We start from the raw sequence: 144,179 nt of genomic DNA on the forward strand, positions 1-144,179 counted from the left end.
TTGTTCTCGTTGCGAGCAACGAGTGCGTCTTCCGTCCAATTTTCGAATATATGAGATAAAGCCCATCATTTTAAAGATAAAATCATATATCTAAGCAAAATTTTAGTAAAAAAAATTTTTGGCACTCGGGGCTTGAACCTGGGTCGCCTAGGCACATGTTTAATGACTGAGCTACTCGGACCATCGCATCAGGACCATGATGCTTAATATCTCGGGAACGCATTTATCGATTTTCAAACAAATTACATATTCTGCATCAGAAAAAGATTCACTATCAACCCGTTGGAAAAATATCTAAAAAGCCAAAAGATGAAAAAATTGATTTTTTGTCTTTCCTTCCGGTGACGACCGGAAGTGACGACGAACGTTTATATGACTATGTTGCACCAGAAAAACTTAACGTCTAACATGTCTGAAGTTTTCAGCCCTCTATTTTTTCTCGTTTTTGAGAAACGTCGCAGACAAAATTGACTTTAAAAAATCGTCACGGCGGTACAAACTGCAGATATAGAGGCATCAGCCCTGAAAATTTGAAGAGGACGGAAGACCCTAATTAGCTAAATGTGTTACTTTTTTTTAATAAAAATTTCCCATAATACACATCCATGTAACATTTAGTCAAACGATTATTGAAAATTGTATTTGACATGGATTTTAGTACCGTTCATATTTTGCATTTACTATATTTCATCAGTACTAGTATAGTTATAATTTTTGATTGCATTGCATAGTATAAGAAGTAAAACTTTATGATTTTTTGTAGAAAGTAGTATAAATTAAAACCATTTTAAGCCTTCGGACATGCAGCAAATAAAAAATTTAAAAAAAAAGGAAAAGGGTCATTTTGGAGACCGATAATTTTGTTACATAAACATATAGAAAACGTTTAGAAAAATGAATTATAATGAACTGACCACCTTTTATTTTCACGTTAAGAATAGTGTGGAAAGTTCTCAAACAGAACAATGTGCTATATGTCTAAAACTTAAGGTAACCGTATAAAAACTATTGTGTATCTGAAAATTTTTACTCACAAATCCATCCCCCCCCCCGTCAATACAAGGCTGTTCCAGCATGTATTCTCTATGATTACAAGTATGTTTTGTATTGGATATAACAGAAACATTGAAAAATTAATTTCACATTTACTATTAAGAGATGTACTATGATTGTTTTCTTTAGGGTTGTTTTTTGAGCATTTTTAATTCTTAAATTAAAATCCTTTCTCTGCTGCAAATGCCAGATTTAATAAAGGTGTACGTGGTATTGACTATCTAGGAATAAAGATTAAAGATTAATAAATTTCATTATTTATAATTGATCTTTCGCATCTGGGTATATGATGTCAATTTAGAATTCAGAGAGTTCAATGATTATTGAGAAATTATGCAATATCGATTTGGTCACTTTTCCTCGGAGTCTTAAAATCAACGTGTACTTTATTCATAATTAATTGCATGAACTAATTAATTTAATGATGTCGTTATATCCACCATCAATGCACAGTTGAATCATCCGACCAGTTACATGTACATGCAAAGGCTCAGATATGTTAAGAATTGTCACCTTTCGAAACTTGGGTAACCGCTCGAATTATCTATTCATTTTTTGTGTCTTGCCGATTCAATATTAACCGTACTCTTACCCAGCTGTTTTTTTAAGTGTCCAAACAATTACTAGTATGCTTACCCATTACTTGGCGTTGGATTAATCTATATGAAGATGGATTTGACTCCCAAGGCTCTCTGGCTTTTCATACTTTGACATTAAAGATTGTTTAATGGTGGTAATGTGGTACGATCGGAATGGAACAATTGATATTTAAGGAGGAGAAGATACAATTAAATCAGGCGCTTAAGTACTCTCTCTCTCTCTCTCTCTCTCTCTCTCTCTCTCTCTCTCTCTCTCTCTCTCTCTCTCTCTCTCTCTCATTATCGTCTTAGATTTTATTCAGTCGCATTTGCACACGTTATCTGCTCTTTTGCAAAAAGTTGATGTCAGATAAAAACTATATACAGCTTATTAAAACTGATATATAGAGTTAATTTTTTTCCCTGTTCTATGGACAAGCATGTTTAACATAAGAAACTTGAATAAAAAAGCAAACAAAGAAAAAAGTACTCAAACATATTATTTTACCCCGATACCCTGTATTATAATGGACAATTCATGAACTAAAGTTGAGATGAGATGCAATTTGCTTTCTTGCTCTACATCACATAAAACGTCGTTCGATGAGGAGGCCATATCCATGCATTTAAATGATTTTTTATGTACGTTTGACAAAATAGAAACCTCCAAGGAAAAATCTAGAATTAAAATCTAAAATAAAAGGAACAATTACAAACCCACACAGCGTGATGTTAACGCATGCCCACAGACTTATGCAGCTGAACTTATTGACTAAGCCGCGGGCCTTCTTATTAGAGAGTTGGCATACTAGTGTCGCAGAGAGAACGACTGGAATGGTATGCGCACAGACCTACAGATATGAAGCGACTTTGCCTGGTTATTCTTTTCCTTCCCTTGCTAATCGCACTTTATCCTGTTGATGGTGAGTTCTTTTAAGATTATAAAGTTTGAAATAATGTTTGACAAACTTGAATTATTCGTAATATAAAAAAAAATATCTATTTAATTTAGATTCTGTAAATGATAGACAAAGCTTAACAAAGTAATGGAATATTTGAAATGCAACGGTATATTATATGCTCATTTAATCTAAAGGAGAAAAATAATTTTGAAAAATTATTTACTTTTATATGAGAAGTTTTATTTATTTTTTGTTAAAACACAATCCTTAGGTATCACATTAGTATAAGCACCGTAATTTTCGTTTTAATTTAATTTCAAATCAATTTTTATAACATTAATTTTAATTTTAAATAAAATTTTATTAAATGCATAGACCAAAGATAAATATACAGCTTTAATTAAGCGTAAACTATTTGAATCAGATGATTTTAACATGTTTTGTAATTCTTGTAATATCCTGTGTAATCTTTCGTGTACCAGGATCGTGCACATAAATTGTCAACAATAACGCTGTAACTACTGTTCACCTGTATATAGTAAATTATAATTTATACAAACATGCATGAATATTGAAATTTAGTTCAGGGGAATTAAAAAAAAATCAGTTATCTATGCAGTAATGTGCATGTAAGTGGGGCTTATTTCGTGATTAAGTCTTATTACGAAAGAAATGCATAATGCATGTATACATTTATTTTTAAACATTCACTATATATACAATACTAGAAAGAGTGCAGTGTCTATGTTTATTTACACCACTCCTCAATGTTTCTTTTATTATGGTATCGTTTACGTCTCTTCGTATCTGTAATACCTATGCTATATACTTATTACCATTGCTATTATTACCATTGCTATTAAGGATGCTTGATGATCATTAAATTAACCATCAGATTAATCTTTGAATTTTAGATATATAATATTTTCAGCCATAAGAATATTATTATGTAATGAAACATTTCTATTATTTTAGCTTTAAAATCCAAATATTTCTGAATATATTTATACAAAGCTCTCCTTCTTAAAAAGTTTATATGGTCAATAAAGGCCAATGCCACTTAGCCATCTTACAATGTAATGCTGTTTGTCAAAAAGCAAGGGGTAGATATAAAGATGTATGTATTTTATTCTTCAATGTCTCAAATATTATAATTTACGAAAAAAATATTTAAGCGAATACTATTATAAGTCTCCAAGTACATTTAAATTACTTCAGTTGTTGGTTTAGATCACGTATCTACCCTGGTTGGTCTTGCTAAATATATTTAATGTGCTTTATTAATCCGTAATAATTAATTGCTAAATTGCATGAAACTCATTCAATATATTTAAGAAACATATTCTCTTGTATGTTAACATATGTTATAAATTTATACTATGCCTTTAGTTTTGTGTAACACTTGTTGACTCAAAACTGTATTTTCAATTCGTATATAATTAATTAATACATTTAATTTACTATATGTAATGTGTGGAACTGTGGAACACTTGATCAGGGGTTTCACCCCCCCTCCCCCCTCCCCAATTTTAGACTCCAAAGAGTCCAATGTTTATGTGAATTATTGTAAACTGATGGGCTGTATTGCCCAAGGATGAATTTCTGAATAAATAATAATAATATTTTCACTATATTTCATATAAAGGGCCGACTTACAACTTACACTGGTCCATGAAACTTACACTATTGGTAGACTCCCTTCTGGTCATCAATGCTTTATAGATAATCACAAGATACCCATTTTTTCTTCTAGAAACTATACAAATTTACCTCACACTTTTTGGGGACCCGTTCTAGCCAATGAATAGAATAATCTGGCAGATTTTAAAGATGAATGTAGTTTCACCGTTTAACCAATAAGGCTCGCCCTAGCAACTTGGCCACTAATTCTGATGTTACAGTTACGAAGCAACTAATTTGGTAGAGCAAACCCCTCCCTTATAAACGAACCCCCATAACGGAAAAATATCAAATACGTTATACTTTATTTGTTAGGAATGTAATTTTAAACAACAGACAGACAAGCCTTGTCGGTCACCTGAGTGCCATATCCTTAAAATCCCATGTTCGATTTTAATCTTTATCTTAGAGTCTAACCCTTATCAGAGACTCTTCTGACAGTCACACTCGCTTCTACAATTTGATGTTTATAAACACCGATTAATGAAGATGGGGCGGAGGAAAGGAGAGTTAGAGGAATCTTGAATTATCTATATTAACTCCAGTATCAAGAAATAATTGTAAACTTTGGGAAAAAAGGACCTTAAATGGTCAATCTTTTATAACGAACACAGTTTCATTAATAACTGACACAACATGCATACAGTTTATTGCTATATGTACAAGCATACCAAGCACTGGAATTTTTTTTCAGGATGAAGTTAAAAATGTAAAATTGTTAACGGAAGAATTGTTATCTAATGGACCAAAGTGACCCTTAAAAAATACATCTTCACTGAATGGCCATCTTATTTACCACCCCTCCTAATAAAGGACACCAAACACAAACCCAAAAAACTCAGTTTTTTTCCAAATACAGAAGATAGGGGAGTAGAGAAGGATGTTTTCTAAGATTTAATACATTTTCAGTAAAGGGCCGTATTAATTCCGCCTTCGGGCCAAAATTGACCCAGGGGCCATGAACATTATAACCAAACTTCTTGGTTTTCCCCCACAGCGGTAGTAGATTACATTTTTTTTTCAAAATTTGGTATCTTTGGATATTTGGCCCCGCCCATGAAACCCCAGAATTGGATAGGCAATATTTTTAATACTTTAGATTCCTATTATCCAAGAGATGCTTCTAACCAAAAATAGTAAATATCAACACTGTTAGATTCCCATTATCCAAGAGATGCTCCTAACCAAAAATAGTAACAATTAACACTGTATTTTTAAATAAGAAGTTAAAAATTTGGACTTGTTACGGACGACAAAGGACGCACGACGACGGACGAAGAAAATTGTAATAGGTCACCTGTGTGACACGGGTTAGCTAAAGAGCAATAACCTATACAGTTGTTATAAATTTATTATATCAAATTTGAGGCCCCTTCAGGAGGTTAAGAAATTCATTTACCCTACAGGCCCTACTTAAATGAATAGTAGTATTTAAAAAGATAATATTTTTATTGTCGGAAGCCGAAAGAAAAATGTTTTGTAGCAAAAGGTCAGTGATTACGTGAGTCAGAAGGACCTTAAAGGAAGGATCATTGAAATTCACGACCCCGGATTTATGTGTTTAGATGAGGTTCTATTGACCCCGGCTTCATAATAAATATGTTTGGATGAGGTTCAATCGGTCACAGCAATTTGCATGAATTGTTAAATAGCCGTCTTATTTACAACTGGGCATGATCAGAAATAACCCAGTGGCTTCTACTTGCATGTTAACTGTGAAAAGTGTGGCAACTTGGCCAGGGTTTCCGGTATTACTGTGTGGCTATTCTGAAATTATTATAATAGATAATTTACACGAATTGTTTGAAAAAACTTCAGATCTGGAATTTCAAAATTAGCGTCTGAGGCATCTCTTAAGCTTTTAAATTAATTTTTCAATTTTGTTACATATATTTTTGAACCGGCTGCATTTTTATAAGAAGAAAAAAAAAATGTACAGACTTTGCCTTCTCCTATATCCAGAATTTTGTATAAGATCAATAAATAGCATATTGAATTATTAATTTTGACAGTTTTTCGTTGCTTCATTGTTTTCCATAGCATTTCATATCACCCCTTTATCGAAAAAAAAATAAATAAAATAATATATATAATTGTAAACAATTAAGGCTTTCATTTCATATACTTGCTTTCTTGCATGTTTCAGTGCGATTTTAAATATACTTTTGATACTTTATTTCGATATGCACAGACTTCAATAAAAAATAAGAATGTTTAAGCCCACTATCTCTCAGCCTCAAACGATTTAGATTAGGTCTTAAAATCATGAAGCAATTTCAGACTTAAGTCAAAATTTCAGTCAGTCATAAAATGATTGTTATCATATTTGGAGGATTGAAATTTTTTAACTGACAATTTTGTATCAAGACACTTTTAATTGAATTTCTATTTTTTCAGTGATTTTAACCAAGAGACATTAAGACAGTTTACAATTTTTGACTTAAGTCTACGATTGCTTCTTGGTCCTGGAGCCTGATTTCGACTTCTTTCATTATTTAAGGAAAATCCACCATTGATGAGAAATTATATGTCCCGATATTCGATCTTATGAGTTGATTTCATGTTTAAGTCGTCTAATAAATAGAACAAATTTAGCAAATTGAATGTAATTTTGAAACCTTCTAAAAATCATCCTGAAGAACGTTAGCCTTGATCCCTTGAAACTTCTTCATTTATAAAATCACAGCGACTTTCATGTACAACGACTTTAATGTTTGTCGAACTATTAATTGGACAGTATTAATTATGAGACTTTTTGGAATTGATTGAAATAAAATTTCCTTTAAACTAGTTAGAATCGATGCGCACTTAATTTTTTTTTTTGGATTATATGTTTGCAATTACCAAATTTAGTGGACGAATTTTAACTACATCGACTTGAATGTCAAGGTATTTAAAACACAACTTTAACGCTTCACACAGGCCTAGAGTGTATATAATTGTTGTTTATGTAAAAGAATAATCATTCTTCAACAGTTGCATTCATCATTTGTAATTGCAAGGCATTTTCTTGAAAATACGAGGGTTTAACTTTATATAATTTCAGGTATTTTTCAGGCATCTGTTACAGATAGTTATACAGTATATAAAACAGCGAAAAATACTTTTAATTCTTAACCTTATCTGGGATAATTTCTTATATGAATTTGAATTCAGATATACATAAAACCACAGTACTGTCAATTGATATAACTTTCAAGTTAAACATAGGGGATATTAAGTCGCACTGAAGATAAAATATGTATGTAAGAGTGGGTATCTCGTAATTAGGAGTTTGTATTTCGAATGTTCTAAGAAATTCAATGCCGTACGTAGGATTCATTGTAGAAGTAGTCTTACGAATAGACATAAGTCGTTATTTCTAGATAACTAATCAACCATACTGGATATTAAGTCCTACAAACAAGTCATTGAGTTGTTAATTTCATGATAATAAGTCGAACGTACATGAAATAAGTCTTTCAAACGAGATACTGAGTTGCACGCACAATATATACGGACAAAGAGGCAATGTCTGCCGTACAATTCAGTATCTCGTAATAACTGACAGTTGCTTTATAAACAAGATAAAGTTATAAAAATTAAAATAAAATAAAAATCCGGTAAAAGTTGGATAGAATTAATTAAACTATTTGAAGAGTTGTCTTTTATATCACAGGAGACATCATGCTTAAGCTTTATTTTTTCACTCACTTATTCATACAAACAATTGTTAAATGAAATTCTTTCATTCAGGCAAAGTTCTGGAAAATCAGACTGTCCACTTCAATAATTCCATAGTATACAGAACAAGACAACCCATCGAGTTCAAAATAACTGCTCAGACTGACTTGACTATTTCCAATGACCAGATTACGGTTTTTCTGTTTTACTCTGACGGTAGTGAGAGTGAGTACGACACAGCAGCATCGGAATTACGCAATCTGAGCACCGCAGCTCCACGTCTCCATTCGTACTTCTACCAGGGGAACTACTCCGTATATGGATTGTTGTCATATAATGGAACCAATTATTTTACTTCAAGGAAAACAGTTTACATCTGGGATCCGATAACTATGGAACTGTCAACAAAAGATTTTGCAGCCGTGAACGAGCAGATTCAAATTTCCTTTACTTCGTCTCCGTATTGGAACGTTTATTACGTCATTGACTTTGGAGATAATAACACCATTCAAAACACAGCGGGATCTTTCCATGACCAATTCGTGCCCAGTACCATTGCTCATTCCTATGTAGCTCTTGGACCTTATAATATAACGCTTAGGGCTTGGAACTCGATGTATACGCACTTTCACAGCAAAATGATAAAGATAGAGCATCCCATACCAACTGGAAGTTTGTCTATTTCCCCAACAACTGAATATATCCCTTATCCTGACGGCAAAGTCATTTTAACCCTACACTACTCATCAATGAATCAGGACCCTACAAGTGTAAAGTGTAAATTTAACTATGGCGATGGAGAAGAAACGCTTGCTGTAAATTTAACAAATAATTCTCCAGTTGAACGGACTCACTTTTATGAGGCACCAGGCACTATGAATGTGGTATTTACGTGCACCAATGGTATATCCGAGCAAGCTGTACACGCAACAATGTATGTAGAATCATACTCATTATCCGACTTTAGTTTTAGTTATCCAAATCCCGTTTCAATGAGTATGGAATTAGAGCCAGTCATTCCCACATCCGAATATAGGCATTTTTACAAATCCGTCACAATTCCTGTTAATGTAACATTTACCATTTCAATGAAAAACTTTAAAAAATTTCCGCCCGGTTTATCAGTTACTTGGGATTTCAAAGACGGAGCACCTCCCGAAACTTTCCAGTTGGTGTCACCCCAAGTAACACACACTTTTTCCAGCAAACGTGGGACCTATGCCATGGTTATCAAAATAGGATCCGGAAAGAGCGTGAAAACATATAGCCTTACAATAACATTAGGGGTGATACAATTGTCGTGTAGTTCTCAAAGGTTTGATTTGCGGGACACCTATGTATATCTATATGCACAAGGTATATATGGTTCTCCTTCCTACTTCTTGAACGTCGACACCAATTCTCACACTGGCATATATTCATACACATATAACGTAAATCATTATATGAATGGAACTTATTTCACTTTTAAGTACATGATGTATGGGTTCTACTTTCCATCCGTCTATGCAGTACATGCAAACGGAGAAAGGGAAACGGTGTTTCTTGACCAGTTTCTGATAGCAGACCTTTCCGTAGAAGACAGTTTGAGTCTCATCGTTCAGCCCAAACAGATACCTCTTCCCCCAGGATACGCCGAATTTAAAGTAATATCATCTTCGAGTACCACACGACCATTTGTTACATGTGAAATGAAACCAGGGGATGCAGTTGATCGCGATAGTGTTTACGTTAAAACACAGAATATATCATCTACCGAACCATTGGTTTTCAAATATGTTTACACCAGCCTTGGAGCAAATACTGTTACAATAAATTGTTCAAACTACATATCTGTCAAAACTATGACAGAAGTAGCAACTACGGTAAATACCTGTTTTGACCCTCATGGTATTTTTGATCGTCAGCATTCAATACCAACCAATCCATTGAAAGTCTTCTCTGCATACGATCTTTACATTTCAAATCGAATGAACATACTCTGCCAAGACGAAAATGCTTATTTTGAATGGAATTTGTTCCAAACGGACAACACCAACACCATTGGTTTACCCATTGATTATGAAAATCCTTTGAAGGAAGGTCAAGGTAGATTCCTAATAAAAAGAAAATCATTTACAGATGGACTGTACAACTTAACTCTCAATGTGACACTTAGTACCACTTGGATTTCGGAATACATGTTTATTCAATTCCATAGCTCGTATCCCTTTGCTTACATAGTAGGAGGTGATTACGTCATTGGATCAAAGGATATGACGTTCGATGCTTTAGCTGAATCACGAATTGATTACCAAATCTTCGGAGGAAACGAAAACTTAACCTTTTCATGGAAATGTACCAGGTAATTTTTAATGAGACCAGTAGACCAGTTTGTAGAATTCATTCTTAGTGTCGATGGATAGTTGACGGTTCTTTGAATATGTAGTTAAACAGAGCTATAATCACTTGATATTTTGAAAGTTATGTTTGTTATGTATCCTTAATCATATGAAATAGGAATTACTATTTTCAGAATTTCACGTGTACAACTTACTCAAACTGAAATAATCATTAATGAAACACCGCTGAGTACGTGTTCCTTCAAAGAAATATCACATGGGGTTGTTCAGCTGAGTTCCGGAATTTTAACTGACTATGAGTATGCTGTTACAGTGACAGTGCACCAGGGATCTTCCCAGAGAACTTTTACACAGATTGCATCAATTACCGAGGAGGGACCAACATTAGCTATCAAGTACATTTAATCAGTCATCAAAATTAGTAAATTAATATTCAATATTTTTTTTAATATTTGACATATTGTTTCTTACCCTTACTCTTCGTCTTCATTCACAGCTGTAGCCTTAATTGCAACAACAAAGTTGCTATATCATCAAAGGTTGCATTAGTGGCTTGGTGTCAATCATGTGTACAAGAGGAGGCTATTAAGTATGACTGGAAAATATGGGAAGAATTAAATGGAAAATACCATGTATTTCAACTGTCTGCAGATTTATATGAAAACGGTACAGTTTATGCTCAGCTACTTTTTATTTGCAAAACTAAAATGAAACCATTGGCAACGACTTGACGAATTATTCTTGAATATATTTAAAAAAATGACAGTTCTGTATTTCAATGGGAGATTTATAATTCCTAGATACAACAAGTAAAAAAGAAGCTTTCGTGATATCCAGCAACGTTTTAAATCCTGGTAAGAAGTACATTGTGACATTATTTGTCACAACGGGCAACGAAACAGAACAAGAAGGCAAGGTGTACAGAAGAATACACACAAACGTGCCACCTACCGGTGGAATTTGTTCCGTTACATTACAAACAGGTAAATATGTGCTGCTCAGAACTAACTTGAAATCAACTTAACGGTAAATCATACAATCAGTATCTGATAATATTAAAGTTGTAACCAACGCAAATTAAAAATATTTAAAAGCTAGCTATGCTGTTATAGATTATGTTTTGTAATGATTTTATCATTGAATTTTAATAGATTTTAAAAACTTATTCATCACTTATCCCTATTTAAATACTAAATAACGTCTAAATAATACTGAATCACTCATCTCTTATTCGATATTTCCTATTGTTCTGATGTTACCATCTTCATTATTTTCAAAAGAAGAACTGTTTTTGATCCCCTGTTGATACTCAGAATAAGAGTTCATGTAAAGATCATATCTATTTCTGATTATTAAGTTGGAAATACATTTTTAATTATTAATTTGATTTTCACATTTTTCTGTAGAGTTTTGTATCATTCAAAAGAAGCTTGAAGAAACCCACATGCTATTAAACACTTTTAAGCGTTAAATTTATAACAAATTCTATTGAGGCATAAATACAAAGGGTTAAGCAATAAAAGAATGTTTAAAATCGAAATAATTTTTTTTCTCTTTCATCCGACTTACTGAAAACTTATTAGTTCTAATGTCGTAGTTTCCTTTTTTTCGACTTTCGCATTTATATATAATAACTATGTCTGGTAACAAATACGAATTTTTTTTAGATATTGTATCACCAATCTTAAGCGTTAATTGCTCAAACTGGATCGACCCTGATGACAGTTTACAAACATTGGTATACCTGTTTGAAACAGTAATACGCAGAAACCTGACACACGGCGAAGATGATGTTGTCACAATTATATACGAAGGAAGTAAGTGTAATCCTCTATCTTCGAACACTGTGCATTTTTAAATGATACATAGCATCAATTATTATTTGGACAAATGCATCATCTGATGGCATTCCATAGTCAGATGTCGATGCCGTGAGTTTGTTACACCGTCACCGGTACTTTATAAATTCATCAAAATCTAGCAATGACGGGTCGCACGCATAGCCATGTCTAGTTTGAAACACCATAAAGCCGGAGCGCTCCCTTGATCTGTGACAAAATATCAAAACGTTTGACATTAAAATTAATATATGTTTGAGGGAGGTGGAAAAAGGGCTTTTTTGGTTTGCTTAATCTGTCTATCAAAAGTAATAAATGATGTTACTCATGCAGAAGTCTGCGAGGTTAGGATACCCTATAAAATTTTTCTAACACATAGTTGGCGTTTACCACGTCAATTTATCACATTTAAATTTTGTCTTTTGATCGAGTAAGCAAAGTCGTGCATGTACATTTGAAAATTATTGCAATAGCTTTAATAATTTGAGATAATAATTTGTGTGTTTGTTAAATGATCAATTCATTGAATTGTTAATTTTTTTTAATGTTACGAATAGGTGAAAGTGGCATTGCTGATGTGCCTATTCAGGCCGGGGATCCAGTTTTTGGCTATGTTGTGACTGTCAGAGTGCGAGTCTTTGATATCTATGGAGATTACGGAACCTTTACGAAAAACATAACGGTACAAGTTTGTTTTTTACTCTCTCAACTTTTGTGTGATTTCATTTTTTTCTGGCAATTCATAAGTTTGTTACAATTCTAAACAGGTGTATCCTCCATACTATCCTACGGACGAATCTTCTATTGAGGCATCATTTGTTCACTTTGATAAAAAGTTTAGCGAGCATTATTTGTCTGGAAATGACATACAAACACTGTGTTTCATTGGAGCAGTGGCTTCCTGTTTCAAGCAGTTCCCTTACGTACGTACGATAAGTTAAGAATACATCGATCGTCTATTTATATAAGAGTGTTGTGTTGTGCCTCCGGCTCGTGCACTAAGTATCAAACTCTGACTACTATTTAGGCATAGTACATGCACAACACAACACTATTGTTATTATTATGCCAATTGTTGAATATACTGACGTGCTGTGACGTTTGAGTGTTGACTAGGCTAGTCCTTAAGAATAATCCCCGGAAAAGCAAGCGGTTGTTTTTATTTCCAAATTAATCAATTGATTTGATTGTTTATTAAATCAACAAGTTGTTGTACAATAAAAGTCAACAAAGGTTTATATTCTTTTCAAGAAATGAGAGACGTTTGATCTTACTAAGAAAAGTCGAAATGTTTAATTTAATTTTTTTTATTGTACATTCTTTATTAAGCGTCATTTAAAAAAGTGTTTTTGTGATTCTCATGTAGAATTTCTTTGAAAAATGTTCAATCAATTTGTTCAAAAGTTTATCAGAAAATTTAACTTTAAAATTACCGTCTATAATGAAGTGTTTTTAGAAAGAATAATCATTTTGGTGTCCGGTCAAGTTGTACACAGACCAACTCGTATACAGGTCAACTCGTATACAAAATTTCCGCATAAAAAACCGAAAGTCAACTCGTATACAAAAAAATCCCGTTACAAAATCGAAAGTCAACTCGTATACAAAAAGTTAGAAACAAAACGTAAAAGTAATTTATAATTAAAAGTAACTTAAAAACACTTGGTTTCTTGTAATAAAATTTCTCTATATATTGCTTCCGTAATTCAGCGTAAAAAGGACATATAAGAATAAAATGGATGTTATCAACTATTACAAAGATTGCAAAATTCATACATGTATAATTGTGCATTATCATTAAACTCGTATAATTGTGCATTATCATTAAACTCGGTAACGATGTGAAACAACAAAAAAATTAACGATAATTAATTGTGTCAATCCAATCATTATTATTTGGTAATTATTTCTACATATCAAAAGAATAATTGTTAAAACATCAAGCGCGGTGTTTCTTGCTTCTCCAAACGGATGACTTCTCAAAGGCTAATTAAGACACTCCTTATTACTTTCGGTTAAGCATACCTATTTTATATGCGGAATTTTTTATATACGAGTTGACTTTAAGCTTTTATGCGGAAATTTTTGTATACGGGTTGACTTTCGTTTTTTATGCGGAAAATTTTGTATACGAGTTGACCTGTATACGAGTTGGTCTGTGTACGACTTGACTGTAAATCATAATTTTAATTGCTTGATGTCAGTCGTATATATCTACGTGTTTTATATATATATATATATATATATACTGTCAGGTACACTATCGGCTTATATAGGGTAGCGGTATAACGCATTGCACTTCAAGCTGGAACGATTTTAGCGTCGTGAGTTCAAAACCCACTGACGGCACCTGTAAGATTTCCGTTGAAAACATTTGCCGTGCTCTTTTTCGGCATAGTATGCTTACACTATATATAAATCCTTTGTATACTATGCGAAATAGATGAGTATTGAATATATAGCGACAAACTGGCAGGAGACATAATAATACCAATTATACACACTTCTTCTAGTCTCATTTTGGCTTATTTTTCAAGTGATTTTCATTTTGAAGCTCATATGAAATAATTAAGATTAAACATGTAATTTTATAAGCATATTACCATTACATGTATATAATAGAGTATGTATTCAAAACTATGATAATCAATGTGTTACTTTAGATGGCCTATGTTTCTGTTAATATTCATAGAAAGAAAATACCACACGCGAAGAAGATGTGCTTCGAGGAGTCGAGTCTATCTATATTGATGATACGCATGGAGGACCTATATTTTTAAACTATCAAAAAGTAATATCACATACCAGTTTTTTATGTTAATTGTTTGAATGTGATTAATAATAAACATTTGACATAAAATTTCAATAACCATCCCAGCATTATCATGTAAAAGAAAATTTGATATCAACAGAAGGTAATAAAGCTAATGCGACTAGTAGAAAAGATCATCACACCTGGTTGCAACAACTCACAAGGAAGATTCAACTTAGCAGACTTACAGGTCATATACAGCACTCTTGATGCACTGACTCGTTACCAGCCTTACCTCACACTGGAAGCTGTGGTAGGTCCTTTGGGTGCTTTGTATTTCTTGTTTAAAATTTCAAGTCTTTTTTTATTCATTGCTGAATGTTAATAAAGTTAACATTGATCGCATTCATATAGAACACGGCAACAGATGTTTTGAATCTGGAAGCTGTGGTAGGGACTTTAGAGGCTTCGTATTTAATATTTTTAGATTTGAAATTTCTAACGCACGCTGAAAGCACTGATATGACTTGTTTTATTTTTAAATGGGGAAAGAATTAAAGTACAGTGTACTGCATATTTAATCAAGGCGTATTTAATTAAGTATTCAAATACTATAAGCTTATCATAGTGATTTATAGTATTTGTTTTGCAATCTAGTATTTTATAGTTTAACATCATATTACAACATTTTGATTATATTTAATTTGTATTTATTTGTCGACTTTTCGTTATTTTCAATTTCATATTTGTTATCGATTATCAATTTCACTAATATTAAGTACTATCTTTTAAAACTTAGAACGTAACAACATATATCATAAAATTATCGATGGGGTGTTTGGAATATGGAGCAAGAGATCCTCTTTCGGTAGACTCTGTGGACAAACTGACATTAGTGGGTAAAGGTAAGAAAAGATCACATTTTTGATTAAGAGTCATCACTCCTGCTTCTTTTCTAGGTTTAGCAAAGACGGGTCTTTATATTAGCTTCAAAGCAAGTTGTCTCAGTTCACTAAATCCTTTCCTTTTACAACTGTTAAAAAATATTGAAATATTTCATTGCTTCAAATTTGAATTGATAATGACAAGATACTTCGACATGCCTACCTGTCAGTTATTCAAAATAAGGTAAGTATGTTAAGATCTTGCTAGATTGCGAACGTATTGGTTTCTTACTTATGTAGCAATATACCTTAATCACCTGCATATGGAGTTTTTGTCTCTCAGTTATAAATTCGTTACGCAAGGGCCCGTATGAACAGTTTCTATAGCGAGACAATTCTCTGACAAACAAGTTGATAAAACAGGACTACCAATAGTCCCGATTGAAGTCATCGTTTTGTAAGTTCTATGGTCGATACAACGACCTTGTGAGCAAATACAATCTTCTAATGGGTCACACGCTGACTGACGTTTTTCATACTTATTCTTAAACCATAAATACTCACCTAATTGTCTAAAGATTTCTCCGTTTTTTTCCATTAAGTAAAAGAGCACACGGCGGGTGTGACAGGTAAACAGAGGATACTCACTCCTTCATGGCTCTTGATTCTACCTCTGAGAGTTTCCAGAGGTCTGTGATTGCTCTGCTTTGGACTATTGATTAAAAACCGAATTGTCCACGAATATTTCTCTATTTTTCCCGATCATGATATTCATCCGATCATGATATTTTTCACAAATCACGACTATTTCAAAGTTAATGACATTTTTACCGATATGACATTATGCGCATGGCCATGTGACCAATCAGCAGAGGATGCTTACTCTTCAACGGCACTTGGTCCTTCCTCTTTTTGTATTAGAGGTCCATGTTTGCTCTGATTCTGTTTAGTATCTTTCCTTTGGACTTTTGACTTTGATCACTGGTCGTTGTCACTACATGTCATTTTTATAATAGATAATTTTTTTAATAAATGATATGAAATACTTTTGACGTAAACTTGTTTAAAAATGTCTGTTTTAATAAGGAATCATTTTCTTTTCACAAATTTCAGTGTATAGTTTACGTAGAATTTTTGCGTGGACCCTGAGGTCCACGCAAAAATTATATAAGCGAGGTTAAACCGGATGCTATGGGGAAAATTCAGCCTGTGCATGAGCTAGCCTGGTTCCTGTGCGTAATGGGTAGCTCAGGGAACCAGGCAAGCATACGTTTATCTGATTCGGGATCGGGATTACATGCCATATGCACACATAAGTTCAAAGGCGCTTTAATTGTAAAGTTGTCGGTAAACAGTACAGAAACAAAGTATTCCTTTCAAAGAAATGATCGGCATGTGATATGAACTGTCAGTATTATGAAATAAGTTAATGTTATGCCGAAACTACAACATGCATCAAATAGCATATTTGCAATGTTTTGTTGTTTTCCGAATACACATGTAACTTAACTTTACTTTATTAGTAGGCGAGGCTAGAGTACTTCCCGATTAAAATGTTTTAAGCATTTGGTAAGAATGATTGAAACGGAAGCGTATTAGTGCCACATATACACTTCACATTTTTTTATTTTCTACACTTTAAAGTGTAAATTTTACACTTAAATCTGTCAATTTTACACTTTTATCTGTAAAATTCACACTTTAAAGTGTAAATATTACACTTTAATCTGTAAATTGTACACTTTAATCTGTAAAATTAACTTTTAAATGTAAAATTTACACTTAAATCTGTAAATTTACACTTTTATCTGTAAAATTCACAATTAAAAGTGTAAATTTTACACTTTAATCTGTAAATTTTACACTTTAATCTGTAAAATTTACACTTTTAAGTGTAAAATTTACACTTTAAAGTGTAAAATGCACACTTTAAAGTGTAAAATTCACACTTTAATCTGTAAATTTCACTTTTAAGTGTAAAATTTACACTTTAATCTGTAAATTTTACTTTTTAATCTGTAAAAGTCACACTTTAAAGTGTAAAATTCACACTTTAATCTGTAAGTTTTACCCTTTTATCTGTAAATTTTACAGTTGAATCTGTAAAATTCACACTTTAATCTGTAAAATTTACACTTGAATCTGTAAAATTCACACTTGAATCTGTAAATTTTACACTTGAATCTGTAAAATTCACACTTTAAAGTGTAAAATTCATACTTTAATCTGTAAAATTCACACTTTAATGTGTAAATTTTACACTTAAATCTGTAAATTTTACACTTTTATCTGTAAATTTTACACTTTAATCTGTAAAATTCACACACTTTAATCTGTAAAATTCACACTTTAATCTGTAAAATTCATACTTTAATCTGTAAATTTTACACTTTAATCTGTAAAATTCACACTTTAATCTGTAAAATTCGCACTTTGATTTGTAAAATTCACACTTTAAAGTGTAAAATATACACTTTAAACTGTAAATTTTACACTTAAAAGTGTTAAATTTACACAATATCCTGTAAAATTGGCTCATATATACACATACATTGGAGAGTATCATTTCCGATGGTTTGATCGAAGCATTATGGACTGAAATATTTTAATTAGTAAATATTTCAAACTTTGTCTTAAATACAGTGACATCATTACACAGTGATATTTAAAAAAAACCGTGGATTTTTCAAATCGATATAAGTGGTTTTATGCCTCGGCTTTTTTCCACACTTTTTTATTGCTAGCGCTCTCGAGCGCTAGCAACTACGTTAGTCATTTTCACTGGAATACGCATGCTCGACTCCATAGTAGGGGATTCTGGGAATACTGTAGATAAACTGTACTATTTGAGTTTCGTTTTATCATCTTCACGTGAAGTTTTGTGTTTTATTGAAAATGTAAAAAAGTAACAGTAGCTTAGGTTTTATAATGCAAAGTTATTCTAAATATTATAATAAATAGCTACCTTTATCTTAAATTCCTTCAAGCTTGGAAAACAACCTCTGATATGTTTTCCGAGCTTGCCGGAAAGGCCCGAGAAGATACGATTGCAATGGTTCTTGAAAATGTTCACCTCGAAATTGAAATTACAGTAGAAACATAATGATTAAGGCACAGTCAATGAGCTATGCCATCGCCGATGTGAAGCCCACTCTAGATTCACAATTCTAAATTGAGACACAATTCCAGTACACCACTGTTCCTTCTTATTGTTAATTAATCGATTCAGGAATTTAAACCAATGTTGAAGAAATCTGCTTCTGTGTTTTAGGATGGCTACGGCGTTAGCTCACCAATCTTTTTAAAAGATAAGCTTGTGATGATTTTACAATAAAAAATAACAAATAGTGTTGAATTACTGATCATTCAAAGAATATACATTATGTATCATTCTGTCTAAACCTCGATTTAGCATAAGTACGTTCAGTACTTTGATTTGTGTACGTACTACAAAAACTTGATTAAATAAAATTGTACTGTATACAAATGAATAAAATTGATGCTTTAAACTAGTAAAAAAGTCTTGTATACATTTAGCAGGCTTGAAGACTGAGTATTTGCATAAAAGTGAACAAAAAGTCAAAACCCCAAAACATTGTTACAGACAATTCTACATTTTATGTTGCGGCCACCATATAATTATGTGGTGGCCGGATGGGCGTCAGATAAATTAGTGGTGATCGCTAGTTTTTAGTCCATTAAATTATCACTTTTTTCAGTTTTTGTGAAAATTTTAATCTGATTGAAGAGACGAGAGAAACGGCTTGCATTATAAAAAGCCCTTAGCGTTGAACATTTTTTGGCCATGTGACAATTATACATTTTTTAAGAGAATTTAATTATAACTGTTTCAGTTTTTGAAAAATTGAATACTGTTAATGAGAACTCATTTCTCGATTGCAATGTTTATTATTAAAGCAAGATCAGAGAAATGTCGGACATTTAATTAAAACAGCCATGTGGTGTTGACATAGTATTTTACAGATATATGTGTGATTTTTACAGATACATGTGTAAAATTTACATATTAAAGTGTGAAATTTACAGATTAAAGTGTTAAATTTACACTTAAAAGCGTGAATTTTACACTTTAAAGTGTGAATTTTACATTTTTAAGTGTAAATTTTACAGATTAAAGTGTGAATTTTACACTTTAAAGTGTGAATTTTACAGATTAAAGTGAAGAATTTACAGATTAAAGTGTGAATTTTACACTTTAAAGTGTGAATTTTACAGATTAAAGTGTGAATTTTACACTTTAAAGTGTGAATTTTACAGATTAAAGTGTAAAATTTACAGATTAAAGTGTAAAATTTACACTTTAAAGTGTAGAAAATAGAAAAATGTGAAGTGTATATGTGGCACTAATATGCTTCCGTAGATTGAATATTTATGTCACTGTATAAAAGTTTAAATCTCAAGAAAAATGTATCAAAATATGAAATTAATTTACACAAAGCTGTCACTGCATAGTTAACAAAGTAGTGCAAATCGTAAAGTGTGCGCAAATATTGTAAAGCTACTATTATTCGCAACGACTTTATTTCGCGATTTACTTCTGATAAATTGGTTCGCTACGACTAATGTTCGCGGCCAAGCCTTTTCCATACCAGTCTTACTATAACAACCATACAACAACAAATGGTTCGCTGCGAGAAATATTCGCGACAACGAGGCCCTCGTAAACCTCGCGGAAATTTTTCGCAAGCGAATAAAAGTTGGTTAACAATAGTAGAATTCGCCGAATGCTTGATACTATACATGCAAACTTCATTAATAGATATATCATAAGTATCTTAGAAGTATGAACCCTTTAAATTCTGAGATAAAATATCAGGGCTGTACAATTTTTTGATATCTATACATGTACATATACTTAATACAACGTAAAAATTTGGTGGTTAAAAGCAGGGGCTAGAGTGGGTGGAATCTCTGATAATCTAAAGGCTTTCGCGTTTTCGTTGGAAACACATGCAAATGGTCCACGTATTGTAGTCATTTTTTAAAGGACAGCAACTTGTTTAAAAATATACTTTTGTAGTTTTTCATCGAGTATTGGATAATGTATTAAACAAGATGTTGCCACAAAAACTCCAAAACTTGGATGAGGAACTTTCAGAAGAAGACATCAGAACAGAACTTATTTTGAAAATCACTCGATTTCTGCAAGAAGCATCATTATTAAAACAAAAGCAAGAAAATATATCTTTAGATCACCGACTCATCAATACTCAAGCCTCCAATTTGTATAAAATCAGAGAACACGAGCGATCCAAGCAGATTGATCAGCGTGAAATGGTTAGTAATATTCTATCGCCCGCACTGAACAGTTTTCTGTAACCAATTTACTTCATTTATGAAATAAACATTGTTTTAATTATGAATAAAGCAACCCATTGTACGGTCTTCATTCAACATTTTAGGCAAGAATAAACATTCCTGTTATTCTAAACAGTCTCCGTGACTTTGTTAAAGTTTTGGAGAAAATCGTCGCACTAGGAGAACGAATCTTTCTTGATGGACTTCACGTGCTTGAACTCATGATTAGAAAAGTATCAGTCAACAGTCTGTCGGTGACTAAAGATCCGTTTTTTGCTGGGATCAATCAAGGAAATGGTTCTGTGCAACACTCTACCTACTTGACATTATCGGTATGTTAGCCAGTTTCTTGTGATATTCCAGTAGTGCAAACTTATCATTTAAATTTATAATGCCTTTGTCTTTTGTGAAAGAAAAAATGATAAATTTCAACGTTGAAAATGATTTTGCTACATGTATAAGTAACCTGTATCATTTTAGGTCATTAACTTTCTGAAGAATCCTTTTATATACGGTGAGAATGCATCTCTTGCCACTTCTTCCGTGCCCGTCATAGAAATACCACAGAACACATCAGTAGACTCCATTATTCCGAATAATCAGAAGCCAAAGTACGAAAAATACATTCCATTAATGAACCCAGCATTTTCAGAACAAATGATATTTTTCTCATTTGATGTCATAAATGATGAAGATGCTGGCCTTTTATATTTAAAACCCGATGATTTAGATATGTCCAACCAAGAAAACAATACTTTATACTCGTTTTACTTCTGTTCCACAACTTTTCCAACATCTAGTAGATATGATTATATTAAAGAGTTAGGAATAAGAGATTGGACTAATTACGGTTTTAAAGTCTTCTTACCAGGAGGAGTTTGTGGAAAAGGAATTTGTTTTCTTGGAATCAAACCACTTACAGGTATTTGCAAAATATTTGTTTTCAAAATAATTATGCTTTAAAAAGAATCCAGTCTGTGAAACTAATTCTGCGTAAATTCTGAAAACACATTGGTTAGCAATTACCTTATTCTTCTTTGTTTCTTTTCAGTAGCAAAAGCTTTAGGTGTGCTGAAATCAAGGAGGAGACGATCATTAGGAAACACCAGCGCTAATGAAACTACTACTAATACGACAACATTAGATTTTGTTCCCGCGAAAGCTAACTTTAGCATAATAATCATAACAACCGGATGTAGAACATGGGATAATGACAATAATTCATGGACAATGGACGGTTGCACTGTAAAAATATTAATTGAGATTTTACTTTACGTAATGTTCGATTGAATAAGTGATGAAAGGTCACACGAGATTTATGAAATAGTTATCATTAATAAACGAAACAGTGTTAAATGCACACTTAAATCATATAATCTTTGTTTGGCACATTAACATTTGGTTGTTTTTTTTTTTTATCAAACTGTGCTTTCAGGTTCTTCCAATGAGTGATTTAAACCACACTCTGTGTCGGTGTATAGGAGATACTTTTTCATCTTCGTTTTATGTCCCTCCAAACGTCATCAATTTCCGTACAGTTTGGGGCAAATTTGACGCATCAAACGCATCGGTGTATGGAACGCTGATCGGCGTCTTTATAATTTATTTGGTGTTGGTAATCTTGCTACGAAAACAAGATAGAAAGGATTCAGAAAAGGTAATGTAAGTTAAACATTTTGATTAAAAAATCGTGAGTCTTGCTTTTTTAAAAAAAAGTGACACTTCTTAGTGATGCAGAAACGTGCAATAAAAATCATGCAATCGAAAAATAAATATGTATTCCTTTTTACCTTATACACATTCAAAGTAAGTTATTTTAGAACTGATAGGTGCTAAAATGTTTTAAAAGAAAATCTTTTTCAGTGGGCAGTGTCATTTCTCTCGGATCATAAAACATCAGATGTATACTTCTATTTGATAAGTGTTTATACTGGGCTACGAAAAGGAGCTGGTACAAAATCAAATGTATACTTTATGGTGACGGGAGAGCAATGCGATACAGGAATTCGTGTCTTGAATGATGGAAGAAAAAAGGTATAGAACCTTCAATGAAATGATGTATGAATTAAATCTACTAGAATCATTAAAAGATATCTTTATTTATTATGGCTTTCTATATTCATGTATGTTTTAATTTCAAGTAAATTCATTTTTTTAAAACCTTTTTCTTAATGCATATTATATCTTAAAGGAATTCACTACATCGAGCGTAAACACATTTTTCTTTGGAACAACGGAACCTTTAGGAGATTTATTGTATTTACGAATATGGCATGACAACACTGGACCACTTGGACTTCAAAGTTGGTTTCTAAGCAAAATAATTATCGACGACTTGCAGAGCAGAGAAAGGTATTATACAATATATTTTGATATACAACGTGAAAATGAAATACATGTATGTAACACACTGAAATGATTTAAATGTTTAGTTACAATTTATTGTACGGCTTATGCAATGATATGTCTATTTAATCAATTTTAGGTATTGCTTCTATTGCAACAAATGGCTGGCTATTGATGATGGAGATTGTACTCTTGATCGCATTATTCCAGTCTCGACAGCAAATAATATTTCTCTCAAAACACGTCTTTCTGACGAAACACAGACTCAAATTACGGAACACCATTTATGGTTATCACTGCTTCTTCGTCCACGACAAAGTAAATTCACACGTGTTCAAAGACTTTCGTGCTTACTGGCTCTCTTATGTCTGATAATGATATCAAATGCTATGTTTTTCCGATCCTCCGACGAGAACCAAAATGTAGACCAGGTGAAGTTTGGAATTCTTAAAATTTCTATGTCGACGTTTTTTATATCCATTATAGGAATTTTGATATCTAACCCACCTATTATTTTCGCTTCATTTGTATTTAGTCACATTAACAACGAACAATCTACCAAACGGAACTATTCCAAATTGACTAGAACATGTGAAAAAGATGACAGTCACTTTACTAAGATTGACGCCTCAGAAATGGATGTTTTCCAACAAAAAATTGACAAGTTTCCACATTGGCTATACTATGTTGCTTGGATAATTTTAGCGTTGGCCGTGTTATCATCCTGTTTTTTCTTAATTTTGTACAGTATGGAATGGGGTAATGCAAAATCAGAGGAATGGATCTCTTCTTTCGTTTTCTCTGTAGTGGAATCCTTGGCTATAGTCGATCCCATAAAAGTTCTCATTTTAGCAATCACTTTTACAACAGTATTGAAGAATATGATGCAAGAGGACGCGCCTAGGGTTAATCTACAAAAAGTACGATCATTTGCTATGGTGCCAAATAAGTATCAAGAGACAAACATTTCAGGTAGGAAGACACGTTTATTTGAATATTCTAGAAAATACCCGAGAAAGTGATTTTAAGATGACAGTGAAAGATTCGATATCAAAAATATTTTTTCATTTGATACTTGAATAGCGATTTGTTTGCCTGTCTTTTTATGATGATGTTTTTCTTCAGATTTAACAAATTACGTTTTACCAACATATGATATACTCTCCAAAGAAGAAATTAAAGAGTTAAGGAAAAAATGTCATGATGAATCCCAAGCAAAAGCAGCTCTTAGGAACCTTATATTTTTTACCATATACATCATCGCTATTTACTTGATTAGCTACAAGGAACGCGACCAACGGTCTTTTTATTTAAAGCAGAACTTAGAAAACTATCTTCTTACTGGAAAACAAGGATTCTCAACTGTAAGCTTCGTTTGTTTTAATTCAATTTATATATCAAATGTATTTTGTCACTTTATAAATCAATATTGTTAAGTTATTTTAAACTACTACTATTCAACTTTAAATTTAGATAAAAAACCAAAGTGGTTTTTATAAATGGTTGAATAACACCTTCATCCAAGCATATTATCCCGTCAATAACTATGCAAACGAGCCATTGACAGTCGTGGATCGTCAATGGTTTCAAGATATGGCGAGTATTCGTGTTGGACCTGCCCGGCTGCGACAAGTTCGAATGAAGTCAAGTAAGAAAGTGTGAATATCATATGTACGTGTTTAAACTTTTAGTTTATTCAGCAATTCTGAATTGAATAAAAAAACTACATAACATTTTATACATGAAAGCATTTTCTTTTATTATTTCAGCTCCTTGCAAATATTCAAAGTTGCTAGAAAGTTATCCATGCATAGAGACTTATTCGGAAGAAGACGAAGACCAGAGCTCATATTGCTTACAGTGGAAGCTTTACAATAAAAGTGTTTGCGGGTCTGAAATTTATAAAAGACGTTTCTACACAGATGATTCATGGACGTATACTGACGCTCGTGATATTTGGGGAATATCCCGAATGGGAGAGTACAGAACATACAGCGGAGGCGGATACATTTTGAAGTTTGTAAAGAACAAAGCAAGTGCCTCCTTACTTTTAAGAGAGCTTATTGAACATAATTGGATCAATCGAAATACACGCGCTGTCTTTTTAGAATTTACGATGTACAATCCAAACGTGAACCTTTTTTTATATGCTATGCTACTTGCAGAGTTTCCGGAGGTTGGAAGTGTTGTCACTTGGACAGACATTCAAGCATTTAAGCCGATATTGAATCTTTCATCGCTTGGCTTTGGACTGGTTATGTCATATACGATAGTATTTTTTTACTACATTTACTTGCTTTTCAAAATTATTTGGAACTGGTCTACGTTTGGGTGCTTAGCATTCATCAAAGAGCCTTGGAACATTGTTGATTGCATAAGTACCCTTCTAGCCTATTCTTGTTTCCTGACATTTATAATGAAATTGATATACACAAACACGGCTATGGATATGTTTTATGAGGACAAATTGACTGGTGCCAATCGATTCATAAACTATGGTCACATTGTTATTTGGGATAATGCTTTCAATGTTTTCTTTGCTGCTCTTGTTTTTGCATCAACATTACAGATATTGAAAATTTTAGGATACAACAAACGTTTTACCGAAATTCTAGCAGTTATTACAAATGCAAGAAAGGATTTGCTTTCTTTTGGAATTATTTTGACGATTTTACTAATTGCATTTGTTTTCTTAGCTTATTTACTTTTTGGATCAAGGCTAGAAAACTACAAGTCTATATACATCACATGTGGAAGTCTAGCCAACACGTTTATTGGCAAAAACAAACTTGATCCTCTAGTAATTGCCTCGCCGTTGACAGCCCAATTCTTTTACATGACATATGTATTTTTTGTCATTATGTTCATGTTGACAGTTTTCTTGTCGATCCTGAATAACAGTATTTCAGCAGTTCGAGCTGAGACTACCGGAGCCGCAACTTCTCTAGGAATGTTGCACATCGTAGAAAATTCAATCAGAAACTTCATTGAGAGTGTCTTCAAACTCAAACAGAGAGAAAAATCAGAAAGTAAGTCACGTTTTCAACAGTGATTCAAATATCGCGTAATAATTTCATTTCGGGTCTGGCATGGGTTAATAGTCATTCAATTTACATTATTCATTAAAAAAAAGGACTCCTGCAGATATCTTTTTATGGATAGTTAAGGTGGAATAGGATACTTCTGCATTGTTAGATAATTCCAATCGAAATAAACAATAATATCAAGTACAATTTTATTCATATTTTCTTTCCCAAAATTGTTAACTAACAACGTAGCGCAATTGGTCAGTCATGAGTTCGAATCCTGCAGGAACTTAAATGTTTTATTTTGAATACTTAGGTCTCTTATAAACCATTTAAATAGGTTCGTTCCATATTGGAAAACTTATAGTCTATGAATTATACATCATATATTAATTCTACTCGTATATTTATTTTTCACAGTGCCAAAATATATATTGAATAAACTGTTAAGGGAAATTTACGAATTTACAGAGATAAGTAAGGTATAATATTTTGTGGTGGATAGTTTTCAAGATGAAAAAAAAGTTTTTCATAACTCAATCGTTATAGAGTCTCCAGATAGTTTCTGCTTTGGGATATCTTTATTTTGTTCTGAAAAAAGTATTTGAGCAATTTTTTACATTTCGATCGACAAATATTGGCATTTTTTTAGCTTATATTTCAAAAAGGTCTAGAAAACATTGCCTCCAATTTTTGCCCGAAATTAGCTTATTTCATACCATATCTAAAAAAATACATAAAAGACCCTTATTTATGGTTTTAATTTCGTAATTTGTAAGATTTTTTCAACATTTTTTTTATAATTTATGTAAAAGTTTGAGACTTTTAAATTATAATTTTGCATGTTGAATTGTTAAAGACTGAAGACAGGGGGTTTTTTGGTACAAAAAGGTCAAAATATTAATTAGGGGATGGAATTTTGAACAATTTTTTCATAAAAGTTTTAATTTTATTCATTTTTAATAGAATAAATATGTATTTGATGCCATGGTTCATTCCGATATATATAAAAGAAGAAAAAGAGATTTATCTTTAAATTGCAATTTTAGTCCAGAAAGGCCATATTAAATGCACCGTAGCACAAAAAGAAGCATATGAACCCCCAATTTTTGTTTTGAATTTTGGTTAAGCTGTGAGTGTAGAATTTTAAAATCCAAAATAGAGATATTAAAGAAATTAAGAACATGTAACATCGCTGTTGCAGAGCTGTTCCGGTTGTGAAAACATCTTTCTATTTAAAAGCTGAACTAAATTTATAATGTTAAGGTACCTCACTAAACCTAGACTTGTACTTTTTAAGACACTACGTCACAAGATGGCGATTTAAATGTTTTGTTAAACTGTTTATATCATTCGATTGGGTTGTATAACGTCGTAGCTCAGAGGTTAAAGTATTGGGCTTCTGAACCGCAGATTATGAGTTAGAATGCGCCCGGAGCTTTTGCTCATGTTTACTAGATTTAATTATCAAAAATGTCATTTTTCATCCAAAATTGCATATGTTTTGCCTATTTGACTTAAATATCTTCTTATCCATTATAATATTTATCATAAACAACTAAATGTCTGCTGATTTAAGAAAATATCTTTAAAGGTGTAGTGAGCCACCATACTTAACAAAAAAAATATTTTGAATAATAGTAAATATACTTTTATCAAAATTGGATGAATATGTTTTGATATTAGGATATCATATTTCTCAAATCTTTAATTCATTGTGTTACTTTTTGCAAAAAATCAATTTTTTTTCCTGAAAAGTGTCTTTTTAAAGTTTGCTTTAAGAACAATAATTGATTTTTTTTAAAACCTCTTAATAAGGTTTGCTTCCAAAATATTTCAATTTAAATTTGGGTTTCTTCTGATATCTTCGAAAACCTTTGAATTTTTTTTTTTTTGCCTTGGAAAAGAGTATGCAGGTAACTCATCAAAAAAGGAGATCAATGCTGTCAACGTCATGACGTTAATTCGAGATATTGTCACCATTTATGGGAATGAAGAACTAAAGGTTCGTACGTCGTTATTTGGAAATATCTGAGATATCATTTTTTTTCTTCATTTTTTTAAACCTTATATTGTGATTCCATTCTAGTCGATAAAGAAAAGCAATGGTACCGACGAAGAAACATGTCATCTGATATCAGAGGCAACCTCAATTTCTCTCAAAATTGATTCTTCTAATGGTCGTGACCTGTCGAGAGAGAACAACGATGGAGATGCTTTCAAAGACAGAGCCATCTCTCGATTTGGCGCTGTATCCACATCAAGTGTAGACTTTGTGTTACATGATTCGGACGACTCAAGCAAATACATTCCAATACAAAATTTGGCGATGCTTTAGAAATACATTAGTGGACATTACATTTCCTTTTTATTTTCACATATAATATTTTGAATTTTAAGGTCACCTGAGTCACTCAGTTGACCTATTGCAATTGGTTTTCGTCCGTCATCGTGCGTCGTTTGTCGTGCGTTAACGATTTTACATTTTTAACTTTTGGGTCATTTGTTACCATGTTTAGGTCACCTGAGTCACTCAGGTAACCAATTGCTATCTGTTTTTTGTCCGTCGTCGTTAGTCGTTCGTCAATCGTCGTACGTCGGTCGTAATTTTTTAAACATGTTAGCTTCTTTTATGGAATCACTAAACCGATTTCAGCCATAATTGGCATATACATGTAGCATTTTTGGGGTAAAGGGGAGTAAAAATTGTGAAATTCATGGCCCCTTCAAGGAAACTTCCTAAAGAGGCCACAATATATGTACCTTTTTACGTTTGTTTCCCTGCAGTGAGCTTCAGCCCACAACGCTCAACATTTCAGCAGCTAAATTTTAACACTATGATGCATGATCTCATAATTCTTAGTTTTTGCACTAAAATAAATTATTTAAGGTTATAAGGTAAGAAAATCTAATCTAGTTGTTCAATGAAAAACTTTTATTGAATTTCTACAGATAATATACCCCCCCCCCCCCCAAAAAAAAAATCATTTCTTTACCCAATTCTGCCAAAAATTCACAAAATTTCATAGTAATGGAAATTTCTAAAAAGTTTACTCACTATTTTTTTTAAACATAAATCTTATTAAGAGTTATATATTTGCTGACAAAAAAAGTTTATCTAAATTGACCGGCTAGTTTTTGTTTGATAGTCTCTTGAACATATATATCCCCATATTGTTTGATTAAGATTTACAAGCTGTTTTCCACATTGAGAAATGAAGCTGTAGTTAAAATATTTTGAAACGGTTTGGAAAGAGTCCAGGCAGTTAATGGAGTTATCTTGCCTTGCTTCTTCCTAATCATCCTTTGCTTGTTCATATTTATTATTTAATCATTAAGTATACTGTAATTTTTAAGTTGTATGATAAAAAGAGTAATGTAAGTATTTTTATCATTTGAAACAAAAACAGAGTTTGAACTTTCTAAATAAACACATAGACTTGTTATTAGTAAAGTAATAATTCACTTACCAAATCACTAATAACAGTGTATGTAAAATAATAATTTTTGTATAACTGCCAGATGCATATGGTGATGATTGTTAACAATGATTGTTAATGAAGGTTGAATATTCAAAGGCTAAAACAGGAGAAGTGAAAAACACTTTATTGCTTTTAAAACTATTTTTGTTTTAAGTGCTAACAGGGAGATTTTCTTTATGTCCCTGGAATGGGGGATTAAAGGTAGTTTGAAATAAAACATGTAGTTTATTAATGAAACCATCATGAAAGTTAACAAAAATGGGAAATCTATTTTCTATCAGAGGCTTACACGTTTTTAATAATAGTTCTTGCACTGTATTATGATCTTTAAGATTTTCGCCAAAAGTATAGGTTTCCTAGTTTTCAGGCAGGGGGCTGGTCATCATAATTATAATATAATTATAATTTTTCTACTCCACAATAAAACTTGATTACAAGTATGCTAGTAAATAACATTCTTCAACAAGTTTGTGTATGGGCTATGGTACTGAGGAGACTGTTAAGGCCAATTGGCCTCTTGTTTTGTGATACAGGAACTTCATACTGAAAATTGTTCCTTTTCGTTCATATTTCTGTATGTGTTTGAAATGACGTTATATCTTGTATTCATAAGAGATTAGCCTCGAGAAACCTCAGTACAGAAGTATCATTTATCTTAGGAAACTACACCTAACGTTTCACCGGTTACCGTGTAAAGTGAATTTTTTAACTGATTAATATAGATTAGCTGTTTGCTGACGACAGAAAGCTTTATTTCAGCTTATATTTTAACTTTGTGTAGAAGCCATTGATTTTTCAGCTTCGTCTCCTTTATCCGCTTTCTCTTCACTGTGTGAACTATTTTAGTGTTTTTCCTTTTATGAACATGAGATTTTTTTTACCTTATTGTTGCCCTTCCTCTGTACAACCATTTTTCTTTATTAATTATTTAGAAATGTTTATACATTTGTAATAATGACCGGACTACTTTTTGCCCTGTGAATTATAAGTTTTATTTTTTAAAACTTAAACAACGCAAACTGTATAGTTCAAGTACATTTTATATTTAGATATATTTATTATATATTAGTATGTTGTGAACAATAATAAATTGCAACTACGCATTCTGGGAGTTTTTTTAAATTAATTGTACTAAAAACTGCAGCAAAAAGACTGGACCGACCAGCCTTCACTCCTCTCCATCCCCTCACCCCCAAGTATCTAGACCCACGAGACTTATCTAATTTTTTCTTTAAATTATCCTTTTATGACATGTCTATAATCTAATGTATACATTCATTACACAAAGTTATTTAAAAGAAACATTTTTAAACAAGAGGCCTATGGGCCACATCGCTCACTTGAGGAACAATAGGTGTGATAAAATCAGCTTAATGGAGTCATAATACAAACTATCTGGACAATGTACAATGATACATGTAGATCCTGTATAAATAAAATCCATTTTTCCCCTGGATATTCTTATGTTTAAAATCATTAGTCCCTTTGCTAACAGGATGATTTTATAGTCATATCATATGTTGAGTATTGCAGTTCTCAAAAAGCTCCTTAACAATAGTTTATATATGGGATATAAACGTACATCAAACTCTGAACCTTCTCGTGAGGCCAAAGAATTGTCCTGGGGCCAAAGTCTTAACAATTATAAAGATTTATCTGGCTGATTAGTTTCTGAGAAGATTTTTAAAGATTTACCCTATATATTCCTTTGTTAAACTTTGACCCCCCATTGTGGCCCCACCCTACCCCTGTGGATCATGATTTTCACAACTTGGAATCTACACTTCCTGAGGATGCTTTCACACAAGTTTCAGCTTTCCTGGCTGATTAGTTTCTGAGAGGAAGATTTTTAAAAATTTACTCTATATATTCCTATGTTAAACTTTGACCCCCAATTGTGGCCAAAACCTACCCCCAGGGGTCATGATTTTCATAAATTTGTATCTACACTACCTGAGGATGCTTTCACACAAGTCTCAGCTTTCCTGGCTGAATAGTTTCTGAACGTTATTTAAGATTTACTCTATATATATTCAAATGTAAAACTTCGATCCCCCATTGTGGTCACACCCTACCCCCGGGGGTCATGATTTTCACAACTTTGAATCTACACTACCTGAGGATGCTTCCACACAAGATTCAGCTTTGCTGGCCGATTGGTTTCTGAGAAGAAGGTTTTTAAAGATTTACTCTGTCAATTCCTATGTAAAATATCGCCCCACCCCATTGTAGCCCCACCCTACCCCCGGGGGTCATGATTTTCACAACTTTATATCTACACTACCTGAGGATGCCTTAACACAAGTTTCAGCTTTCCTGGCTGAATAGTATCTAAGAAGAAGATTTTTAAAGATTTCCTCTATATATTCATGTGTTGAACATCGACCCCCCCCCCCCATTGTGGCCCACCCTACCTGCAGGGGTCATGATTTTCACAACTTTGAATCTACACTACTTGAGGATGCTGCCACACAAGTGTCAGCTTTCCTTGCTGATTAGTTTCTGAGAAGGAGATTTTTAAGATTTACTCTGTATATTCCTATGTTAAACGACCCCCCCTCCATTGTGGCCCCACCCTTCCTCCCGGGGGTAATGATTTTCACAACTTTGAATCTACACTACATGAGGATGCTTCCACGCAAGTTTCAGCTTTGCTGGCTGATTACTTTCTGAGAAGAAGATTTTTAAAGATTTACTCTGTATATTCCTATGTAAAATTTCGACCCCCCATTGTGGCCCCACCCTATCCGCAGGGGTCATGATTTTTACAACTTTGTATCTAGATTATCTGAGGATGCTTTCACACAAGTGTCAGCTTTCCTGGCTGATTAGTTTCTGAGAAGAAGATTTTTAAAGATTTACTTTATATATTCATATGTAAAACTTCGACTCCCCATTGTGGCCCCACCCTACCCCAGGGGGTAATGATTTTCACAACTTTGTATCTACACTACCTAAAGATGATGTCACACAAGTTTCAGCTTTCCTGGTCTTATGGTTCATGAGAAGAAGATTTTTAAAGATTTACTCTGTATATTCCTATGTAAAATTTCGACCCCCATTGTGGCCCCACCTTACCCCCGGGGGTCATGATTTTCACAACCTTGTATCTACACTACCTGAGGATGCTTCCACACAAGATTTAGCTTTACTGGCTGATTAGTTTTTGAGAAGAAAATTTTAAAGATTCACTCTGTCAATTCCGATGTAAAATTTCACCCCCCCCCCCATTGTAGCCCCACCCTACCCCTGGGGGTCATGATTTTCACAACCTTGTATCTTCACTACCTGAGGATGCCTTAACACAAGTTTCAACTTTCCTGGCTGATTAGTTTATGAGAAGATTTTTGAAAATTTCCTCTATATATTCATATGTTAAACTTCGACCCCCCATTGTGGCCCCACCTTTCCCCCCAGGGGTCTTGATTTTCACAACTTGGAATCTACACTTCCCGAAGATGCGTCCACACAAGTTTCAGCTTTGCCAGCTGATTAGTTTCTGAGAAGAAGTTTTTTTTATCATTTTCACAACTTTGAATTAACAATACTAGTACCTGAGAATGCTTCCACACAAGTTTCAGCTTTGCCGGCTGATTATTTTCTGACAAGAAGATTTTTAAATATTTACACTATATATTCCTATGTTAAACTTCGACCCCCCATTGTGGCCCCACCCTACTCCAGGGGGTCATGGTTTTCACAACTTCGTATCCTCACTACCTGAAGATGCTTTCACACAAGTTTCAGCTTTCCTGGTCTTATGGTTCATGATAAGAAGATTTTTGAAAATTTCTCGAAAAATATATTCCTTATTATCTCCATTTGCAAAAAGGCGTAGTCCTTTATTTTCACAAATTTGAATTCCCTTAGGCTAAGGATGTTTTGTGCTAAGTTTGGTTGAAATTGGCCCAGTGGTTCTTGAGAAGATGTTGAAAATGTGAAAAGTTTACAGACAGACGGACGGACAGAGGGACGGACAGACGGACGGACAGACAGACGGACGCCAGACAAAATGTGATCAGAATAGCTCACTTGAGCTTTCAGCTCAGGTGAACTAATAAAAACTATATCCCCTCTTTATGTAAATTAAATACAACAATGTTGCTAATATAGTCTGCCTGCCGAGAAGTACTGCCGGTGAATAATTGTTGAAATGTGCTAATAAACTATGTATACCGGTAAAAACGACGAGCTCTTGTCTTAGCCCGATATTTCCCTTGACTAAATATCTGCATGTCATGATCATATAAATTCATTTGTTGGGTAAATTTGGCTCATATTCACCGAGAACTGAACATTACCTTTTAAAATATTAAACATGCAGTCGATAAAAATATTTCTTAGGTAAAGACAATTGGGAAAATTCATTGAAATCGAAATTTTATTACAACGTTATATTGCATTTATTTAATATTTGATAATCAGAAGTGTAAATGTAGAGGAAATCAATACATAAATTTAGGCCTGAATAACATTTTTAATATTCAATAATTAATAGCATATAGGCCTTTGTACTCAGTCTGGAATAGATAACGTAGGCTGTAAACAGTTAAATCCTTTTGTAATGCCTGCTTTCATGAAAAATTAATACCCGCTGCTGTGATCAGTTAATAGAACTATTTTAACAGGACCTTGGAATTTCGGTACGACCTAACTATCTATTTCTTGCATCAAAACAAGTTTAAGATTGTTTTCGAATGGATATGCATAAATTGCGTTATCTTAGCTCAAAAGCCAGACATATCTTGTTGATTTCAGAGAACCATGGCTGAATGTCCAGCAATGATATGGACAGGCCTACAGGCTCACATTGCTGTTCGACACAACTACCCAAAGTCCAAGCTCTTGTTAAAATAGTTCTAATGCTTGTTGGGGAATAATAAATTTGAATATTGACATTTGTATGAATACATATAGTACATGTATATGCAATACATGATTTGGAAGGAGCAGATTTTAAATACCAAATTTCTTTAAGAAAAAATGTGCAGCATTTAAATAGAATATTTACTCGTTTTACAGCTATATTTTAAAAACATGCAAATATTGTTTTTTTTTAGCAAATTATGTCTGATAGCACGATTATGGCATGCTACTTTTCTATTTACGGATTCAAATATTTTTAATAAACTATACAAAGTCAGGATTACAATTTCGGATTATAATCGAGGATATATAGGGATATGAAATAAAATGTTTTTCTTTTTCTTGCGGTCTTATTAGGTTCACCAAGATTTTGAAATTTGTCGAAAACCAACATCAATATTGGTTTTTATAATCTATTTGAGGATCTAATTCCCCAGGATTCTAAATGAGATGGACTGGAATATTGAAATTTGTTTGAATAATGATAAACCAACATAGCATGAAATTAACGCATGCCCAATAAACGCATGCCCAGTGCCCCATAGATAGAAGTAGTCTAGCAATCATCAGATATTTTCAGATAACGAGCATGGATACTTTGCATCGAATAGAACTTAGGTAGTGCGCAAAGACATACAAACATGAAGCAGCTTCACTGGTTTGTTCTTTTTCTTCGGCTGAACACGCTAAGTCAAGCAAGTGGTAAGTTTTTCAAAATTAAAAGTTAAAAGTTTATATTTGATTAGATATGTACTTTAATCAAATACATGTATTTTGTAAAGTAAAAAATTAAACTTGTGAAATCAAACGATATATATGGCGCTAATTCTTTTTAATTCAAATGTTATTTTTACGCACTTTGTAAAGTATTTTTACTATTAAAAGCACAAAACTTTGTATCATTCTTTAAAAAAAAAACAATCTGGTTAATTAAATATTTCCTAATATAGAACTTAGATTTGCCTTAGTTATAAATTACATGTAAGAAGTCCTAAAGATTTGTCATAGCTGTTTCACAAAAATTTATTAGCGTAACGCAGTTGACTAAATCTTATCTTAAGATTCATTATAAGCCACTTTTAAATCACTTCATTAATTCCTAACTTATAACGTCAATTCTTTTCAATATGATACGGGTGTAAACTTTGTAAGTAAACGTAAAAATTCATTCCCTTAATCACCTAGAAACAAATAAGAAAAAAAAGTTAAGACGTGTACATAGAGTGCAAATAGTGTAGTGCCTATGTGCATGTACTGAAATTCTGTATAACATTTTACCTTCACGTGCATACACGAGTAGATAAAAAAACGTATTATATGCAAAACCGTATCTTCTTTGAAAACGGTATTTTTTTTTAATTTGAGAGATTGCAGAATCTTTCTAGTTTTTTTTTGGCTACATGTTATATAATTTTTGACAGCATGAATCATTTAAAAACATGGTCACTGCTAGAAATTCTGTTATTTTTTATAAATATGATCGAGTGCCTTTCTTTGTCTAGTTGGTCCATTAAAGATAGTTCGTGTTAGCATATACACACCCCTGCGAATGTTATTGTCATTTAAATTTTAGATCACGTGATTTTATTTGACCCTTTCAGTTTCGCAGTAAAATTCATGCCTCGTGTTTATAGTCCATTTCATAGAATCAAGGTACTTATAGTAAAATATAAAATCTAGAGGCTTATTGATTTTAAACTTTATCTTTAATCTTCCTAAATTGGTGGTTAAAATGTGTACTAGAAATAAATGCGACAATGCAAAAAAAGTTTTTGTCTGCTGTTGCAACAATTAACATGCTTGTAGAGATCCCCCCTGAGCATTAATTTTCGATCTGCGCCTGACCTAGTAATAGCATCAATAGTGAAACAGACTATACTATTTTATGCAAAATGTTCCTTGAAAATGGCTCGATATACTAAGTTTTTATGCAAAACAGACACCCATTTTTTTTCTAAAAACATGGTATTGCACACCACAAGCATTAAACATGGCTATGATTTTATTAAGCAACCCAATGTTTATATTTTCAACCACTCTACACGTGGTTGAACACGAACGATAACTCGGTTCTGAATATAATCGTTTAATATAAATAACACGTGGTTGAACACGAACGATAACTCGGTTCTGAATATAATCGTTTAATATAAATAACCGCTAGACGATGAAATAAGACATACATCTTCAAAGATTTTCATGTTTTAACATAAATCCAAGTAGGATATGATACGAAAAACGACCAATACTTACGTATTTTGAGAATATTATCCGAACACTAATACTTCCGGTCGAAATTTCACAGGAACTGAACAAATCTCAGTGAAGTCTCGTGAACTTTCATTCGAGCACCTCTGGATTTATTACATACTTAGCAACGATAAAGAAAACATTCCGAACACATTCGCAGGTCAGGGGTGATACTGATATGCTTAATCCTAAATTAAATAAACTCGTTGAGATATCCATATATTTTTTTTATGACTTTACTATATCTTACGGTATTTAAAGAAATAATTAGCAATTTAAAAAAGTTCCTCAATTGATCGCTATTGTTTTGAGTTTTTAATTTCATTAACTACGTTTAAATTTTTTCTCATAATTTCAAATGTATACCCTCTTCGTTAATAATGTAGGTGCCTGTGATATGAAAGTCAACCACCTACTCCGACCCCGACGCAAGATAATTTCATTGACGAAAACAATTATGGCTAATAAACTTCTGTTAAGTATTTATAATCAAAGCTATTTAAAACCACACAAGCAAAATTACATTATTGTCATTCTGTACAAAATTCTGTAGGTTGCAAACTTGCTATACATTCCAATTAGAAAAATTGTTATGCCTAGAAAAAATAAAAATTGGTTTCAATCATGTTCATCATATTTAAATACAACCTGATTTATCCAATTAGCAATTTTTCACGGCAAAATAAAACTTTGCAATTTTTCACAGCAAAATAAAGTACTGCAAAAAAATCGACTTTAAGATATATATAGTTGATAAAGTATCTTTCAGGAAAGAGTATGCATGAACATTTCGGAAATAATAAAATTCCAATATTAGAAAATTAATTTTTTAATAAAAAATAAATGCTGTTTTTTTTTTCTTTCACAAAACTTCTAACTTCGTATTACCGTATTGTCATATATTAATTTACTGGGCGAGTGTATCTCAAAACTTCTATGTTCAGATTATCGTATCATCATATGTTAATTTACTGGGCGAGTGTGTATACAAAATTCAGATAATTATAGTTTTAACATATAATAAGAAGGTTCAAGAACAAATTAACAATATGTCCTATTGCAACACTCACAAAAATTTTTACTATGAACAATATCACAATTTGTAGATGTACTTGGTGAGTGTTAAACCATAATTAAACAATATGACGTATTGTAAATTTGTACTAATAATTTATATTTGTACACATTTTCAGCAAATATTAAAATAATCACGTTTTAACTTGATTAGTCTATCGTGTAACCAAATATACTAATATTCTTTTAAATCAATATCAATGAAACATAAATACCACACAAAACAGCTGTGATACGCAAATAGTAAACTACGAATAAAATAGCTAATACATATTTAAAGTGATAATATGTCAATTCGAAAAATTAATCATTGAATTGTTTCATTTTTTCGTCCAACTGCTAAAACATGTAAATCCAAAGAATAAATATTTAAAAAATGCTACATAAATCGAAGATATAAATATTGATTTGTTAGTTTGTGCTTATTTGCTGTTGAATTTTGAACCGGTTTCATGATCAAAATTTACGATGCGGGTCAATTTTCAATTGCGGTCTTAATTCAACACCTGGCCTCAATATTCAACATTGATTGAAAATTGACCCCCGCGGCAATTTTCACAATTATTCGTTACACCGGTGCAACTGCAAACTTTTTGCAACGTCATTTTAACGCTTCTTATTGCTCCCATGTTTTAAACACCCTTCAAACGAACGGATATAAGAATTATTTCTCTTTTGTTTTCATTTCAAGATGACATCATTTACATTTTCTCTCATTCTTGTTCTTTAGGGAAAAAATCGATTTTTCTTTTCCGAAAGGCTAATTACTGTGAATGTCTCCTGCAGTCATTTTCTTTATATATTTTAGAACTGTTGACAACAGTAAGTGTGTCAATTGTGTGGCCTTAAAATGTCTTCTTCTGAGATTTCCACCAGTTTGAGGGTTTTCAATGAACACCGACCACCGACTTGTTTATCTACCGTCGTAAACAAAATATTAAATATTTTTTTTTAATTACTTTGTTTTATTATTTGTTGGCGTTTCTTCAGTGTCTATGCCAATTTTCACCAAAATTCGTCAATTAAAAAAAGAAAATATTCGAGTTGTCTCAATAATTTCCGAACAACCCTCGAACTTAAAGGAAATTTGAATTAATGTATTGTAAGTTTCACGGATAATCGCACAAATTCAGTGGTGTAGCAGTCAATGGATTGGGGAGTGTTGTTTCAGTTATAAAGAAAGATACGCCTCTGTGTGAGATTAATTGATAAAACGCGAACGATATACGATAGAGACAAAAAGGCACAGCATGTTCATTCATTAAATCTTATAATTATTCATTATTTCTTCCACCACTAGATAGTACTTTAGGAATCCTCATTTTTTTGACACAACAGGCAAGATCATTGTTATACAGCCCCCGTCTAAAAGGGATAAAGAGCTTTTCAACTAAAATCCTAAACTTATCTAATGTTAAGATTGTTGAATTTTGATTTTTTTCGGGGCTGAGTAAAACATTTTTGCGGACATTTTTACATGCGAAATTATTTCTTCCTTCTATTATCTTTTATTAATTCTACACTTGATCTTGTCCGTATAAATTCAAATTTCTACATACTATATAGCATCATAACGAATGATAGTTTTGTTATTTATCTCTTTTTATAGTCCAGAAATTACATATTTGAACAACAAAATGTGGCATAATGCTAACTATATTCCATATTTTTTACTTTTTTACTATCATATATATGTCTAATTGTTTCGATATGGAGATTACATTACAAGCATGTACTAGAACCCTTTTTTCAGCTCCTCGTGCAGCCATTTATTTACAGAAATTCTACGTACGGACTCTTTTCGATTTTAACCTGAAATTATACATTACCCTAAATAAAAGTTATAGCGTGCTCCTGAATGCATATATAAGGTTAGTTTTAACTAAAAAACTAAACATATTTCTAAACAGAAATCTTAAAGTGGCATTTACTTCTTTACGATGTTTATTTCAACCCTCGATAAAGTAATTCATTGCAGTGCATTACATGTACATGTACCTTGAAATGCCAATTGTAAATATATATTGCGGAACGCTATTCCATTTTCCAAATCATTTTAATGCCTTTTGAATTAATGTAAAATGGATAAATGTTATAATATTTTTAAAACCTATAATTGAAGCAATTTCACACTTCTGGTGGATTCCTTTTTTAATTTACAAGTTTTCCAATTGCTTTATACACGTACTTACTTTTTTAAATTGTCTATCGCCTGTCTTAAAAGTCAATTATAACTTTTTTATGTTTAAAGAAAATAAACAACGATCAATATTTAAAACTTCATTTTTCTGAACGTTTAGGTCCTAAATGTTTAATTTCAAATACATTCTATGGGCTCGTGTGTTAAAAAGTGTCCATAAAATACTAAATGATTTGATAATTGCTTTTTACCTATTTAATGCTATACGACTAAGTACAGTAGATCTTGCTAAAAAAAAAATGAAAATCTGCCAATTTTTTTCCACCCCTTTTTTTGGTAAATACCAAGGCCCTTTTGTTGTTGTATCTGTAAGAAGATTTTTCTCTATTCCTTTATACCCCCCTCCCCCCATTTCGCGGCCCCACTTTTCTCTTTCTCTCGGGAATCATGGTTTCATCAAGCTTAAATCTGCATAACCTGTGCTTTCACACTAAGTACTGAGTTTTGGACTGAAAACTTTCCTAGAATATTTTTAAAGATTTTCTTTATACATTCCTATGTAAAAATTTAAACCGGCATCACGGCCCCACCCTACCACTAGGGACTGTGATTTTGCAAACTTGAATTTACACTACCCGAGAATGCCTCTACACAAGTTTAAGCTTTTCTGGCCAAATAGTCTTTAAAAGGAAGATTTTTAAAGATTTTCTACACATGTTTAAGCTTTTCTGGCCAAATATTCTTTAAAAAGAAGATTTTTAAAGATTTTTTCTATATATTCCTATGTAAAAATTCATTGTGGTCTCACCCTACCCCTGGACTATTATTTAAACAAACTTGAATCTATACGATCTGGGGACGTTTCCACTCAAATTTGGGCTTTCCTGGCCTAATAGTTTTGAGAAGAAGATTTTAAAAGATTTTCTCTATATGTAAAGAATTATCCCCCATGTGGCCCCGCCCTACCCTCAGGAACATTGATTTGAACAAACTTGAATCTACACTATCTGAGGATGGTTAAACGCCAATTTGAGCTTTCTTGGCCAAATAGTTTTTAAAAGAAATTTTTTAAAGATTTTCTCTGTATATTCCTGTATAAAAAATGATCCCCTATCTGTGGCCCCACCCTACTCCCGGGGACCATGATTTAAAAAAACTTGCATTTACACTTTCTGAGGATGCTTCAACCCAAATTTGAGCTTTCCTGGCCTCATAGTTTTTGAGAAGAAGATTTTTAAAGATTTTTTATTTAAATATTCCTATGTAAAACTTGATCCCCCTATTGTGGCCCCACCCTACCCCTGAGGACCATGATATGAACAAAATTGAATCTAAACTATCTGAGGATGCTTCCACTCAAACTTGAGCTTTCCTGGCCTGATAGTTTTTGAGAAGAAGATTTTTAAAGATTTTCTCTATATATTCATATGTAAAACTTGATCCCTCTATTGTGGCCCCACCCTAACCACAGGGACCATGATTTGTACAAACTTGAATCTACACTACCTGAGGATGCTTCCATTTTAATTTGAGCTTTCCTGGCTTAATAGTTTTTGAGAAAAAGATTTTCTCTATATATTCCTTTGTAAAAATCCATTCCTCTATTGTGGCCCCACCATACTACCAGGGACTATGATTTGAACAAACTTGAATCTCCACTACCTGAGAATGCTTCCACTTTAATTTGAGCTTTTCTGGCCAATAGTTTTTGAGATGAAAATTTTCAAAGATTTTCTCTATATATAAAAATTTATCCTCCATTGTGGCTCGCCCTACCCCCAGGGACAATGATCTGAACAAACTTGAATCTACACTATCTGAGGATGGTTACACGCCAATTTGAGCTTTCTTGGCCAAATAGTTTTTAAAAGAATTTTTTAAAATGATTTTCTCTGTATATTCCTGTATAAAAAATTATCCCCCAATTGGGCTCCACCCTTCCCCCGGGGACCATGATTTGAACAAACTTGAATTTACACTATCTGAGGATGCTTCCACTCAAATTTGAGCTTTCCTGGCCAAATAGTTTTTAAAAGAAATTTTTTAAAGATTTCCTCTACATATTCTTTGTAAAACTTGATCCCCAAATTGTGGCCCCATCCTACTCCCGGGGATCATGATTTGAACAAACTTGAAACTACACTTTATAAGGATGCTTCCACTCAAATTTGAGTTTTTCTGGCCTAATAGTTTTTTAAAAGATGATTTTTAAAGATGTTCTCTATATATTCCTATGTAAAAATCCATTCCCCCATTGTGGCCCAACCATACCACCAGGGACTATAATTTGAACAAACTTGAATCTACACTACCTTAGGATGCTTTCACTTTAATTTGAGCTTTTCTGGCCTAATAGTTTTTTAGAAGAAGATTTTTTAAAGATTTTCACTATATATTCCTATGTAAAACTTGATCCCCTAATTGTGGCCCCTCCCTACCCCCGGGGGACCATGATTTGAACAAACTTGAATCTACACTATCTGAGGATGCTCCCATTTTGATTTGAGCTTTTCTGGCCTGATAGTTTATGAGTAGAAGATTTTTAAAGATTTTCTCTAAATATTCCTTTGTAAAACTTGATCCCCTAATTGTGGCCCCTCCCTTCCCCCGGGGGACCATGATTTGAACAAACTTGAATCTACACTACCTGAGGATGCCTCTACACAAGTCTTAGCAGTTGGCTTTTAAGGCCGAATAGTTTTTGAGAAGATTTTTGAAAAATACCAACAAATTTTCAATAATTCTCAATTATCTCCCCTTTAAAGAGGGCGTGAATCTTCATTTGAAGAAACTTGAATTCCCTTCACCTAGTGGTGCTTTATGTTAAATTTGGTTGAAATCTACCCAGTGGTTCTTGAGAAGAAGGTGAAAATGTGAAAAGTTTACAACAACGACGACGACAATGACAGACAACGGACAAATTGTGATCAGAAAAGCTCACTTGAGCCTTTGGCTCAGGTGAGCTAAAAACTAGTGAAGCAAGAAGCCTTTAAAAAAATAAAATCAATACCATTTCCCATCTAAAGATTCAATCATATATGGAACAAATTTGGTTAAATGTATTTGTTGTGTTATGTCTACTCGAATATCAAAGAAACTGATTATGTTCCTTTGTAATTAAGAGTCAAAACAACTGCACTAGGTTTTTTGATGAATTAGAAACACATAACATAGTTAAAGATGAAAATAGGCCATTTATTCAAATAAATGACAAAAATGTAAAAAAAAAACAACCCTGTAAATATTGAGGGGGTCAGACGGGACTAAGAAAACACCGCTGATACATTTTCTAAATATTCGGCAACATATAATATGGCATCTGACCCCCTACATAAATAAACATTAAAAAGTATGGCCCTGATATGCCAATCATCAAAAAAGGATAGGATATACAAAATACAAAAAAGCAAACACAAAATAAACCGCAAACATTATACATCATATTAAAAGTGAAATAAATAACATAAGGTGGAAGAAAGGGATGGATGGAGAGTTTTTGCCGAAAATATTTCTTAGCAGCTTTGAGCGTGGCTTCTCCTCTGATTTACAAACAATGAAGTCACTAATTTGAGAAGCCAAGCTGATTGGTCGAATCCTATCGAATTCTCAGATTCGATTTAAAAATAGAAGATTGACCAAGAGACAAACAAATACGCAACCTTTGGAGCTTTTCTGATTGGGAAAAGTTTTTGCATAACGCAGGACAGTTAAATTTAGCAAATAAGACCAAGACATAGCACCTGTTATTACGTACACACTTGTCGTCAAAACATTTCAGATGAACCAACAGAAACAATAAACATACGAAGATTTACATGTAAATAAAAGAAGGTGGAATATACAGAATTTAAAAAACGCCACAATCCAATTGAAATTGGAAAATAACTATTTTTTCCAAGTTAGAAATATATCTATGAATTTACTATATACATTGTCCATTAATACTGCAACGGTGTTACAAAACATCTCAACCAGCGAATCTTTTATTTATTTTTTTAACTTTATTTCACAAACCAACTATCATCAGTAATGACCTTTTGAAACATCTCAATAAAATTTTGTTTATAAGAACAAACAAATTAATTCATTAAACAAAAGTTGATGTATAATCGAATCTTATATCAGGATAAAAGTTTACACTAAAATCATCAAAATAAAAAAAAAGTTAGAACACAAATTTATACAGCAGGTTCATTATTTATTGGTAACTTAATCAATAAATATTTAATTTTTCCTAATCAAAGTTTTAAAAATATGACATTTTGCATATTTACACATACAACCGTGCACGTCCTGTTTATTTGTGATGTTACTGTCAAAAATAATGTCTACCTTTTTAATCAGAATCATACAATAATTATCACTTTGTGAAAAAACGGACATCAATTTAGAGTATTGAATTATATGAGCTTGTTCTTCACATAAAATATTTGTTGATTTTCTAATTATTTCGTGCATTGATAAGCTTTTTGTAAGCTAAATACAGTGAGGTTGAGCTTACAATGCATAAAATGCATATTCATTTCCAAAAAAAAAAATCCTTCATCAATTAAATAGAATTATGTGTATACGTTTTTGTTTAATTCAGGCGATGTCCTAAAAAATCCAGCGGTTCACTTCATTGAGTCTGGTGTATATACAACAGGCCAACCTATTCAATTTAAAATTACTGCAGAAACAAACGTGACCGAATTCAATATCACTGCTGAAACAAACGTCACCGAATTCAATATCATTGCTGAAACAAACATGACCGAATTCAATATCACTGCTGAAATAAACATAACCGATTCAAATATCAGTGCTAAAACAAACGTGACCCATTCCAATGATGCTATTACCATAACGTTATTTTACGGGGACGGCTCGAACCTTACTTATTTCTCAACAGCTTCAGAAATTCAAAGTTTATACACTGCAGTGCCGATTAATCACTCGTACTCTCACCAAGGTAACTACTCAGTTTATGGGGAACTAACATGCAATGGATTCGTTAGTGTAACTCCAAATAAAACAATTTACATCTGGAACCCAATAAACATGGATATATCATCCAAATCCATTGCAGCAGTTGATGAAAAGATTCAGTTCGTTTTCATATCACCTCCGGAGTGGAACGTCTATTACACAATTGATTTTGGAGATAATAACATTTCTCTACACCGAGCTGGATCATTTCAAATTGCCTTTATGGATCGTAGTATAGTTCATTCGTATGCACTTCCAGGGTTGTATAATGTAACGCTACATGCTTGGAACTCAATGTATACCCATGTTAACAGCACAATAATAAGGATCGAGTATCCGATATCCAATGGAAGTTTATCCGTCAATAAATTTGCTTACAAAATTCCTATTCCAGATGGAAAGGCAACCTTCACTTTATCTTACTCATCAACAAACCACGATCCCTCTAATGTTCGATGTATATTTGATTACGGAGATAACAATGAAACCCTCGCTGTAAACTTAACAAATAAGCAATCAATTCAACGGATTCACTTTTATAAAACAGCGGGACAAATGAATGTGGTATTTACATGCACAAATGATTTGTCTCATCAAGTCGTAAAAACAGTTGTTAACCTCGAAACTTATAAGCTATCTGAGATTTTTTTTCATTATAAAAATCCAGTTCCCATGAGTATGAAGTTAGAGCAAGTAATTCCAACTTTAGAATACAATCATTATTTTAAATCAGTAACAATTCAAAAAAAGGTGACTTTCACCATTTCGATAAGCAAATTTCCAAACTTACCTTCTGGAATATCAGTGTTTTGGGATTTTGATGACGGAACACCTCTTAAACATTTTGAGCTTGTGTCATCGACTGTAACCCACATATTTGCAGGCAAACGTGGAATTTATAACATGGTTATCAAGATGAATAACAGTGATAGTGAGTACACAGTTTACAAAAATATAACATTAGGAGTTATTAAACTAACATGCAATACTAAAAAGTTTGATTTAAGGTTTACCGACGTACAATTGAAAGCAGAGGGAATTTCTGGTGATCCATTTTATACTTTTAATGTAAATTCTGACTTTAACACTGTTGTCTCAAAAGAAACATATGAAGTGAACCAAAATATGAATGGCACGACATACACCTTCAGGTATGCAAAATTTGGGTTCTACATTCCGTCTGTTTATGGAATACACACTAACAACGAGAGAGAGACAGTATATCTTGATGAACCACTTATAGCAGACCTCTCTGTGGATGATGTCTTCAGTCTAAATGTTCAACCAAGGAAAATACCACTTCCTCCGGGAAACGCTTCTATTTACGTGAATTCATCTTCGACTACTACAAGGCCATTTGTCACTTGCGAAATGAAACCTGGGGATGCAGTTGACCGCGACAGCGTTTTCACTATAAGACAAAATGTATCATCTACCGAACCAATGGTATTTAGTTATGCGTATAAAAGCCTTGGGACGAATATTGTTGCCATTAAGTGTTCAAACCACATATCTGTCAAAACAATGGAAAAAAATGTAACGACTGTTAATAGCTGTTTTGATACTCGCGGCATATTTGATCGTCAGTATTCAATACCAACAAATCCAATGAAAGTCTTCTCTGCAAATGAGCTATACATTTCAAATCGAATGGAAATATTTTGTAAAGACAATATTAAGTTTTATTGGAAACTGGAAACAAATAACACGGAAGAATTAGGTTTAACGATTGACTATGAAAACCCAATTCAAGAAGGTCAAGGTAGAATGCTAATAAGGAGAAATACGCTAAGGGAAGGTTTAATTTTCTTACATCTCAATGTGACACTTAGTACCACTTGGATAACGGAATACATGTATATTCAATTCCATAGCTCGCATCCTTTTGCTTACATTGTGGGAGGTGATTACGTCATTGGGTTAAAAAATATGACGTTCGACGCTTTGTCTGAATCACGAGTTGCTTACCTAGACCTTGGTATAAAGGGAAATCTAACCTTTACCTGGAAATGTAAAAGGTACTTATAAAGAAGTAGATATAATATCAATCTATTTTGTGTACATTTGACAATAGTATTCTAAGTGAATTGTATCTCTTTTAGTTGGCAAAGTTACCAATATTTTTTATTTAAAGGAAAATGATTATAATTTTTTTTTTACATATATCTTTATTATTATTTAGACAAAGACTGATTGCTGTATTTGGTTACTTTTATAAAGTTTCACGCCTCCTCAAATAGAAATACAATATTTACTATTCAATGAATTCTAGATTTCCACGTGCGTATATGAGTGTGGCTGAAATTCGCATCGATGAAACACCACTAGACAACTGTTTCGTTAAAGAACTGTCACGTGGTATTGTTCAGCTTAGCTCCGTGGTGTCAACTCACTTAGATTATGCCGTTACGGTGACAGTACACGGGGGATCCTTAGAAAGAACCTTTACACAGATTGCATCAATGACAGAAACAGGACCATCATTAGCTATAAAGTACATTTCAATTTAGTAATGATACTCCCTTCATTCATTCATAATTATTACAAGTTGTTATCATCTTTTCCATTTTTTGTATTCTGTTTCACAGCTGTAGCTTAAATTGCAACGACAAGGTTGCTGTGTCGTCCAAACTGACTCTTGTTGCTTGGTGCCAGTCTTGTGTGCCAGGCGATGATGTTAAATATGATTGGCATTTATGGCAAAATCTAAATGGAAGATATGAACGTGTTCTAATGTCAACAGAAAGTCAAGAAAACGGTGAAAATTTAGTACAATACATACTGTGGTTTCATTAAAATTCAAGGGTATCAATTTTTGTGAATAAAGTGAATATCAGTTTCAAAGATACATCAATGCGTGTTAACGACGAAATCCACGAAAATTAGTATTCAACGAGTATTGATGAAACAACGAAGTTATGCTATTTAAATTGCATCTTAATATTATATTAGCATATTAAATATATAAAAATGTTAAATTCCCGTGTTCGTTTCACATGTTTAATACGAAATGTTACATAAAAGTGTTTCTTTTTTTTAGATACTACATGTAACAGCCAAGCTTTTAATGTGCCTAGTTTTGTTTTACTATCTGGTAAATCGTATGTTGTGACACTGTTTGTCACAATTGCCAACCATACAAAACATGAAAGGAAAATCTACAGAAAAATACAAACCAACACACCACCTACCGATGGAGTATGTTCGGTCTCTAAAGATACAGGTAAGGTCAGCTTAAAACGGGAAACATTTTAAATAATTGTATTTTACCTGAATTATTTACGTTGCTCTCTACTTTCTATGAGTTGACACAACAATACAATGTTAAAAAAATATTCGTTTCATTATCTGTCATATCAAGTATCTGTGTCTATATGACATTTCAGTTTAGTGTTTTATAAAGACAGAAGAACATTATACTAGATAAAATGGGAATAATTTATCCTGAAATAGAAAGACAACAGCGTACGTTTACGGGTCCAGGAATTTTTTTTATACTGATACAATAGGCACTTTGATGGCCGAGCTACCCATTTAGTTTCCACTCAATGTTAAAAAATAATCGTTTTCTTTCTGCGTCTAAATGACATTTCATATAAATGTTTTATAAAGACAAACGAAAATTTTAAGTGGGGAGAATAATTACGGCTTACGGAAAAACAACAGCGTAGCAGTGCCCATTTAATATTATTAATATTTCAGGATGCATTATGATAGCCGAGTTACCTATTGAATTGCTCATTTTTTCTACAATTCTCCTGATCACTAGAACACCTTGTTTTATACATGTACCCCTTTAATAAATAAAAGGTCTGTAAACAGTTTGCCTTGCTTTGTCACATATTTGTGGTATTTAAGAGGGCAAGATGGTAGTGGCCAATTAAAGACTAAACGCGGAGAATGAGTGGAGGACGATCTATAACAGGCATGAGAAAACGCCCATCCCCCAATTCAAGGCAGTAGAAGGCAGAAGAAGCAGATTGACCCACCGCGCGACCGGACTTTTTATATTTTGACTGGACAATATCTGCCTTCTCTATAACATTTAATCAAATAATTATTACAATACATCAGAACACAGCATTTTAAACGCTAAGCTTCAAGGAGGCCAGGACACTAAAAACTTACCATAAAAAATTTGAGTAGACTTAAATTTATTAATGGAAAAACGATTTTTAGAGCAAATGTTTATCTTTTTTCTTTTCGTGAAAGAAATTATGAATTCTCAGATATTGCAAGTAAACACAGAAAGTATTTATTAATATTTACTTGGAGTTAAAGGGCATTGCTTATCAGCAAAACATATATCAAATTACTTACAAAGCAAATAATTAATTTTGGCTGCATTCAAACAACAAGGCCTAAAGGCACAACTGTATCATCAAACATTCAACATATCAAATAAGTGACTATGGTTGTAAGAGCTACAGACTCAAGGTGAAAGTTCAACACATCAAATCATTCAAGCAAATCAAATCATTCAAGCAAATCAAATCTCAAATCCATGTGACCATGACCCTTTGAGGTGCAAAGATCAAAGTCGAAGTTTCAATAATCATGGAAAAGTCGTTCAATGCGCCATAGAATCCAACCTAGATTGGTTTCTAAGAACACTCATAATTGGGTCTCCGTCACCACGAGGTGGGGCTTAGAGCTGCATCCGGTAAGCCGTGTCTCGCCATGGGGAATTTAGAGGTAATATGATTACAAATGGATCGATACTTTGTGGTTCATAATCTTTTCAAGCCCACTTTGAATGGTGTTAAGAAATATTTGGTTGCCCTGATAAGGCTAGTGGACCCCATCCCTTTGAAAAAATTGGGGATGCTTCGAGATGTCTGGATGTTGGATTACTGAAATCTTCAAAGGCCTTTTTCACCATGAAGGAATAAAAACGTTTCTTTTGTCTTTCCATGGCCACTGCATTGTAAAAGTAGCACCATGTACGTCTGGGCAAAATGACTGATGAAGTGTACATGTGGAAACTCACTTGTTAGATACTGAAGTAATTTTATAAATGCTAACGTAATTTTTCTTACAAAAGTTTTGCTAAGATCATTGCCCCCACAATGGATAAAGATATCATTTTGGCTACAAGCTAAATCAAGCTACTTGCTTCAGTAGCTCTAATTTCTAAATAGCGTTGAGCAACTCCTTTCACCATAATGCTGCCACCATAAAGTGATTTTGTTTCTCTTGATTGTGATTAGACCCACAAAGTCGGAGCAAATGCTCTCTCTCTCGATATGTGATTACCCAAACATCCAAACAATCGGATAATTTGAAATAATTTTTAAATTAACTAGAACTTTTTTTGTCTTCAGCAAAAAGTAAGGGCTTTTCGACAGCCCCATTATCCCTTTTTAATTGAATGTCCAAAAAAAATTATTCTCTAATTTATTTCATGTGTTCTAAACGCCTTGGTATCTCCAGTTGCTTAGATAGGAACTTATGAGTAGTGCAATGTGAAAAGAAAGATAACTCCAGAACTTTACAGGTAGCTACACTTCTAATTTCCAGAGGAATATTTTCAAAAAATCATATTGAAGTAAGTATTCATTCTTCGGACACAAAACTTAGTATGCTTATTGTATTTGTGCTCTACATTCTTACAGCAAAGCGAGATATCTCTTACTAAAAAACATTTTGAAATTTAAACAAGTGATGATCTTTGGGCCTTCCAAACCCCTATTAGGAGTCAAAAAGTGGCCCCTCGGACCATAATTTTAAGACTGTACTCTTTATTCCTAACAATAAACTGAAAAGATTTTTAAAATCGGAAGAGAAATAAAAAAGTTACAGATAAATTGCTGTTTTATACGTTGGCCCCTGCAGATCCCTAATTTTTTCAAATTGTTTACCCAAAAACTTTTCCGGTCTGTGCATTGTGTGTACCATTATACATCTGAAATATTGTCATGTTAACTAGAAAACTTTTTGAGAAAACGAACGACGCGTGATTTTTGTTTAACATTGAAACTCCCATAGGTGAATTTATCGACCTATAAAACCGGAAGTAGTCAATATATGTCAATGAAACTCGGAATGTACGTTTATTACTTCTATCTTAACAATGGTAAGGTATAATTTAAATTTTTAAAGGTCATTTGAAAGTTTTTGTTTTTCATCCCGCCTTTTCTAAAGTTTAGGATTTAATATCTCAAAAACGGTAAGATATAGAAAGTTGTCTACGCTTACAATTTTGTACAACAAGACAAGATGTATATAATTCCAAAAGCTGAACGTTCTAATTCAAAAACTAAACAAAATATTGCGTTTCGTTCAATTTTTACAACTTTCCTTATATGAACCGGAAATACCGGAACCGGAAATTCAAAACCTTACTTTCCATAGATTGATATATGTGCTGTAAGACCGTTGCATAATTGTATCTATATACCTTCCAGTTTTATAGAAATTGTTGACAAAAAACTGTCGAGAAAATAATAATAAAAAAAGACAAAAACAATAGGTCTTTTCGACCGAAAGTCGAAAAGCCCTAAATATAAATTTAGAATACATATGTACGCTTTGTAACGATTTGACATCTTCCTTAAGTCTGAATAATGTCGGATGAAAAACATATCATTGTCAAATTAGTGCTTACCCCAATCTTAAATGAATGTGACTTGTAAACGGTTGTATCAAGATGGACGACAGATATTGCCTTGGTCAATACTAACGAAAATTGGTATCTTGTTACTTTTTAGTGACAGAACAATGGGTCTGTATAATGATGAAATGTCAATAATAACATTGTGAGCGCGTATGCTTTGTATATACAGTTTGTTTCCCTTACCCGTTTAGTCGGTTTTAAAAACATTTTACTTGCAAATGTAAAAATAAATCGGATTCGTCGATATGGAGATATTCCCTCATCAGCAACCTCTTATTCTGTTTTGGGGTTACTGTCACTTGGTGATCTAACGTCTTGGGTGTGTTTGATGCGCTTTAAACCTTACAACAGCTTAGATAAAAAAAAATGGTCTGTTGGGTCTTGGAAACCTTAAAGTTTTGTAAGATGTGATTAGATTGATAAGTAAGATCGCTCTGCTGCGTGAGAAAGGCCTTCAACTGAATAGTAAACTACAACATTAGCCACATACTCTGAGGATGGTGGCCAAGAGATTTAAATTCGTATTGTATACAAAATGCTGGAAGGAACTGGGGATCGGCAATGGTTTGGTCTGTGCTGGGATTCCAATCCTAGGAATGTGAGATTATGTGTTGAACAAGTAGATTTATCTACCAATGAAACCCTTAACCCTTAACTCATAGGTAATTTGTTTGAATGTGTCTATTAACTTTTAACAAGAGTCATAATCTTTCCAAGCAAATGGTCATCAAATAATGATTAATGGTAGAAAGGCCTGAATTCTGTTTAATAGTCCACTAAAAATAGTAGACAACTCTTCAAAAACATTGCATGATACCAAACAACTCATGGGGAGACACTTGTCTATGTAATAATTTATTTCCGGCGATTTTAATTCCGAGGAGCTCAAAATCCGCTGGGTTTATTGGTAACATCCGAAAGGCTGACTTAATGTCCATCTTACCAATACATGCCCCCGTGCCTTGTTTTGTTAAGATTTGGACAAATAAATCGAATGATGGGTAGTGTACTGTACACTCTTCTTGATGAATGAATAGGTTAACACTATTGCCCTCTAGAAAGACAGGTGTGTGTAATAAGACGCCACCATGATTTGTCACTTTAGGAACAATTCATATTGTTGATACGCTTACATTAGAGATAGGAAATATGGGGATGTTTGTTGATGTGCCAAAACTAAATTGAAACATTCTAAATGGGTTCTTGGACCAGAGTAATGCAATCGAAATACAACTGAAAACCTGATATATTTCATTTCCTACGGACCAGTTTGGATATTTGACCAAGTCTTTGTTTTAAAACAGATTTATTGATTGTGGTGTTCCCTAGCTCCAATATATTTTAGGATTACTCGGTTGTTAAATTTTTGGGACGGTTGTTGTTGTCTCTATTGTTGTTGTGGTTGAAACCAATAATTGTGGTTGGTTGATTTGTTTGTGGTACTTGCACCATTGTTGTTGGTATAACGGAGCGGTTGGGATAACTAACAACCGATCATCATAATGTGCATAAGACCGTTGTCTGTTTGATTCCAGCTAACTAAGGAGTGCATGCCAGCACAACAGTAGCTAGTGTGTGAGTACTAACAATGAGTCTTTGTGCAAATTCCTTTAAAGTTATAATTGAAATACTTGTACGCAGGTGTAGTTGATTGTGTGTAATGAGATAGGGATTGATCTTTCATACTCATATATATGAGCCACAACTCTAAAACAATCCCCACAAGTGCTGGCTGGATTAGTGGCTTTGTAAAGTGTTAACTGTTTGTCATGTTCATACCAACCATGTGCCCACTTGCGGCCATTAATCTTACGGTATGAATATACTTTTGTATTCAGCAGACTTGGAAAGGTATGCAGTTAAAATTTTAGATGCAAAATGCAAAAATATGCATAGAAACTGTCCATTTTCAAAAAACACATTTTTTTTATTCAGTTTCCTTTGTAATAATCTCCCCTGCACTTCTAAGGAGGCGTTTCTTGTTACTTGTGGTAAAAAAGGTAAAGTTCAATAAATTTGACTAGAACAGTTATGAATAGATTGTATCGGTAATATATTATTACCTTCTCCTGGATAATGGGGGCTTAAAAGTGGGAACTGCTGTAGAGCCTGTGGAGGTGGCTGAGTCTCCTAAAGAGGTGGTTGAAATAACTTAGTAGTTGTACAACTGGTTGAGGCAGTTGCTTATGAAGGTTTCGGATGACCATTTACGTTCATCTACACTTGACATCTACAGGATGTTGAAATAGGAAAAATTATGCCCAGCATGTATAATTTAACTAAGGTGGCAGGGGACAGTTTTTTTTTTATACAATTAATTGTAGCCAAGGGATGCATGTCTTCGGAACTCTGTAACAAGAATTTCCTCAGTTCCCATTCAGCACAAATACCTTTAATTCACTCTTTATAAGGCCAATCACCAATTTCTGAAGAAAATTACTAATCAAAACCTGTAAAATTCTCTACATTCTGGTTTTTATGAGATTTTGACCCTTTCATACTTTGCTAATCTTTCATGATTTTTCAGCTTTTTAGACCTCCCCCAGCTAATTCCCTGCAGAGGGTTGACCTTCGGTACCGCGTGCATGTTGCACTATCAAATGTCAGAAACTTACCGGTGTATAGTTTACAATGTCCATCTTTCTACTTTTCGTGTTATTTTACCTCCCGTCTGTAACTTGAAATTTCACTGTGTAAAGTCAGCACAAGTCATAGCCGCAGGTTTCGCATTTTACTTCTGATTCTCATGTACCTAACATAAGGGGCCTACATATTGCATATCAATTTCAACAAGAGACACCCCTCTAACTAATAATAATCATTAAAAATCATTTCATGAATTTTAGCAACACTCATAAGCCTTCAAGTACAGCAACTCTCAATTTTACAAAAATATTGACGGGTACTTTATTCGAAACTGTCCCTTGCTACCTAAGGTAAAGTTAAGAGAGAAAAAATGTTTTTGTTGAAAACTTTGATTTTCCGAGGAAAATATTTGGTTTTAATAAAATGGCAAACCTCATTGTTGCAGTAGTAAGACGAAAGATGGGATTTGTATGCGCATGATTTAAAATACCCAATGGAAGTAATTAATTCCCAGCATGAGGCGACATCAATATTTGCACTACTTTGATAACAGCGTCGTACATACGTAAGACATAAATGCAAAAAATAGAATAAACTTCTTTGTTTTACTTTGCACTTATTATGAATATTGTGGTTTTTTTCATAGATGCGGTTACTCTGATAAGCGTTAATTGCTCAAACTGGACTGACCCTGATGACAGTTTACAAACGTTTGTGTACCTGTATGAAACAGTAATACGCAGGAATTTGACGCATGGAATAGATGACATTGTCTCAATTGTTTATGAAGGAAGTATGTATGTTACATTCAGTTCGGATATCAGATATCAAATATAAGTCGTTATGAAAATAACATCAGATCCCGGGGCGAAAAAAGTTAGATGAGCTCTCTTTTGATCTCAGTCTCTCTTTCCACCAATAGATTTCATGTGTAAAAGTATATCAAAGGTGGGCTCGACTAACTTTTATGACCCAGGGTATGTAATGTATGCAGAAAGAAACTACACTTGAATTAATAAAAACAATGCAACATTTCTCGGTATATCTATCATAAAGATCATGGATTTTTATAAAGTATCATAAAACAGCTGAATATTAATTAATTACCCTTTTCTCAAATTTTTAAGATTGCTTGATCTTCAATGCAATGATTATTTTTTTCCGTTTACACGTGAATGATCAGTGAATGTATAATATTTAATATTATTGCATTTAATATTTACCGCTGGTGTAAAAAATGTTAAACTTTTTTTCCACAAATATTCAGGATTCCTTATTTATGTACATTTTATCGTTTCGACAAGTTTTTTTTTCTAGAGTGTTTCAGTGGCCTTGAAACTTTTGTTGATTTAGGTGAAAGCAGTATTGCAGATGTGCCTGTTCAGGCCGGGGATCCAGTTTTTGGTTACAATGTGACGGTCAGAGTTCGAATCTTTGATATTTATGGGGATTACGCAACCTTTGTGAAAAACATCACGGTCAGCAAAAGCATATTTCAAATCATTCTGTTTTAAGATACTGTGGAATCATTAGAATTTGTAGTGGCTCAATGTCCATGGTATTCATGGGTAGCCCTCCCCCAAGAGTTTAGATACTCAACAAAAATAAATTTAGAAAGAGTTATCTTTTTTACTGAAAATGAAAACCTATGCATCCACGAAATTACATACCTACGAATACACAAAAAACCGCAATCCGCAAAAATTTACCTCCACGAATTTTAATGATTCCTCAGTAAATAGTCTCCCTTATCTAAAACTTGTTTTTGTCTTTATAAATTGATTGTCTTAAAATGTAGATAGATGACAGATTTAAACAAGAATTTTATAATTTATTTAAAGATGAATTCAGGTTGACTTCAATAAAAATATGATATTGATTTATGTAACTTTATTAAAAGTTGTGGTGTTTTTGTAGGTGTTTTCAAATGAAGTATCTTCCGAGAGCTTTGATGAACAGTTCAGTAAATATAACCTTTCTGGAAACGACATACAGACGCTTAATTTTATAGGAGCAGCGGCTTCTTCTTTGAGGCAGCTTCCTTACGTATGTACTCTGCGCATTTAAACCTCTAAGATATGTAAACAGAGTGATTTGTTTTACAGCTATACATATGTTTCTTAATTTGAATGCGCAAAAACAAAATTCACAACTTGCTTTAATTTTATTTATGATCATAATGACTTTTCTATGGTATCTAAGAGCAACAAGTCTTGTAAGAGGGAACGTCAAAGTGACCTTTCAACATGCAAATGAAACTAATCTTACTGAAATCATACATAAATTATAGCAGTTGGACTTTGTCTGTTACTGGCATAAAAAAAGAAACACACTTGAACATCTGAAATACCTTTATGGAATAAATCCTTTTAGTCATTGAGTGAACGAAGTTATCAAGAGATACCCTTGTCGATCGATTGATTTTAAAATTTTGCGAGAATGAATGGTACAGGGAAATATCAATTTATACAACTACAAAAACTTTTTTTATTTCAATTATCAGTAAGAAAGCTGTATTCATTTAGGATTTTAACTTTAATATGTTTATAGTTTTATGTTTTTAATGTTGATTTCATAAATTGCCCATTTTGGACAATCATTAATAAAAAAAATTAATAATTCCAACTTTTATGTAAATAGACAAGTATAAATGGATACATCATCTAATCATTAATATCCTTAAAATATCGGAGAGATGTAAAAAATCAATAAATATTTTTATTTACGTAAAATATTAATATTTTGTCGTGTGTCCTATCATTTTATGATACAGACTGATGCAACTACAAAAGAAGAAGATGTCTTCCGTGGAGTGGAGTCTATATATATTGACGATACAGATGGAGGACCTGAAATTATAAACTATCAACAAGTAATACATTGGCATATTTACTAATCTCTTAGAATATTTCTTCTAATTACTTCAAAACTGATAAATTTCGCATAAAATCAGATGACACTCAGTTGTATTGATTTTACACACAAAAACGATCAGTGGATTCATACATTTAAAAAGAAGTGTACTGTCAAATGTAAATATAGTATTATATTCAAGAAAACTCTCACATACGATACAAATTCATGATAATTACTATACAATAAATTAACCATAATGAACAATTTTATAATACATTGTGATTTTAATTTTATCTATTATTTTATATCAACAATTAATGTCTACCAACAGAGGGTATTAAAGCTAATCCGACTGGTAGAAAAGATCATCACACCTGGTTGCAACAACACACACGGAAGATACAACTTAGCAGACATACAGACCATATACAGCACTCTGGATGCGCTGACTCGTTACCAGCCTTACCTCACACTTGAAGCTGTGGTAGGGCCTTTTAAGACTTCGTATTTTTTGCTTAAAATGTCAGGGTTTTTTTATCAATACTGAATGTCAATAGATTTAAAATTGATTGCATTAATATAGAACACAACAACAGATATTCTGAAAACAGTTATTGGTTGTTTGGAAATTGAGACTGTTGATCGCCCTCTTTCGACAACAATGTTGGACAAATTAACATTATTAGCCAAGGGTAAGAGAGTTTTATTATTGATAATTTAAAGATACGAATTGCTGTCATGTGTAAAAAAAAATATCGATAGTTTCTGTATTATGTGAGTACAGTTATAAGCATACATAGCCCCGCCCTCATTTGCTACTTCTACAAAAAACTGACATATGACCTGAATATCAGATGTTTAGGTTCTCGTTATGCATCACACTTTTTCGTATCTTTTATTAAAGTCTAACAAAGTTACCGATAGTCTAAACATGATATGGTAAGAAACAAACTACCATATGGATATACATTCTCTTCATATTTCGATATTGTCGATATTCATTTAGTATTGGAATAAAGATTTAGAATAAGGAACTGATTTTGATTATGGATAGTGTGCCGTGCCTCATGTTATTGTTAATGTGTTACATATATTGTTTTGAATATTTTATTTTTTGTAGTTTTCCACCGAGTACTGGATAATACATTGAACAAAATGCTACCAGAAAAACTTCAAAATTTAGATGAGGAACTCTCAGAAGAAGACATTAGATCAACCATCATTGTACAAACTACTCGATTTTTGCAAGAGACATTTTTATTGAAAAAAACGCAAGGAAACGTAACTTTAGACCATCACCTCATCAATTTACAAGCCTCGTTTTTGTTTCAAATAAGGTCACATGAGCGATCCAAGCAGATTAAACAAAGAGAACTGGTAAGTCTTGTAATATTTCGAATTTGGAGTAAATAATTGTATTCCATTAATACCAATCTTTTTTCAACGTTTTAGGCACAAAGAAACATTCCTTGCATTAAAAACATTTTGTCTGTCTTCATTAAAATTATGGAGAACACAATCGCTCTTGGAGAGCGATTATTCCTTAATGGTCTTCATGTGCTTGAAATAATGATTCGAAAAGTATCAGGCAACAATGTATCAAACACCAACGATCCATTTTTTGCTGGACTGTATCAAAGAAATAATTCCGAACATCACTATTCCTACTTGACAATATCGGTATGGTATTTAATTCAAAGCAGGTTTCTTCTGTGAAAAATACAAAATGAATTATAGGCTCCATATGAGTCTGCATGTGTTTGTTTATGAAAAATACTCTGAGAGAAGTAATATTGATTTGACGATACATATGCTCCATTTTGAAATTTTTTTTTCAGATTGCAAATTTTTTAAGGAACCCCTATATTTACGGGGAAAATGCATCAGTGGCCACTTCGTCCGTACCTGTCATAAAAATACCGCAAAACGTATCGGTGGATTCTAATGTCCCAAATATCGGCAAACCTGTGTATAAGAGATACATTCCTTTAATGAACCCAGCATATTCAGAGAAAATGATTTATTTCACATTTGATTTAATTAATGATGAGGATGCTAGTATTATCTACATAAAACCTGATGGATTTGATAAAACTAGCCAAAGAAACATGACATTGTATTCTTTCTTCTTTAGTTCTAAAACTTTTCCCAAAGCTACAAATTTTGATTATTTAAAAGTCTTGGGAGTCAGAGATTGGACCGACTATGGTTTTAAAGTTTTTTTACCAGGAGGTATTTGTCGGAAAGGGAACTGCTTTCTTGGAATACAACCACATGCAGGTATTATTTCTCTTGTAAAACTGTTTGTATTTCGAGAGGAAAACTACATAAAAGAATAAAAGTTTAAAAGAACATTGTTACGATTTTAGCTGAGATTTTTTTAAAAAATTAATTTTTGTTTTTAAATTTTTACAGGTATATTGCTTTAATAAAGAACATCAAGAGCTAATTTTGAATGTCAGTTGACAATTTGTCAGAAATAGATCTTTAATTCTTTTTTTTCAAAACAAAGCTCGTGCCATGTTTTTGTTTACATTGTTGTGAAAATTATGTTTTATACAAATTTGTTTTGCTAGTTTGCTATGACAACAAATGAAAATTTTCTATTGTTTCTACTCAATTTTGTATTAAACGAGATGTTTCTATTTGCTACCCAATACGGTAAGTAAAGTCTTAACAAGGGCAACGCTAAGCGGAGTATCCCCTCACGACATGACTTGTTATAGGGGGAAATGCATTCTTTAGGAAAATACATGAAAATATTAATCAAAATAAATATGACACAAATATTTTTAAAACCACTTTGAATTCATAATAACTATTTTATCCCAATCCCATAGCTTTGTGGTTTATAAATTGGGGGAGGGTAATTACATTTACGTGGTTGCACAGTTTTCCTATTCATAGCAGAAACTCAATACATATGCATTAGAGTTTAATAATTTAGTGACAGTCATTTTTATATAAGCATACATAAACGATCCATATACATTGTAAAGAATAGCTGAACACCCAGCGATCAGTAGTCTGCTCTGATGGACAATTCTAGTCGCTTGTCGTATGTCAACCCATAGTAGTAGATATGCAGCAATTATTAGTATACAACAATTTTCCGGTGATGAATGTGCGATATCTGTCAAAGTGTTTTCTGAATTTTAGACTAGTTCTATTGTAAGCAATACGGAAAATGTTGTCCATAAATCGACTGCTTGTTTCGATGTTTATTGAATGACTTTAATCTGTTGCCCGCTTCAACTTTTAACTATGGGCAATCTTCTCACCCTCCAATACTACAAAAGGTTTCGTTTTTTTTACCTTTACTAGATTTAAATCCCAAAAAATGTCAAATTGTTAATTTGAACTGTATACGGTAGCGATTTATTTCAAGTCGTACATAAAATTACCGGAAATGTCTATTGTCAAGTCGTACATAAAATTCCTGTTTTAACTTCTTTTTTTACGATAACTTAAAAAATATTGGATCAATTGACTTGAAAATCTATAGGATTTGTCCTTTTGCCATGCCAAAGAAGTGTTATTAGTATTCATGTGAGGGTTATCTTGGAATTTTGCTAAGAGCTGACAATGGACTCACATACATACTTACATACATACCAGGCTTGGGGAAATGCTAAATGTAATGGTAATGCATTGTAATGCATTACATGTTTTCAAAGTAATGCTAGTAATGCGTAATGCCACAAAATTAGCATTACAAGTAATGGTAATGTAATTCATTACTTTCCAAAATCTAGTGTAATGCTGGCATTACATGGCATTACTTTGCATTACTATGCTTATTTATGAATGTTCACTTTAAAAAATGTGATGAATACATGTAAATGAATAGTTGAAATTGAATTTGACTAAATTTATTTTTTAAGAAGAAAGAAATAATTCTTGAGATAAAATTTTTGAGTTTAATTGTATTATTAAAAAAAGATTTTCAAAATTTTATTTTTGAATTGTTAATATCACTAAATATTACAGCAAATTTTCATAACATTTTTAGGAGTGTTGTTATTAAGAGTTTTTAATCATTTAAACAATTTACTCCAATTAGTTTGCACTTCAATAAGAAATGTGTCAACAACACACTATGCCCCCAGGATAATCTAAGTATCAAAACAATCTATTGTTATAAGAAGTGCTAAATACCCCAACCCCCTTCCCTTCGCTATGTCCAAATAGAATAGAAGACAGACATGCACCTTGAAAAGCAAAATGAATGCACTGTCCATCCATGATGAAAATCAATATCACTTCCAATATTATAGCCCATTTGAAAATAATTTTACTTACTTTTACTCTCTCTCTCTCTCTCTCTCTCTCTCTCTCTCTCTTGTATATTAAGTACACTGTACATTAGTTTGGACTGATAGAAAATACAAGATTCATGTATTTTTTCTATTATTGCACTTAATATATCTTAAGATAAAGATAGTCAAACAGTACTTTTCAGTCCAAGCTTCGACTGCTCCTGTAAAACATTTATTTAGTATAGCTGGGAAGATTACTAACAGGATGCAGTTAAAAGATGAACCCTTTGAAACTTTGATCATAAAGTGCAACAGCAATCTTTTGTCTTAAAGTGTCCTCATTAGAAAGAAATACATTCAAATACAGTATCTTAAGAAATATAACTTGGAAAACCATCTGTTTATGAATTATAATACAATTAAGTGTCCAAAATTATAAAGATTTGTGTAATCTGGGGAAATATCTCTATTTAGCTTTTGATAACCGCAACATTATTCCATAATTTGTTTTTTGTTATGCATGTAATTCTGTGTCTCTGTTTCGTATCCTTCATTGTATCATGCCAAATGTCTATAGATATCATTTTACTTATGTAATATGTTGTTCATAATGCCACAAGATGATTATATATTGAGCAAATAAAGAATGACTCTTGTATAGTCATTGAATTTGAACCTGATACTGAGCATGAAGCTGTAGATATGTTAAAGAGTGTTTTATATTTGAAACATTTGCAAAAACTCTTTATTAGCTTTACTTTTTTAAAACAAAGTAATGGTAATGGTAATGCTTTACTTTACTCGTGTAATGGTAATGTAATGCATTACTTCAAGAAAATCAAGTAATGGTAATGGTAATTTAATGCCCAAATTCATGAAGTAATGGTAATGTAATGCATTACTTTACAATGTAATTCGCCCCAAGCCTGATACATACACACATACACACACACAACTTGCACTCACGCACACGCACGCACAGTCAGGTATTGAGATTTTTGTTAAATCTTTACTCGATCACAATTCTTCTGTTTTCCTGTATTTAAGAAATGTAAACATGACATTTGAATATTAATCACACTTGTAGATTGTAATCATATATATTCATTTTGATTTTATGATATAATAGATAAAAAAGTTTATAATAAGATGTTTTGTAAATATGATTTAGCACTATAACTCGAGAGAAATACAAAATCTGTTCAACTAAGTATCAAAATATTGTCTTTTTAAACAAGCAAAGATTACAAAAGATGAAAATTCTTTAAATGAAACAATCTGTAACAGTGACCCACATCTCATGAACAGAGAAAAGCATGTCTTCAAGGATGCAGATATCAGATTTTTAATTTACAAACATTCAATACCACAACAGTATCACATATTAATTTTAATATTTATGTCTATGAAGCGATCGATCATAAGCCTTATCCTTTTGTTTGCAACTTTCCAGGGTCCAGTTCAGTTAAACATTTGTTATCAAGAAAAAAACGAGCAGTAAGTAATACCACAACTGAGGAACCATTTGGGAATGCGACATCTCTGGAGTTCATGCCAGTTGAGGCAAACTTTAGCTTAATATTCACAACCACAGGGTGTCGTACATGGACTGATGATAACAATTCATGGACTATGGAGGGTTGCACGGTAAATTTTGTATTCAGATTGCATTTAAGCACATATAGTAGCAGCACAGATGTAAAAGTAAGAAAGAAATAAAAAACTATTAACGCCAGAGTGAAGGTAAGCTTTTTTAAATGCTAGGTACATGTGTGTTAGCCATCAAAATATTGATTAATCTATGACTACATTTATTTATTACTTAAAGTTGTAAATTTGCAAATATAGCAATCTGAATTTCATGGTTCCGTGGTAAACCACTGCCAATATATTCCCTCTCGAAACTCGCTAAGAGAGTCGGGAAGATATAGAACGTGGCTGCGGACGATACTGGATAGTCTTCGAAATGCGCACTTTGACCTACAAAATGACCAGTTTCATAACTTCTTCAAATTTCTCTAACACGGACTGTCAATATAATTCCTTTCAAGAATTCCAATTTACGCAAGCAAAAAATAAGGTTTCATTCGCACTTAATTATTCAGCGTGCGGACCGACTAATTCTTATATCATTCCTTTATAAATTCAAAAGGGATGTGCAGCCATCTTGTACATTTAAGGATAAGAATGTAAACTTTTCTTGAACTGGCTTGTTTCTGCCCGAAACTGGCCAAACTGACTCATTTTGAAGATTTAAATATCTGAAAAATTATGAAGGAGTTTCATTGGTTTCCTCTCTACAACCATTTATTGAGAAAAAGTTTGAATTTTGCTCATTTAAGTGGCAACGTTTCCTCAAAATAGGATACCCTATTCTTAAAATGGGCCTTTTAAGAATACGACTTTTTCATCTTTTTCCACAAATATTAATTTGAATTGTTTGGTAACATTAATCAAATTTATATGTTATTTTCGAATTTCTGTGTCAAACAATTTAAGTTCAATCAATACTATGTTTCTAGGTACTTCCAATGAGTGATTTAAACTACACAGTCTGTCGATGTACAGGAAACACGTTCTCTTCCTCGTTCTATATTCCTCCAAATGTCATCAATTTTCTGACGGTGTGGGGGAAATTTGACGCATCGAACGCGTCCGTGTATGGAACACTAATAGGCGTCTTTATAATCTACCTGGTGGCAGTAATCTTTCTTAGAAGACAAGATAGAAAGGATGTAGATCAGGTTTATTAATCTGAATAAAAAATCATTTAAAATGTGACTTGTAATTTGTACATGTATATGTTTGCACAACTGAGATTGGCTTAACCCCCCTTAAACATATCGAAATCTTAACTTGTTCATAGATTAGATAAGATCACTAAAACAGACGAATTATTTCTACATTCTACAGTGGGCAGTGACGTTTCTCTCTGACCATACTACATCACATGTGTACTTCTATCTGATAAGCGTTCATACTGGATTACGGAGAGATGCTGGCACAAAATCAAACGTACAGTTTATTGTAACAGGAGACCTTTGTGATTCTGGAATTCGTGTTTTAAACGATAGAAAGACAAAGGTATTTGCTTTTACAAAACAAGATTTTTTTATTTTAAGTTGTCATGAACCGAATGTTCAAGTGAGCCTTTCGAATTTCTTGTTATTCGCCGTTCGTCCGTCTGCCTGTTTCCTCGACTAACTTTATACATTTTACATTTGACATACATGTATATAACAAAAATAAAAGGTAGAAACCTTTTATACGAGAAATATTTTTAAAAGAAATATATATAATAAGAATGTTTAGAAAATGCAATATCAATAACAACCTGCGCAAAAATGCCCCCCCCCCCCCCAATGCTAAAAAGTTGTGTCATGTTCAATTTCTTAACCTGTGTTACCCAGTAGAGTTTTAAAGTTTGGCAACAGCAAACATATGATGGGGAATATTTCATTATAGAGATTTATGTGATATTATCAACGTCCTAATACATTATTGATTTATCATTGTGCAACACAGACCTTTCTGACGTTATTTTCATTACAGTTATTTTTTTTAAGATTAATTTTATAAAAAATATTTAAATTACTTTTCAACTAATGTGATTTTATATTAATATATTACCTGAAGCTTTATTTAAATTTGATTTGGACGTTTTTTCATTACCTTAAAATAAATATATTTACATCTTATTTAAGTCATTTACATTTTTATTTCAAGGAATTCTCTACAACCAGTGTTAACAAGTTTTTCTTTGGAACAACGGAACCTTTAGGAGATTTATTGTATATAAGAATATGGCATGACAATTCAGGTCCATCTGGATATCAAAGTTGGTTTTTGGGCAAAGTAATAATCGACGATTTGCAAACCAAAAAGAGGTATTTAAAATACAGTATTAAAAGCTCATTATCATGTCGATTCTGAAAGCCACTTTTGAAAGCAAATACGGGAGGTATATTTAAAACAAGTGACATTTAAAGTGTTTGATAGCCGTTGTACTATCCAAATGATAATAGTTGCATGGTGTTCTTGATTTCAGGTATTTCTTCTATTGTAACAAATGGATAGCTATTGATGATGGAGATTGTACTCTTGATCGCATTATTCCAGTATCTGCTCCAAATCTTATTTCTCTTAAAAAACGTCTATCTGACGAAACACAGACTCAAATTACGGAACACCATTTGTGGTTATCGCTGTTTTTCCGTCCACGACAAAGTAAATTCACGCGTGTTCAAAGAATCTCGTGCTTACTGGCTCTGTCATGTTTAACCATGATATCAAATGCCATGTTTTTTCGATCATCCTCAGAGAACCAAAATGTGGATCAAGTGAAGTTTGGATTCCTTCGAATTTCTTCATCAACACTATACGTGTCTTGTATTGGAATTTTGATTTCAACTCTACCTGTTTTATTTGCTTCCCATGTGTTTAGACATATAAACAACGATATTAAAACAAAACAAAAATCTTCTAAATCTAAACATATCAACAGACCTTATAAGAGTAATGATATCTCAGTTTCTCTGTCCGACGTTGATACCGATGTTTTTCAACAAGAAGACGGCAAATTTCCTCATTGGATATACTACTTGGCCTGGATAATTTTAACAATGTCCGTTTTATCATCCTGTTTCTTCTTAATCCTATACAGCATGGAATGGGGGAGTACGAAATCAGAAGAATGGCTTTCTTCTTTTGTTTTCTCTCTAGTAGAATCTTTAGTTGTGTTTGATCCGATGAAAGTACTTATTATAGTAATTTCTTTTTCAACTCTATTAACAAACTGGTACCAAGAGAGGGCACCCAATATTAATCTACGAAAATTAAGAAAAATATCGTTGATTTCAAAAGGATATAAAGAAACAAACATTTCAGGTAATAAGATATGATACTACAATACACAATGTTTCTTTTCATCAAAATCCTATTTGTGCCAAGAGGTGTAAAATTTGATAGATAATTAGCAAAATGAAAAAAAATTCAACAATACCTGTTTTTATTACATATTTTTCTATGTGGTTTTTTAAAATTGATTTTAAAGATCTCACTAACTACGTACTTCCAACGTATGATTTGATTTCCGAAGAGGAACGGGCAAACTTGAGAAAAATATGTCAAGAAAAATCAAAAGCCAAATCAGCTCTACGGAACATAATCTTTTTCACCCTCTACATCATCGCTATTTACCTGATTAGCTACTTTGAACGCGATAAAAGATCGTTTCATATAAAACAAAATTTGGACAACTATTTAATGTTTGGGGAGAAAGGACCCTCAGCTGTAAGTTTATTTTATTGAAATTGAATTTTATTACTAACATACTATCTTGCCTACCAGTTTTTCTCCGAACAATCTTTTTAAGTTTTTATTATGAAGGTTGTTAATCAAATAATTTTTGTTTGTGTTAGATAACGGATAAAAAAGGTTTTTATACATGGCTGAATGAAACCTTCATCCCAACTTATTATCCAGTCAGTAATTACGCAAGTAAACCCTTGACGGTTGTAGATCGTCAATGGTTTCAAGATATGGCGAGTATTCGTGTTGGACCTGCCCGGCTGCGACAAGTTCGAATGAAGTCAGGTACAGTTAACAAAACAAAATGTAAAATCACATAATATTTCAAAGATACTATTTATTTTAACCTTAATCTACCATACTCAACTTGAAAATTACCTTAAGTTAACATGAAAACTGCTATAATTATTTTTCAATTTTAGGTAGTTGTAAATATTCAAAGTTGGTTGGGACCTACCCATGCATAGAGACGTATTCCGAACTAAATGAAGACCAGAGTTTGTATTGCTTGGAATGGAAATCCTTTAATGAAAGCATTTGTGGAACCAACGATTATAAAAATCGTTTTTATACAGCCGATTCTTGGAAATACACTAAAGCTAGTGACATATGGGGAATAACAAGAATGGGAGAGTACAATACATACAGCGGGGGTGGATATATTTTAAAGTTTGTAAAGAATAGAGCAAATGCTTACTTACTTTTGAAAGAGCTCGTTGAACATGATTGGATTGACCGGAAAACACGTGCTGTTTTTTTAGAGTTCACAATGTACAATCCAAACGTGAACCTTTTTGTCTATGCAATGCTACTTACCGAGTTTCCCGAGGTTGGAGGTGTTGTTACTTGGACAGACATTCAAGCATTTAAGCCGATATTGAACTTTTCTTCCCTTGGATTTGGACTGGTTATGGCGTATATAATAGTACTGTGTTACTATATTTTCCTGCTTTTTAAAATTCTTTGGAACTGTTCCAAGTTTGGTTGCATCACATATTTTAAAGAGCCTTGGAACATTGTAGATTGCATAAGTACATGTTTGGCATATTCCTGTCTCGTGATAATTGTAGTTAAAATGAAATACACGAGTACAGCTATGAACATGTTCTATGAAGACAAATTGACTGGTGCCAATCGATTCATAAACTATGGTCACATTGTTATTTGGGATAACGCGTTGAATATTTTCTTCGCTGTTCTTGTTTTTGTATCAACAATACAAATATTGAAAATTCTAGGATACAATAAACGGTTTACTGAAATTCTAGCAGTAATTACAAATGCAAGAAAGGATTTGCTTTCTTTTGGAGTTCTTTTGGCGATTTTACTAATTGCATTTGTATTCTTAGCTTATTTACTTTTTGGATCAAGGCTAGAAAACTACAAGTCTATATACATCACATGTGGAAGTCTAGCAAACACGTTTATTGGCAAAAACAAACTTGATCCTTTAGTAATTGCCTCGCCGTTGACAGCCCAATTCTTTTACATGACTTATGTATTTTTTGTCATCATGTTCATGTTAACAATTTTCTTGTCGATCCTGAATAACAGTATTTCAGCAGTTCGAGCGGACACGGCAATGACTTTAGACTCTCTGGGAATCTTGTACATCGTGAAAGATGTATTCAGACGTTTTCATGAGAAATTCCTCAAATTTAAAAAGAACGTTAAATATGAGAGTAAGTTAAAATTTCTAAACTGACTTAAATATTGTGTAATAGGTTTAGGAAGGATTTGTTATAAAATAAACAATTTCTAGTCGTTATTTTCCAGAAAACAAAACCAATACCCACGATACTAAAACGAATGCATATAGTGCCCTTTTTGAGGTTGTCTTTTTGAGAAATATTAATTGAATAGTCATTGTGTGATAAAACAAATTACATCGTTGTCTTAGATATGTTTCAGTCGAAAAAAAACATCCTTTTAATGAAAAATGTAATAATATCACGGTATTAGCAAAGAATTTTTTTTTTAAATTATCGTTAAAATATTTTCACAACAAAGTGTAAATATATTTTGTTAGTATAATGTCTTTAAATTCAAAGTTTAATTTACTGTGTTACATTTTCAAAAAAATTTCTAATACACAATCATATTTCGAAAGTTTGCTTTATATAAAGTTTTATTAATATATTGATTTCAACAAAACTATATTTTTTAATTTAATATATCATTATCTTTAAATAGAATCTGAAGAGCCCACAGTAAAAAAGGAGATCAATGCTGTCAACGTCATGACGTTAATTCGAGATATTGTCACCATTTATGGGAATAAAGAACTAATGGTTCGTACGTCGTTTTAAGGAAAACATAAAAAAATTTCAAATGTTTGTCATTTAACCCTGATTATATGATTTCATTTTAGCTAAAAGAGAAAAGCAACGACAACGTCGAAGAAAAATGCACACAGAATTATTCCTCCTCTCTCAAACTTGATTCTTGTGACTGTCATGACCTAGTAAAAGAGAACAACGACGAAGAATTTTCCAACAACAAACACATCTCTCGATTGGATGCTGTATCCATCTCAAATATAGATGCTAAGTTACATGTTTCGGAGGATTCATGCAATTTGCACCAATGAAGAAATTGACGATGGTTTAGATAATATATGATCTTTATACCATGATTGCTACCACGTCATCATTCTAATTTTACTGCGATTGACATTTGAATTTCCCCGTTACACGTGAATTTCATATATTGGAGTTACGTTTTCTGAAGATTGTTTTCGTCTTTTTGATTAATTGTCTGTATAGTTTGTATATAAATATTATTTGAGAAAAATTAATCAAGAGAAAAAACATTCGAATAATTTCAGTACAGTAGTTATCAATTTTTGCTGAATCCAATTGAACAAAGTTTTTGTGACTATAATCATTGGTGTTCTCATATTACACTGTAAATACATCAATCATTGTCTTCATGATGACGCAAGCACAGCGCAAGAGATGTAAACATTCAAACAGTTTAAACATTATGCATATTATATTGAAGTCTAAGAACCTGGATGTCCTTACAAAAGAATTGAAATACGCTTATTTTGGTCTGAGTTGATAGAATGCAAAAATTAATAAAAAACACATTTTTTTTACGCTTATTTTGTAAGTTGTTAAAAGCATTAAAGGGTTATATATATTCATAGTTCATTATTGTGCGCTTTTATACTCTCGGTTAGATCTTTACAAATACTCATAAGACAGTTTTTTCGCTTATACCGTTCACACCGTTGTTAATATATAATGTAATTGATGTTGTAATATGTATAAACGTTTCTTAATAAACTCTTATTTTTTCATTCTTATTTATCTTATAAAATATTATTTCAGATAATAATGTCTCGTGGTTTTAAAAAAATATAGGATCTCTCATGATATGCGACGGTATATTATTTTTATTCAAAAATCAGTTGTGTGATTTCTATCTCCGAGCCTTGGTGAGGGGATGGAAACAAGAGGCCCAATGGGCCACATCGCTTACCTGAGCAACACTGGCTTTATATGGTCGTTGTAAGGATATTGTGCCATATGGCCCCTCGGTAGATTAACCAAAAATGAATATCCGAATTATACACTTATTTTAGCATATAAATGTACTTAATCTTTCACATATTTACCTTTATGGAATACCATTTTTACCGAAATTAAGATTATATGCAATATAAATAAATATATTTTCAGTTGGTGTTCACGGTTAACTTCCAGTTCCCTTTATTTTAGCCCCCCCCCCCCCCCAATCACTTTATAAAAAGATTTAAATACATGAGAGCATAAAAGTACGTTTTCTCCCTCCACTATTTACTAGTTATTGTATTTTATTTTTAAAAATCCTATATATTATGAAAGAAGAAAAGTGTATCTCAATGCACAAGAATAAATGCGCTTAATTCCTCAAAATAAAAACATTGAAAAATTTAATTGGCCTTCTCCATTATAAACGATTGTCATTTACCAGGCATGAATTTATTTCGCATGATGTTTCATATTCTTACTCACTTGATTGAAGAATAAACTTAACTAAAACATGTTCTCACATATGTTAAAGAGCTATAATTCAAATCAATGTATTGGCAGGCATGTCGCTCTATTGTACCAAGGCCCACCCATTATTTTCATCGTTATTAAAAAACAACAAATGTCTACAAACGAAGATGATTAACCGTTGCATTAGTTTTTTAAGAACAGCGATAATGCTTTTATTCTCATAATAATAATGTGTCAGGACTATGGAAACTGTTTAAAAAGTGTCGTTTTCATATACTTGTGTTCGAAAAACTATAAAAAAGAAGATGGGGGAATAAAATGGTACAACTGTTCATTTGGTTTAGTCGTAAAATACAACTTCAAATTTAACACTTTTTTCAATTAAATATATTTGATTTGTCATAATACAAGTTAACAAAAGGGTAATTTCTAACTATATTCAGTTTGAAATTTTTCAAAAAATGATAAGAAAAAAATAATAAGTCCTAAAGTGTTGGTATCGAACATACAAACTAAAAACCTACAGTCTATAAAGTTACCTAATGTCTGGTGCTCTAACTACTGAGCCATTTTATTCACAACAAAGTGTGTTGATGAAATGCTTTATGAGACGTTGGCCACGAATTTACGGACTTGTATTATTTTTCTAAACAGTTCAATTGTTGGGCTACAAAATGACATTTTTAAAGTATAGTGGGTCATCTCTCCACATTTTTGTTGATTAAAATCGGTTTAAATTCCTTTAAATTAAACTGCAATCAGACTATACCAAACATACGGAGCTCAGACCCACTCTATAAAAGAAAAGGCATAGAAGTTATAAAAATGACACTATTTGGAGGTTTTGAGACACATACGCCAGTTTGAATCAACCTATTACAAGTATTTGAAATAATTAAGGGTTACAAACCGATGTTACGTTAAATATACATTTTTAAAATTATTTTTAAAACAATTATTAGATTTTAATGATATTTTAATTTTGCAGTATCTAATCATTCCTCATATGGGCATTTTGCACGCCTTCTTCACCCATCTTCTTTGTGTAGATTTTATGCAATTCATCGTTGAAGAAGGTGCACCAGAAAGCAGTTACATCATATCATCCTTTTGGCAAGACATTTCTATTGATCAATCAACATTTTTAGCGTCAATCGTAGAATTATAAGCAAGATACATAACTTTGTATTTCCTATTCAGAATGAACAAAAGCATGGCCTCAGTTCTGTGAGCAAAGCTCTGTATCTTGCTTATAATTCGAAACTTGACACAGCTGAATATGGTTAGTAATAAGAAAATTGTAAACAATTAAAACAAAAGAAAACATGCACTAAATTAAAAACAAAGAAAGAGTACAATTTATTTTTCATAATATATTTATACCTATATATTTCTAGCAGCAAAAACAATCTCCGTTTAGACTGAAAATGCAGATTATCTTAACAAACCACGTTTCATTATAATCAACCATAACGTAGAAATCGTACCGAATTACCAAAAGAATGTATTGTATTCATAATAAAATATGTTATTAGTGCATCAGATTTTGATCATTTTGTGCAGATAAACAATTAACTGTCTGATTTACCGAAGTCTATATTTGATTCGATACGTAATAATTCCAACATACAGGCGATATTTCCATAAATGAATTTAGCAGGTAACTCATCAAAAAAGGAGATTAATGCTGTCAACGTCATGATGTTAATTTGAAATATTGTCACCATTTATGGGTAATGAAGAACTAAAGGTTCGTACGCCGTTATTTGAAAATATCTGAAAAAACATTTTTCTTCATTTTTTTAAACCTTATATTGTGATTCAATTCTAGTCGATAAAGAAAAGCAATTGTTCCGACGAAAAATCATGTCATTCGATATCAGAGGCAACCGCAATTTCTCTCAAAATTGATTCTTCTAATGGTCGTGACCTGTCGAGAGAGAACAACGATGAAGATGCTTTCAAAGACAGGGCCATCTCTCGATTTGGCGCTGTATCCACGTCACGTGTAGATGTTGTGTTACATGATTTTAACGACTCAAGCAAATACATCCCAATACAAAACTTGGCGATGCTTTAAAAATATATTAATTGACTTTACATTTCCTTTTTATTTTCACCATCTAATGTTTTGAATTTTAAAGTCACTTGAGTCACTCAGTTGACCTATTGAAATTGGTCTTCGTCTGTCATCATGCGTCGTCCGTCGTGCTTTAAGGATTTTTCTTTTTTAACTTTTACTAGAAAACAACTGGGTTATTTGTTACCTGGTATAGATCACCTGCGTCACTCAGGTAACCAATTGCTATCTGTTTTTGTCCGTCGTCGTTAGTCGTTCGTCAATCGTCGTATGTCGGTCGTAATTTTTTAAACAGGTTAACTTCTTTTCTGGAACCACTAAACCGATTTCAGCCATAGTTGGATTATACCTGTAGCATGTTTGGGTAAAGGGGAGTAAAAATTGTGAAATTCATGGCCCCTTCAAGGAAACTTCCTAAAGAGGCCAAAATATTTGTACCTTTTCACGTTTGTTTCCCTGCAGTGAGCTTCAGCTCACAAGGCTCAAACTTTCAGCTGCTAAATTTTAAGACTATGATGCATGATCTCATGATTATTAATTTCGCACTGAAGTAAATTATTTGAGGTTATAATGTAAGAAAATCTAATGATAGTTGTTAAATGAAAAACTTTTATTGAATTTCTACAGATAATATACCCCCCCCCCCCCCCCAAAAAAAAAATCATTTCTTTACACAATTCTGCCAAAAATTTACAAAATTTCATAGAAATGGAAATTTCTAAAACGTTTACTCACTATTTTTACTAAACATAAATCTTATTAAGATTTATATATTTGCTGACAAAAAAACTTTATCTTATTTGACCGGCTAGTTTTTGTTTGATAGTCTCTTGAAAATATATATCCCCATATTGTTTGATTTAGTTTTACAAGCTGTTTTCCACAATGAGATAATGGAGCTGTCTATCAAAGTTAAAATATTGTGAACCGTTTGGAAAGAGTCTAGGCAGTTAATGGAGTTATCCTGCCTTGCTTCTTCCAAATCATTCTTTGCTTGTTCATATTTAGTATTTAATCATTAAGTATACTGTAATTTTGAAGTTGTATGATCAAAAGAGTAATGTAAGTATTTTTATCATTCTAAACAAAAACAGTGTTTGAACTTTCTAAATAAACGCATAGACTTGTTATTAGTAAAGTAATAATTCACTTACCAAATCACTGATAACAGTGCATGTAAAATAATAATTTTTGTATAACTGCCAGATGCATATGGTATGATTGTTAACAATGATTGTTAATGAAGGTTGAATATTCAAAAGCTAAAACAGGAGAAGTGATAAACACTTTATTGCTTTTAAAACTGTTTTTGTTTTAAGTGCTAACATGGAGATTTTCTCTATGTCCCTCGAATGGGGGATTTGAAGGTTGTTTGAAATAAAACATGTAGTTTATTTATGAAAACATCTTGAAAGTTAACAAAAATAGGAAATCTTTATGATGATCTTTAAGATTTCCGCTAAAAGTATTGGTTTCATAGTTTTCAGGCAGGGGGTTGGTCATCATAATTATAATAAAATTATAATTTTTTTACTCCACAATCAAACTTGATTACAAGCATACTGTGGTTTCATTAGTATTCAAAGGCATCAATTTTCGTGGATAAAGTGAAAATCACAGTTTCAAGGATACGTAAATTCGTGGCCAATGACCCTATCAATACAAAATGCTATAGTCTGCCCCAAGTTATTGCTTCCATCAATTTTATGGTGATTTTTAATAAAAATACATGTGAGAGAAATACAATTGAAATCGATTAAAGAGATATATCCAAGATATTTTCATTAAACAATTATCCCTTTTCACTCATAAAATTTTACAGGAACGAAAACAATTTTCTTACGGAGATTTATAATGGGAAATGTTTACATCTTTTCTCCATTCGGAATACACTCGAAATACACTCGGAATACATCGAGCAATTTTTTAACATTATCATCCGGGCTTATCTCCGTTAATCTCCGTAGACTTTCAATTTTGGGATGTGTATTGAAACCTGAAGCGGTAGAGGTAGAGGGGGCGTTACAAAACAGATAATCTGGACATTTTTCATATAAGTGGATGAACGTAGTTTGAGCACACATGTATTTACTATTATTGAAATATCAAGCAAAAAGTGGTGGAAGCAAAACTCGGGACTGAGTATAATAGAAATTGCACTTCAATGAACACTTAAGGAAGTATGGGACTCACGATTTTGAATCTACCGCGCAACTCTGAATGACGTAAACCAATTCGCGGTCGTTAAATCTGTTTGTTCAATTCTAAGGTATTAAACAATAAAATTTATAGTGGAAAGGGTTTTATAGGTTTTGTAAATAATAAATCGTGAATATAAATGATAATAAGAGTTAATTTAACCCAAAATTCTTTTTTTACGACATAAATATCGGTTCAGTTTTCGGCAATGCGGAGGAAACGTGGATTTGATTTTGAACGCTGAGAAGACCAATCGCCAGATAAAGGTTGCTAAAGCTCAGAAAAGGGATAGTGTAGTGCGAACGTGGACGCTCTATTGGGCAGATCAATCACATATTTTGATATTACAGCTGAAAAATTCTCATCGGAGATGGAGGAAGATGACTCGACGCCAGCAAAAGCGATATGTCCAGGTTTGACTTACATTCATTGATAGAGTAAAAGTATTTGTAATCTCAGCAGGATTAAGTTCGTCGAGACTGAAAGTTTTTGATAGACGTTTTTTCAGATTTTCAGTTTCGGCGAATCTTGCTGAGACTAGAGTAAAAGTAAAATTGGTATGGACATCATTAATTTTTTCTTGTATAAATGCTATGGCGTTGTAATGCACAAGCGCAAGCATTGATATGTAAGATACCTATGCCTATCAAAGTAAGCATCGTACATATTCGTTAGTAAAGCCCCAAGCACCTGAGATGTAATTTCATAATAAAAAAAATAATTATAATTATTTATACAAGTCTTTGACAGTATGCCACTATGGTTCAATACACATATCAGAACACAGTAGAATTCTTTATGTCTCTCATTTAAATAGTTAAACTTAATTCTATAACATATATCAGAATGTGTATCATGTCGTCACATGTTTCAGATAATCAGATGTTTCCAGTAGTCGATTTTCAATGCATGGTTCAAAATGATGTCATACCACACATACGAAATCTCCTGTCGTCTCTATGCATATTCATTAGTCAAATTATCTGGCATTCAATTTATATTTATACTCTATCCCGAGTTTTTGCTTCCACTTCTTTTCGCTTGATACTTCGATAATCATAAATACCTTTGAGTTCAAACTACGTTCATCCACTATTATAAAAAATGTCCAGATTATATGTTTTGAAACGCCCCCTCTACCTCTTCGGGTTTCAATACACATCCCAAAATAAAAAGTCTGCTGAGATTTTGCATTTGCATTGCATCAGCCATAAATAAGCCCGGATGATAACTTTGAAAAATTGTGCGAGGTGTTCGGAGTACTTCCGAATGGAGAAAAGATGTAAACATTTCCCATTATAAATCTCTGTAAGAAATTTGTTTTTGTTCCAGTGAACTTTTATGAGTGAAAAATGATAATTTGTCAATCAAGATATCCTGTATATTTTCCCTTTTATCGACTTCAACAGCATTTCTTTCACAGGTATGTGTATTTTTATTAAAAATAATCAAAAAGTGATGGAAGCAGTAACTCGGGACAGACTATAAGCTACAAGTTGAGACTGCAAATGATGATTACTTTGATTTTGTATCAGTAATTTCTGATGCTATATATGAGTGAGGTTAAAAATGATTTAGTTTTGATAGAAATTGTAAACTGACAGCCATTATGTGTGGGGTTAAGAGTTATACTATTGGAAACCCATGACGTCTGGAGATGTATTTTAAAATAGAAAGACAGATTGAACACTTTCTGTAATGATATACACTATGGTATACACATTAACTCATAATTTACATATTGACAGCAAAATAAATTTCAAATAGGTGTGAAATAGATGTCAAGTACATTGTCAACCTCAGATGGTATCTTTTTTTCCCGTTAAAACACCTGTACAGTGTCTGGAGCTTTTATGTGACTTTCAGTCTTTCACAATAATGCTCCCTCAAAAATTACTTTTCACAGCCCCATGCCCTTCTCCATGTTGAAATATTTGCATTTATCTGATTGGAGAACATGTAATTTAAAAGTAAAGATTTCAGAAGTCATTGTCTTATATTAACTATTCCTCTCTTAGTAAATATTATTATGTTTGTTAAATCTGAGTTAACCTTAGAGTCTGTTTATGCCTTTATAATATCAAGTACACATGCATATATTTGTTTTACTGATCAACTTTGCAACCAACTGGTGTTCCATTTAAAATTCTCTCATGGTGCAAAAATTCCTGATTATGTAACTTGATATTACAGATGTTGACCATGAAGAAGTTGTCCAAATGTCTGATTGTGGTTGGAGACAGTGGAGGAGTTTGGTGGAATTAGGGATGTAAGCAGATACGCATTTAAGAGAGCCCGATGGTCGAGGCCATTTTTAGACTGTATTGATCTTCTAATGAAGAAGAGCTATACATAGAAATATGCTGGTTGGCAGAATAGATAGAGAGAGTGAAGTCATGACGGTTTATCAGGTATTTGATAAATTACTAGTACATAAACTACTGGGTAATTTCGTTTGGTACAGTGTATCACTGTGATTGGTTTAAATTTTCATGGATTTCAAGGGTATACTCTTTCATATCAACAAATTAAAGCCCCCAGTAAGGTAAAAGTTAATGTATTATTCCATATATATTTTGACTGAATCCTTAGTCCCAGAGATTATCACTGTGCAATATATTTTTTGTCATTTATTTTATTCTTTTTAATACTCCTAGCATGAGTGTGCGAATTGAAAGTCTTTCATTCATTTAAAACGTTTGTTTATTATATCAGTAAATTCTAAATTATATAATTTTTGAATGCCATGGAAATCGAACCACATGTAGTTGAATAAACCCTGAATTGTCCGAGGCCTAGTCTTTGTGAACCATAAATTGTACATCCTAAGAAATCCTTGTGTTCGAATGTCACAACAGTTTTTAGATATTTCTTTATGTATAAGTATTTAAGTTGATGCTATACCCCATCTTTCAGGTCATTCATCTATGATCGGGACATTTTCTGGAAAAATAGAAAACTTTTCAACAAGATCGAAATCCTGTCGCACATGTACTTTGTCTCTCAATTCCAAATCAACACCTCCTCCACATGATTGCATTATCAACTGGAACGGAAAGTTCAATGAAGGCCATGGAGAGTGACATGATAGAAGAGATGGTCAAGGATGTGAATGATGGGTCTATTTGTATAAAGACAATAGTTGGTGATGAAGATAGCACAATGATTTCAAAACTTCGGACAAACATTGACACAAATATTGGTAAAACATTGGATGCTTATCATGTGAAGGAAATCTTAAGGAGCCATCTATATTGTGAAAAAATAACACACAACTTTTACTTTCAAAGTCATACAGTATCTCAAAAGATGTTTATACTACATCTTTGCCCAAATAAAAAGCAGATGTTGCAAGGATAAGCCAAGGATGTGCTCTTGTCTGCTTCAATATTTATGTTAGATATATAATAAAATTGTTGATAGCGTTCGTTCTGGAGCGGTAATTGTCAGCTTCATTAGTTATGCTAGATTGGTAATACATGTAACAATGTTGAAAGGGCTTTTGATTTGGGTGCATTATTTGTATAAGTTTGTTGATCTATTACATTGTACATATACATGTGAGGAGTTAAATGTCCAGTATAAACTTGATTAGTTTAAAAAAAAATTCATACCATAATATATGGTTGTAATAGTAATGGATGTTGTTCTGCCAAAATAGCTTAAAATTATATTCGGCATTTGTACTGTGCATTTTGTACATGATGTAATGCTGATTTCAATCTTTTTTTTATGTTTCAGAGTTGAAAAAAATAATTATAATACATGTAGCAAATCATAAATTAAATATTTATTTGTTTATACCTACTAGAATTGTTTTGTTCCTACCTGGTATAGTGTTATAAGGTGCAAATGGTTTAAAAATTTGTATTTTAGCAGAGGAATTTCAAGTTAAGCAGAGGAAATTTGAGATTTAAATGAATAATTTTTTACTTTTTTGTTGAATTTTATAAAGTACCAGCATTGTAGTAAAGATATTATTAATTGACTCCATGTTTATTGAACAAAAAGTTGGTATTGATTATTTTATCTACACTAGAATAGTGATCAAGTGAAAATGGCGCGAAATTGTAAAAACAGACCAGAGTAAATTCAGATTGCAATATCTTTTTATCTAAGTCATTGAACATATGAGTTTCTCCTTTTCCAGTGAAAGCATAACATTTGTTTATTTCGTTTAAGTTCAAAAATAAAACTGCCAATTATATCAAAACAGATATTTTGACCATTTTGCATTGAAGGTTAACACAAAAAGTAACAAATTTGAACCATGCAGAGGAAATTCGGTCGCACATTGTATGATACTGAGGAGGCTTTCAGAATTTTTTTTTAAATAAATTGTTCTTCTGTCAATGTATTATAAATAGCATATAAGAAAAATGAAATAAAATTACTATAAACGATGTAGCATTGCTTCATTTCTGTTGTAAGTGGTGTATTTTGATGAACGGAAGTATTTCCAACAAGGGTATGTTTGGATACCGTTACCATGGAAACAAACATATTAACCTATCAAAAAATTGTTATATTTTGTTAGAAAAAATGCAATGCTATTTGTTGAACCAATTTTTTAAAAAATTTAATTACTTTGGTGTCAGTCCCATACTCCCTTAATTTCATGGATCAACTAAATAACGAAATCCACGAAAATTGGTATTCAAGGAATATTGATGAAAACACAGTATATAAGATTTTTCGACAAGTTTGTGCATGGGTTATGTAACTGATGATGACAGTTAAGGCCATTTGGCCTCTTGTTTAGTGATACAGGAACTTGCTCTTTTTCGTTCATATTTCTGTATGTGTTTGAAATAACGTTATATCTTGTATTTATAAGAGATTAGCTTCGAAAAACCTCAGTACAGAAGTATCATTTACCTTAGGAAACTACACCTTACGTTTCACAGGGTACAGTGTAAAGTGACCCTTTCAACTGATTAATATAAATTAACTGTTTGCTGACGACGGAAAGCTTAATTTCAGCTTAATTTTAACTTTGTGTAGAAGCCACAGATTTTTCAGCTTCGTCTCCTTTATCCACTTTCTCTTCACTGTGTGAACTGTTTTAGTGTTTTTCCTTTTATGAACATGGGATCTTTTTTACTTTATTGTTGCCCTTCCTCTGCACAGCCATTTTTCTTTATTAAAGAGACAGTACGGCGCAACTTATAAAAAAAAAACCGACTTGAAGAATGTTTCCTATCGGGTTCGGTATTTTTGTACTATTCATGAATGTATATACTTTCAGAAAATTACAAAGTTCTCCATGAAATAAATCTAACTCAATAAAATTAATAATTACGTTTAACCTATACATAATATCGCAACGTGTTACGGGGCTCAGCTTTCTATACTAATACGCATGCGTATTTACTGTAAACAAAACACATGCAGGGCTCGCGAAGATTTTCCTGGACATGTTTGTTGATAAAAATATGTCATTTCTACTTCTCCTAGGTATTAATAGTTCAAAGCTTTTAAAATAGCCACAATTATTATTTTGTAAGCATGTATTTTGCGTGTTTATCATAGGAGTTGCTACAACCTAAATTCATTTTTGTAAATGAGGCCCCTTGAGGGATTATTTGACGTATTTATGTCTGTTCATTTTAAAATGAACCGAAATTGTAAACCATAAATAAATTATCGAGAAAGTGATGATGTGTTTCGTTTAGAGAGACCTTTTAACTCGTATACCATGATGACTGTAGTCGGACGAAGATCTTGTAGTTTTCAGCACCTGTCAATTACTGTCAATCAAAGTCCACGAGGTACAAATAAACGATATAAGATTATTCCAGTTTGAACGACCCTTAAATTTCCAGAAGCCCATAATTACGTTAATTGGGTATGTTAAAGGGATTTTTATGTAATTAAACTATTACAATCAACGTTATTTCTTATTTCCTAGCGATACAGTGGGTTAATATGAAGTTATTCACACCTGTGTTTTCAGCTGTACTGTCTTTTTAAAGGAAGTGGACATGAAAAAATTATCAAGGGCTCAAATTTGTCAGTTTGATGTTTATAATGATTTTGTTAAACCAATTAGACATAGCTTTCCTCAGTAAGAAGATATTCCATTAAAAGTAACTAATTCTTGCAATCCAAGGGAGCCGCCATATTGATAAAAATCGTTACCTCCCTGCTGGGTTATCTCTAAGCATCTAAGAGAGGGCAGCACTGATGGCACATTGGTTAATCAACACTCAAAATGTCATCGTCAGAAAGTGAATTAAACAATGAAATTGAAGTTGAGGGCTATCAATTTGAACCAGAGTTTACAGAGGAAGAAATTGAAGCCCAGAATGATGCCCCTCCACCTGCAGTTAATGTGAATGAGAGAGGAGCATCATTGGATTGGTGTACTTGTGAAAACTGTACAATTCTACCTACATTTAAGGAATGTCTTTGTTGCTATGAATTTGAAAATTATGTGGCGGACTACATTAATGAGCACATTAAGTGCATATCTCAGCACCCAGATTTTGATACAGTGTGTCTTAGTCCTGTCATCCTCGAGACAGCTTATATTATCTATCTAAGATATACCGGTAAAAGCCACAGGGGCTTGGTTGTTGGATAATGAATTTCCTAATTATTTGTTCCTGAAGAAAAAATCGATTAAAATTGGTAATCTTATGTGTATTTCTGTGTATTGCAATAAATAAATTCACTGAAACCCCCCGTTTCAGTCATGTTAAAAAAGTATTCAATGTACATTAAAAAAAGTAAAGGGACGACACTCGCCATCTTGGATATATAGGGGGTCCTCGTTTCAAGCTATGTTTTAAACAGGTTCTTCCATTTCTTTAACGATTATTGACGAGATCTAGGTTGGAAAATATTCAAATGACTTATTCCTATCGTCTGACTACATCTGTATGCTGCATAATAAACACATCGTTCCTAAAATGTACTAGATACTTGCCAAACTCACGAAAGCAACGGAACTTTACTTTTGAGTGACGTAAATTCTCTATATAATCACTGAGATGTTCCGAAAATGTATGATAAATCTAGAGAGAGCATAAATTCCGCAAAAAGATATTCCTCTTGGTTTATCCAATGTTTTCAGATCTCCTCAGTGATTACATGGAGAGTTTGCATCAACTTCCGTTGCTTTCGATAAGTTTGGCGAGTATCTAGTACATTTCGGAACGTAAAGCCAGAGAGGAAGAGCCCCAGAGCACTTAGATAACAAGTAAGACTCCCAAAGAATGATTTCAGATACAATCAATATTTATTTGAAATATTTAAACATCTCATTTGTGTATAATCACTTGCACATACATCTGATACAATCTAATTCTGTTACAGACAATCAAGATTAATAGCCTACAGACAGTTTATAAATTGGGTGATACGAGGTCAGCCTCTTTGGAAAAAGTTCAGAGTTGTTATTCCATCATGTGTAGTGACAAAAATAAGGAATTCATTTCCCGATGAGCATGGAAATTATGAAGGATTTCATGAAGCCTCGGACACTGATTCAGATTCTGAATAAGTACATATATTTATCAGTGTAAAAAGACTGTAATTAAGAATACAGATATTTACCTAATGTATACCTATATACTTGCATGCATGTATTCATTGTAAAAATGACATGACAGTATCAAATACCATTTGATAAAAAAAAAAACCACCCAGTTACCTTGATATCTATATATCAAACACTTGAATAAAGTGGATGAAATTTAATTAATTTTAAATCTTGAAATATGGGCTTCAACAAGCTCAGAAGTTTGGGAAGCTGGAATTTTAGCAATATTCTGTGGTAGTGTTTTCTTTTTTGTCTGATGCATTGTTGTTAAGTTTGATTTTAATTCTTTTTGCTCCAGAACCATATCCATCAAGTCTAACCTGAATCCATAATCTTTTTCTTCATAGAGTCTCTTGGCAGTCCATCTCCCAGTAACTTTTGAGAAAGCTCTGTAAAATTTTGGTTGACCCTCATCATCAGTTTTTTGATTTCTCCAAATATTGAAGTTATGGTCAATAGCTGACAATTGTGTACGGGCTACCATTTGCTCATATTTGAATTCTTGACGCTTTGGAATATACTTCAGCATTATTGAATGATATACCTCAAGTTCACCAGTATGACAAAACAGATTCAAGTGGCGAATATCTTTCAGAAGTCTTTTGTGAAAAATAACAGTCAATAGGGCTTTGTGGGCCTTGCTACCTTTCAGCAGCCATTTTTTCTTTCTCGTTTCCTCTGTTGAGAGTTGTGGGTGACCACATTTTGTATAATTGTTACCAGGAAATTCGTGCACATTACAAATATGATGTTCTAAAGACCTCCACATTTCAACAAGCAAGTCAGGATCACCTCTACATCGACATGCACAATACCAAATATGATTGTTTACACTCTTTATCCAAGGAGCTAAATCTTCACATCCTTTCTTTTTTGATGCTACCAGTGTTGCGGGCTGGCCGACAGGCTTCAAAAAACCTCCAGAATTTATAAAATAAAACACCAAAAGTAACGTTTTCACAATTTATATTACACGCAATTTGAAACAAATTCATGGGCTGATAGTCGTCGTCAGGACACTGGTACACTGAACTTCACAGGTCACTCCATTCCTGTACACAAACACTACTCAGTATTCGATATTCGGGACCTGCGTACACAGAACATACACATTAAGTTACACATACACATAAAGTTCCATACAAGTAATGACTCACATGACCCACCGTACATAACAGTGAGACAACGTGGTACACGTGGCAGCGCTGCATTACATTTACTTGCATTTCACGATACATAATGATAAACCAAATTACTTTACACGTAACTTAAAATACTGTAACGACAGTTACTTGCCAATTACACTGTTAGAGTCACTAAACACGACATACACATTACTACTCAAATTACGGCAGCCCTATGAATATACTCTACTCACGACAATAGATAACTAAAGAAATACTAGTAATGAACTATATGACGAACATAACAAATGAATAACTTACGAAAGGGACATTCAAACAATACAAATTACAAATAAAACACATTGAAACAACAAAGTTATTCCAGGACCATTTAATAAACAAATAGAAAGAGAATTGAATAAGTAAAATGGTTTACTCACCTCAGAAGCCGTGTCTGTATTACAAAATTAGAGAATTGAACTAACGAAACTGATAATATCAGGAAGAACGTGCAGGTGATTTTACCCGGTCCAAAGAGAGCCAAAAACCCAAACTCAGGTGGATATATACAGGTATCGAGGGGTACCAGAAAGGGTTATAGAATAAGAGGTCCAGTACAGGATAACTAAAAATAGAAGACAAATTAAAACAGCATCGTAAATGTAACAACCAGAAGCTTTTTACATATACTTTTTGCTAAATGCCAAACATCAAACTGATGCTTCATACCAGGGTGTTCATTTCTAAGAAAACTCCGTATTTGTACATGTCTGTCAGTTGCTAAAGCTTTTATAGATATATTGGATTCTTTTAATTTTGACAAGCATCTTTTAAATCCTTCTAACTCCATTGTAGAAGATGACCCCGTTTCACTTACTTGAACAACATTAAAATCTAAAATTGCAGAAGTCATGGCCTCCATGACTGTATATGTACAATATTTAGCATTGAAACCTGGAGAATCACATCTACCATCTCCACAAATACTAGTGGTTTTCTTTTCATTTTTTTAAGAATATCATTTTGTTGTTCTCTGTAGTACATATCTATGACAGGTAACACTTATGTTCTGCTGTTATTGATAAAAGTTGTTCTAGATATTATTTGTAAATTCATGCACTTAGCAAAGTTTGAAATGCCTGAGAAAGTTAATCCACTAAAATATGTGGATAATCTGCTGATAACATAATGTTACCAATGGGTTGTTTCCCTACAAAGGGTTGTGATTTCCAAGTAAATTTATGGTTGTTCATGCAATTAAACTCCACAGACAATCCTGTCCCATGGACATAATGGTTTGTAGCATTGGCATCAAACGGTTGTGTGCAAACTTGGCACATTAACATACAGAAAAGAGATTTGATACATGACCAAAAGACAATAAATTTTGAATCCTCAGTAGGATTAACATCTTGCTCTTCATCACTTGATAAATTTGATAACTCATTTGTTGACTCATCTGATGGAATGAAAGAGAAATCTGGGTCAGCTTTGGTAGTAATTGATTTGACAGGCGATATTTCATCCGATTCAAATGTGTGCGAGAAGCACTGTGCAGATTTCATAGCTGTAGAGGAGAAAAAATAGTGTCAGTTTCTGATGTTGAAGGAATATCCTGGAATATTTTTGAATTCCGTGATCAGATGTTGCTAGACCAGGGTTTTCTCTTGATCTACAGTTGACACAGAATTCTGTTGATTTTTAGTTCTTGTGTCACATTGTGTTCCCATATCTTTCATAGTTCTTTCATCCATGTATTCAAACTGAATTCCAACATCAACAGTGTTCTTTGAATTCTACAAAACAGTATGATTTTAAATGTAAAATGCCTTTGCTTTTACTTTACAAAATAGATATATACATTAAACTTTTAAATTTCTTACCTTTGGTTTTTTCTATTTTCCCACAGGAATTGTTTCTCCTTTCCCCAAACAAAAATTTTTCTTACGAAATCATATCAAAATCACTTAAAAATCATATCCAACTCACAAATTCATGATTTTGTTCTATGATTTAGACATGATCCATTAAATGAATCATACCCAAATCATAGGTGACAAATAAGGAAGTATGATCCTGATGTGGTTTGTTTCTTGGTTTTGAGTCTGCTATGATTTTCTTGTGATTCTGGTATGTGCTATTATCTTAGAAGGCAACAGAGCATGCGTTTGAAATGATTCGTTAATTGCCAGATAAACTGACCACTAAGAATTAAGATTTCTGCATAACAGGAAGTTGAGTTGCAAATTTTGAATGTTCATCTTGGAGCCTAAATGTGATGTACATGTCAGGAAAATTTGTTATTGTTGGGCATCTTGCTCTATCTTGGCATATTTATAAAGTGAATTTATGGAAGTATTTTGGGGGAATTTATTCTTATTCACTTGAGGTAAATAATATTTGATAAAGACTTATTTACAATACACTTTCAAGTGATTTATTAAGTGAAGCAAGAAACTAATGCATGGATGTACATGTATCATTAGTTCAGACCGGGAGCTACAGACCTGCAGCTAGGTTTTCAAATGCATACATAATATTTTAATTTGAACAATTCATGTAATAATTGCTAGAAGAGTTTAAAATAATAGTATGATTATCATCTAAATTGTGGAAGACTTTAATCCTGCGTTCTAATTCAGATTATATTGGCTTAACGATACAGTTCATGTGACATATATGTATACTATTTGTCATATTTGATAATTGACAATATATTTCAAATATTAAAAGTATATAGTTGTCTGTTGCAAAATATGAATTAAGTGGTCATTTTTTTCTTTAAGAAATTATTGTACAATTGTCCTTTAACAGGTCATATAAGGACCATGGTTTTGATATGAGTTGTTAGTTACAACAGTTCATACCAGGACCATGGTTTTGATACGAGTTGTTAGTCACAACAGATCATACCAGGACCATGGTTTTGATACGAGTTGTTAGTTACAACAGATCATACCAGGACCATGGTTTTGATATGAGTTTTTAGTTACAATAGATCATTCCAGGACCATGGTTTTCTTGCAATTTGTTTAGTTTAATAGATCACCCGAGAATCATGATCCATTAACTCATTTGCATGTGAAATTTTCCTATACCGAAATCATCTCAAAACCATGATTTACACACAAGTCATTGATATGATCCCGTAGGCTATTTTTTCTGTTTGGGAATTCCTTTTCTGCCCCGATCTCCCAGTATCATAAGAACAGCCTGGCTCATCTATATTGTCATCATCTTCAGCATTTACAAGAATATTTTCAAGTAGCTGTGAATTCAAGAATGATACAAATTAAGGCTTTTATTTAATGCACAGATTCATTGTTCATGAATTTGACTGTATCCACGTTAGTTATTAAAATTACCCTGTACTCACTTCCACTTTTTCCTTCTCTTTTATTCTTTTTTGACTTGTTTCCCTTTTCTTTGGAGTTTTGCTGGCAAGGAAAATAGTAGGAACTGCCCCCTTTTTCAGTTTTTTTCTTGGTTTGAAATTCATCAGGCGTGCCTTTATTAAAGAAATATGTTATTTATTGAAGATTGTTTATCAAAATATTTATATTTTGTCTGTATTTGAAAATCATTCGTATATCAAATTCATATTTAACTTAAATTGAAAACATTAAAGCAAATTCCTACCTCAAGATCATCTTCAAAGCAATCCTCTTCAAAGTGTTTTTACCATACAATTTTATGATATGCAAACACAAAAGTCTTTATGTTTGATTTCTCATTCCCCAAATTATGAATCCATCTTCTGCACAATTCATAGTCACGCTTAGGGTCAGGAATAGAAAATGTATTAAATCCTAATCCCCTTCTGAAAGTGCAAAATTTTGCTTGGCATTCAGGCATGTTTTCCCGTAGTGCGATCAGTTTGTAATACTGACCCAGTCAGCAGCAGCAATATGTCTCATCTACGTCAGAGCACAGATGCATGCTGGGAAATAATTGATGGCCTCCATAAACCTTTCACTGAGAGTGTTTAATTGATAAAATCTCTCAAAATAAATAAATTAAATAGCTACAACTTTCAAGTTGTACAGGACTTTTCAAGTTAATTGTAAAAGAGTTATTTTTTTCATGTTCACTTCCTTTAAAGGCCGGGGCCCGGGTATAAAAAGCAGCCAATCGAAAAATGTTGGGGAAATTCAATTTTGCAGCTTTCAGATTTGAGAAGCAAATTTGAAAAAAATAGGCTTTTCCTGTATATAATAAATTTTCATTTTTGGCTTGGAAGTAGTTACCTTGTTTAAGAATAAAGTCTCAATCTTATAATGGTTGAAAAAAAATTATCAAATGTGTATTTGATCAATAAAGTTCTGAAGCTGTCCAGAATTTTGAATTTCTCCTCAGTGATTGACATTGTGGGCGGAGATAACCAATGTTTTGTTTACACAGGAAGTGGCTGTGGCCATGTGCTCAGAGGAGCTTATAAACACTGTTTTCATGTCTCTTTCCTTTGCTTTTATTGCTAAATGAATAAATTAAACCCTTGTTTTGTATCACAACTTAGGGTGAAGAATGGTTTTCTTTTTTATCTCTGATTATGATATCACCCTGATATTATTTAATGTTTATATTTTTGTTCAATTAAATCAGCATACCTTGATGTTTGAATTATAAATCCATAACTACAACTCCAGTTGCAAATAAGCATTTTAATTGATGAGAATGATAAATAAAACACTTAAAAAATATTATAACGGAAATGAGTGTAAGATTATTCCCACATGTGACCCATGTAAGGTTGGTCTTTCAGATTTGGAAGCCAATGTCTCACTAAATCAACTACACATTTAGGCATAATATCTCTCCTATGGTATGCATGGTTTCGTCTACGGGGGTCATGCTGCAGAAATCTTCTTTTTCGCTCCTTATATCTTGGATCTGCCCAAACATTTCTATGAAAAAGCATTGTCCAGAATCGTTTATATTTATCCTTTCTTCGATGGGTATTACTTCTGTTTGGCGTTTCTGGTTCCTCAATCCACCACATTTGTCTGTTTGTCTCAGAGGTTATACAAGGGCGACTCAGACAATACTGGCACTCCTCTGCTTCCTGATTTTGATAAATGATGAATTCCTCAGTTTCCTGATCATTATTCGACAGATTACTCTGGTCAGTGCTCTCTTCTATTGGTACCTCTTGGAAACCCCAATCATTATGATTAAAAAGATGACGAATTGTTTCTCTTTGAATTTCAGTGACTTGAATTGCTAAAATAGATCTCTCCTCAGTTCCCTCCATTTTTACTCCGGCCTGATGCTAGAAATTTAGACCATTTTCGGGGGTTCATAAGGGGTATGATATTTATTTTTATGACATATTTTACTAGTAATATACAAAACTTACATGCAAATAAATAAACTACTTATGTATCTACAATATCTATCCAAAATATTTTTATATATAATCAACCCCTGTCTTCTATCAAGTTTTAAAACAAAGATTGGTTTATTCTTCATCTCCCCCAGAACCCCCCCCCCCTTCCCCTATAACTGCTCTAAGCTTGATTATGTCACCTACAGATGAAAGATCAGGAATTTGGCGGGGAAATGCTAAATGGTGAGAGGATTAGGTGTCAGATTGAGCCATTTTCATTAAAGGGGTGTATTAAAACAAAAATGTGTGCAATTAATTTTGACATGTGAAAATTAAAACTACAAAACAAACTGGTGAAAAGACTAAAATTTGTCTCTTTTGATAAAAGAATACAAAGTTAGTTTATGGTAAACAATACTGCAGTACATAAAGGTACGACCCAGCCATTTTGCTTCACACAATGTAATATGGAACAAACCAATCCTTAAACAAAAGTTACCTATTTTCCTAATTGCTAAATAGCACTCAGTTTTCATTGAATATGGCAAGTCCAGCAAAAAAGAGAAAAAGAAATCCAAATTTCCGCATTGAATTCGCAGGAAATGATGATGAAAAAAATTCTGTTTTGGAAAATTTACAAAAGATCAGGAGTGAATTAACCACCAGATATAACAAACCTGTGGGGAATCTTCAGGTTATTGAACATTTATTCAAACTTTGGTTTGATAAAGCTGCTGATGGACAAGAGAGTGTTCAAGAGAAGCTACCGGCACCTAGTAATTACGTAAAAGTACACTCCAAAAGGGATACAAATCAGAAAGTGTTTTTATGCGCAGAGCAATCTCTACAGAGACTTAGGGAAGTGACTGAGCATCACAGAGGATACTGTGAAGAACACCTAAAAATTAAGAAAATCATTGAGAAAGGACATGTCATTTCTACAAAACTCTCTGGAGACGGATCTTGTGATCACACTTTTTTATGGTCCTCTTCTCCTTATTTACCAAATAAGGAATATTTGGTAAACACCAGAGTTAACCATTCATTCTCCTGCGGTGGTATGTTACCATCCCATTATGTCAGATTTGTAGATGGCGCTGGCATCGGAAAGATATCCAAACAAAAGAGACATGCATTCTTTAAAAAAGTTAAAATGCATATACAGGAGGAATATGAAGACTCGGTTTATACCTCAGTCCTTGAAGAAGTTGCTTCCTATGAGAATGAAGAACTAGGCACAGTTGATATAATGACAGATGCCAGGCATGGTTGGAGGAAGAATGCAAAGGACACTAGTGTTGTGGCCATTGGAGAAAAGACCCACAAAGTTCTGTCTTGTGAACATGTCACCAAATCTGATGATTCTGTGACAAAGAGGCATGAAAGATTTGGAACTGAAAAAATCTATCAACATCTACAGAACCAAAATGTAACAGCAGGTGTTCATGCCCATGATCGAAACTTGTCAATCAATAAATTTATTAGGGAAGAATGTGATTCCGAAAGTCAGAATGACACCTGGCATGCAGTGAAATTTGTAAAAGCAGCCTTGAAAAAAATATCATGTGGGCCAGCGTATATGGAGGGTAAAACTTGGTCAAACCAGCTAGACGACAAAGTAGAACCTGTGGCCACCAATTTTCACTGGGCTATCAGGAACTGTGAGGAGAACCCCCAAAAACTTCAGTCCCTATTGCTAAATATTGTACAACATTATAAAAACGATCATGGATCATGCCACTCAACATCAAGATGTAGAAAGGATCCAAATTATGAAAGTTCACGGAAAGTTTTAACAAATCCACAAGCCGAAAAACTTTTATTAGGAGTTATTAAGAATTCAGTTATATTCAAAAATCCTCAAGATTACAGACTGTGTCGTGATACATATTATGTTGAAAGCTTTAATAATGTTGTGAATGTATACCAGGACAAAAGAATTTCATTTTCTGATGAACAGTATAATGCAAGGGCTAATTTAGCAGTTTGTCACTGGAATGAGAATGTTGATAGGGAATATACGTCAGTTTGGAAACCAAACCATAGAATGCCGCGGAGTTTAAAAGGAAAGAAAAATTACAAGAAATGTACTTATCAATTTAGGAAAAATATTTGGAATAGATATATTAAATCTGTATTAAAAAAAGAAGAAATCCAAATACATAAAGTATTATCTGATTGCTTTATTTTTTTAGTGACTGGGATATACTGCAAAATTGACTATATAGTCGATACATTCTTTTCAGTTCAGTACAAATAATTGTTTTCAAATTTTACTGCTAGATAACAGTTGTAAAAAATTACACCCTACTTATTAATCACATAAACACATTGATGTAAAGAGATGTGTGGGTTTCCCCGTATGTTTATAAACACTGCTGACTCAGGCTCTCTGCATGCAGAGTCCGGTCTTATCAGCAACACTGACAGTGATGTAGTTAACTCCGCCCTTTTTCCCTTATGTGCTTAATTGTCTACCAGGTGGCAGAAAATGTAGGTCGACCCCGGCCTTTAAGTATTTAGAAATGTTTATATATTTGTACATGTAATAATGACCAGACTACTTTTTGCCCTGTAAATTATAAGTTTTATTTCTTAAAACTTATACAACGCAAACTGTATAGTTCAAGTACAATTTATATTTCGCTGAAAGATATATTTATCATGTACTAGTATGTTGTGAACACTATTAAATGGCAACTACGCATTCAAGGAGTTTTTTCTTTTACTTAAGTGTCATCAAATCTGCAGCAAAAAGAACGGGCGTTTGAAGAATGGACCTACAGCCCTCACTCCCCTCCATCCCGTCACCCCCAAGTATCTAGACCCACGAGACTTAAATAATTTTTTCTTTAAATTATCCTTTTGTGATATGTCTATAATCTAATGTATACATTTATTACACAAAGTTACTTAAAACAAACAATTTTTAAATAAAAAACTATATCCCCTCTTTATGTAATACAACAATGTTTAAAAAACAAAGATATCTACAGTTCCGAACAATCACCGTGTTATTTAAATTAATAAACACACGCACAATGCTTCAAAATAAAGACGATCAAAAAGTTTTCCGAGAACTAAACAATTCCTTAACTACCAAAACTGTCAAATTCTTTATGGTAAATACGACGAGCTCGTGTCGTAGTCCAATATTTCCCTTCACTAAATATCTGCATGTCATGATCATATAAATTCATTTGTTGGGTAAATTGGGCCAATTTTCACCGAAAAGTTTTAAGTTTTTTAGCCTTTCCTGTCATTGAGATATGTCGCCCTCAAAGTCATGTAATATGGGTATAATATTTCATAGTCAGAAATGAACAGCTGATCATGATTCATGAGGAGTGTCGCATTAATTATTGATATTTTACCAATTGTATTTCATTCGTGATTATTTTATCGGATCTTTATATGCTGTAATTGTTTGGAATTCAAAGATATCTACAGTTCCGAGCAATTACTGTATTATTTAATATAATAAACACAAGCACAATGCTTCAAAATAAAGACGATCAAAAAGTTTTCCGAGAACTGAACAATTCCTTAACTACCAAAACTGTCAAATTCTTTATGAGATTGGTAAACCTGAAATGATTCATTACCTTCTAAAATATCAAACATGAAGTCGATAAAAATAATTCATAAGTAAAGACAATTTGGAATATTCATTAAAATCTAATCTTTATCAAAACGTTGTATTGCATTTATTTAATATTTGATAATCAAAAGTGTAAATGTAGAGGAAATCAATACATAAATGTAGGCCTAAAACATTTTTAATATTTAAAGATTTATAGCATAAAGGCCTTTGTACTCAGTCTGAAATAGATAACGTAGGCTGTGAACAGTTACATCCTTTTGTAATGTCTGCTTTCATGAAAAATTAATACCCGCCACTGTGCTCAGTTAATAGAACTATTTTAACAGGACTTTCGGTATGACCTAAATATCTATTTCTTGCATCAAAACAAGTTTTAGATTGGTTTCGAGTGGATATGCATTAATTGTGTTATCTTAGCTCAAAAGCCAGACATATCTTGTTGATTTCAGAGAACCATGGCTGAATGTCCAGCAATGAGATGGACAGGCCTACGTCACATTGCTGTTGCTTGTTAAAAGTAGTTCTAATGTTTGTTAGGGAGTAATACATTTGAATATTGACATTTATATGAATACATATACATGTAGTACATGTATATGCAACATATGATTGGGAAGGAGCAGGTTTTAATCACCAATTTTCTGTTTAAAAAAAATGTGCAGCATTTTAAAAGAATATTTATTCGTTTTATAGCTATATATGTCTGATACATGTATCACGATTATGACATGCTACTTTTCTATTTACGGATTAAAATATTTTTTAATAAAAGTCAGGATTACGATTTCGGATTATATTCTAAGATATATAAGGATATGAAATAAAATGTTTTTCTTTTTCTTGTGTTTTTTTTAGTTCACCAAGATTTTGAAATTTGTCGAAAACCAACATCAATAATGGTTTTTATAATCTATTTGAGGATATAATCTCCAAGGAATCAAAATGAGATGAACTGGAATTTTGAAATTTGTTTGAATAATAATAAACCAACATAGCATGAAATAAGCGCATGCCCAATATACGCATGCCCAGTGCCCCATAGATAGAAATAGTCCAGCAATTATCAGATATTTTCAGCTATTGAGCATGGGTACCTTGTGCCGAAGAGATCTTAGGTAGTGCGCAAAAACATACAATCATGAAGCAGCTTCACTGGTTTATTCTTCTTTTTCTTCGGCTGAACACTTTAAGTCAAGCAAGTGGTAAGTTTTTCAAAATTAAAATTTTAAAGTTTATATTTGATTAGATTATGTACTTTAATTAAATACATGTATTTTGTAAAGTTAAAAATTTAACTTGTCAAATCAAACGATATATACGGCGCTTATTATTTTTTTTTAATCAAGTTTTTTTTTACGCACTTATTATTAAAAGCACAATAGTTTTGTATCAATCTTTTTTTAAAACATCTGATAATTCAAATATTTCCTAAGATAGAACTTAATATATGCCTTAGTTATAACTTACACGTAAGAAGTTCCAACTATTTATCATAGCTGTTTCACAAAACTTCTCAGCGTAACGCAGTTGACTAAATCTTATTTTAAGATTCATTGTAAGCCACTTTAAATCATTTCGTTAATTCCTAACTTATATCGATCATGTAAATTCTTTTCAATATGGCACGATTGTAAACTTTGTAAGTAAACGTAAAAATTCATTCCCTTAATCACCTAGAAACAAATTAGAAAAAAAAGTTAAAACGTGTAAACAGAGTGCAAATATTGTAGTGCCTATGTGCATGTACTGAAATTTTGTAGAACATTTTACCTTCACGTGCATACACAAGTAGACAGAAATAACGTAATACATATATAACCGTATATTCTTTGAAAACGGTATTTTTTTTTAAATTTGAGAGATCGCAGAATCTTTCTAATTTTTTTTTGCTACATGTTCATATAATTTTTGACAGCATGGTTTATTTAAAAACATTGGTCACTGTTATTCTGTTATTCTTGAAATATGATCGAGTGCCTTTTTTGGTCTAGTTGGTCCATTATAAATAGTCCGTGTAAGCATATACAGATATGCTTAATCCTAAATAAAAAACTCGTTGAGATATTTAAATTTTATGACTTTATGGTAATTAATTTATGGTATGTTATCTTATGGTATTTTAAAGAAAAATTGGCAATTTAAAAAGTTCACCGGGATATGAAGTTGGTTGGTTAAGTGATCAAATCTTGTGAAGCCCGTAGCTCTCGGTCTGAAAAAATTCGGAATGACGACCTGGGAGCTACAGTGCATCCCAGTGTTAAAATCTGCAATTTTTGGCACACAAAAAATTCGCTAGTTTTGGACTGATTAACTTTATTTCGGACAAGTTTTATACAATTGATTCCCAAAAAATTATCGGACATTTTACTATAGATACCATTACTTTCCTTGCCTCTGATATTCTTTTAAACACCATCACCAGCTTCGTAAGTTGAAGTGGTGCTTTTACATGTAAAAATGACGACTCTCGATCTCGACGTGATTTTAACGTACTTCAATTTCAGAGGTAGGTTAGCGTGGTTAAGAGAAAGTTTCAGGCAGGTAAAGTACCGATATCAGTAGTAAATTGACTGAAGAGTTTATTGGTACTTATTTTTTCCACAAAAATCGTATGTAAATAAGGTTAATTAGTCAAAACAAGCGCATATTTTGTGCGCCGTAAATTGCAGAAATTTACAATGGGAGGCACTGTAGCTCCCAGGTCGTCAATCCGATTTTTTTTCAGACCGGGAGCTACAGACCTGCACTACCTGCAGCTCAGCCCATGAGACTAATGTCTTTAAATTTATCTATTTGAATTTAAAAATTACGTTTACTCAGGGTTTAAAGTTTCAGGAAATGATTTACAAATTTATATACCCGAAGTCAAACGTCTTTTTTTTTTTACCACGAAATAATAAAGTTGATATTCATGTTTTGTGTGTTTAAGGAAGACATGCTATGACAAAGGTAGCTATAGATTTATAATAAAACAGAATTTTTTTCATTTTCTATTTTCCTTGATAAGGGTGAATAATTTCGACTTTTTGAATAAACATGCAGAGTTCACTGGCATAAATACAGCAATTTGAAAATGAAAAACGGCACCATATTAGAAGGACTACAATGTAAAATATATAATTTTTCTTCCTATAAATGAATGTTTTTCTCTCCTTAATACGAAAACCGCATCGAAACGATGAATAAAAAACCCAGAGGTTGAGAAACTAATATATACATGCTCTTATTTGGAATCCACGAATAACTATTTACAAAAAAGGAAAAAAAATAATTAAGCAGTTACGATTATAATGCATAATTCACAATATGACCCCGTACAGTTTTCAAGACACGTAGTAACTGTTCTTTTATCAATTATACATATATCATAGGTATGCAAATTGGTAGGATTTTGATTTCTGATAAAAAAAAATTTAAATATCAGCTGTTGAACTTTGGCAAAAACATTGCATATAGAGTATCCCATTTCTCTGGATAGGTAGTATTTATCAATTTAGGATTGACAAATGGATTATGGATACTGTTTACACAAAAGAAAACCCGGTTGCTGTCACATTGACAGCTTTTGTCTTGTTATTTTTGTTATTTTTTGAATTAGTTAGAATAAAGGACTTGCAAAGATTTGGTAAATTTCGCGGGAAAATGTATGCAACTATAATTATATGTATTTTATACTTTTTTTAAAATATTAAAATGATTTTGTTGTGCAAGTGAAAGATAAATAATAAAACAATCTAAAACTGTTGTAAGTAAAAAGAAGTTTTATAATTATTAAATAAAGCACCAAGTTTTGTTAAAAATTGAAAGGTTTTAAAGAAATAGTAAGGGTATACTTAGTCTAGTATGTTTATGTTTTTGTTATTATGTTTTTTCTTCGGAAATTGGATCTCTGAAAGTAAGGAACGGTGTGGGTCATATGAATTTGATCGTATATGAACTGGTAGAGTTTTAATTATAAAATATTATAAACGAAAATTTTACAAAATTAAGAACATATTGTAGCTGCTTTATGGTAAACAGTATATGTTCACATGTTGCTGTAAAACTGTATTATAAGAGCTCTTCAGAAATTTTTTATCAACCAACTTCACAAAGTGGGTCAGTATTGAACCGACATTCAGGACGTCATACTCATGTCCCGTAATAATTGCTTGAAATTAAAAAAAATTCACCTGCATGATAGGCTTTTCCCTATTTATTGCCAACATTGCAAAATGAAATATTTTTAAAAATAATTTATACTTATTTTTATTTTACGACAGTTAATTTTTTGTTTTATCTTTGGAATTGTTATTTATTTATTTTTAAAGGGGGTGTCGCTTTTTATGTCTCATATTAATCAAAATTTTAAAAACAAATGTTCTTAAATATAGTTTTTTTCTTATCGATAACTTTTCAGTTATTTAATTCACCAACTGGCCGACCCCGTGTAAATTTTTCGCGGGGATGGGTGGATGGGGGGGGGGGGTTCTAGCTTTGTGGTAGCGATAAGGAGGCTTTTGGAGATATTTTCTTAATTCAGACGAGCTCCATACTTTAACAATTAGTTCCATGTACTCTAATAGATATGCGTGTATATCGATATACACGTATATTCAAACAAAGTCATTAAATGTATTTTTTCCAGTTCTAAGAAGATATCTGAAGACGATCTAATTCTTCACTCGCCTCTTTTATACATTCTCTTGATACATGTAAAATGTACACCAATCTCATAATTTATTTTTCCGAAAAATAATACTTTTTAAGAAATGTTCTTATCCAGAGATAATAAAATAATAGGTCTACCTAATCTTTTTTTTATTCCGTCCCTATTCTGGCGATTACGGCATGCCTGTACCTGGGACTAGCCTTTTTCTATCGGCGACGTCACTGTTTTCATATATGGTCATGTCAAATTTTGACAAACTTGTAGACTTTACATTTGTCGATTTGTACCCTGTCAGCCATGATATTTCGAAAACGGAAATAAAACTGCAGAGAGTACATATGGAGAGTGTGTATTGTAGTGGCAAGTTGCATGTAAATAACATACAGCATTTTACACCTGCAATAAAGCGTGCATCTTTAGGAGAAATTAGATTGAAGGCATGCCGGGTCAACTCTAAAGTGTTTATCCTTTGACTGCTGTCATTCAAAATCACATTCTAGTTTAATGAATATTTCAAGAAATTTTGAATTCCGGAAAGGTCTTGAACAATCAATTGCGAGTTTTTAATGCAGTAAAATACCCGGTAGATCAATCATTCAATTTATGCACAAATTCTGTTCCTTTTTCGACTTCTGTTAAAAAAGGGAAATAACCAACATGAGTAAAATTAGCTGAAAGGAATGAGAGTACCAATGCGCCAAATGTTGACAGCAGAGAAGTGTTAATAGATTTGGCCGCGCAGAAAAAGATATGGCTAAGGTGATTGGCTGAATTAATTTCTGATAATAATAATAATGATGATATTTCAAAGTAAATTTATCACTGTATAAATTTAATAATGGATTGAAGAAGTACTGCAGAAGGTAATGAAGTAAGATGGGTTGAAATAGGGGGTGGGTGTCATTTTTAAGACCTGAATTTATTTGCTGTGGATCGCTGTAAGTTGTATGCAAACTCAATTTTGACCTATAAACGTCATGAGATCCTATGGTTTACTAGTAATTTTTTGTTAGTGCTTGGAATGAACTTTCAAAGGTGACCAAGAATGTCTCTAAGGAAATAGCAAACTAGCCAGATGTGTTTAGGTTAACATTGAGCCCTATGGGGAATGAATTGGTACTCTTGTCCCTTTAATATAATGTCTCTTTAAAACTTTTTTTATATTGATATAGGTCTAGATATTGTAAATGCATTATTCCATTTACAGACTGGCATTCAGATTTTCTTGCCTGATATAATACAGTGTTTATACGCATACACTGTACCTGTTAAAATTTTGAATCTAAGAAGTTGAAGAATCTTCCCATTACCAATTCGATTAAGGGGGAAATTGTGTGTAAACGACATATTCTAACGTAAATTATTATAGTGGTTTTACTTTTTTTTTTCAAAGTAGTTTGTTTAATTTGATTTGTTTCTTATTTAATATATGACTACTAGTTTGAAATTTTTACAGCTTGTGTTGCTGTGTTCAGAAGACAATTATTATTATCATATATTATTCTAAATTGCTTGGTTAAAAAAGAAAATAGGTAGCAAATGATATAACTTTTCAGAAAATAATAATCTCTCGATTAGAAATGTGGACACAATAAACATATGAACTTTATTTTGCTATTTGTTTTGAATTTGTAGAAAACCCAAGTTCATTATATGATACCAGTTTTAATTATACATATTATACATATTATACATATTATGGCTATTGTTTGCATTATATAAAAATATTTTTGTCAAATTAATGTATCTATTTTTTCACGCGCAACACTCTTATGAGCTTGTTAAAAAACGCTGACTTCCGACATCACTTTGTTTACCGACAGTGCTGGCCAGACATCATTATTGGTCACGCCTCATCGCACGTGGCCTAAGTACTTTGCCTCTCCACCAAGTACTGACTGTGTCGTTTTCTCTTGCACTAAATAAAGAGTAAAATATGGATGTTTAATTTTTTTTGTTTCATTATCGTTATAGTTAGCATGTTAAACACTTTATGAATATAGTCAAAAAGGAATAGAAAGTAAAATAGACATGTTTAACGAAAACATGTCATACTACGACATGCTCACGGTTTAAAGTACTGAAAGGAATTTTGAATTAATTTATTGAAAGTTTCACGGATAATCGCACAAATTGCAGTGGTGTAGCAGGTTAAGAATGAATGGGGGGATGTTGTTGCAGCTCTAAAGAAATATACGCCTCCGCGGTAGATTAATTAATAAAACGCGAACGATATACGATAGAGATAAAAGAGGCATACCATGTTTATTCATTGAATCCCATAATAATTCATTATTTCGTTCACTGCTAGATGGTACTTCAGGAATCCTCATTAATATTATTTGACGTAACGGGCAAGACAATTACAATATACGGAGGCTGTTATATAGCCCCCGTCTAATAAAAGGGATAAAGATATTTTAAGACGAGACATTCAGAAGATGTATGATCAACATAAAAGACTGTTATTCATTATGTATCTTGTTTCAAAAATAATATTACAGCTTTTCAAATAAAAGCCTTAACTTATCTAATGCTAATGTTCCTGAATTTTGATTTTTTTAAAAACATTTTTTGCGGACATTTTTACATGCGAAATTATTTCTTCCTTCATTTAAATATCTTTTATGAATTCTACACTTGATCTTGTCCATATAAATTCTAATTTCTACATACTATTTAACATTATAATGAATGAGAGTGTTGTTATTTATCTCTTTTTATAGTCCAACAATTATATATTTCAACAACAGAATGTCGAATAATGCTAACTATATTCCATATTTTTTACTTTCTTACTATCATACATATGTCTAATTGTTTTGATAGGGAGGTTACAATACAAACAAGTACTAGAACCATTTTTTCAGCTCCACATGCAGCTATTTATTTTACAGAAATTCTATGTACGGACTCTTTTCGATTAAAACATTATACATTACCCTAATGAAAAAAAAAGTTATAGCGTGCTCCTAGATACAAGTGTAAGGTTAGTTTTAACTAAAACAAAACATATTTCTAAATATAAATCTTGTAATGACATTTACTTCTTTACGATGTTCATTTCAACCCTCGATAAAGTAAGTAAACATTTAAATAAAATTTTGTTAAATAAGAACACACAAAATAATTCATTCAACAAAAGTTGATGTATATTCAAAGACTATATCAGGATAGGTGTTTTCACTCAAATCATTAAAATAAATAATAAATAAATTATACAGCAGGTTGATTATTTAATGGTACTTAATCTATGAATATTTAATTTTTCCTAATCAAAGTTTGAAAAATATGACATTTTGCATATTTACACATACAACCGTGCACCTCCTGTTTATTTGTGATGATAATGTCCAACATAATGTCTACCTTTTTAATCATCATTATACAATAATTGTCACTAAATATGGAAAAACGGACATAAATTTAGAGTATTGAATTATATGAGCTTGTTCTTCACATAAAATATTTGTTGATTTTCCAATTATTACGTGCATTGAAAAGCTTTTTGTAAGCTAAATGCAGAGAGGTTGATGCATACAATGCATAAAATGCACATTCATTTCTTTAAAAAAATCCTTCATCAATAAAATAGAATTATGTGTAGACGTTTTTTTTTTTAATTCAGGCGGTGTCCTAAAAAATCCAGCAGTTCACTTCAATGAGTCTGATGTATATACAACAGGCCAGCCTATTCAATTTAAAATTACTGCCGAAACAAACGTGACCGAATTCAATATCACTGCTGAAATTAACATGACTGAGTTCAATATCACTGCTGAAACAAACGTGACCGACTTCAATACTACTGCTGAAACAAACGTCACCGAATTCAATATCACTGCTGAAACAAACATGACTGAATTCAATATCACTGCTGAAACAAACATGACCGAATTCAATATCACTGCTGAAACAAACATGACCAAATTAAATATCACTGCTGAAACGAACGTAACCGAATACAATATCACTGCCGAAACAAACGTGACCGATTTAAATATCACTGCTGAAACTAACATGACTGAATTCAATATCACTGCTGAAACAAACATGACCAAATTCAATATAACTGCTGAAACAAACGTGGCCGAATTCAATATCACTGCTGAAACAAACATGACCGAATTCAATATCACTGCTGAAACAAACGTGACCGAATTCAATACTACTGCTGAAACAAACATGACCGAATTCAATATCACTGCTGAAACAAACGTGACCGAATTCAATACTACTGCTGAAACAAACATGACCGAATTCAATATCACTGCTGAAACAAACATGACCGAATTCAATATCACTGCTGAAACAAACGTCACCGAATTCAATATCACTGCTGAAACAAACATGACCGAATTCAATATCACTGCTGAAACAAACATGACCAAATTCAATATCACTGCTGAAACAAACATGACCAAATTAAATATCACTGCTGAAACGAACGTAACCGAATACAATATCACTGCCGAAACAAACGTGACCGATTTAAATATCACTGCTGAAACTAACATGACTGAATTCAATATCACTGCTGAAACAAACATGACCGAATTCAATATCACTGCTGAAACAAACGTGGCCGAATTCAATATCACTGCTGAAACAAACATGACCGAATTCAATATCACTGCTGAAACAAACGTGACCGAATTCAATACTACTGCTGAAACAAACATGACCGAATTCAATATCACTGCTGAAACAAACGTGACTGAATTCAATACTACTGCTGAAACAAACATGACCGAATTCAATATCACTGCTGAAACAAACATGACCGAATTCAATATCACTGCTGAAACAAACATGACCGAAATCAATATCACTGCTGAAATAAACATAACCGATTCAAATACCACTGCTAAATCAAACGTGACCCATTCCAATGATGCTATTACCATAACGTTATTTTACGGGGACGGTTCGAACCATACTTATTTCTCAACAGCTTCCGAAATCCAAAGTGTATACACTGCAGTGCCGATTAATCATTCGTTCTCTTACCAAGGTAACTACTCAGTCTATGGGGAACTTACATGTAATGGATCCGTTAGTGTAACTCCAAGTAAAACAATTTACATCTGGAACCCAATAAACATGGATATATCATCAAAATCCATTGCAGCAGTTAATGAAAAGATTCAGTTCGTTTTCATATCACCTCCGGAGTGGAACGTCTATTACACAATTGATTTTGGAGATAATAACATTTCTCTACACCGAGCTGGATCATTTCAAATTGCCTTTATGGATCGTAGTATTGTTCATTCGTATGCACTGCCAGGGTTGTATAATGTAACGCTACATGCTTGGAACTCAATGTATACCCATGTTAACAGCACAATAATAAGGATCGAGTATCCGATATCCAATGGAAGTTTAGCCGTCAATAAATTTGCTAACAAAATTCCTATTCCAGATGGACAGGCAACCTTCACTTTATCTTACTCATCAACAAACCACGATCCCTCTAATGTTCGATGTATATTTGATTACGGAGATAACAATGAAACCCTCGCTGTAAACTTAACAAATAGTCAATCAATTCAACGCATTCACTTTTACAGGACAGCGGGACAAATGAATGTGGTATTTACGTGCACAAATGATTTGTCTCATCAAGTCGTAAAAACAGTTGTTAACCTCGAAACTTATAAGCTATCTGAGATTTCTTTTCAATATAAAAATCCAGTTCCCATGAGTATGAAGTTAGAGCAAGTAATTCCAACTTTAGAATACAACCATTATTTTAAATCAGTAACAATTCAAAAAAAGGTGACTTTTACCATTTTTATAAACAAATTTCCAAACTTACCTTCTGGAATATCAGTGTTTTGGGATTTTGATGACGGAACTCCTCTTAAACATTTTGAGCTTGTGTCACCGACTGTAACGCACACATTTGCAGGCAAACGTGGAACTTATAACATGGTTATCAAGATGAATAACAGTGATAGTGAGTACACAGTTTACAAAAATATAACATTAGGAGTTATTAAACTAACGTGCAATACTACAAAGTTTGATTTAAGGTTTACCGACGTACAATTGAAAGCAGAGGGAATTTCTGGTGATCCATTTTATTTTTTTAATGTAAATTCTGACATTAACACTTTTGTCTCAAAAGAAACATATGAAGTGAACCAAAATATGAATGGCACGACATACACCTTCAGGTATGCAAAATTTGGGCTCTACATTCCGTCTGTCTATGGAATACACCTTGACAACGAGAGAGAGACAGTATATCTTGATGAACCACTTATAGCAGACCTCTCTGTGGAAGATGTCTTCGGTGTAAGTGTTCAACCAATGCAAATACCACTTCCTCCGGGAAACGCTTCTATTTACGTGATTTCATCTTCGACTACCACAAGGCCATTTGTTACTTGCGAAATGAAACCTGGGGATGCAGTTGACCGCGACATCGTTTTCACTAAGAGACAAAATGTATCATCTACTGAACCAATGGTATTTAGTTATGCGTATAAAAGCCTTGGGACGAATATTGTTGCCATTAAGTGTTCAAACCACATATCTGTCAAAACAATGGAAAAAACTGCAACGACTGTTAATAGCTGTTTTGATACTCGCGGCATATTTGATCGTCAGTATTCAATACCAACAAATCCAATGAAAGTCTTCTCTGCAAATGATCTATACATTTCAAATCGAATGGAAATTTTTTGTAAAGACAATATTAAGTTTTATTGGAAACTGTTTCAAACTAATAACACGGAAGAATTCGGTTTACCGATTGACTATGAAAACCCAATTCAAGAAGGTCAAGGTAGAATGCTAATAAGGAGAAATACGCTAAGGGAAGGTTTAATTTTCTTACATCTCAATGTGACACTAAGTACCACTTGGTTTCCGGAATACATGTATATTCAATTTCATAGCTCGCATCCTTTTGCTTACATAGTGGGTGGTGGTTACGTCATTGGGTTAAAAAATATGACGTTTGACGCTTCGTCTGAATCACGAGTTACTTACCTAGACCTTGGTATCAAGGGGAATCTCACCTTTACCTGGAAATGTAAAAGGTACTTATAAAGAAGTAGATACATGTATAATATCAATCTATTTTGTGTACATTTGACAATAGTATTCTAAGTGAATTGTATGTATTTAAGTTGTCAAAGTTACCAATATTTTTTAATCAAAGGAAAAAGGATATATTTTTTTCCATATATCTATATTATTATTTAGACAAAGACTGATTGTTGTATTTGGTTACTTTTATAAAGTTTCACACCTCCTCAAATAGAAATACAATATTTACTATTCAATGAATTCTAGATTTTCACGTGCATATATGAGTGTGGCTGAAATTCGCATCGATGAAACACCACTAGACAACTGTTCCGTTAAGGAACTGTCACGTGGTATTGTTCAACTGAGTTCCGTGATGTCAACTGACTTAGATTATGCTGTTACGGTGACAGTACACGAGGGATCCTTAGAAAGAACCTTTACCCAGATTGCATCAATTACAGAAACAGGACCATCATTAGCTATAAAGTACATTTCAATTAAGTAATGAAACTTCCTTCATTCATTCATAATTATTATAAGTTGTTTTTATCTTTCCCATTTTTGTATTCTATTTCACAGCTGTAGCTTAAATTGTAATGACAAAGTCGCTGTGTCGTCCAAACTGGCTCTTGTTGCTTGGTGCCAGTCTTGTGTACCAGGAGATGACGTTAAATATGATTGGCATTTATGGGAAAATCTAAATGGAAGATATGAACGGGTTCTAATGTCAACAGAAAATCAAGAAAACGGTGAAAATTTAGTACAATACATACTGTGGTTTTATTAAAATTCAAGGGTATCAATTTTCGTGAATAAATTGAAAATCATTTTCAAAGATACAATAATGCGTGTTAACAACGAAATCCACAAAAATTAGTATTCAACGAGTATTGACGAAACAACGATGTAAGTTATGCTATGTAAATTGTATCATAATATTATATTAGGATATTAGATATAAAAAATGTTAAATTCCCGTGTTCGTTTCACATGTTTAATACGAAATGTTACATAAAAGTATGTTTCTTTTTTTAGATACTACATGCAACAGCCAAGCTTTTAATGTGCCTAGTTTTGTTTTACAATCTGGTAAATCGTATGTTGTGACACTGTTTGTCACAATTGCCAACCATACAAAACATGAAAGGAAAATCTACAGAAAAATACAAACCAACACACCACCTACCGATGGAGTATGTTCGGTCTCAAAAGATACAGGTAAGGTCAGCTTAAAACGGGAAACATTATAAATAATTATATTTTACCTGAATTATTTACGTTGCTCTCTACTTTCTATGAGTTGACAAAACAATACAATGTTAAAAAAAATATTCGTTTCATTATCTGTCATATACATGTATCTGTGTCTATATGACATTTCAGTTTAATGTTTTATAAAGACAGAAGAACATTTTAGATAAAAGTGGAATACTTTATCCTGAAAAAGAAAGACAACAGCGTACGTTTTCTGGTCCAGAAAATGTTTTATACTGATACAATAAGCATTTTGATAGCCGAGCTACCCATTTAGTTTCCACTCAATGTTAAAAAATAATTGTTTTCCTTCTGCGTCTAAATGACATTTCATATAAATGTTTTAAAAAGACAAACGAAAATTTTAAGTGGGGAGAATAATTACGGTGAACAGAAAAACAACAGTGTAGCAGTGCCCATTAAACATTATTAATATTTCAGGAAGCATTATGATAGCCCAGTTACCTATTGAATTGCTCATTTTTTCTACAATCCTCCTTATCACTAGAACACCTTGTTTTATACATGTACCCCTTTAATAAATAAAAGGTCTGTTAACAGTTTGCCTTGCTTTGTCACATATTTGTGGTATTTAAGAGGGCAAGATGGTGGTGGCCAATTTTAGACTATTTAAATCTCTTCAAAAAAAGTTCGGTGTAAAGAGAAAGGAAAATGATCAATTTTAAAACTAAAGTGTTCGGATCAATTCTTTATTAAATCTTATTATATGGCAAGAAAATATCTCATGTAAAAGTTGAAGGCACTTGTAATAGTTTATATGTTGACCCCCCAGTATCCTAAACAATCAGTTTGTAACTCTCAAAAATATTATTGATAATGGCATGTTATTCTGTCAGGCAACAAGGATAAAGATGAGGGAAATCCCGATTTTTGATTAATCACAACTAAGATTTAAACGAACAATCATGAAAATGGGCCTGAAAAAATTTACAAATATAAAACTAAAAAGAACATACTTGGCGGAGAACGGGTGGAAGAAGATCTATAACAGGCATGAGAAAACGCCCACCCTCCAATTCAAGGATGTAGAAGGCAGAAGAAGCAGATTGACACATCGCGCGACGGACTTTTTATATTTTGACTGGACAATATCTGCCTTCTCTATAACATTTAATCAAATAATTATTACAATACATCAGAACACAGTATTTTAAACGCTAAGCTTCAAGGAGGCCAGGACACTAAAAAATTACCATAAAAAATTTGAGTAGACTTAAATTTATTAATGAAAAAACGATTTTTAGAGCAAATGTTTATCTTTTTTCCTTACGTGAAAGAAATTATAAATATCTATTATCTCAGATATTGCAAGTAAACACAGAAAGTATTTATTAATATTTACTTGGAGTTAAAGGGCATTGCTTATCAGCAAAACATATATCAAATTACTTACAAAGCAAATAATTAATTTTGGCTGCATTCAAACAACAAGGCCAAAAGGCACAACTGTATCATCAAACATTCAACATATCAAATAAGTGACTATGGTTGTAAGAGATACAGACTCAAGGTGAAAGTTCAACACATCAAATCATTCAAGCAAATCAAATCATTCAAGCAAATCAAATCTCAAATCCATGTGACCATGACCCTTGGAGGTCCAAAGATCAAAGTCGAAGTTTCAATTATCATGGAAAAGTAGTTCAATACGCCATAGAATCCAACCTAGAGTGGTTTCTAAGAACACTCATAATTGGGGTCTCCGTCACCACGAGGTGGGGCTTAGAGCGGCATCCGTTAAGCCGTGTCTCGCCATGGGGAATTTAGAGGTAATATGATTGCAAATCGATCGAGATTTTGTGGTTCATAATCTTTTCAAGCCCACCTTGAATGGTGTTAAAAAATATTTGGTTGCCCTGATAAGTCTAGTTGACCCCATCCCTTTGAAAAAATTGGGGATGCTTCGAGATGTCTAGATGTTGGATTACTGAAATCTTCAAAGACCTTTTTCACCATGAAGGAATATATACGTTTCTTTTGTCTTTCCATGGCCACTGCATTGTAAAAATAGCACTATGTACGTCTGGGCAAAATGAGGGATCGATGAAGTGTACATGTGGAAACTCACTTGTTAGATCCCGAAGTAATTTTATAACTGCTAACATAATTTTTCTTACAGAAGTTTTGCTACGATCATTGCCCCCAAAATGGATAGATATTATTTTGGCTACAAGCTACATCAAGCTACTTGCTTCAGTAGCTCTAATTTCTAAAAAGCGTTGAGCGATTTCTTTCCACTATAATGTTGCCACCATAAAGTGATTTTGTTTCTCAAGATTAAGATTAGACCCACAAGGTCGGAGCAAATGCTCTCTCTAGATAATTGATTACCCAAACATCCAAACAATCGGATAATTTGAAAGAATTTTTAAATTAAATATATATTTAGAATACATATGTACGCTTTGTAACAATTTGACATCTTCCTAAAGTCTGAATGATGTCGGATGAAAAACATATCATTGTCAAATCAGTGCTCACCCCAATCTTAAAAGAATGTGACTTGTAAACGGTTGTATCAAGATGGAGGACAGATATTGCCTTGGTCAATACTAACGAAAATTGGTGTCTTGTTACTTGTTAATAACAAAACAATGGGTCTGTATAATGTTGTAATGTCAATAATACTATTGTGAGCGCGTATGCTTTGTATATACAGATTGTTTTACTTACCCGTTTAGTCGGGTTTAAAAACATGTTACTTGCAAAAGTAAAAAATTAATTTGCTTCGTCGATATGGAGATGTTCCCTCATCAACAACCTCTTATTCTGTTTTGGGGTTACTGTCACTTGGTAATCTAACGTCTTGGGTGTGTTTGATGCGCTTTAAACCTTACAACAGCTTAGATACAAAAAATTGGTCTGTTGGGTCTTGGAAACCTTAAAGTTTTGTAAGATGTGATTAGATTGATAGGTAAGATTGTTCTGTTGCATGAGAAAGGCATTCAACTGAATAGTAAACTACACACTCTGAGGATGGGCCAAGGAGATTTTAATTCGTATTGCATACAAAATGCTGGAAGGAGCTGGGGATCGGCAATGGTTTGGTCTGTGCTGGGGTTCAGTCTGCCTGAAAAGTTGCCACTATTTACGAAATATTGAATCAGCAATTGCATCATGATTTGTAGGCGTAGGTATGTGAACTGCACTAAAACAAATACTGTTTAACATACAATTGATAATGAAAGGCCGTAGCAATAACATAACTCTCTGAGACTTGGAGGTTTGCCTGTTGAGAATAAGTGCCTGACTATCATTGTGAAACACCACTTTTTTGTTTTTTAACTTAGCACCCTAAAGACATACATGCATAACCAACACAACAGGGATCAACTACAAAGATGTCATGTCTTAAAGGATGTTTGACCTATCAGAACCTGCAGGCCAAGAAAAATAATACCACTCGCCTTGACAAAAATGTCCCACATTCAAGATCCTGAGCCCCTGCTCTATCTGTATTCAGATCTAGGACTAAGTTAGACCACTCAGCCTCATAGGAATACACTTTGCCATTACATTTTTGCAAAAATTTAAGCCATATCTGCATATCTTCCTTCGTTTCATGTCTTGCTTTAGCCTGATATAACGGTGCGGTTGAAGTATGCCAATGGGGCAATTTATTTCAATCCTAGGAATGTGAGATTATGTGTTGAACAAGTAGATTTATCCTCTACCAATGAAACCCTTAACACTTAACTCATAAGTAATTTTTTTGAATGAGTCTGATAACTTTAATTTAACAAGTGTCATAATCTTTCCCAGCAAAATGATTATCAAATAATGATTAATGGTAGAAAGGCCTGTATTCTGTTTAATTGTCCACAAAAAAAAGTAGACAACTCTTCAAAAACATTGCATGATACCAAACAACTCATGGGGAGACACTTGTCTATGTAATAATTTATTTCCGGCGATTTTAATTCTGAAGAGCTCAAAATCCGCTGGATTTATTGGTTACATCCGAAAGGTCCATCTTACCAATACATGCCCCTGTGCCTTGTTTTGTTAAGATTTGGACAACTAAATCGAATGATGGGTAGTGTACTGTACGCTCTACTTGATGAATGAATAGGTTAACACTATTTCCCTCTAGAATGACAGGTGTGTGTAATGAGACGCCAACCTGATTTGTCACTTTAGGAACAATTCATATTGTTGATACGCTTACACAAGAGATAGGAATTTTTTTATATATGTGGATGTTTGTTGATGTGCCAAAACTAAATTGGAACATTCTAAATGGGTTCTTGGACCAGAGTAATGCAGTCGAAATACAACTGAAAACCTGATAGAATTTCATTTCCTACGGACCTGTTTGGATATTTGACCAAGTATTTGTTTTAACACAGATTTATTGATTGCGGTTTTCCCTAGCTCCCATATATTTTGGGATTACTCGGTTGTTAAATTTTTGGGACGGTTTTTGTTGTCTCTATTGTTGTTGTGGTTGAAACCAATGATTGTAGTTGGTTGATTTGTTTGTGGTACTTGCACCATTGTTGTTGGTATAACGGAGTGGTTGGGATAACTAACAACCGATCATCATAATGTCCATCGTTGTCTGTTTGATTCCAGCTAACTAAGATGTGCATGCCAGCACAGCAATAGCAAGTGTGTGAGTACTAACAATGAGTCCTTGTGCAAATTCCTTTAAAGTTATAATTGAAACACTTGTACGCAGGTGTAGTTGATTGTGTGTAATGAGATAGGGATTGATCTTTCATAGTCATATATATGAGCCACAACTCTAAAACAATCCCCACAAGAGCTGGCTGGATTAATGGCTTTGTAAAGTGTTAACTGTTCGTCATGTTCATACCAACAATGTGCCCACTTGCGGCCATTAATCTTACGGTATGAATATACTTTTGTAATTCAGCAGACTTGGAAAGGTTTGCAGTCAAATTTATAGATGCAAAATGCAAAAATATGCATAGAAACTGTCCATTTTCAAAAAAACAATTTTTTTATTCAGTTTCCTTTGTAAAAATCTCCCCTGCACTTCTAAGGAGGCGTTTCTTGTTACTTGTGGTAAAAAAGGTAAAGTTCAATAAATTTGACTTGAACAGTTATAAATAGATTGTATCATAAGATCAGTTATATATTATTACCTTCTCCTGGATACTGGGGGCTTAAAAGTGGGAACTGCTGAAGAGCCTGTGGAGGTGGCTGAGTCTCCTAAAGAGGTGGTTGAAATAACTTAGTAGTTGTACAACTGGTTGAGGCAGTTGCTTATGAAGGTTTCGGGTGACCATTTACGTTCATCTACACTTCTAGGATGTTGAAATAGGAAAAATTATGCCCAGCATGTATAATATAACTAAGGTAAAGTTAAGAGAAAAAAAATGTTTTTGTTGAAAACTTTGATTTTCTGAGGAAAATATTTGGTTTTAATAAAATGGCAAACCTCATTGTTGCAGTAGTAAGACGAAAGATGGGATTTGTATGCGCATGATTTAAATATACCCAAGGGAAGTAATTAATTCCCAGCATGAGGCGATATCAATATTTGCACGACTTTGATAACAGCGTCGTACATACGTAAGACATAAATGTAAAAAATAGAATAAAATTATTTGTTTTACTTTGCACTAATTATGAATATTGTGGGTTTTTTTTTCATAGATGCGGTTACTCTGATCAGCGTTAATTGCTCAAACTGGACTGACCCTGATGACAGTTTACAAACGTTTGTGTACCTGTATGAAACAGTAATACGCAGGAATTTGACGCATGGAATAGATGACATTGTCTCAATTGTTTATGAAGGAAGTATGTATGTTACATTCAGTTCGGATATCAGATATCAAATATAAGTCGTTATAAAAATAACATCAGATCCCGGGGCGAAAAAAGTTAGATGAGCTCTCTTTTGATCTCAGTCTCTCTTTCCACCAATATATTTCATGTGTAAAAGTGAGACTTATATCAAAGGTGGGCTCGACTAACTTTTATGACCCAGGGTATGTAACGTATGCAGAAAGAAACTACACTTGAATTAATAAAAACAATGCAACATTTCTCGGTATATCTATCATAAAGATCATGGATTTTTATAAAGTATCATAAAACAGCTGAATATTAATTTATTACCTTTTTCTCAAATTTTTAAGATTGCTTGATCTTCAATGCAATGATTATTTTTTTCCGTTTACACGTGAATGATCAGTGAATGTATAATATTTAATATTATTGCATTTAATATTTACCGCTGGTGTAAAAAATGTTGAACTTTTTTTCCACAAATATTCAAGATTCCTTATTTATGTACATTTCAACGTTTCGACAAGTTTTTTTTCTAGAGTGTTTCAGTGGCCTTGAAACTTTTGTTGATTTAGGTGAAAGCAGTATTGCAGATGTGCCTGTTCAGGCCGGGGATCCAGTTTTTGGTTACAATGTGACTGTCAGAGTTCGAATCTTTGATATTTATGGGGATTACGCAACCTTTGTGAAAAACATCACGGTCAGCAAAAGCATATTTCAAATCATTCTGTTTTAAGATACTGTGGAATCATTAGAATTTGTAGTGGCTCAATGTTCATGGTATTCATGGGTAGCCCTCCCCCAAGAGTTTAGATACTCAACAAAAACAGATTTAGAAAGAGTTATCTTTGTTACTGAAAATGAAAACCTATGAATCCACGCAATTACATACCTACGAATACACAAAAAACCGCAATCCGCAAAAATTTACCTCCACGAACTTTAATGATTCCTCAGTAAATAGTCTCCCTTATCTAAAACTTGTTTTTGTCTTTATAAATTGATTGTCTTAAAATGTAGATAGATGACAGATTAAAACAAGAATTTTATAATTTATTTAAAGATGAATTCGGATTGACTTTAATAAAAATATGCTATTTATTTATGTTACTTTACTAAAACTTGTTTTTGTAGGTGGTTTCAACTGAAGTATCTTCCGAGAGCTTTGATGAAAAGTTCAGTAAATATAACCTTTCTGGAAACGACATACAGACGCTTAATTTTATAGGAGCAGCGGCATCTTCTTTGAGGCAGCTTCCTTACGTATGTACTTTGCGCATTTAAACCTCTAAGAAATGTAAACAGAGTGGTTGGTTTTACAGCTATATATATTCTTATTTTGAATGCGCAAAAACAAAATTCACAACTTATCATAATGATTATTCTATGTTATCTCAGAGCAGTAAGTCTCGTAAGAGGGAAGGTCAAAGTGACCTTTCAACATGCAAATGAGAATAATCTATCTGAAATCCTACATAAATCATAGCAGGTGGACTTTGTCTATTACTGGCATAAAAAAAGAAACACGCTTGAACATCTGAAATACCTTTATGGAATACATCCGTTTAGTCATTGAGTGATCGAAATTATCAAGAGATGCCTTTGTCGATCGATTGATTTTAAAATTTTGCGAGAATGAATGGTACAGGGAAATATCAATTTATACAACTACAAAAACTTTCGTTATTTCAATTATCAGTAAGAAAGCTGTATTCATTTAGAATTTTAACTTTAATATGTTTATAGTTTCATGTTTTAAATTTAGTGAATGTGATTTCATAAATGGCCCATTTTGGACAATCATTAATAAAAAAAATAATAATTCCAACTTTTATGTAAATTGATAAGTATAAATGGATAAATCATCTAATCATTAATATCCTTAAAATATCGGAGAGATGTAAAAAATCTATAAATCTTTTTATTTACGTAAAATATTTATATTTTGTCGTCTGTTGTACCATTTAATGTTACAGACTGATTCAACTACAAAAGAAGAAGATGTCTTCCGTGGAGTGGAGTCTATATATATTGACGATACAGATGGAGGACCTGAAATCATAAACTATCAACAAGTAATACATTGGCATATTTACTAATCTATTTCCGCTCTCTTAGAATATTTCTTCTAATTACTTCAAAACTGATAAATTTCGCATAAAATCAGATGACACTCAGTTGTATTGATTTTACACACAAAAACGAACATTTTTGCCATTCATCAGTGGATTCATACATTTAAAAAGAAGGGTACTGTCAAATGTAAATATAGTATTATATTCAAGAAAACTCTCACATACGATACAAATTCATGATAATTACTATACAGTAAATTAACCATAATGAACAATTTTATAATACATTGTGATTTTAATTTTATTTATTATTTTATAATAACAATTAATATCTACCAACAGAGGGTATTAAAGCTAATCCGACTGGTAGAAAAGATCATCTCACCTGGTTGCAACAACACACACGGAAGATACAACTTAGCAGACATACAGACCATATACAGCACTCTTGATGCACTGACTCGTTACCAGCCTTACCTCACACTGGAAGCTGTGGTAGGGCCTTTTAAGACTTCGTATTTTTTGCTTGAAATGTCAGGTTTTTTTATCAATGCTGAATGTCAATAGATTTAAAATTGATTGCATTAATATAGAACACAACAACAGATATTCTGAAAACAGTTATTGGTTGTTTGGAAATTGAGACTGTTGATCGCCCTCTTTCAACAACAATGTTGGACAAATTAACATTATTAGCCAAGGGTAAGAGAGTTTTATTATTGATAATTTAAAGATACGAATTGTTGTCATATGTAAAAAAAAAAATATCGATAGTATCTGTATTATGTGAGTACAGTTATAAGCATACATAGCCCGCCCTCATTTGCTACTTCTACAAAATGCTGACACATGACCTGAATATCAGATGTTTAGGTTTTTGTTATGCATCACACTTTTTCGTATCTTTATTAAAGTCTAACAAAGTTACCGATAGTCTAAACATGATATGTTAAGAAACAAACTACCATATGGATATACATTCTCTTCATATTTCGATATTGTCGATATTCATTTAGTATTGGAATAAAGATTTTGAATAAGGAACTGATTTTGATTATGGATAGTGTGCCGTGCCTCATGTAATTGTTAATGTGTTACATATATTGTTTTGAATATTTTATTTTTTGTAGTTTTCCACCGAGTACTGGATAATACATTGAACAAAATGCTACCAGAAAAACTTCAAAATTTAGATGAGGAACTCTCAGAAGAAGACATTAGATCAACCATCATTGTACAAACTACTCGATTTTTGCAAGAGACATTTTTATTGAAAAAAACGCAAGGAAACGTAACTTTAGACCATCACCTTATGAATTTACGAGCCTCGTTTTTGTTTCAAATAAGGTCACATGAGCGATCCAAGCAGATTAAACAAAGAGAACTGGTAAGTCTTGTAATATTTCGAATTTGGAGTAAATAATTGTATTCCATTAATACTAATCTTTTTTTTAACGTTTTAGGCACAAAGAAACATTCCTTGCATTAAAAACATGTTGTCTGTCTTCAATAAAATTATGGAGAATACAATCGCTCTTGGAGAGCGATTATTCCTTAATGGTCTTCATGTGCTTGAAATAATGATTCGAAAAGTATCAGGCAACAATCTATCAAACACCAACGATCCATTTTTTGCTGGACTGTATCAAAGAAATAATTCCGAACATCAGTATTCCTACTTGACAATATCGGTATGGTATTTAATTCAAAGCAGGTTTCTTCTGTGGAAAATACAAAATGAATTATAAGCTCCATATGAGTCTGCGTGTGTTTGTTTATGAAAAATACTCTGAGAGAAGTAATATTGATTTCACGACGATACATATGCTCCATTTTGAAATTTTTTTTCAGATTGCAAATTTTTTAAGGAACCCCTATATTTACGGGGAAAATGCATCAGTGGCCACTTCGTCCGTACCTGTCATAAAAATACCGCAAAACGTATCAGTGGATTCTAATGTCCCAAATATCGGCAAACCTGTGTATAAGAGATACATTCCTTTAATGAACCCAGCATATTCAGAGAAAATGATTTATTTCACATTTGATTTAATTAATGATGAGGATGCTAGTATTATCTACATCAAACCTGATGGATTTGATAAAACTAGCCAAAGAAACATGACATTGTATTCTTTCTTCTTTAGTTCTAAAACTTTTCCAAAAGCTACAAATTTTGATTATTTAAAAGTCTTGGGAGTCAGAGATTGGACCGATTATGGTTTTAAAGTTTTTTTTACCAGGAGGTATTTGTCGGAAAGGGAACTGCTTTCTTGGAATACAACCACATGCAGGTATTATTTCTCTTGTAAAACTGTTTGTATTTCGAGGGTAAAACTACATAAAAGAATAAAAGTTTAAAAGAATATTGTTACGATTTTAGCTGAGATTTTTTTAAAAAATTAATTTTTGTTTTTAAATTTTTACAGGTATATTGCTTTAATAAAGAACACCAAGAGCTAATTTTGAATGTCAGTTGACAATTTGTCAGAAATAGATCTTTAATTCTTTTTTTTTTTTCAAAACAAAGCTCGTGCCATGTTTTTGTTTACATTGGTTAAATTAATTTGTGAAAATTATGTTTTATACAAATTTGTTTTGCTAGTTTGCTATGACAACAAATGAAAAATTTCTATTGTTTCTACTCAATTTTGTATTAAACGAGATGCCTTTATTTGCTACCCAATACGGTAAGTAAAGTCTTAACAAGGGCAACGCTAAGCGGAGCATCACCTCACGACATGACTTGTTGTAGGGGGAAATGCATTCTCTAGGAAAATACATGAAAATATTAATTAGATCAAAATAAATATGACACAAGTATTTTTAAAACCACTTTGAATTCATAATAACTATTTTATCCCAATCCCATAGCTTTGTGGTGTATAAATTGGGGGAGGGTAGTTACATTTACGTGGTTGCACAGTTTTCCTATTCATAGCAGAAACTCAACACACATGCATTAGAGTTTAATAATTTAGTGACAGCCATTTTTATATAAGCATACATAAACGATCCATATACATTGTGAAGAATAGCTGAACACCCAGCGATCAGTAGTCTGCTCTGATGGACGCTTGTCGTATGTCAACCCATAGTAGTAGATATGCAGCAATTATTAATATACAACAATTTTCCGGTGATGAATGTGCGATATCTGTCAAAGTGTTTTCTGAATTTTGGACTAGTTCTATTGTAAGCAATACGGAAAATGTTGTCCATAAATCGACTGCTTGTTTCGATGTTTATTGAATGACTTTAATCTCTTGCCCGCTTCAACTTTTAATTATGGGCAATCTTCTCACCCTCCAATACTACAAAATTAAACGTTTGGTTTTTTTTACCTTTACTAGATTTAAATCCCAAAAATGTCAAATTGTTGATTTGAACTGTATACGGTAGCGATTTATTTCAAGTCGTACATAAAATTACCGGAAATGTCTATTGTCAAGTCGTACATAAAATTCCTGTTTTAACTTTTGTTTTTACGATAACTTAAAAAATATTGAATCAATTGACTTGAAAATCTATAGGATTTGTCCTTTTACCATGCCAAAGAAGTGTTAGGAGTATTCATGTGAGGGTTATCTTGGAATTTTGCTAAGAGCTGACAATGGACTCACATACATACTTACATACATACACACATACACACACACACAGCACGCACTCACACACACACGCACACTCACGCACAGTCAGGTATTGAGATTTTTGTTAAATCTTTACTCGATCACAATTCTTCTGTTTTGCTGTATTTAAGAAATGTAAACATGACATTTGAATATTAATCACACTTGTAGATTGTAATCATATATATTCATTTTGATTTTATGATATAATAGATAAAAAAGTTTATAATAAAATGTTTTGTAAATATGATTTAGCACTATAACTCGAGAGAAATACAATATCTGTTCAACTTAGTATCAAAATATTGTCTTTTTAAACAAGCAAAGATTACAAAAGATGAAAATTCTTTAAATGAAACAATCTGTAACAGTGACCCACATCTCATGAACAGAGAAAAGCATGTCTTAAAGGATGCAGATATTAGATTTTTAATTTACAAACATTCATTTCAATACAACAACAGTATCACATATTAATATTAATATCTATGTCTATGAAGCGATCGATCATAAATCCTTATCCTTTTGTTTGCATCTTTCCAGGGTCCAGCTCAGTTAAAAATTTGTTATCAAGAAAAAAACGAGCAGTAAGTAATACCACAACTGAGGAACCATTTGGGAATGCGACATCTCTGGAGTTCATGCCAGTTGAGGCAAACGTTAGCTTAATATTCACAACCACGGGGTGTCGTACATGGACTGATGATAACAATTCATGGACTATGGAGGGTTGCACGGTAAATTTTGTATTCAGATTGCATTTAAGCACATATAGTAGCAGCACAAATGTAAAAGTAAGAAAGAAGGAAAAAACTATTAACGCCAGAGTGAAGGTAAGGTACATGTATGTTAGCCATCAAAATATTGATTTTTGGTCAAAAGTAAATACAAAATCTATTAAAATACAAGATATATAGTATCCAGAACACGGGTGTATAATTAGTTTGAGCCTTTATCTTTTATGGCTGTAGGTAAGAAGACAAGCGTGTAGCGGTGTATATACAATATATTAATCTATGACTACATTTATTTGTTACTTAATGTTGTAAATTTGCAAATATAGCAATCTGAATTTTATGATTCCGTGGTAAACCACTGCCAATATATTCCCTCTCCAAACTCGCTAAGAGAGTCGGGAAGATATAGAACGTGACTGCGGACGATACTGGATAGTCTTCGAAATGCGCACTTTGAACTACAAAATGACCAGTTTCATAACTTCTTCAAATTTCTCTAACACGGACTGTCAATATAATTCCTTTCCAGAATTCCAATTTACGCAAGCGCAAATTAGGTTTCATTCGCACTTAATTATTCAGCGAGCGGACCGACTAATTCTTAGATCATTCCTTTATAAATTCAAAAGGGATGTGCGGCCATCTTGTACATTTAAGGATAAGAATGTAAACTTTTCTTGAACTGGCTTGTTTCTGCCCGAAACTGGCCAAACTGACTCATTTTGAAGATTTAAATATCTGAAAAATTATGAAGGAGTTTCATTGGTGTCCTCTCTACAACCATTTATTGAGAAAAAGTTTGAATTTTGCTCATTTAAGTGGCAACGTTTCCTCAAAATGGGTACCCTATTCTTAAAATGTGCCTTTTAAGAATACGACTTTTTCATCTTTTTCCACAAATATTAATTTGAATTGTTTGGTAACATTAATCAAATTTATATGTTATTTTCGAATTTCAACTGTGTCAAACAATTTAAGTTTAATCAATACTATGTTTCTAGGTACTTCCAATGAGTGATTTAAACTACACAGTCTGTCGATGTACAGGAAACACGTTCTCTTCCTCGTTCTATATTCCTCCAAATGTCATCAATTTTCTGACGGTGTGGGGGAAATTTGACGCATCGAACGCGTCCGTGTATGGAACACTAATAGGCGTCTTTATAATCTACCTGGTGGCAGTAATCTTTCTTAGAAGACAAGATAGAAAGGATGTAGATCAGGTTTATTAATCTGAATAAAATATCATTTAAAATGTGACTTGTAATTTGTGCATGTATATGTTTGCACAACTGAGATTGGCTTAACCCCCCTTAAACATATCGAAATCTTAACTTGTTCATATATTAGATAAGATCACTAAAACAGACGAATTATTTCTACATTCTACAGTGGGCAGTGACGTTTCTCTCTGACCATACTACATCACATGTGTACTTCTATCTGATAAGCGTTCATACTGGATTACGGAGAGATGCTGGCACAAAATCAAACGTACAGTTTATTGTAACAGGAGACCTTTGTGATTCTGGAATTCGTGTTTTAAAAGACAGAAAGACAAAGGTATTTGCTTTTACGAAACAAACATTTTCTATTTTAAGCTGTCATGAACCGAATGTTCAAGTGAGCCTTTCGAATTTCTTGATATTCGTCGTTGGTCCGTCTGCCTGTCTCTTCGACTAACTTTATACATTTTACATTTGGCATTTATAACAAAAATAAAAGGTAGAAACCTTTTATACAAGAAATATGTTTAAAAGAAATATATTATAATAAGGATGTTTTAGAAAATGCAATATCAATAACAATTGCGCAAAAATGCCCCCCAAAAATGCTAAAAAGTTGTGTCATGTTGAATTTCTTAACCTGTGTTACCCAGACCAGTGTATTATTGCCGGAAACATGACGTTTGACCGAGGACCTAGTAGAGTTTTAAAGTTTGGCAACAGCAAAAATATGATGGGGAATATTTCATTATAGAGATTTATGTGATATAATCAACGTCCTAATACATTATTGATTTTTCATTGTGCAACACAGACCTCCTTGACGTTATTTTCATTATAATTATTTTTTTTTAAGATTAATTTTATAAAAAAAACATTTAAATTAGTTTTGAACTAATATGATTTTATATTATTATAATACTTGAAGTTTTATTCAAATCTGATTTAGACGTTTTTTCATTACCTTAAAATAAATATATTTACATTTTATTTAAGTTATTTACATCTTTATTTTAAGGAATTCTCTACAACCAGTGTTAACAAGTTTTTCTTTGGAACAACGGAGCCTTTAGGAGATTTATTGTATTTAAGAATATGGCATGACAATTCAGGTCTACCTGGATATCAAAGTTGGTTTTTGGGCAAAGTAATAATCGACGATTTGCAAACCAAAAAGAGGTATTTAAAATACAGTATTAAAAGCTCATTATCATGTCGATTCTGAAAGCCGCTTTTTAAAGCAAAGACAGGAGGTATATTTAAAACAAGTGACATTTAAAGTGTTTGATAGCCGTTGTACTATCCAAATGATAATAGTTGCATGATGTTCTTGATTTCAGGTATTTCTTCTATTGTAACAAATGGCTGGCTATTGATGATGGAGATTGTACTCTTGATCGCATTATTCCAGTATCTGCTCCAAATCTTATTTCTCTTAAAAAACGTCTATCTGACGAAACACAGACTCAAATTCCGGAACACCATTTGTGGTTATCGCTGTTTTTCCGTCCACGACAAAGTAAATTTACGCGTGTTCAAAGAATCTCGTGCTTACTGGCTCTGTCATGTTTAACCATGATATCAAATGCCATGTTTTTTCGATCATCCTCAGAGAACCAAAATGTGGAGCAAGTGACGTTTGGATTTCTTCAAATTTCTTCATCAACACTATACGTGTCTTGTGTTGGAATTTTTATTTCAACTCTACCTGTTTTATTTGCTTCCCATGTGTTTAGACATATAAACAACAATATAAAAACAAAACAAAAATCTTCTAAATCTAAACATATCAACAGACCTTATAAGAGTAATGATATCTCAGTTTCTCTGTCCGACGTTGATACCGATGTTTTTCAACAAGAAGACGACAAATTTCCTCACTGGATATACTACTTGGCCTGGATAATTTTAACAATGTCTGTTTTATCATCCTGTTTCTTCTTAATCCTATACAGCATGGAATGGGGCAGTACTAAATCAGAAGAATGGCTTTCTTCCTTTGTTTTCTCTCTAGTAGAATCTTTAGTTGTGTTTGATCCGATGAAAGTACTTATAATAGTAATTTCTTTTTCAACTCTATTAACAAACTGGTACCAAGAGAGGGCACCCAATATTAATCTACAAAAATTAAGAAAAATATCGATTTCAAAAGGATATAAAGAAACAAACATTTCAGGTAATAAGATATTAATACTACAATACACAATGTTTCTTTTCATCAAAATCCTATTTGTGCCAAGAGGTGTAAAATTTGATAGATAAATTAACAAAATGAAAAACAAAATTCAACAAGACCTGTTTTTATTACATATTTTTCTATGTGGTTTTTTAAAATTTATTTTAAAGATCTCACTAACTACGTGCTTCCAACGTATGATTTGATTTCCGAAGAGGAACGGGCAGACTTGAAGAAAATATGTCAAGAAAAATCAAAAGCCAAATCAGCTCTACGGAACATAATCTTTTTCACCCTTTACATCATTGCTATTTACTTGATTAGCTACTTTGAACGCGATAAAAGATCGTTTCATCTAAAACAAAATTTGGACAACTATTTAATGTTTGGGAAGGAAGGACCCTCGGCTGTAAGTTTATTTTATTGCAATTGAATTTTATTACTAACGCACTATTTTGCCTACCAGTTTTTAATCGCTTTATTCTCCGAACAATCTGTTTAAGTTTTTATTATGAAGGTTTTTAATCAAATAATTTTGTGCTTGTTTTAGATTACAGATAAAAAAAGCTTTTATACATGGCTGAATGAAACCTTCATCCCAACGTATTATCCAGTCAATAATTACGCAAGTAAACCCTTGACGGTTGTAGATCGTCAATGGTTTCAAGATATGGCGAGTATTCGTGTTGGACCTGCCCGGCTGCGACAAGTTCGAATGAAGTCAGGTACAGTTAACAAAACAAAATGAAATCACATAATATTTCAAAGATACTATTTATTTTAACATTAATCCACCATACTCAATTTGAGAATTACCTTAAGTTAACATGGAAACTGCTATAATTATTTTCAATTTTAGGTAGTTGTAAATATTCAAAGTTGGTTGGGACCTACCCATGCATAGAGACGTATTCCGAACCTAATGAAGACCAGAGTTTGTATTGCTTGGAATGGAAATCCTATAATGAAAGCATTTGTGGAACCAATGATTATAAAAATCGTTTTTATACAGCCGATTCTTGGAAATACACTAAAGCTAGTGACATATGGGGAATAACAAGAATGGGAGAGTACAATACATACAGCGGGGGTGGATATATTTTAAAGTTTGTAAAGAATAGAGAAAATGCTTACTTACTTTTGAAAGAGCTCGTTGAACATAATTGGATTGACCGGAAAACACGTGCTGTTTTTTTAGAGTTCACAATGTACAATCCAAACGTGAACCTTTTTCATTATGCAATGCTACTTACAGAGTTTCCCGAGGTTGGAGGTGTTGTTACTTGGACAGACATTCAAGCATTTAAGCCGATATTGAACTTTTCTTCCCTTGGATTTGGACTGGTTATGGCGTATATAATAGTACTGTGTTACTATATTTTCCTGCTTTTTAAAATTCTTTGGAACTGTTCCAAGTTTGGTTGCATCACATATTTTAAAGAGCCTTGGAACGTTGTAGATTGCATAAGTACATGTTTGGCATATTCCTGTTTCGTGATAATTGTAGTTAAAATGAAATACACGAGTACAGCTATGAACATGTTCTATGAAGACAAATTGACTGGTGCCAATCGATTCATAAACTATGGTCACATTGTTATTTGGGATAACGCGTTGAATATTTTCTTCGCTGTTCTTGTTTTTGTATCAACAATACAAATATTGAAAATTCTAGGATACAATAAACGGTTTACTGAAATTCTAGCAGTAATTACAAATGCAAGAAAGGATTTGCTCTCTTTTGGAGTTCTTTTGGCGATTTTACTAATTGCATTTGTATTCTTAGCTTATTTACTTTTTGGATCAAGGCTGGAAAACTACAAGTCTATATACATCACATGTGGGAGTCTAGCCAACACGTTTATTGGCAAAAACAAACTTGATCCTTTAGTAATTGCCTCGCCGTTGACAGCCCAATTCTTTTACATGACGTATATATTTTTTGTCATCATGTTCATGTTAACAATTTTCTTGTCGATCCTGAATAACAGTATTTCAGCAGTTCGAGCGGACACGGCAATGACTTTAGACTCTCTGGGAATCTTGTACATCGTGAAAGATGTATTCAGACGTTTACATGAGAAATTCCTCAAATTTAAAAAATATGAGAGTGAGTTAAAATTTCTAAACTGACTTAAATATTGTGTAATAGGTTTAGGAAGGATTTGCTATAAGATAAACAATTTCTAGTCGTTACTGTCCAGAAAACAAAACCAATACCCACGATACTAAAAAGAATGCATATAGTGCTCTTTTTGTGAAATATTAATTGAATAGTCATTGTGTGAATATAACAAATTACATCGTTGTCTTAGATATGTTTCAATCGGAAAAAGCATCCTTTTAATGAAAAATGTAATAATATCATCGGTATTAACAAAGAAAAAGAATTTTAAATTATCGTTAAAATATTTTCATAACAGAGTGTAAATATATTTTGTTAGTATGTCTTTGAATTTAAAGTTTAATTTACTGTGTTACATTTTCTAACAATTTTCTAATACACAATCATGTTTCAAAAGTTTGCTTTATATAAAGTTTTATTAATATATTGATTTCAACAAAACTATATTTCTTAATTTAATATATCATTATCTTTAAATAGAATCTGAAGAGACCACAGTAAGAAAGGAGATCAATGCTGTCAACGTCATGACGTTAATTCGAGATATTGTCACCATTTATGGGATTAAAAAACTAGAGGTTCGTTCGTCGTTTTAAGGAAAACATAAAAAAATATCAAATGTTTGTCATTAAACCCTGATCATATGATTTCATTTTAGCTAAAAGTGAAAAGCAACGACAACGTCGAAGAAAAATGCAAACAGAATTATTTCTCCTCTCTCAAACTTGATTCTTGTGACTGTCATGATCTAGTAAAAGAGAACAACGACGAAGAAATTTCCAACAACAAACACATCTCTCGATTCGATGCTGTATCCATCTCAAATATAGATGCTAAGTTACATGTTTCGGAGGATTCATGCAATGTGCACAAATGAAGAAATTGACGATGCTTTAGATACTATGGATCTGTATACCATGATTGCTACCACGTCATCATTCTAATTTTACTGCGATTGACATTTGAATATCCCTGTTGCACGTGAATTTCATATATTGAAGTTACGTTTTTTAAGATTATTTTCGTTTTTTCGATCATATGTATGTGTGGTGTTTGTATATAAACATTTTTGAGAAAAATTAATCAAGAGAAAAAACATTCGAATAATTTCAATACAGTAGTTATCAATTTTAGTTGAATCCAATTGAACAAAGTTTGTTGTGACAATAATCATTGGTGCTCTCATGTTACAATGTAAATACATCAATCATTGTCTTTATGATGACGCATGCAGAGCGCAATAGATGTAAACATTCAAACAGTTTAAAAACATTATGCATATGATATTGAAGTCCGCGAACCTGATGTCCTAACAAAAGAATAGAGCAACGCGGATTTTGATCTGAGTCGATAGAATGCAAAATACAAAACACATTTCTTACGCTCATTTTGTAAGTTGTTAAAACCATTAAAGGGTAATATATATTCATAGTTCATTATTGTGCGCTTCTATACTCTCGGTTAGACCTTTACAGATACTCATAACACAGTTTTTTCGCTTATACCGTTGTTAATATATAATGTAATTGATGTTGTACATGTAATATGTATAAATGTTTCTTAATAAACTCTTAATTTTTTCATTCTTATATATCTTATTTAAGATAATAATGTCTCGTGATTTTAATGAAATTTAGGATCTCTCATGATTTGCGATGGTATATTATTTTTATTCCACGAGTTGTGTGATTTCTATCCCCGAGCCGTGTCGAGGGGATAGAAAAAACACAACGAGTTGGGTAAAAATCATATACCATCACAAATCATGAGAGATTCTTTTTATCACGTGTTTTTAACACAGATTTTGTTAATCTCAATTCTTTCTGTAAAAATTGTAATTGTGAGCCGCACAACACATTAAAACTGCAAGACGTCGACAACTTTACGCAAGAAAAAGAAGTTCTTTGAATTTAACAAACAAACATTTCATTTTCGAACAATTTTTTATGAATTCATTAAAAATAGATGAAACTACATTAAATGCTTCAAATTTAAAACTCAACTATTTCAACTGAATGAATTTTTTTTCTTTTTCATTCTACGTCAACCAACCGCATAAACCTACGTAATGCTTAATTATGACGTCATGTGGCGTAAGAACACATTGTGGAATATCAAAAATTTATTCCATGAGTGATATCCACCGTATATTGAGATAAACATGCGATAATGTATCTAAAAGTATTTGTTGTAATAAGCATGAATAAACCTTGATAAACTCTTAAAGTGGCATAGTCACGATTTTAATTATATTATCTTATAAAATATAACTTTAGGTAAATGATTTCTAGTGATTTAGAAAAAAAATAAATTATTATTTGAGTACAAAATCAAATACAATTTCTTCTTTCTTCTTTTATATTTAATTAAGGATTAAATGTTGCACTAAATGAACATGCCCTCCTATCTTTCGATCAATATTTCCCATCTGTTGTTGTTACAGGCTCCCCAACACGATATTGGATATGCACGTTTTTATATAATATGTTTTTTTTCTTAAAAATTCACAACTGAATACTACATGTATTCCTAGCATTTTTTTTTTACAATTTTATGTTTTGAGTTGACCTATCTTAGTGTGTGTAAGTTGGATTTCAAGAGAGAAAAATACCATGTAACATACATGTACCACAGAATCCATAACCAGAAACTTACAGTTGTTAATGAATATGCTACTGAGTGGTATCGAATTATTTGAAGAACAAATGAAGCAAATAGATTGAGTTATTTGCAACCGATGCATTTGAATATGTCAATTGGTACATACAAATTTGAATTTTAGATTATATTTCGAATCTTGATATACTTTTTTCATTACAAATTCTGGGGAGTTTTCCTAATATTTACTGCATTCTTACTCAGTTTATCTTACACACAGTGCTTCAAAATAAAATATATTTTAATACCTGAACATTCCGTTGAATGTAAATTTTGCAAATATTTCGTGAGAGTGATGCATCATGCCTGAACTTTTAATTTCAATTTCCTAAATATAATATATTTAAAAAATAAACATTTGCATAGGTTAAGACTAACCAAAAAAGATCATTTAAATGGATTTGCAAAAAAAAGTCGAGGAAAGAAAATGACCCAGATATTCAATCATTCAATATTTCATGGTTGAAAACCAAGCATTTTTTTTAATCTAAGGTTAGATATCATATTCATTGTGGATCATAAAGTTTGATAAAAGTTGCATATAAATTGATATATCATTACTTTTTTTCACTTGTCTATTTTTCATGTAAAATGAATTGTCCCGCTTATCTCTGAAGTAAAAAAGAGAAACTAAAAAATGTACAATGACGGGGCGGACTTTAAAAGAAAAATGTGTTTTCAGTGGTATATCTAGGTACAGTATTTTTGATATACATGGTTAATTTATTTTCACATATCGTCACCTGAAGCACTTCAAAATTGTATATGGAATGGATATATAAGTATAAAATCTTATATATGTTAACTCTACAATGTTAAAATAAGCAAACATGATCTATTTCCGGTGAGATATATCAAATATCTTAAGTAGCTTTCCTTTTTACTTTGATACCCGTAAGATTTTAGTCACTGTAAGTGAGACATAAAACACGAAAAGTTTATGAATGATAGACATTTAATTGAAGATGTGTTTAACGGGGTTTATTTTGTCAACCGCCATTTCCGGTACTAACCGAAAGTGTTCAAACAATTTATGTTTGAACAGGTTTTCTTGGGTGTTTCATCTAGCCTGCTAAAAGTGATCTACACTAAGCAAACGTACAATAAATTCCAGCTTTTATTTTCATTAATCACTTCTGTTCGTTGGTTTTCAGTCCCGAGACGAAAAACTTAGTTTCACAGAATCTCAGATTTGGCAGAGAGTACTGATATTTCATCGTATTATACATGTACTAGTATATAACAGATCGGACGAAATACCTACTCGTTACTCGTAACGAGATCTAGTTATTTTTTTTCTTCAAATTTTGTGCACGCGATTTCTCGGAAACTATCCAACTGATCAACACCATGTTTTCACAGATGATTGGAAGTGATCTGAATTTATTTTGTTTTTATTATTTTTGCCGTCGTCACTTCCGGTACCGATTTATCGCTGATTCTGTAACTTTTACGACCCATTTTGTGCACGCTTCATCTCAAAAACTATCAGAGATATGAATATGAAATTTTCAAGATAGGTAGACCATAGTCTGAAGTTGTGCCTATTGTTTTTGTGTTATGCCAGTGGCGCCATTCTTAAGACCTCACTATGGCTCGAAAATTGGGTACAAATTTTGTTCCCCTTTTTTGTACACAAGATTTCTCAGAGATGGCTCAATAGATTTTTTGGAAATTTTCAGGAGTCATAGAAAAAAAAATTATCTCAAGGAATTTATTTTATTTTTTCCAAAGTTCATTTTCTGTCGTCCGTTTTATGTCCCGCGACAAAAAGCTAGTGACATTGATATCTCAAAAATGATAAGGACTTGAGCATTCAGACTTTGTAGGATTGTAGACCTATACTTGTAGATGTCTTTAAACTATTTTGTTTTCTTCGTCATAACTTACGGTCGATACCGGAAGCACTTCAATTTTTTTTTGGCATATAATTTGTTTCATATAGAAATGAAATATAAGTATTAATCCTTGCATATATCATGTATCCAATGTTAAATAAATAAATAAACAATTCTACTTCTGTTAAGATATCTTAAATATCTCAGAAAGCCTTTTTTAAATAAATGTATAATTACCCACGAGATCTCAGAAAGTCAATTGATAAATACACGAAACCTTTATAGATGATGGACATTTGATAGAAAATGTGTTTAAACCCTTTCATTTTGTCAACCGTCACATCCGGTTCTCACCGGAAGGGTTCAAACAAATCAAGCTGTTTGAAAGTTTAACTGTTTTTCTTTAACAATTTTAGTAAAATTGATAAACAATAAAGTACAGTTGTCTAATGTTCAAGAAATACTAACTCTTATTTTCACTGAGCATTTCCGTTTGTCTGTTTTCTGTCAAGAGACAAAAAACAATGACTCCACGAGATCTCAAAAACGGTGATGACTTGAACAAAAAACTTTGTGGGATGATAGCCCTAAGTATGTGTCCGTGTTTACATTATTTTGTTTGAATCGTTGTCACTTCCGGTCGTCACCAGAAGCACTTAAAAATATTTTTTTTCTTTTTTCTTTTTTTTACATGGAATGAATACCGGTATATCATTACACGATCTTATATATGTTAACTACACAATGTCAAATAAGCAATTATATTCTACTTCCGGTGAGTTATATCAAATATCTTAAGTACCTATCCTTTTTTACAAAATTGATATCTGCGAGATTTTAGTCACTGTAAGTGATTGAGTTTCAAACTTTTATAAATGATAGATAGTTGATTGAAGATGTGTTTAACGGGGTTTTTTTGTTCATCGTCACTTCCGGTACTCACCGAAAGGGTTCAAACATTTCATATTTAAAACACTTCACATTTTAGGAAAATGTACCAAAAACCCCCCAGCTTTTATTTGCATTAATCACTTTTGTTCGTCCATTTCCGGTCTCGAGACAAAAAAACCTAGTTTCACCAGGATCTCAGATTTGGCAGAGAGTATCGATATTTCATCGTATCATGAATGTAAAACAAAATTGAACGGAAGACCAATTATTATTCTTTTTTTCTTAACATTTTTCGTTAAACTCAAATATCTCAGAAACGGCACAACGGTTTTTATGTAGATTTCATAGATTATAAACAGTATCAAAATCTTTTATCACGTACATTTTTGTTGATGAAGTCATTTCTGGTCGGCCGATATATTCGTTTAAAATATCTTTTTTTAAGTGATTTTGTCCCCCTTTTTTTCTCAAAGACGATTAAGAATAGAAATTTGAAATTTTCAGGAATGATAGATTTTTTAATTCCTAGGGGCGATCAGGTAAAAACATGATCGTCCGTCACTTTCGGTCAGCTCAAACAGCATTTTTGGAAAATTGTGTTTTAAAAACTTTTCAAATTAAAAAATGTACAATTTTTTCCCATCAACTGGTATTTCACCTGTACCTTTGGTTTACCCCCCCCCCCCCCCCCCCCGTCCCCGTACTAAATACGGTAATTTATACATATTTTTTTCAAAGTGCGTTAAGAGTGTCGATACTAAAAAATGTTGATGTACCATCTTAACGCACTTTGAAAAAAAATTTCAAATGGGTTAACTTGGTCCAAAGTTTAACGCACTCTGAAAATTGTTTTCAAAGTGCGTTGATTTGGTCCCAAATTAAACGCACTTTGAAAAAAAAATTCAAAGTGCGTTATTTTTTAAAAGTGCGTTGCCAGTAAATAATTGTAAATTGTTGAACTTTTCAATTACATGTATTTGCCATTTGGGTTGCCTTAATAGCCCTATTTTATAGGTCGGTAACCTTGGTTACAAATGTAACCAGTAAATAATTGAAAGTTGTACTGTAATCTAAAATTGTAGTGCAGTCATGGCCATTATTCGCCAATAGATATGAAAATTATAGGTTTTTTTTATTTTTCTAATAATCATAATTGGAAAACTTTAATGTCATGATTGCAATTTTGGAAAACCAACAACAATAAATATTTGATAATTTTTAAACGTTTGATAAATCTAAAGTAACCTCCAAGGAATATAGATGATATAAACTGTAATTTTCAAATGCATTTTAAACAAACCCACGCAACGTGAAATAAATGCATCTGTTTTTAAAACCCATCAGCCTAGCCAACAGATATTCTCGAGTAACAAGCATGGATGCATCAAATCGAAGAAATGTGTAGTATTGTGTGCAAAGACATACAAACATGAAAAAACCTACCTTGTTTCATCTTTTCTTTTTATGGCTGACCATGCTAGATCCAGCTCGCGGTGAGTTTTTTTTACAATTTCATTTTCTATAATATATTTTAAGAGAATTTTTCCACGTGTCCTTATATTTGTTGATTTTTTTCTGTGAATTCATCAGATGTTGATAAGATTTGAAAATTTAGGATGAAGAAATTATTAAATCATGGTAAAAAAGAAAACTTTATTAAAAATTTCACTGAATTCGAACTTTTCTGCTTATCAGAAAAAAAACTTCGTTAAGTTGAGAAACTTATTCAATATAACTATAAGCATATTAGTTTCGTATCTATCTTTTTTCTACATCAATGAGGTAAATCCCATTTATTTTGGTTGATTATATCCACGAATCATCTTATTTTTATCCGGATATATTTTGTCTCGTTACTCTCGGAATGATCATTTGAAACGCATATGCAAGAGATGTACCACTTTGCATAATGAATATGTACATATTCAATTTTTTAGCATTATTATTATAAGGTTATCAGGAATGTACAATGTTCAAATTGAAATGTCAGAATTATTTAACTTTGCATAGACGTGAGTTATAGATGAAATACATGTAATGGTTTTGTCTGGAATTTGGCCTGGTGTCCGTTTAATGCACACTTCAAAGATAAAACAGATAATGGCCAATCTTTCACCCCTATATCATTGTGAAATGCTAAAATATAACAAAGTTTTGTTGAGATAACTGCATGGTCCCTTCACTCAAGTAAGATGTAAAGACCTAAAATGAGCCCGAACCCCTGGGAGCCACTTATAATTAGTAGTACCCCTACAGCCCAAATTTAAGACCGGAAAATAGTAGCCCCATAGGTCCCCTACACTGCCCTGCCAAAGTTTATATGTGTTTTTGTTAGAATATACAGCGAATATTGTTGTGTGCCGTTTAAATTAATTTTATTTATCATGTCTTATGTGTCATAATACATTTGCATATAACTTTATACGATGTATTTAGTTTTTCCATTTGTTTTGCACCCTTTAAAGAAGAGAGGGCATATTGCTTTCCTGCTGTCTGTCGGTCGGTCGGTCGGTCGGTCCCCAACAGTTTCCGTTCATTTTTTTCGCAGAGGATAGACATATTGAAATGAAATTTGATATATAGGTTTATCATGATAATATCTAGGTCAAGGTCGATATTGGGTACGATCGAGCAATATTCGACAGAGTTATGGCCCTAGGACGTAGAAAAATTCCAGTTACTTGCAGATTCCGCTCATTTTCTTCGCAGAGGATGACCATATTGAAATGAAATTTGGTATACAGGTTTTCCATGATAATATCTAGTTCAAGTTCGATATTGGGTACGATTGAGCAATTTTCGACAGAGTTATAGCTCTTGCACGTAGAAAAATTCCCGTTATTTGCATTTTCCGTTCATTTTCTTTGCAGAGGGTGCACATATTGGTAGCAAGACTTTTAGGCCCCAAGATGTTTAGGCCCTTCATTGATAAGACGCTTAGGCCCCAACATGTTTAGGCACCAGCCTACATTTTTCTAAGTTAATTGTAATTTTCATTTTCTTTTTTAAATGAATAATGGTTTAGGCACCAGCATACATTTGTATAAGTTAATTATAATTTACATTTTATTATATAAAACTTCATTTACTTTAAAAATTATAAAGAAGTATAATCTGCATCTTATGCATAATTTATTATTTTTTTTAATATCATATAATCATATTATTTTCTAGAAACGGTAAAGTCTTTCATTTACTTTGTGTTTGACATGAATTAAATTGTTAAAACAACACCCCCACCGTATCCTGCTCCCTCTCTAGATAGGTGCTAATTAGGAGACGATATAAATGAAGAGATCCTCTAGTAATACAATGAGGGTTTCACATCTCACTTTGGAAGAAAGAAAATGTACAATGTGTAAATCTAATAGTATTGGGGATGAATTTCATTATATTTTAGAATGTACACATTTTGTAAACGACAGAAAAATGTTTTTACCCAAGAGATATTATGAAAACCCAAATATTATAAAATTTAACGAGCTCATGAATACTTTTAATGTAGAAAAACTTGTCAATATTTATTAAGAAAATTTTCAAAGTCTGTTCTTCCAGAAACCAACTTTAACAACCTATTGTATCGTGATTTTAACCTTTTTTTGTCATTATTACTCCTACTGTACATGTGATCCTTGACTGTGTTCGTGTACATTTGTATATACTGATTTTGAACCTCAAATGCCAGTGAACTGGTCTTGAGCGAATAAAGAATTGAATTGAACTTGTATTTGGGTAATAAGTAGGTGAATTCTTTTGGGATATATAAGGGTTCTTAAAAATATTATGTATACGTTGCCATAAATAAGCTTACTGAACAATTTTATGACATTCAAGTGTTGTATAATTCCAAAAATAGAAAAAAATAGAATAATTTGTTTTCTTTTCTTGAAATATCAATAATGAAATACTTCCCCTTATATAACATTTGTTCGTTTCTTTGTGATGATAGTATGATTTGATCACGGTATTAACTGATTTAAAGCACGGACACATAACCATGCTGGATGATACTATCATTGATAGCGTGTGCATGCAAGTTTATACATTGTGTAGCATAATGTTTTTCGTGATTAAAGTTTTTCAAGAACTTGTATATAAAGTAAACAACGCCATTTTTGCGTAGCGATTGTAAGTTTACTACAAATTAAGGTAAATTGCATTTATTGGCTCCAAAGTGCTTAAAAGCCATGTTCTTTCAACTATCAGTTATTATTATAAACAACAGGTGCCTAAACATCTTGGGGACTAAACATCTTGGGGACTAAACATCTTACCTGGGGCCTAACCGTCTTGGGGCCTAAACATGTTGGGGCCTAAACGTCTGCAATTCGAGCAATTTTCCACAGAGTTATGCTCCTTGGACTTAGAAAAATTCCAAATATTTGCAGATTACGTTCATTTTCTTTGTGGATGTTTCCAAGGGAGTGGCATAAATGTTTCACTAACATTTCTTGTTATTTACTACTACATTTAGGATAACATGATTTTCATAATGTATGACCCGTATAGACAAATGTCAAAGTTGATTTGATTTATATTTAGCAAAGACGAATTTATAACTCTTATCCAGGCAACCTTTACTGCTTCCAAAGTCGTCAATGCATGTACACATTATTTAGCATTAATCGTTTTGATATTGATTAAAATTTGTCGATTATAAAGTAAAATATATAATGTTCTGTTCGAGTACTCTCAGTACTTTGATGAATTTCATTAACTATATGCTGCTAGCTTCTACGGGCTTAGTGGCTGCTGTTACATGTAGTGGCTGTTAGCTTCAGCCTGGTCTCTACTGTATATACAGTACAGAACCCTGGTAACTTGATGTCAGAGTGCATAAGTAAAATTATAAAAAATTATTAATTAAAAAATAGATATATGATTAAAAGCCAGTTTCGATTATATAGCTGATTAATGGTCCTCGAGTATCTTTTTATGGTACTAGAAAAAGTCTTTTCTGATTTGTGTAAAATGACTTCAAAGAGAGAGGTGATATACGAAAGCAAACATTTTTAAAAACTGTATCTAATTTGGTATGCATAACAAAATATTCTGGTAGAGTACCAGTATCAGTAAGGTCTTCATTACTCGTGTTTTATTTATTGTTATCATGATACATTTTGGAAAGTTTTGAGCGATCAAAAGTTATAATTAAATTTTGTGTTAAAATATTTTGTTGGTCAAGATTAACGCAAAATGTAAAATTGCAAAATAATACGAATATGAATCGTGGGATGTATTCTTATTTTTTGGAATCTAAAGCGCTTATATTCACAATATTAAAATTTAAAAATGAAATCGTCCTAATTCTTTGCCGGTTCTTGTTCAGTCTTATCTGGTTTGTTATGGTTGACGTAATTATGTTAAATGTCATTAAAATTTAAGTCATGATGACAGGATGAACCTGTGTTACCCATCCAACTGAAAGATAATTGGAATGTAGAGCAATGTTAGGGGTGACTAATTAGCGCAGCTACGTTCGATTGCCTGTAAACATCTAATATATTAAATATGAATTTAAAATTGTACTATTTCGTGAAAATTAAATAAAATGAACCACAATCAATGAAGATGAAGGATGAAGGATGATGATTTAAACGAACAAAGTCCATTCTATATGAATCAGAGAATTGCAATGAACTTTTTAAAATAAATTCCTTTCCGTGAAAATCATCAATATTGTTGCAGGAGGTTGCCATTCAAAATTCTCTGAAATTTAAGTGGAACACAATCTTTGTTAGTGTAAAATATTCATTTCATAATTTACCATTACGTGTAAATCAATCTAAACTGTTGCAGGGAGTTGCAATAAAAGAGTTCTCTGAATTTTGAGTTTAAAGAAAGTGTTTTTCTGTATAAAATATTCATTTCATAATGTAAAATTCCGTGTACATCAATCAAAATTGATATAGGGAATTGCAATAAAAGAGTTCTCTGTATTTAGAGGAAAACACAGTATGTTATTACGTATAAAATATTCATTTCCCAATGTAGAATTCCGTGTACATCAATCAAAATTGATGTAGGGAATTGCAATAAAAGAGTTCTCTGTATTTTGAGAAACACACAGTATGTTATTATGTGTAAAATATTCATTTCATAATGTACCATTCCATGTTGATCAATCAAAATTGATGCAGGAAAGTGACAAGGCTGAAGCTAGCAGCCACTAACAGCAGCCACTAAGCCCGTATAAGCTAGCAGCCACTAAACCCGTAGAAGCTAGCAGCCAATAAGGAAATTCATCAAAGTACTGAGAGTACTCCAACAGTAAATTACATTTTACTTAATTATCGCCATATTCTAATTAATATCAAAATGATTAATGCACAATAATTTGTACGAACATTGACGATTTCTGAAGCAGTAAAGCTCGCCTGGATAAGACTTATAAATGCGTCTTTGTTGGATAGAAATGAAATACGTCTATACGGGTCATAAGTTCTGAAAATAATGTTACCCTAAGTGTAGTCTTATTGATACAAATAGAAAAACTATATGCATCGTATAAAGTGATATGCATACGTATTATGATATAAAAGTAAATTAAAAGGCACAAAATGATACAATTACAATAAAAACCCAAAGCCAATCCAGTGTGGCAAAATAATTTGTTTACATGTGCGTGTTTAAAAATTTATCCTCGGGCCTTTTCACTCCCCCGTTAACAACATCAATCGGAAATTAAAAAGACATCGTATTATTACAAATATGAGAAAACAAAACACCCAGCATTGTGATTTTATTCTCATCAAAAAAATTGTCATATGTCGCAGTCAAAAACGGAGAAAATCATCAGGTGAAATTGGGTTTATTTTGTCTCATGATCAGCCATATTTTGACGTGAACCTTCGAAGAATACAACAATGACAATGAAAAGGGTCGGATTAGGTCACCACAACTACCAGGGCAGTGCAGGAGACCTGTGGGGCTATTATATCCCGGTCTCAAATTTGGGCTGTAAGGGTATCAACAAGTGGCTCCAAGGGGTTCTGGCTCATTTCAGGGGTTTATATCTCACTTGAGATTGACCCGAGAACTTGGAACACTAGGATTAGGTAGAGGATCTCACGAGGTATTCATTATAAGCGTTAGAGGGCACCTATGACCCCTGCAAGGGACCAGTTAGCTCACCCGAACTTTGTCATATTTTAGCATTTCACACTAATATAGGGGTAAAAGGTGGGCCATTATCTCTTTTATCTTTGAAGTGTGCATCAAACAGATACCAGGGCAGTGCAGGTGACCTATCAGGCTATTATTTCCCGGTCTCCAATTTGGGCTGATGTGGTACCACCAAGTGGCTCCGAGGGGTTCTAGCTCATTTCAGGGGTTTATATCTGACTTGAGATTGACTATAGAACTTGATAACACTAGGATTAGGTAGAGGACCTCAACAGGCATTCATAATAAGCGTTAGAGGGCACCTATGACTGATCATTGTGAAATGTAAAAAATGCAAAGTTCGGGTGAGCTCCTTGAACCCTTGCAAAGGTCATAGGTGCCCTCTAACGCTTAATATGAATACCTGTTCAGGTCCTCTACCTAAGCCTTGTGTTTCCAAGTTATTGTGATCAAACTCAAGTCAGATATAAACCCCTGAAATGAGCCAGAACCCCTGGGAGCCACGTGGTGGTACCCCTACAGCCCTAATTTGAGACCGGGAAATAGTAGCCCCATAGGTCCCCTACACTGCCCTGGTATCCGTTTGATGCACACTTTAAAGATAAAAGAGATAATGGCCCGCATTTCACCCCTATATCAGTGTGAAATGCTAAAATATGACAAAGTTTGGGTGAGCTTAACCGACCTTTTTAATTGTCATTGTTGTATTCTTCGAAGGTTTACGTCAAAACATGGCTGAGACAAAATAATTTCAATTTCACCTGATGATTTTCGCTGTTTTTCGACTGCGACATACGATAATTTTTTTATAAGAATAAAATCTCAATGCTAGGTGTTTTATTGTCTCATATTCGTATATACTAATACGATATCTTTTTAATTTTCAATTGATGTTGTTTCCGGGGGAATGAAAATGCCCGAGGATAAATTTTTAAACACGCACATGTTCAACTTCGATGTAAACAAATTATCTTGCCATACTGGATTGACTTGTGGTTTTTAATGTATTTGTATTGTTTTATGCCTTTTAATTTACTTTATTATACCCGCACTTTCTAAAGAAAGTTCGGGTATATTGTTGTTACCCTGTTCCGTCCGTCCGTCCGTCCATCTGTCACGTTTTATTTTTTCAAACTGCTCTTACATCTTATAAACCAGCAAACTGAACTCTTGGAGTTTGATTTGGGGTATCATGTTGTTTTGTAAAAAGGTTTCAAAAATTCTCTGTTAGTCCTGGGGGTCAAATAATTGGTAAAAAATGACGTTTTTTCACAAAAAACCTTCTTCCTCGAACTCCTCCTACATTTTCAACAGTAGACAAATCATCTCTTGGAATATGTTTTAGGGTATCCTATAGATGCGCAATAAGGTTTCGGAATTTTCAATTTTGTCCTGGAGGTCATTTAATGGCTGAAAAATGACGTGGTTTTTTTTTTTTTTTTGTTTTTTTTACAAAAAACTGGTTTCAAAAACGTATTTTTTTTTTTCAGTAGCCAAATGATCTTCTAGAATATGATTGAGGGTGTCATATTGAAGTGTGATCAGGTTCCAGAATTGTTTTTTTTTTATTAAGGGGATCAGTGGGCACAAAAAATGACGTTTTTTTGCAAAAAAAGTATGGTTCCCAGAACTCCTCTTACAACTTTTAGAGTAGCTCCGTCATCTCTTGGGATATAATTGAGGCTGTCCTGTAGATGTGCAATAAGGTTTTAAAAATTTAAATTTCATCCAGGGAGTCAAATAGTAGCAGAAAATTGACGTTTATCACTAAAAAAAAACCATAGATCCTAGAACTCCTCTTATGATTTAATGGATAGACACATCATATCTTGGGATATGATAGGGACTGTCCTATAGATGTGCAGTAAGGTTTTAAAAATTTAAATTTCATCCAGGGAGTCAAATAGTAGCAGAAAATTGACGTTTATCACTAAAAAAAACCATAGATCCTAGAACTCCTCTTATGATTTAATGGATAGACACATCATATATTAGGATATGATAGGGACTGTCCTATAGATGTGCAGTAAGGTTTTAAAAATTTAAATTTCATCCAGGGAGTCAAATAGCAGGAGAAAATTGAGGTTTATCACTTAAAAAAAAACCCATAGATCCAAGAGCTCCTCTTATGATTTAATGGATAGACACATCACATTTTGGGATATGATAGGGACTGTTCTACAGATGTGCATTACGGTTTTGAAAAATTGAAATTTAACCCTGAAGCCCATTACCTACATACCTTTTGATGCCCTTTAATTAAGGATCAAGAATATATATGGTTAAGGGGTGGGGATCTCAACCGTTTCCGAGATATTCGTGCACTTCCTGTTCGAGAGGGGTCACGACCACCCCCGGGGCCCATGACCTACATACTATTTGATGCCCCTTGACACAAGGAACAAGAATATATATGGTTTAAGGGTGGGGATCTCAACTGTTTTTAAGATATTAAGGGACTTGCTGTTCGAGGGGGTCAGGACCACCCACAGGGCCCATGACCTACATAACATTTGATGCTCCATGACATCAGAACCATGAATATATATGATTTAGGGGTCATGATTATAACAGTTTCTGAGATATATGGTAATTTCAAATTCCTGGGGGGGGGGGGGGGGGGGTGGGGATGACCCCAGGGGTCAGATCAAATGAACCCTATATATTGCCAGTAACAGTCAATATTTGATTATAAAAACCCTATATTATTATCTTTGTCCGTTTTCAAGTTACCATTTACAATAGAGTCTACTATTCTTCCTACAAGGTTCAATGTTAGACCCCACACCGTTTTGACACCCCCCCCCCCCCAAAAAAAAAAGTGGTTGTCTAACCCAAAATGAGAAAAATTAAACCAGGATGCACAACTAGATATGCAGGCCTATCATATCGGTATAGTCCACTAATGCATTTTCCATAGGCGGTAATGTTAACGTTATGGTTCATAGCTCCGGCCCTAATTTTCGTTCAGCAACGAGGGACCTTTTGAATGAAAGCTATCAAATTGTCTCTTTCCTGTTAAAATTTCGTGGTTTGAAGTCAGATTCGTTTTCCGGCAAAATGCGTCTGTATTGAAAAACTCTGAAAATGAAAGTAAAAGTAGGGAATTTCTCAGTTTTGGAAAGGGTGTACATCAAACAAATTCAATTCTTTTCTTCAAATGATTATTCAATTTTGACACTTGTTTTAAAAATTGCAAATCCTCTTTTCTGACATGTGTCAACCATTCTGATTTAAAATGTCCCAATAAATGTATATACACTCTGCAAGTATAGGGACTATTTTGCTTAAAGGCACTTCTTTGTTGTCCTACCGATTCTAAAAATAGTTAGAGGGATATACCCATATCCTAGAGTTTTGTACAATTCTGTTCAGCCATCTCTGAGAAACAAGTTCAGAGCGGGAAAGAAGAAGACGAAGAATAATAATACATGTATTAAGAACCGTACAAAAACAATAAGTCTCCAAATTTCATCTGTGAAACTTAATGATAAAGATTAAATAGAGATAGGATCATCAAACATCAATAATCTAAAGATAATTGACAATTTCTGATTCTAAGGGGGTCAGGATAATCCTGACCCCTTAGGGTCATGACTTACATGCCATAATGATCTGATGCGCCATGACCTAAGGAGGAATAATATCTTTGGATTAAGGTGGGGATCTCAATGGTTTTTATGATATTTGATAATTTCAGGAAGGGCACTTGGGATCATGACCTACATACCATCTGAAATGCCTTGATCAAAGAGACAATAATATAATATGTACATGATATATGATTCAATTTAAGAACCCAGATATAGATCAATCATCTATGTTTTGTAATACTTCCTATGTATATATACGTACATGTATTAGTTTGTGTTTTGTTCTATACTATTCATGTTCATGACTGTAGTATGGCCTATAGTTTTATTTTAAATTACATTAAAAAATTGTCAAATATATCGGGATGACTTGGAACCCCCACTCCAAAACAAACTCAAATATAAACTATTCTCCCCCCCCCCCCCCCTTAATTGTCGAATAATCTATTAAAATCAAAATATATAATTTGGGTGTCTAAAAAATTTTATAAACTGGTAAAAAATGTTATTCTTAAAAAAATTATATTACACCTTGCATACTTGACAAATGATCTATTGGAATATGATCATATTTCTACCTTGGGATCAATAACAATGATTCAAATTATAAATGTTTATACTCGACATCCACCCCCCCCCCCCCCCATCTAACCTGGTTCTAATGATTCAGTCTTCTTAATACATTCTCACATGTGTACAGTAGCAAATTTTAAATCATTTCTTGGTTGCCTTTTCTCTCCTGATGCACATTAACATTTTGGAAATTGCTTAATTCAATTTTTAAGATTTATAAACAAAATGTTATATGCATGTGTATTCGCCTATTTTGGGCAATTGTAAAGTCTCCGAAACAAAGAAGTGTCATCATTAGCTAGGTTAGGAATTACCTACATGGATCAAACACTACATATGAATAAGATAAAATACTTTATTATTTCTAGTTCTAGAATGTCAGAGTGTCTCCAAGGGGGCATAACCTATATATATACAATTTGACGCGCAATGACACAAAGAGCAAGAAAAAATTATATGGTTTAGGGATGAGGATCACAGAGGTTAACAAAATATACAGTGTATCATCATTTCCTATTTCATAAAAGGGGGGGGGGGGTTAAGACAACACCTGGGGGTCATTAATGTACTTTACACCATATTCCTTTTTTATGGGGTCAGATCGAACAGTCCCATAAGTTCATGACCTACATTGTATTTGATGCATTATAATACATTAAGAAAGAAATACTTCTTCCTTCCTATTATAACTCATATAAAATTGAATTGTGTCTACACTTACTTACATGTAATACACAAATTTAATACGAAATTGTTTATACAGGGTCAATATGGGGTCAACTAAATAGTGTAAGTCTGACAAATAAAAAAAATAACTTTTGCAATTAAAATGACAGAAACTTTACAAATGCGATAGGATAGGTAACAATGATAAGCTTATTTAAATATTAAAAGATGATGATACAGTATGCTGTCAAAGGGAGATAACATTTAGAAAGTGAAAGTAAAACTTATGTGTGCTGGCATCTCATTATATTGTGCTACTGCTACTACATGTATTATACTTACCTATATTGGTCAACATCATAATGATAATCCAATTAAAGCACAATAATGAATTCCTTTAGCTGATCTTAACTAATCCTTTTCTGCATATGGAAAACACATACCGGTACGTGAAACGATCTAATCGAAGAGCTGGGTAAAACTAGTACCCGCTAATGAGACCTGCAGACCTGTGTTGTGTACGTTACTTCAGACAAAGATCAGTTATTTGTAACATGCATGTATTTTTATGACCTATTCTTCAAAACTCCTTGCAGTATTTTATTAGGTAAATAACAGCTTTAAGGTGGTGCAGGACACCTGCATATTGTGATGTATACTTCCTTAATTGAGATAAACAATAAAGTATAGATAGTAATTAAATATTTACCCCTAAAATAATGTTACCTAACATTGACACAGGGGCTTGGTTGTTGGATATTGAATTTCCTAAATATTTGTTCCCGAAGAAAAAAATTAAAATTGGTAATCTTATGTGTATTTTTGGATTTATAGGGGGTCCTCGTTTCAAGCTATGTTTTAAACAAGTTCTTCCAGTTCTCCAATGATTTCTGACAAGATCTAGGTTGGAAAATATTCAAAAGACTTATTCCTATCGTCTGACTACATCTGTATGCTGCATAATAAACACATCGTTCCGAAATGTACTATATACTTGCCAAACTTATCGAAAGCAACGGAAGTGACGTAAATTCTCTATATAATCACTGAGATGTTCCGAAAATGTAAGATAAATCTAGAGAGAGCAAAAATTCCGCGAAAAGATATTCCTCTTGGTTTATCCAATGCTTTCGGATCTCCTCAGTGATTACATGGCGAGTTTGCATCAACTTCCGTTGCTTTCGATAAGTTTGGCGAGTATCTAGTACATTTCGGAACGATGTGTTTATTATGCAGCGTACAGATGTAGTCAGACAATAGGAATAAGTAATCTTAACATTTTACAACCTAGATCTCGTCAGAAATCGTTGGAGAAACGGAAGAACTTGTTTAAAACATAGCTTGAAACGAGGACCCCCTATAAATCCAAGATGGCGAGTGTCGTCCCTTTACTTTTTTTAAAGTACATTGAATACACTTTTTTAACATGACTGAAACGGGGGGTTTCAGTGTATTTATTTAATGCAATACACAGAAATGCATCTAAGATTACCAATCTTCATCAATTTTTTCTTCGGGAACAAATAATTAAGAACTTCACTATCCAACAACCAAGCCCCTGTGAACATTGAAGCGCAATGGGTTAAAGCGTTTACATGTCTGTAAGAGCATTAATGGGTTCAAGGTGTATTTTTGGTAATTTTACTATTGATATAAGTGAATTTTCATGGGGGGGGGGTCTCGACCCCTCACTCCCACCCCTTCTCTAAATCTGTGCACACGATCGATGATGTACATGTAGGCACACAGAAGCAAATCTAAAACCGGCAACCGCCACAGGGAGGGGGCATCATTTAATTTTGTTTGTAATAATTATATAGACCATTATATATACTTTCTATGACATGAAATGTTAAGATTATTGATTAATTGAAAATTCACTGCAAACAGTTCAACCCCAAATTGCACATAAAGTGCTGCTCATGTGTATTATCATATGGGAAGGGTAGGGGCAAACACTTGGTGCGGGTATTACTGTCTAATGACAGCATCTAGTTTTATCATGTCTTTTATATCATAATTATGCATATCACTTTATAAGATGCATATAGTTTTCCGATTTGTATCAATAAGACTTCACTTAGGATAACATTATTTTCATATCTTATGACCCGTAAAGACGTATTTAATTTCTATCCAGCAAAGACCCATTTATAATTCTTATCGAGGCGAGCCTTACTGCTTCATAAGTCGTCAATGCTCGTACAAATTATTGAGCATTAATCATTTTAATATTAATTAAAATATGTCGATAATTATGTAAAATATAATTTTTTGATTGAGTACTCTCAGTACTTTGATGAATTTCCTTATTAGCTGCTAGCTTCTACGGGCTTAGTGGCTGCTCGTAGTGGCTGCTAGCTTCAGCCTGGTAGGAAAGTGCCATAAAAATTCCCTAAACTTTAAGTAAAACGAAATTGTGTTTTATTTATAAAAAAAAATATAAATTGTATCAGTCTGCGTAAATCAATCAAAATAATCACATATGATGCAAATGACTGTAATTAGAAAATTCGAATTTAAATAACAATCTTCACTGTATATTGGAAGACTGTATGCGATATACATTAAACAGATTTCCAGACATTGACCCTTTTACATGTTTTCTTTAGATTTTGTGATTCCCTACATGATTATGAAATCTTGATACCAAAGCAATTTAAAGCTCTGATAGAAAATAATTTTCCCATATTTGTTAGCTCAAGATAGGTTTTATGTGTATATATTTTGATAGATAAACTAAAACAAGGTGGCTATTATACATATTTTATTGAAAACAAACCACTATTTCCCATCCCCAGAGGCAGACAGAAACTCTCCCTGTGGGTATTGAAACAAAACAAGAGGCCCATGGGCCACATCGCTCACCAGAGCAACAATAGGCATGATAAAATCAGTTTAATGGAGTCATGATACAGACTATCTGGACAATGTAGTATAATACATGTAGATCCTGTATAAATAAAAATCATTTTTTTTCCACCGGATATTCTTATGTATATTACCATTAGTCTCTTTTCTAACAGGATGATTTTATAGTAATATCATATGTTGAGCATTGCAGCTCTCAAACAGATCCTAAACATTTGTTTATATATAGGATATAAACTTACATCAAACGCTGAACCCCTTGTGAGACCCAATCGTCCAGGAATCATCCAGATGACAAAATCTAAACAATATCAAATATTTTCTGAGAAAACTTTATTCTAAATATTCATATGTAAAAATTCCACCCCATTAAGGCCCCACTCTACCCCCAGGAATCATGATTTTCACAACTTTAAATATACACTACCTGAGAATGCTTCCACACAAGTTTCAGCTCTCCTGGCTAATTGGTTTCTGAGAAGAAAATTTTTAAAGATTTACCCTATATATTCCTATGTAAAAAGTTGACCCCCCACCCATTGTGGCCCAACCATACACCCAGGGGTCATGATTTTTACAGTTTTGAATCTTCACTACCTCGG

The 144,179-nt window shown here is 32.7% G+C and overlaps 3 protein-coding genes, 1 long non-coding RNA gene and 2 pseudogenes across 4 annotated transcripts; 4 read left to right on the forward strand and 2 right to left on the reverse strand.

Moving 5' to 3' along the window:
* Window positions 1–2,450: 2,450 nt before the first annotated feature.
* LOC128169786 (uncharacterized) lies at window positions 2,451–30,962 on the forward strand. The gene is made up of 24 exons (XM_052835861.1): window positions 2,451–2,554; window positions 7,949–10,220; window positions 10,392–10,613; window positions 10,715–10,884; window positions 11,019–11,201; window positions 11,886–12,035; window positions 12,614–12,738; window positions 12,824–12,979; window positions 14,749–14,847; window positions 14,969–15,121; window positions 15,608–15,713; window positions 20,734–20,990; window positions 21,116–21,343; window positions 21,492–21,933; window positions 22,063–22,256; window positions 22,447–22,668; window positions 22,875–23,045; window positions 23,203–23,363; window positions 23,497–24,329; window positions 24,483–24,721; window positions 24,831–25,005; window positions 25,127–26,386; window positions 28,291–28,388; window positions 28,473–30,962. Exons 1-24 carry the CDS (start codon window positions 2,491–2,493, stop codon window positions 28,719–28,721), a joined length of 8,229 nt encoding a protein of 2,742 aa, XP_052691821.1. The 5' UTR covers window positions 2,451–2,490; the 3' UTR covers window positions 28,722–30,962.
* A 4,323-nt stretch (window positions 30,963–35,285) lies between these two features.
* On the forward strand, window positions 35,286–66,063 carry LOC128169797 (uncharacterized). The gene is given in 20 exon segments (XM_052835868.1): window positions 35,286–35,433; window positions 44,784–47,181; window positions 47,436–47,657; window positions 47,752–47,921; window positions 48,204–48,386; window positions 55,012–55,158; window positions 55,719–55,843; window positions 56,283–56,411; window positions 57,139–57,237; window positions 57,553–57,705; window positions 57,805–57,913; window positions 58,342–58,598; window positions 58,674–58,901; window positions 59,060–59,501; window positions 62,934–63,127; window positions 64,003–64,224; window positions 64,394–64,564; window positions 65,207–65,367; window positions 65,529–65,833; window positions 65,836–66,063. Coding segments are annotated over 20 exon segments (5,865 nt in total). The 5' UTR covers window positions 35,286–35,372; the 3' UTR covers window positions 65,925–66,063.
* An 8,972-nt stretch (window positions 66,064–75,035) lies between these two features.
* LOC128169830 (uncharacterized) lies at window positions 75,036–79,619 on the forward strand (annotated as a pseudogene).
* A 3,934-nt stretch (window positions 79,620–83,553) lies between these two features.
* LOC128169852 (uncharacterized) lies at window positions 83,554–84,384 on the reverse strand. Its single transcript, XR_008241612.1, has 2 exons — window positions 84,169–84,384; window positions 83,554–83,694 (listed from the first exon to the last, which is right to left on the reverse strand). It is a non-coding gene; the product is annotated as an uncharacterized LOC128169852 (long non-coding RNA).
* Window positions 84,385–85,289: 905 nt separating this feature from the next.
* Window positions 85,290–87,583, reverse strand: LOC128192458 (uncharacterized; annotated as a pseudogene).
* A 6,175-nt stretch (window positions 87,584–93,758) lies between these two features.
* LOC128169841 (uncharacterized) lies at window positions 93,759–120,932 on the forward strand. Its single transcript, XM_052835897.1, is given in 21 exon segments — window positions 93,759–93,860; window positions 100,938–104,361; window positions 104,618–104,839; window positions 104,933–105,102; window positions 105,389–105,571; window positions 111,254–111,400; window positions 111,967–112,091; window positions 112,526–112,654; window positions 113,368–113,466; window positions 113,809–113,961; window positions 114,060–114,168; window positions 114,597–114,853; window positions 114,930–115,157; window positions 115,318–115,698; window positions 115,700–115,760; window positions 117,642–117,835; window positions 118,837–119,058; window positions 119,228–119,398; window positions 120,080–120,240; window positions 120,402–120,703; window positions 120,706–120,932. Coding segments are annotated over 21 exon segments (6,894 nt in total). The 5' UTR covers window positions 93,759–93,796; the 3' UTR covers window positions 120,798–120,932.
* Window positions 120,933–144,179: the final 23,247 nt, after the last annotated feature.

Source organism: Crassostrea angulata, chromosome 1, assembly GCF_025612915.1.
Source record: "Crassostrea angulata isolate pt1a10 chromosome 1, ASM2561291v2, whole genome shotgun sequence".
In the NCBI taxonomy this organism is placed as follows: Eukaryota; Metazoa; Mollusca; class Bivalvia; order Ostreida; family Ostreidae; genus Magallana; species Magallana angulata.

Coding starts and splice junctions, on each gene's coding strand:
- LOC128169786 (XM_052835861.1), top strand. CDS start 2,491: ATGAAGCGACTTTGCCTGGTTATTCTTTTCCTTCCCTTGCTAATCGCA. Junction 10,221..10,391: donor TTTTCATGGAAATGTACCAG/GTAATTTTTAAT, acceptor TACTATTTTCAG/AATTTCACGTGTACAACTTA. Junction 15,122..15,607: donor ACCTCACACTGGAAGCTGTG/GTAGGTCCTTTG, acceptor TTTAAAACTTAG/AACGTAACAACATATATCAT.